A 144,179-nucleotide genomic window follows, 5' to 3' on the forward strand; every position below is an offset into this window, starting at 1 on the left:
GGTGATAACTGTAAGCAGGAGAGTTGTCTGCCACAGATACTCCCGCAAATTCAGCAGATGAGAAATATGATTCTCCTTTCATTTATATCAGTGGGTATTAGGTTTCCCTGATTTTTTAACAGCACCACTTGGGTTCCCTGATGTTCTGGGTATGGTATTTTGGTGTTCCTCAGTTTCAGACAGACAGAGACACAACATCTGGCTGGGTCCGATTTCCCACTGCCAAAGCTCAGGCAGTTGCACCAATTACAGCAGGGTTTGGAGGAACCATGTTGTCCCACTGACTGACAGATATTACATTTTCTGCAGCACAGTATGTGCTGTGTATGAGGTTGGCTCTCTTGCCCCACCCCAAAAGAGCAACCCATAGGAGTTATGGATGCAGTCAGAAAAAACAAGCTGATTCATTTTGCCTTGGCTTTGTGAAGCAGACTCCTGGAATTGTTGGGTTAATAGTAGGACTCTGAGGAGTGGGTAGGGAGAGACCCTACCGTTGAGTCACAAGGTTCAGACAGGACCCCTTTGCTTTCTAAACACCTCCTCCGGGAGGAGCCTAGGTGCGGCTAAATCCACTCTTAGTCTCAGACTTGGTCAATGGTTTATTTTCTAAGGATTGTAGAAGTAACCACTCATCAGAGTATTTTTTGTTAGTAACTAATTTGGCAGATGTCCAGGCCAGTCACTTTCAATGAGAATGACCACAACTAGATTAATGAATAGTGCAATTTATTAAAATAACAGATACACAGGTTCTTTGGATTACCAGTGATAAGATTTCTGGTTACAAGACACACATAAATACCAAAGATATGAGTACACTGCTAGGCGACAAGTATGCTAAACAAATATGAAGCAACTCTAATACATTTAAAGTGACTCTACAGATGTTTCCAATCTTACCCAAAGGCGTCCCAATGGGGGGGAAGAGAGGCTCAGCCCATCGACTGGTCCCAGAAGTCAGAGTGGTACGCGATGGTATCTTCCCTAACACCCTCTTTCTCTTCACACATTTTATACTATTTTTTGTCTTTCAGGTGGAGCTTGACTGACTCTAGTCATACATACCTTTATTATGATTGGTATAAAATGTCTTCGCTTTACTTTTAAAGGTGTAGACTAGAAAAATTCAAAGCGCATGCCCAGTGATGGGTAGTCACAACTTAGACGCAGGTAGCTTTTGGGATGGAGGTGTGTTCTGGTATTATAATGATATTACAATGAGCGAAGTTCACCAAAAGGACAGCATTTAGTCAAAAGCATGACGGACTGTTGGCCCAGAGTAGCAAATAGGCAGCGTACCAGCTCCATGATACCTCCAGTTCCCATTTATCACAGAGCCTGGCCGCGATGCCTCTGCACCGCTCCACCCTCCAGACAACTCCTCTTAGAGTCAGTACGCCAAGTTCTCCTGGCATTGCTGACATCTAAGGTTACTAAGGAACTTCTGTGGAATGGGTTCCTCACATATCAGCTGCAGTTCACCCTGCAAGCTTCTTCAATGCTGTTCCTTTTCTAAAAACATAAGTTTAGTTTCTAAGTCACCTCTAGTGATTATTCCACAGGCATAAATGGTAAGAAGAATATTAGTGCAAAGAATTTATATGACTTGGGCTCAAGACTTACCTCAGGCCAATGACACCAGAAGGAATAAAGCACCACGTATCTTTGAATGTATAAGCCTTTGTCATCACAGGTTTGAATATGGGTGTTCATCCCTTAGGAACAGTGGAGAAACTCAGCATTGCATTGATGGTAGTTAGAAAATGGAAAACATTTTATCAGCTGTCATCTTTTGGTTAAGCCCTAGCACATACTAAGCTAGAACCAGTCCAAAAAGAGCAATAGCAGCATGCTGACATTTTACCCAGCCACTTCCACCTCAGCCCATCTGCAAGGTCAGCAGACATATGGCTCTGCTCGTGTCTTCAGGGGCAGGATTTGTGTCAACACTGATGCAGAGTTACATTGCACCACTTTCCCCAAAAGGGCACCAAGACATTTTTCACCTAGATATGCCCGCTGGCTCTGGGCAGTAGCTGCCAGGAGCACTCTTATCTATCACCTCTGCTCCAGTCGGTGAAGCGTGTTTGGTCATGGCCTCCACAGAGCCAATACTGTTCCCATAAAGCGAATAGGCCCAGCTTACTTCTGGAGAGGACCTGCAATGATTCCTGAAGCCTAAGAGAAGCCTTCTGGCTTGCTTCATACGGCTGCTCAGAAACGACTCACTAACCATCCGAACCCCAGCTTTATCTCATATGTTGTAGCTAGATGGCTTTCATTAGTCATGACCCACATGGTATTAAAAGAGACATTAATAGATAGGCCAAGCTGAAGTTAGTGATTTTTTCCAGGGTTCTTGATGTCTTCATAACTCATGATCACTGGTATGCAGAAGGATGTGATGGAATTACAAGAGGCTGTTGATTACATTTGCCAGTAAATAGCAAATTCACACACAGCTAACTATAAAACCTGCTTATACACTGGAAGTAAATAAGAGGTACACCATATAACGTAATGATTGACTTTTTTTCTCTTGCATGTGTTGCGAGAACTGCATTAATATCTTTCCTCAACATATGAAAAACACTGAAACCACACAAAAAACAGCTCAGCAGTGTGAAGGCAGCCCTGCAGTTCACAGAGCAGGAGAGGTCTGACGTGCCAAAGCCAGGAGATACAATTGCAGCTACAAAACATTTCTGCAGCAGTGAAGTACGTAAAAGGTATCTCAGAAAGGTGGAGCAATATGAAAGGAAAGCCTGAACAAAAAGTTGCATAGCGTACCTGCTAGTAGTAGCTCAGAACCTTTTGCAGCCAGAAAATTGCTAATAAATAATTATATGTCACCACCTACTGGTAAACCCCTGTGAATGGCACTTGTGTGTTGTGTTCTACAGCAGTCATTGAATTGTGCTATTCAGTATTCGTTTCTTGTTTCTATAAAACAAAAATGGTATTTATTCTATGTGCCTATGTATTTTTCTTTGTATTTACATACAAGTAAAGCTGTCATACTACTAGTTTCTGGGGAAGAGTGACTTAGGTTTGTTCAGAGTGTGGGGGTTTTGGAGGCTGTGGATTGCTGTCTGTGCTGATATGCTGGGTAAGACCACTGAGGTTCCTGAGGGCCAAACTGAAAACCTGGCTTTTCTGGGGTCACTGCGAATGTTGCCATTGACTTCAACAGAATTGCGGTTGTACTCTTCTCCAGCCATGAGAAGCAGCTATTTTTAGAGAGAAATGATGGCTGTCATCACACAGGATCCTGTACCGAGGGGACAGTCCAGAAATTGAAGATCCTTGTCCAGCACCAGTGTTGACTTGACACAGCCACCATATGTCTAGAAACTGGAAAGCATCAGCACTACTCCAGGCACAGAGGAGAGAACGCTGTACTTTGCCTTCTGCAAAATTTGTGAGTCACCTGGCTCCAGGAAAATGGCATGCTCAGGTTTCTTTTTTATTATGATTATTTTTTGGTAGATTGTTTGAATATAGTATGGTAGTTGTACCACTCTTTAGTAATCTGATATCTTCATGATATCTTTGACCCTCTCATTTTTTTTATGACGAAGCACTCTGCATATCCAATGCCTTGTATTTGCATTAGGATAATCAACATTGGTGGGTTGTAAAGTTGGACAGGCTTAGGAACTGGGTTTATCTGCATCCTGTTTCAGGACAGTTGCCCCTATTTAAATAATAGTATGGACAGAGATTTTCTCTAATGACCAAGTTAATATTTACATATTTATCTCAGAGTATCCTCTGAATGTGCTCATATATCAACTAATGAACTTTGCTTCCTTACACCATATCAGTTCATTTTCTCTCTGGGATTTTCTTTGTTCTTTTGGAATGTCAATTCAAAATTTAGTCACTTTTCCATCAAAACTTGGAATTTAAAATGCTACTATCTTTCCTTTAATATCAAGCATTATAAACTAAATCTCATTAACAAATACCATCCTTTCGTTTAAATGAGAGTATTTTAATAATATGTTGCATTCTGGCATGACAGGTTTCCTTAAAACTGTAGAAAAGGGAACTACTAAACCTGTGGTTGCTGGTAACAATTGAGAGTATTAAGATTTAAATAAGTTACTTTTTTCTAGGTATCGCAGAGAAGAAACCGTAAAGAAAGAGAGCAATTATGAAAGCAGAGACAAAAGAGAACTGAGATGGGAACCCAAGCAGGGAAAGGAAATGGATGCAAAATAAACCATGAGGAGTTATAACTGCTCACTCAGTGCAGCAAACTGCATCTTCTTAAAGCAGTATTTTTTTTTAAACTCTGGAGTTGAATCATATCACTTGATAGCAAAACAGCAGCTTCTATATTATCCTATTGCACCTAAAAGCCTAATTGCAGGTACTCAAAATACTGAACAGGGAGAAATCAAAGCTCAGATGTGATTACAAAAATTATGCAGCTCACTACTACCAAATAATTATTTGGAGAAAGGTAGTTAGGTAACAAGCCAGTAGAAGATTACTACAGTACAATTGTCTGGATGAACATGACAAGCTATTCTGGGCTGCCCCAGCAGATGGAGCAGGGAACGTAACAGCACCTTCTGCCTCACTTTCCTTTTCTTTGCATTTCTTATGCTGCTGCTTTTTCTTTTTTTTTTTTAAAAAAAAAAAAACAACAAACTGCGCCGTCCTGTCTCCCACATACTACTGTAGCTTACTAATTGCTCTTTTGTAACTTGTTTCATAGTTTCATCTGCCTGAGCTACCCAACCATTAAGTGTAGCTCTAAATTCATGCCTGCTACTTCATCATACTCACAACTCGCTTTATGACTCCCTTTAGAAGCCATGGGGATTGAGATGTTGGAAGGTCCTGATATGTCCAAGTCTATGTGAGCCGTAGCAAGTGGTGTGAGGCAATAGGAGTGGATATGTAGAATGAAATGGTGCTGAAGACCTGATGTCCACTCTGCCTGTATTTTTTTTTTCTTCTGTCTTCACACTAGCTCTCTGGCCCAATGGGCTGAATACTTACCAGCAGAACAGACTAGGTTTCCTCCTGTATTGCAAAGGCTTACATTCTTCTAAAATAAAAAAATGCTCTTTGTGAAGTCCGAGCCTGCCTCACCAAATACAAACCAAAGCATTGTAAGAAGAGATATCTGGAAGGTTTGCTTTGCACTCCTGATCCAAAGTAAAATATTAAAATATGTATGCCTAAGTTTATTTCTACAAACATATGTAAGACCTTCCCCCCTTTTACTTACATATCCAAGTAAGATACTATTGCATGTGTCTTGCTGGACAGCTAAATCCAATGATTGTCAGGGAAAAGATAAAAAGCTGGCCAAGCATGTCAAAGCAAAGGCTCCAAATCAGCAAAGAGGCTCAACCATCAACAAGAAAGCACCAAACCCTTTCACAGATACCCTGGCTGTTGGTTTAGCAGACACCTTAAATGGAGACTGAAGGACAGTAAGGGAGAAGGGTTGTTTTGCTGTTCTCCCCTCCAAGGCAGCCATCTAGATGGAACTAATCTGGTTTTAGGTTTAACAGACTGGAAGACAGGCTTTGGCAACATAGTAGAAGGCAAAGCCTGGCTGGCCAGTTTGTAAAGGACTGGGCAGAGACGTAAGAAAATATTAAAAATAACCAGTGACACCAGTACTTATTCTGTAAGATTCTTCAGAACCACTCTGTTGTTTACGGCTACTTCCATCTTCTCTGTGCAGGTGCTGGTATCTCTATGGTCCTGCAGACTGGGTTTGTGCCAGTTCAACAAACCTCGCATCAGGTTGCTGAGAGGTTGGCTACGCGCTCCTTTTGCTCCTGAAGTGATCGCCCTGGGCAGTGGCATCTTCCATCGCTGCAGTACGGAAGGAAATCAAAAGGTCCACTACCTTACTGGCTGGGTGCCATTTCGGCTGGGAGCCAGCTTGGAGCCTGTAGTCACAGTGGGGACTTTTCCTTCAGGCTGTGGCCACTGCAGACCTAAGGGGAGACAGAGGCCATCAGGGAACCAGTAGTTGGAAACCCATCAAGGAGTTCGCCTTGATGGTGATTTCAGTGACTATTGTGGCCACTCTGGGATGGGAGAAGTCTCTAGAGGCTTAGGGGAAATGGAGAAGCTGGATTAACAATGCCAGCTGGAAAGAATCCACAGCCTGGAGTTCCTGGGGGCTGCCTGGTGGGCAGAGAGAAGTTATCATCACAGCTTTCCTCGGACATTTTTTGTTTCAGGATCCTCTATCACTTTTCTCCTGGATCTAAATATGAACACAGGGATCATTCTCTGAGAGCATCCTTGGTGGACTGCTGCTAGCCTGTTGCCTAGGCATGGGACGTTTTGCCTAGAACAGCTGTACATAAATATATCTTTTAATGTAGTTCCAAGCTTCATCGGACTGTGCAAAATGCGAAGGACTGGATGAAGGGTGCGGCACACAGCTATGCAACTGAGCCACATTTTACTCTTCCAAGGGAAAATGCATGTGTCCTTCTACTACTAGAATTACTTGAATATTATATTTTCCCCATCTGTGTGTGCTACTTTTTATATTACAGTATTTATTGGAGGATATAAGCAAAGAATTGAAGAGTGAGTGCCTTTTTATGTTGCAGCAGAAATCTGTCAGTCATAGCTTCAATCCTTTTCTGTGATATATTCCTCTTCATGATCATATTTGTATGCAGCCAAATCTTTTTTTTTTTTTTCGATCTGTGGTGGTGAACAATGTCTTCTTTGTGTGGAAGAAAGGGAAAATAAGACATGGTGTTGTAATAGGCATAATATGAAAGAGTGAGGCTGCTCAACCATCCAGATTAGATTAAAAAAAGATGAATATGGGACTACATCAGCAAGCTGTCCAAAGCAGCGCAGCCCACTAGCTTTACATGTGAATCAGCCTTCTGGCCTGAGAAAACTGAATTACAACTGAATGCAGATGGCTAATTTGAAAAACTATCTATCTGTGCTGATGTTTAGCAAGTAATTCTGAATTTCCACTACCAGAATTGCTGTAATACTGCATTTTACCCATTTCTTTCTATATGCTTTTATACTATTTTTTAACTTAAATAGGCAAAGACAAGAGATCTAGCTCTTATGGCTTTGCCTTGCAGATGAAAAAACTTAAACCACAAGTAGAAAGACAAAAATGAAAAAACAAATACACAAAAAGAGCATGGTAATGTAGGAAGTAAAAACCCATGGATAAGGGATGACAGGTAGATGTTGCAGAGAACAGGAGCAGAGGAAGATAAAGACAAACACAAGGTAAAAGACAGAAGCACTGAAACAGCTGAAAAGTTTACAAATGAGAACAAATAGTTGCTTTTCTTAACAAATTGACAAATATTGGTTCTCCTGTAGCCATATGACTCAAGACTCTGATCTCATAATTTAAACAGGTTAGATGTAGTCAGAAATGTGGTGGCAGACTTCCAAAAAAACCACTCCTGAGCTATGAAAAGCATTTCACTTGCTGAGTCAGTGCAGAGACATCTCCCCAGAAAAGCAAAGGCGCTGTGCCAACACCAATACGTGCCTTCGGATGAGCCACCTTCTGAGCACTCAGGGCAATTCAAGTTCCCACGACAGTCTCCCCCAGAATTTTCAGGTTGGTCTAAAGACTTCCAGTGGTGACAGACATGAAAGGGAAATTCTAATTATAACTGCTCAGCTGTGGTAATTTGTGACTGAGGAATGATCTGGCATGGAGGGCAAGGAGGGGTTAAACTATCTCGAAGCAGGAGTGCCAGAGTCAGAACAGAGTCCTTGCAAGGGAGTGAAGTTTCCCTTGGTGATGAGATAAGAAACAGCCTCAGCATTGTCTTGTACCACCCTGGAATGGGGAGTGCTCAGGGGCCACCTTTGGGCAGCAGAGCTGGGCTGGGGAATGGACCCACAGTGTGGCTGAGGTGCCCCATGCAACCACTCTGGCTCTCGGGATTGGTGCTGGTGCAAGTGAATATAAGGAATCTGCTTGTGACACATCTTTGCAGACTCCGCATAGAACTGCATATTGCAGTGGGACCCTGCCCAATGCATAGTTCGTTAAATTTTTCATTCATATTTGAGTGCAAAGGTGTGTTTAATTTGCCTCAAGGGGTACCATAAAAATTCTCCAGCAGACGCCACTGGTGAGCCTTGATGAAGTGGTTAACATTGCTGTGAGCCCCAGCTCTCCTTCACCTCTTCTGCCAGAGGTTACAGCCCCAGTAGCCAGAGCAGCACAAGAGAGGCACCCACCTCCATCCCACCACCCGAGCCCACAGGCCGGTGTCTGCTCAAATTTATCCTCAGTGGCATTTTAAGACAAAGTGCCAGGTTCCCATGGAGGCATCAGAGTTCACATTTCCTCGTGCCACTCTTGCCGCAAGCGCTCGTGCCCTGTGTTCGCAAACTGTGAAGGAGAGGTGACCAGGGTGTCCTCCTCAAGCGTACCCTTTGCCTAATGATCTCAGCGGATCTTCTTGGGCAGTGGCACTCAGACCTGTCTAAATTCCTGCTGAATTTTTACTTTCAGCTGACTCAGTAAAGGCGGAACACAGAGGTATGCTCTACCAGGCTATTTTATTTACATATTTTGAGGGCAGTGGGATCTGTCTGTAGTCCTCTAGTCCAGGTTTATGCTTCACCTAGGCCACGGAATGTCACCTAAACCAGAGATCATAACCTTGGCCTGAACCAGACCCTATCCAATGTGAATGTATAAAGTTTTGATTTAGAGACACTGGGAGAAAGGTAAAAACATTGAATCCTGGGGAAGCAGTTAAAAAAAATTACTGTTACTGTGAAATATACGCCTTATTTCTACTATGCCTACCTTCTGTTTCTAGTCTTTAAAACATGAAAACAAAGAATGTAGATTTTTAGACATTGAAATGTGTACATCAGAGACAGGAAAGGGCTGTTCAGGCTATTTAAGTCCTTTCCAGTGAAGTCCCACTTGTGGATTAGGCACAGGAAGAGCACAGTCACCCCTCCCGCCTGCCCGCGAAGAGCTCAAATCCACCCCTTCCTTGTCTCTCTTTCCTGTCTCCTCTCTCCCAGGACAGACTCAGGGTCGTGCATGAAGGAGCCTGTTGTCTGCAGGACATCTGCTTCATCTGTTGTAAAGGTTGGAAGGTGTCTAATGAATGAGGAGGAGAGAGGAACATCTCACTGCTCACACCCTAGACCAGCAGGCTGCAGAGTCGGATGCTGTTCCCACCTCTGCCGCAGAGCTCTCCTGCAGTCACAAACAAGTCCTCTCACCAGGCTCTCCACAAGCGGTTTCTGTGTTTTCCACATTTCCCAGTTGCCCCACAGAGGCTCTAGAGACTATTTCGCAGAAGTGTTGGGCGCATGCAACCATGAGTGAAGTCAGGAAGGTGGTGATTTAACAAAAAATCTTCTGTATTCTCACAAACATGAAACATGAGTTTGTAGAAATGAGAGCTCAGAATAATGCATTATGAGCGTATCCCAGTCAAGTGACTGAATTCCCTGTCTGTATCTTGGGAATTATGATAGAAAATAAACGAGCAATTGTTTGCACAGCACTTGGACACCAGAGTGTTACTTAGAAAAGACGGTGACAACATTAGTATTTCCATCTTTAGAGCAGAGTTTGAATAGCAGACAGGAAATCAGGCAAGAAACTGCCAGCTGAACAGTGGAAAATTATACACTCACTCAGCACCATCCACCCCGTGGGCTGAGGAGGGGACGATGAAAGCAATACGTTATACTGCCCTTAAAAGATGGGATCAAACATATATGAACAAGGAGTCAGAAGCAAAGTGACCCCAGCAATTTTAGTTCCACCAGTTTCTAATGTTAAGTACCTTACTGGAGTGAAGCTCCTGTAATGTAATTTCTTCTGTATAACAGGGTTTTATGCTGAAGTTCTTGTTTCTATATGCAAACTCCAAAAATTCTTGTTTACAAAGTCTAGAGGCGCTGAGTGCAATTCAGCAGTTACTTACGCTGGTTTGGGGAGGGTTTGTTCTAGAAATACAAACAATACGTCAGGACAGTCCTTGCACCTGGCTTAGAGCAGGACCTGTTAACTCCCTCATAGCTACCCCAGACACGGAAAAGCTTTAATAAACCTATCCTACTTCCAGCACTGACAGGGTGCTATCTTGCACAGTTTGTACATGTTTTGCGTGACCATTGATAACGTCTCCTTGTTGCAAGGGTGGAGAGTCTCTTAATGAACAAAAGCTCAATATGCTTCCAGCTTCAAAGGGGATGTGAATTTTTGGGTAAGGACTGTGTATTATTTTATTATGATTTTTGCAACTGCTGAGACTGATACCAATCAGTAGGTGGTTTCTATTATTCTTTGATCGTTGGCACAAGACTAGTAAAAAACCCCAAAATAGTATATCGACAATAGAAAATTGCCATGGGTGTTCTAATTTAAACAAGAAAAATCTGATAACTTTGCCATTTGTTCCACCTTTCTCAAGCAATAGATAATCTTTTTGCAAATACCTTGGGAACTAATCAAAAGCCGTTTGTTTGGGTGATTGACCTCTGACTCCTTAGAGCTCCCCAATGGCGGTAAAGTTCTTAGTAAGGTACAGCTGGGCCCTTCTGCTGCCCCCCCCCTCTGAACTCAGGGGCAAGGAATTACCTCCCTTGTCCCAGGTCCTCAGTTCATGTCACAGAGACTCCGGGACATGTGCCATCCCCTTCCAAGCTTTGGTTTCCCTGGGAAGGAAACACAGACCTGTGGATTAGGCTGGAAGTGTAGCTGGAATTGCCTATGGTCTGTGTCTTTGGAGGATGAGGGCCCTGAGACATGCCAAACTGCACTGACGGCATGGATTAGACACAGCCATTTTCTAGCAATTATCTTTTTGTTTTAATATGTTTTGTTCCTACATTTAATTGAACAGTAAATTTGAGAAAGCTTTTTAGTATAACAAGGTTAATTTTCTGTGTCCAAAAGCTGTTTTTAGCAAGGATGCATCCTCATATTGCTCTTCAGAATCTTTATTGAATCTTTATTGAAATTATGTTTCATGGTATGTTTGGAGGTGAAGATGACAAGACTCAATTTTTTTACCAAGGTGGATGTCCCCCAGCCAGAGCTACCGCCTGTAACCTGGACTTTGCTTGTTCTTAGATTACACATTGTTAATAGTGCACACAGAGTACGCCCAGCAAGTAATAGACTAGATGAACCCGCTTTCTTTTTGATTATGATCCAGCGAAAATGAGCTTCCATTACAGTCTTGTGGGTAAAATCAGGAAGTGTGCATTGACAGTGTAGGTCTGACATCCACCGACAAATGCTGCTACCTTGATAGCAAGCTGTCTTGAACAACCATGACAAGAGATAAAGTAATGCAGAAATAATAAATAACGACCTGGCTTTCTGGAGAAAAGAGCAGCGTCTTCCCAATGAAAAGGGCATTCAACATCAAACCAAAAGAAAACACTCCCCTTCAGCTGTCAGCACTAGCATCCAGCAAAATTACACCACCTGGACAACTGTCAATCGCACACCTACAACTTCAATGCTATATGGACACTACAGTGGTCTTGATTCTGCAGGTTGGGTACAGGGCTTCACTGCACTATGTTTGTTGCAGGAGGAAGAGTTACACCCTTGTTCTGAGCATGCAAAGTTTTAAACCTTTTGTTACACTTATGTTAACAACCACTTTTGGCTATGCAGAAAATTTAACACTACAAATGCAGTAATCATCTGCTGTTATTAAACCAGAGCTAGACTCCCTCCCTCCCTCCTGGACCAGAAGACACCCAACACAGGGTGTTTGTGAACTCATACCCTAAACCCAAAGTTGCACTTCATATATATTTAATGATCTGTAGTTGCATGACTCAGTGGCCAGCGGTTCAGATGCTCGTGCAGGAAGGTGCCAGGCCCAGCTGATCGCTGGATATAGAAAGAGAAGCCTTCTGAGCAGCTGGAGGGAGGCTGTACCTCTGTATTCAGTGCCACTGCGGCTGCTGCCCCAATCCTACACACCCCTGTGCTGCTCACCAAAGATGCTGGCAACTGGAGAGGATCAAGAATCTTACGAAGACTGGACAACACACGTTGCAAGAACACCTCTGTTTAGCTTAACTAAGGTTATAATTGCGCAGGCAGCTCAAACGCTGGAACAGCCTGTTAGTGCCAGAAGGAAGGGAATCACCCTTCCCTCCCGTTCCCAGTTCTCCTTCCTCCTCCTCCTTCCTCTTGTTTCCAGGCTCACCCTCCCTTCCCTTGCTCTGGCTGGCACTGGTGCTTGTGAGATCCTTCCCCTGCTGGTTTGGCTCACTAACCCAGCAGAAAGACATTAATGTTTTTTTGGTGGATTTGATTTCTGCTGGACCAGTAAGTTAAGCTGTCCCATGGAAGAGCCTGACAACTACTGGGACTGGCTGAGGACAGGAGAAAGAGACTGGAGGTAGGCGCAGACCTCCTTCCTCAGTGCTGGTGAACTGTCAAAACTCTTCTAGTGAACGCTCTGGTTTCTTAGCTGAAGAAAAGCTTCAAGGTGCTCAGCACGTTTAATTATCTATATGATGAACAAGATTTGACAGCAGGCAGCCTAGCGCAGAGGGGTTTTACAGACTGAAAACTGATGCTAGAGAAGTTCATGCTATAAATAAGGCAAATGTGGAATAATTATGGTAATTAAGTATGAAAGGCTCTTTCCGAGCTTGTTACGGGACATCCCTGTCACTGTACAGGTTACCTCATGGTTTCTCCAGGGGGTGACGTGCTCACCCCGGCTCTGGCGTGGCGCAACTCACCAACGCCCGGCCGGGGAAGACGCAAAACAAAGCCGATACCAAACAGTTAGCAGAGCGTGCTTTATTACCGGGGGTGTGGGGGGGTGTGGGGGGGTGTAGGTTGTAAAATGAATAGAAAAGCATACTTTTTCCTTCGTGACGACGGCAACTGTGAGCCAATAAAGGCAAATGACTGATGAAAAGGCAGCGCGAAGATGAAGCGTGCCATCGGCCAGCCGCCCATGAGTAAGGCGAGCGACCAGAGGGGAGCGCTGCCGGCCGCTATGGGGAGCGGGGGCCGTTTCTAAGGTAGCTGGGCCACCAGCGCCTGCCTCCCCGCCCCTCCGCCCCACAGCTGCCAGCGGACAGCCCCTGCCCCGGCCCCACAGCTCCCCGGCCCCCGGCCCCGCCCGGCCTCTCCCGCCGCCGGCGGAGCATGCGCGGGGCCGGGCCAGTTCCGCCCCCCGCTCCCCCATAGCGGCGCTGCCGGGACCTGCGGGAGCCACCGCCACTGCTCGTCTCCGCGCTGCGGGCCTCGACGAACGGCAGCCGCCACCGCTTGGGCCGGAGGTAAAGGAGAGGCTGGGGCCGGCTGACGGGGCCCCCTCCGCCGCGGCCCTTTGTCCGCGGGCCTGGGGCAACGGCCCGTCCCCGGCGGCGGGAGGGGCGGGAGGAGCGGGGGCTGCGGGCGCGGCGGCCGGGCATGGCGGAGCGGAGCGAGGGGAAAGACGGAGGAAGCGGCGGCCTTGGTGTGCCCCTTGTGAGGGCAGCGTTCGTCCCCGCCGCCGCCGGGGACCCATGTCCTGCTCCGGCCGTGGGGCGGCCGCTCCCCGGGGCGGGCGGCCGCTGCCGGGCTAGAGGCGCTGCTTCCCCGAGGGGTTCCTCCTCCCTTTCCTCCCTCCCCGAGGGGTCCCTCCGGCCGCGGCCAGAGAAGACAGCGGGTAAATAAGCGCCTGTGTGCCTGCCTGTGTCGCCACCCTCTCGCGGTGTTGGGTCTGGGGGTGCCTCCGGCGTGGCGTTCGGGTCTCGGGGCCGTTGCATAAGGGCCGTGCTTCTCGGCCGGCTCCTGTGAGGAGACTCGGGCGTTCCTAATGCCTTCTTTTTACACTGGCTAAATGCTGCTGCAGGGGCGGAATGGATGCGATGTGCTGGGTTTGGTTTTTTTTTTTTTTTTCGGGTAAGCGAGCTCTGCTTCAGGTCTGAAATGGAGGCAGCAAATTTCAGAGCTAAATGCATAACGAGAGCAGTTGCTCAGAGGTTAGTTAGATATGTATCAGAAGGGCAATACTGAGTTATTAGGGGAGAATGCATATTGCAAAACAGTGGCTCAGTTCCTGATGTTTCGGCCTGACCTCCAGGAAGTTTTGTCCTGGATCTGCTTTAAAGATGAATTTCTGGGTTGATAGGTCTCTAACTCTTCGGGAAGTGGAAACCAGTGTTTCAGTATAGGTGCTGGCTTTGTGGCCTGCTGTAATCTCTCCATGAGCCACAGGCAGAAAATGCTTGTGGGTAGCTATTTTGTTTTGATTCCCCCCCCATCCCCACTGCTGCTGCTTTCAGAGACAGCACTTGCTACAGGCTGGCCAGGCTTGGGGTTGAGCTGGATCCCACACTGCCTTCAGCTCTGTGGTTTCTGACCTGGAGAGCGTGTCGGGAAGCCGATCTCCTCCCAGCCATGCCACCGAGGGCAGTTTGGGATCGCTCCCACCCGCGAGACTTCCTGCTGGCAGCCCCGAGGTGTCACGAGTGCTGCCTTTCCACGGGTCTCTGGCCAGTGGCCCAGCAGTTCCGTTTGGCAAAGAGGATCCGCTTAGTGGGATGTGCTGACCCGTGCTGGTGGTTGGACTTCCCAGCCAAGGGAGAAGCGGGGAGAGGTCTTCACTGCCAGGTTTTGTGGGTCGCTAGCTGAGTTAATGGCTGTCCCTCCTGCCGTGTGCTTTTCCTTTGGTTTTCACTTTTGCTTTCCTAAAGTTGTGTGCCTTGCAAGACATAGGAATATGGAAATGATCAGTGAAAACTGTTCTGGTGTCAGTGTAGATTCTTAAGAGAAAAGGAGGCTATAGTGACTCACACTTCGTGGTAGCTAGTCCCCAGTACCTAAAGCTGTTACAGTGCCTGCTGAAAGTCTTGTTTATACTGTGAATAATATTGTACAGAAGTCATGAACAAGTTCTTCCTGTGGTCACTGGTGGTCCCTGACAGTGACCTTTTAATAACAATTGCCAAATTTTAAACTAAATACAGCAGTTTTGCAGATGTTGCTTTACCGCATGAGGATTAGTTGCTACAACTGCCTGTGTGGAAATTGAAAATGCCATATGCAAAGTTAGGAGCTTGCTGAACGCAGTTACAGTGGTGACAGTTATTCTGGCTATTTAGTTGGAAAACCAAAAATAGTAACTAGTGAGATTAAGATGAGGGAGCTAGCCTGGCAGCTCCTTGGTAGTGGAGGCAAGCACTTGGGTTTGTGAGCCCTCAAATGGGGAAAGGAAGTGGCTGGGTGTTTGTAAAGCAGCAGAATGAGCAGCTGGGATGTCATCTTATGTGATCTGACAACTAATACATGTTTAGCTTTGCTAATACTTTTCCTCAGAAAGCACTGTGCTCTTCTTTGTCAAGTAGAGGAAAGTTAAGGTTGCCTGTCTACAACAGATGTCACTAGTAATCACGTGCAGAGTGAGACTGGTATGTGGAGGGGAACTAAAGCTGACTGAGGTGTAAATGCGATGGGGTTTGTGGCATGGAAGTTGGTCACTAGGACCTGTGAACTCCGCTGGGCTTTGGTGCTGGGTGGCTGTTAGAGCTCGCTGTCAGCAAGATGCTTCTCCTGTGCCCCTCATCGCCCTGAAACAGGGTGACTTCTTTGGGAATGCACCGTCCTTGGCCTGCTCTCTTTTCCTGCCTGCGCACTGCCGGAGGTGTGCTGGCTTTGAATGTGTGCCAGTGCTTGGACAGGCACCTGAATGGGCTAGGGCAGCTCTGGCGTAGAAGTAGATGTTGAGACTGATGCTGCGTGTGACTTGGCTGGTGTCAGCAGCAGAATGCAGCATCCGGGCACCGCTTACCTGAGAGAGGGGTTTGCCAGCCTTGGGCTTTCATTTGCTATTACCCGTTTTGGATGAGAAAAAGCACTTGATTGTTTCACGTCAATGTTGGATTAAAACAGAACTTTAACAAAGCTTCTGTGCTTCAGCTACGTTTGGTTTAGTTGCAACAATTAGTCAAAAATGTCAGTGGCAATTAATTATTTCAACATAACAGGCCACACGTTTGCAGTTTAGATCTGTCACATTTAGGGCATGCTTTTTTAAGGTTTTAATTATAGTCTGACATGATATTGGAGCTGTCAGGCACTCTGCTGAACAAGTAGAAAAGCGGTTGATGACCTTAGTGTAATATGAAGAGACGTCTATTGTGTTACTGCAGTATCACATCAGGCATCAATGTGTGTGGTTTTTCTTTCCTGAAACCAACCAATAGATATTGGTTGCATGTAGAGAAGCAGTAGCTCAAGGATTTGTGTAGTGTCACTTTTAGTCTGGTGTGGAATTATTGCTAAGTTGTTACACTAATAAGGACCTCTAAACTACTCTTTGGATGAGAAAATGAATCCCCAAACTGAAAGCTTTTAACAGGACTGCCTTATTAACTGTGTTCTCAGTGCCTTGTATAACTTCCAAAACTGTATCGCGTTTTGTTTTGTTTATATCCTCCTTCCCCCCTCATTAAAATGTTGCCCTGAGTTGGTGTGAAATATTCTATTATGGTTTTGAGAAGTTCAGCTGACCTCAGTGAGAATGTGAGTGAAGGAGCTCTGGAAAATGCGATTTCCCAAAGCCTCAGGTGCCCAGTTGTATCAGAGCTGGGTGTCAGCATGGTACCTTAGAGAATCATGTGAATTGAGTTTTTTTTGGTTTTTGCTTGTTTTCTTTTCCTTGGCTTTTTTCATTTTATTACTTCCTGAAAAGTTGTCACAGGGTTCTCCCAACATCACATGAGAGCCAGTCTGAAGGGAGGTGTGTGTTATGAAACTCACCACTGACTGAATCTGGCTGCTTTATGGTCTCTTGCTGCAATTAATATGTTGCAAATGGACACAGGAAGCCAGTTCTCTTCAGTGGCTTTTTACTGGAACATCAGAACTGATGAAAAGTCTTTAAATACTTTGGATAACGGAGTGAAAGCATCTGCAGTTGTGTATAAAATACTGCCCCAGTTGGGAGGAGGAGGAGGAAGGTGATTAGATTTTTTTTTTTTCCTTTTAACCCTCATCATCATTGCATCCTGGCTTCCTAAAGTCTGTCTTTGCAGTACTTCTTGTGAAATGGTTTTCTCTATAGGCTTTCTCATTGCTGAGGCCTGAACTTTGACAAAGTTAAGTATATTAAATAAAGCCGATTTGCGCAAAGGCTATTATCGATAAGACATTAAATGGGTAGTCTTAATGGAAGGTATCTGTAGTGCTAAGACTTGGAGGTCGCAGGTCACTTATTTAATGCTTTGTCTCTTCTTTTTTCCTTTCCCCTTTGTGTTTGTTTTTTTTTTTACGTGGTAGTCCTAAGTAAATATCTCTGACAGCTAACCCTGCTGTTTGTTTGGCCCCCCCCCCCCCCCTTTTTTGTCTTCCTTCTACCCAGCGAGACTGCCTCAAAATGTCTCTCTATCCTTCCTTGGAAGATCTGAAGGTGGACAAAGTTATTCAGGTATGGTGGGCTTTAATAAGATGGGTTTTAATGATGATAATATATCCGATGGTATTTAATCCAGGGAAGGGGAGACTCTTACAGTAGGCGAGAGTTTGTTTCACCATTGCACTCTAAATGGGGAAGAACAAACTGTTTACTTTGTAGCTTGATTGTAATATGATTAATGCTTATTTTACTGCTGTTGGGTAGATTTATTTTGTTTTATATATTCATTTTTAGTCATTTGTCTTTAATGTTTTGATATGTTTGCTTTTTTGAAGTATAGATACTTTGTCTACTTGACAAACATAGTCTTGTTTCATACTTCAGCTCTAATGTGATGAATAGATATTGACTGTAGAACTAATAAATATGCTGTGCTTCATTTCTGGTGTCCAGACCTGTGGCAGAAAGGTTTCACGGTCAGCTGGGCACTATAAAAGAGCACTGGCTCTCTTAATGTCATCTGGAATCACAGACTTGTCCTCTAGCTATTTCATGGTAGTGATCAGTTCTCTCAATACTTCCAAGATTGTCACACTTGTGTAAAGCCCTTTCTGTGTAAGAATACTGGTAGCTTTATTATTAGACAAGATGAGGGTGAAAAAATATCTGCGAAACCAAATAATGAAAAACATTTTAATGAACAAACTCCATGAGAAATTTGATGCAAATGTACTTTACAAGGAGTTTCTTTGCTTTCTTCAGCCTTTTAGCTAGCTTCCATTTTTCTTTCCTAAACTTAAATAGATTCCTTCCCAGTTTAAACAACAGCAGTGAGTTATACTGCTGCTTCTGTCGTCCTTCTCATTGGGAAGTAATCAGGCAAACTGCACAAAACAGCTAATTAGCTCTCCTGTGCTGTCCCAAAGTGGAGTTCCTCAGTCTCACCTGTGTTTGTATGTGTGGGGTGAGGCTCTTGAAGTTGTGGGCAGCTGTGTTGGGATTTCTTCATGTGTCTGCCCACCCCACCCCATTCTTCTTATCTTACCAGAGTCCTTTATCTATGGTCCGATAATGCTGAACTAAAAAAAAAACAGCCTGGACCCAAGAATGTGCTCCTCTGGCCTTATAAAGACCAACTGCTAGAGTTCATATGTAAAAACTAAAAATATTAAATGTAGTATTTCTACTGCTTTTGTGACCACTGAATGAAACAGTAAGGAAATGTAAGCAGGGTATCTCTATACGAAATCCTGTAAACCTTGAACCATAGATATATGTTCTGTTGTTTCATAGAGCAGGGACTCTTTTTGTATGTTGTCTTCTTGCCCACATGCTCAGCAGGGTTTATGAACTTGGGCAGAGTACCTTGTTTGAGTTAGTACACCTGTAGTCTATTGTGGGGTTTCACAGGCAAATAAGAGTAAACCCTATAGAGGTTTCTGTAGGGAGCATAACAAATTGTTCTGTTAAGCTAGTTTAATCGTTGGTGACACTGTAATATCAAAAGTCAGTTTTCTAGAAATCAGTTCATGTGGGACAGATGCTTTCTGTCATACTTAAAGATGCCTGTCCACTCCAAGTTTAAATTAGGATTTCACAAAGTTCTACCACTTGTTAAGTGGCATGTTAAGCAAGATGGCCTGTGAGAAAATTCGTGTGGGGGTGGGAGAGAAAGGAGGTAGAGGCAAGAGCATTTGGTTACAAATCCCCAGTGCAGAGGCTGGGGTGTTCTTATTGCCATCATCAGTGGGAAGACTGCCCTTCAGCAGTTGCGTGATGGCATCTTGCTCCTCCTGACTGTAGTAGGAACTAAGGGGGTGATGGGCTGTCTATTGAGTATAGCTGTGAGAGAGGGGAAGTAAATAGTGTTGTTGCTAAATACCATTCTTTCAAGAGTAAGCAATTCCATTTTCCCTGGTATTTTTAGTAGCAAAGGCTAAGTTATTTGCTTTTCCCAAAAAGTGCATTACAAAAACTCTGTCCTTGTAAATATGTCTGAGCGCACTCTTAGGAGAAAGGAGGCAGAGTACGGAAAGGCAAAGTCCACATCCACAACAAGTGATTGAGATTAAAATGATTGCTGGTTAAAACAGACTTATTACATTAAATATTCTAACCTGTTCTTTTAGTCCAGGTTTTGAGTTGGAGGCTATTCTTCTAAATACATCTGATACTGATAAATAATGAGTCATTCTTGCTCTGAAACTTTTTTTTCTAAAAACAGCTTCCTGGAGAGTACAGGACTACGAAGTCTTCTATTTTTAAGCACGATTTCCTTAAAAACATTAAGTAATTTGGCCATCATGTTGTGTTAGATGATTTATGTGTCCTCTTCAGCATTATGTTTCACTATGCACTTAGTAATTTCCCTCCCACCTTTGATGTTCAACCTCAGGAAGGCTATTGGGATAGCTATTTCCACCACACTTAACAGGCTTCTGTAAAGTAGTGTGTTTCACTGGTCGTGGTTACACAAGGCCAAAAAAGTAGTAGCTGAGGTATTGAAAAGGAAGGAAACTGGATTACTTTAATACAGTCTTATATTTGTGAGTCAGTAAGCAATATAGAAGCTAAGTGTGTTCACTGCTGTGGCACCTTCTGTAGAAAAATAATTTTAGAAGGTCCCATTTCTTTGAGAAGGTATTAAACTAGTAGTATTGGGCTGTGTGTAATTTAACTTGTAACCATTAAGGGCCTGTAGCAGAACCCATGAATAACACTTGTAAATGGTGAAGAGAGAAAAATAGCTGCTATCCAGCTGAAAAAAAACCTAATCATAAAGCACTCAGCCAAAGGTCATACCTTAAAACTTAATTATAAAGCTTTGACAGCCAAGTTTAATATGTCTTTTAAGGAGATCTTGTGCTCTTTAACCTGCTTAATGACAAAACCAGAAGAGACTGACAATAAGGCCTTTCTGCATTATTACTGAGGAAGATAAAGTTGACCTACTGAAGTAGTTTGATACTACTACAGCATATTGTGTTGAAGAAAAATATTGATTTCAGAGCTTCAAGATGAATAATAACTAGCATGTACAAGAAGAAACAAAATACTTAGTCTCCTGGCTGCATAATAAAGATTTCATAGATTTTTCTTGCACAAGATAATGCCTCTGAGTAGGTTTTTTTTTTTGCTTTTAGGCTCAGACTGCCTTTTCTTCAAATCCAGCTAATCCCGCAATCTTGTCTGAAGCTTCTGCTCCTATTCCTCATGATGGAGGTAAGCTCATGTACTGTATAGTATCCTAATGTTGTGAAAAGCAGTTGTGAATGCCTAAAGTTACAGTATGGTCAAAACCACCTATAAATATGTAATACCATTCACTAAGGGTGAGACCATGCCTTTTTGGAAAGGCCACTTCCCTTCCCCCCCTCCCCCCCACGCTGTCAACTTGCCCCGAACCTCCTTGGTAGACGTGCTATAGGTGTCAAAACACAGTGTTTGCCTATAAAAGGAAGTTGTGTCAAACACTAACCCTCCTCCTAACTTTAAAAACCTTTTCCCGGTGGCCTATCATAACAAGATCTGTTGTTGGTACCATGTGAGCTCTCTTTAATTCTTACCTCAAACTTAGTTGTCCTTATTTATCAAGTGTATTTTTTGTAAGCTTTAGAGCAGCATGAGTCTGGGTGCCTTTCCTCTCCATATGAGCTTGCTTGGGAACAAACACACACACATCTCTGCCAATACAGAAGTGCCCAGCAAGGTAGAACTTAATCTTGTCAGGCTATCAACATAAAGCTTCCAGCAGATTTTTGGGGTTAAATGTCTGGTGGTTGTGCTACAGTACAATACTGTTTTTTGGAACTTACCACTGTGTGTCTAATGTTTGTGCCATAAAGGATGAATGAAGAAACTGAAACTGAAAGTTCTGTGTATGCTTTTTACATCAGAAGTGCTGCTTGTCTAGTTACTTTTCGAAGCTGAGCTAGAATAACAGACCTGATTCAAGTGGGTCCTCCATCATTACTTTCAAATTAAATACATTACAATAGCACACGATTTGTTGAAGTAATTGTACATACGAACTGCTTGTTCTGTTAAACCAACAATTGTATTGGTGGGTGTTTTGTTTTCTCTCCTATAGGCTTATACCCCAGACTGTATCCAGAACTTTCTCAGTATATGGGCCTGAGCCTCAGTGAGGAAGAGGTGCAGAGAAACTTACCAGTGGCAGCAGCTGCTCAGCCGCAGGGTGTAGGTACCAGTCAAGCATGTTTTAGAAAGCAAAAGCGTAAAGACTGTATATCTAGCGTTCTTGAGAGTAGACTGCTATCTGTCTTAAGTACCACACTTGACTGATAAATTATTTGTTTTAAGTAACAGTGCCTATTTTAATCTGGTCTTAAACTGAGCAGTGTATTTTCAGTGTTGGGGTGGGGGGAAGAGCTGGTGTTGTGATTTCATTTGTGTTGGTTTTTTTTTTTTAAACATCACTTAACGTAAGATAATGTATAACTATATAAAAAAAAGTTGAAACTAAGTTGTCTGGCTGTTTTGTTTTAATCAGCAACTGGTAACACGACCTTCTACTAATTACATGGTAGCTCCAGTGACTGGAAATGATACTGGAATTCGCAGAGCAGAAATTAAGCAAGGCATCCGGGAAGCAATTTTATGTAAAGATCAAGATGGCAAAATTGGACTTCGCCTCAAGTCTGTTGACAATGTAAGTACAGAAGCTTGCTATTGCCTATAGAGATCTTACTGCTCGATTAATTTAGTAGTGAAGTTAGTGTATGGTCACAAACCTGTCTTTTGTATAATGCTTGTTTATCCATTATCAGAATTTTGAAATCCTTCATTAGATCAGTAACTAGATATCCAGCTGTCTGGGCTAGGATCTAAATTTACAGGGGCAATCTACTTCCATGTGTTTTATAGCACCTGCTAAACACTTGTAGTTTGTGTTTTTTGGGTTTTTTTTTTTCCATTTTGGAGCATGAACTTGTCCTTTTAGAGCTGCTGTGATACTTGCTAGCAGTTCAACACTTCTTGTCTCTGTCTTTGTGGAAACACTGGGCAGTACTTAAAGCTCAGCAGTAGGCAGAGAACTGCCCATGGCTTAGAAGTAGCTCTTTTATAGATTCTTGCAGTGTATTGCTGGTAGAAAAAAGTAAGGATAGTGAGGGTGTCATCTAACCTCTATGGAAAGTGTAATTTCAGAGTAGGCTTTTTTGAGTTTCCCTTAACATGATCATAGATGCAAGAAGATCCTTAAACCTGCTCTGGAGTTCCTCTATTTCTGTATCTTTTGATTCTCAACATGGAAAATGTTACTCTGATTGTTCTCTGTCTCTGTGGGCCACTTAATCTGAATGTTTTGAAAGAAAAAAAATGTACTCAAGGTTTCATATAGGGTGAAAGTGCTGTCTGTATTTCTCTTAACCCAGGAAATGCTGGGGTTTTGTGAGAGTAGCATGTTTTTTTGCTGTGGTGTGGTTTTTCTGTGTGTGTTTACCTTGATACACTTTACTTATTCTTTAGGGGTACTTTGACTTTAACAGCGTGGTTTTTTTACCTGAGGTGCTAGCAAGTCATAATCGATACAGTTGAAAACTAATGGGGTTGTGAAAGAATTAGAAATCTGCCATAGAGTTCGTAGCATTGCTGATCTATTTCTCCAGCTAACTATAGACTCTGTCTGGCAAAGGAATTATTCCTTAAATGCATAAGGAGATATGCAAATTTACCACTAATCCCTCTAGATTCACTAGACATGAACTATGATGAACTAGTTGCTCAGATTTCTTGTTAAAACAAGCAAGGTTTTAATGTTATGCTTGCGTCTTTTTTTTAATGTCCAGAGATCCAGACAGAACAGATTTGCCCATTTCTGAACTTTATTCTAGCATCACTACCTGTCAGTGTCTCAGACACCTAGAAACAGAGTGAAACTTCAAAAATGCCCCTTAAAGGAGAGACAATTAGCAAGTCCTTCTGTCCCTTTGGCTGGTATTGCGTAGAGAATGGAAAACTTCAAAGGGCTGTGTCTTCTGTCACTGGTTTTCATCTTTAAGGAAGAACTTTATCTCCCCCTTTTTTTTCCCCCCTTTTGTAGGGTATATTTGTCCAGTTAGTTCAGGCAAACTCTCCAGCATCCCTCGCTGGTCTGCGGTTTGGGGACCAAGTTCTGCAGATCAATGGTGAAAACTGTGCAGGATGGAGCTCTGACAAAGCACACAAAGTTCTGAAACAGGCTTCTGGAGAAAGGATTTCAATGATCATTCGGGACAGGTAAAGCCAACTGCAGATATGGATTGTCATTATCCATCTTGGAGTAATTCTGAGGGGTTTGGGTCTCCCCTTGCTTGAGCAGGACTGCAGGCATAACAAAATCTCTATGTCCATATACTTCAGTAGCAAAGATAGTCAGAAATGTTCCCTTTTGTAGGGAACAGTAAAATAGTAGTTAACTTGTATACTTCCAGTGCACACTTGCCTGGGCGGGGTGGGGCATAACATTTTTCAAGGTATACTAATGAGTGATAGCACAAGTCAGATTTAAACTCTGAATTCAAGAGTTATGCGCTTTGTTTTTTTGGACACGACTTTATTTTTGATTATACTAATTGAAAAAGCAGTAAAAGATGGTACCAAATTATTTGCTGTATTAATGAATAAGTTTGCATTTCTATTTAGCATGATAGTTTTCTTGTGAACTCTGTTGCTTATGTATGAATTAATGCCAGTTTTGCTAAAAGTATGCTTGATGAACCAATACAGTCTTTTAATTGTATTAAGCAGTGAGCTTGTGACTAGCTGTATGTAGTAATAATACGTCAGATTCAACATAAGGTCTGTAGGCTATGAGAAGGCAGATGATACGGGATATGACTAGGTATACATCTCAAAGCTTTTTCAGTGTTTATTCTTGTTTAAGAGCAAAATTTGACCCAGTGGAGGGTATGCTCCTTCTGTCAGGGCAGCTACTTTTATCATGTATTGGATCAAAATACCATGGTAGTAGAATCCCTGCTCTGTCTACCACTTCTGTGCCCAACTCCCCACTCCCTTCCAGGATTTACTAGCTTTTTAAGACATAATTTAAAGTTTTATTGTCTGTAAAGCAGTAGAAATCTTGTTGGGGAAGACTTACACTCTAGAATCCTGTGGTCTACCTACAGCTTTTAAAACTGCTTGCGCTATTTTTATTTACCTTGTAATATTTGTAGAAAACTTTTTTATTTTTAGTGGACATTTGTGTTTAGTTGTGGTGGCTGGATGTTGCATAGGATTTCTGTATTATTATTAATCCAGATGGTGAAATGTCTTTAGAACAGGGAAAACAAGTAAAGTTAATAAACAAGTATATATTAATATAACAATATTAACAAAATGAAGTTTAAACCCAACTACTGTTCACTGCAGTTGATGTATGAGTCTTTTAGAGTACAACTACTTTTTGAAAGCCAAAGATGCTAAAATAGTGAGTGGTTCTTTCTGTGGTTTAGTAGCCTGAAAACATGGTTTTGCGTTTCAAATGTCTTATAGGCCTTTTGAACGAATTATTACTATGCATAAGGACAGCACAGGGCACGTTGGTTTCATATTCAAGAATGGAAAAATAACCTCAATAGTGAAAGACAGTTCTGCTGCGAGAAATGGACTTCTTACAGAGCACAACATCTGTGAAATTAATGGCCAGAATGTAATCGGATTGAAGGTAAAATAAGTAGTATGTGGTGGGCGTGGATAGCTGTGAGCTTTTTGTGTGTGTACAGGAACTGTGTTTTGGAGAGGGAAAGGATTGTAATATGTTGTTTAATGCTCAAAGTCAGTCATGAGAGGTAACTTAAGTGGGTTGGAGAGACATGTATGTTTTGAGTCATCTTCGCAGTTTTCTATCTGCATGCAAAGGCAACTCATTCTCTTCCTCTCTGCCTCTGCCGGGCTAGGCTGACCCTCAGTTTTTATCTTTAGTCTAACTTTGCTGGCAAAGAATAAGCTTCCTCCTGCCAGCCCGTGTCAATTCTAGTAGGAATTCTGTGTATAACATCTGTATCTGTATCCCTTCTCTAGTCAGTTCGTGCAAGGTACTGATAACCAAACATCTATGAAGTGGTATTGCAGGTTCAGTGACTTGCCCTGAAGGTTAAGTACTCCAGGCAAGGAGTTGTGGGTCTCTTAAGCTGCATGAAATGTGTCTAGAAAAAGCCTGTGAACTGCTGCTTTATTATTCAGTTTGAATAATGTGCTCATATGACTTCTTGTTTAATAACAGGACCCCCAGATTGCAGACATCTTGGCAACAGCTGGAAATGTAGTGACCATTACTGTCATGCCTTCCAGTATTTATGAGTATATAATAAAGAGGTAAGTAATAAACAAAGCAGCTGTGGTGTTAATTATAATCAAGTTGACAGTGACTATTTTTTGTAGGTTAATTAAAATGTAATTAGGTCTTATCATGAGTACAAGCTTAACGTGAAGGCTGGAGAGGGGGCAGAGGGAGTCTGAAAATTTGCTTAATCTGATGTTTTAGCCAAACCGGTGTGTGTTGGTTCTGTCTTTAAACTAATCTTACATGTTAGTGATGCTCCTTTGCCTTTTCTTCATGTGGAAAAACCCTTTTCTAAATGTAATTTAACTAAACTTGAGTTTCCAAGAACTTCCAAGTACATGGATAACACAAGTACTTGCTACCTCGCAAATAAAATGTTGTTTCTATTGCAACTAATTCTGGTGACATAAACATGATTCTTGGCAGGATATAGTTGTGTTTTCTAATCCCTTGATAGCAGTGGCTTTCCACTGCTAAATCTCTTCTGCAAAAGTGTTTTTGAAGTTGCTGAAATTAATGCTTTGGGTATAACTGAGTGTGAGTTTCCCCCTTCTACTTGATATGCTCTTTCTACAAAACAGTTTTCAGTCTTAAGACCCACCTTTCCCCCTGCTCTCCTTCCCTTATACTTGTGATACTACCCTGCACGTGTGCCCACATCCTCAAAGATGTCAATAACACAGCTCAGTTACAGGTAGAAATGTTGAATATCACGGGCTTCTCCAGGTGTGCAGTTTGCAGCTTTCTGTAGCAGCATATTTGTTGTCAGAAACTGTATTGAAGGGCTAGCACTGACAAACATAGAGCGATCAGAAGCTTTAGTCGTCTGCTGCAGTTGTCTTGCAAAATTAAATGCCTTTTCCTTTCCTTTAGGATGGCAACTAGCATTATGAAGAGCCTGATGGATCACTCTGTTCCTGAAGTCTAAACTTGCATCACGTGTGTGTGTGTGTACATATATATAATGATTCCACTAAACTTGGGCTGTTGTACTCAGTGATTTCTTTCTTCTGCACATGAGCCTTCCTGGAGGCTAAGAAGATATGCTGCATCAAGCATTTGCATCTATAATGGCTGGGAATGTTACAGTTCAACATATCTTGTTTATTCACAAACTGTAAAACTTGTAGCCTTATACGCTTGACAAATGGAAAATTCCAATTGTGTTATGACTTCTTCTTGTAGGTCTTTTTAGCTTACTACTACTATAAGCCATTGCAACTAAAGGAACCAGATATCACTTGCAAAGTTAGGTGGTGTTACCTAGAACAATGCTGTGCTTTGTACGTTTAAGACAAATGAGTATTTTTACTGCCTTCTGTCTGCAAGAGTAGATTTGAAGTAGTATATTAGAAGTATAGCTAGTCCTAGTTATTTTTTTGTTCTAGTAAGTACTGTTTACACAAGAATGCCAGCTAAGCTGAATGTAGCTAAAGGCATCAGTAAGTAAGCATATTAAATCAAAAGTAGTGTACAGATACTTAAATCTTTTTATTACTTGTTATACAAATTGTAACTAATGCTCATCTCTTGCCTTAACCATGTTCTTAAGGATTCAGAAGTAACCAAATAAATGACTGAAACTTTACCTACTCTGTGTGCGTGCATGCATACTTCTTAAGATGAGCTAAGACAGGCTTGTTTAGTTGAGGTCAGTTCTAACCAACAACAAAGACAAGATAGGAAACCATTTAAAATAGCTTTCTAAATAAGCTCACTGCCTACAGTGTTGAAATGGTTCAAAAGGGTACAGCTGGGATACCTTAAGCATATCCTGTCTAGGCTCTTTCCATGCCTTCAGTGTAACATGCGCGATAGCAGCCTAGCTGTTCTACAAGACATGCTAATTGTATAGTAGCAATTTCACTTTAAAACTGCTTGCTGGGTCTGGCTGGGATGGAGTTAACTTTCTTCATAGCAGCTGGTGTGGTGCAGTGTTTGAGACTTGACTCAAACAGTGTTGGTAACGCAGCAATGGTTTTGCTGTTACTCAGCAGTGATTGATTGCAGAGAGTCAAGGGCTTCTGCTTCTCACTTGGGCCCCTGCCCCAGTGAGTGGACTGGGGGTGGCCAAGGGTGTGAGAGGGGACACAGCTGGGACTCCTGACCCAAACTAACCAAAGAAAAATTCCACACAACCCTGACATGCTCAGCACCAAAGTGGGGGGGGGAGTCCTTCCAAAGTAGCTGTTGCTCAGAGACTGGCTGGGCATCATCCTGCTGGTAGGAGGTGGTAATTACCTTTGCATCACACTACTTTTTTAACCCCTTTCTTTTCCCCTTCTTCACTTAGTAAACTGTCTTTTATCTCGGTCCACAAACTTTCCTAGCTTTTGCCCTTCTGATTCTCTTACCTGTCCTGCTGTGGGGCAGCTGAGTGAGAAATTTGTGGGGGCCCACAAGGCTAGGTCATAGGCATGTTCAACTGCAACTTTAAGAAGGTCAGTGATCTGAAGTGAAACACTAGTTTTGGTCAATTATTCCCCCCCCCCCTTTTTTTAATGCTCTGCTCCAGGTTTCATCTGTGTTCTCTAAGATTATTGAACTTCAGAGTACTGTTAAGTTTAGCAGTGTAAGCTCAGCTGTGCCTGTCAAGAAGAGTCTGTTTTGTAGGGAAAACCATTAACACTCCTTCAGGCTGTAGTGGTGATGGAGTTCGTGCTGGGAGCCATCGTAAATTGGATTGTTTGGTTACTAAATGATATGTCTCTGGAACCACTGGGCAAGCACTTACTGGCTGTAATTGGTGACTTTGTGTAGCATTGGTATGATTCAGCCTTATGGGCACAGGATGTGTGACCTGTGGCAGTCATCTCTAAGTGTCTTGGCAAGCTAGTTTGCTTAGCTATGAAATCCCTCAAACCCAAACCAGTGTGTTAGTGCAGTACCTAACCAGTTTCTACTGGTGAGCAGATGATTCAGCAGGGGCCAGTAGAGATCCATTGGAAATAAGAGGGGTAGACCTTCAGCACAAGTATGTAAGTAGTTTCATTCCAGCTGTAGCATATAGCAACGAGAAGTGAACGAGCTCATCAAAGTTCCTGTTTTCATGTGGAAACTAGCTTGCATTGAAGAATATATAAGCTATGATTAAGTGTATGTACAAAGATAACCTCTGAGTTAAATATAGACCAATACTTTCTTGTATGCAAGGAATTAAGCTACATCTGATTTAAAAAAAACAAAACCCAAACCTGACCTACTGATGATATAACTGAGTAACGGGGTTAACTTGCTTTACTGCCCCCTGCTTCTTAAAATGCTAGGGCTGCTTTAGGCAATGGAAGAGCTGGCTGGTGCCTCTGTTCTGTGAGCGTGTTTTACACCAGAAATCAAACCTCAGATGCATGTAAGAGCCATGCAGCCATATTTAACCAGAAGGAAGTTAAGCTACCTCAGAGAGACAATACCCTTAAGTCAAGATTCAGGGGTCACAAACTTCAGGGTCATTTTCCTCTGGTTTAGATCAGTAGGGCCCCCCTCGTGACAAAGGAGCACAGCTGTGCCCTGAATTTGTGTAAGACAGCATCAAGAAAACAGGTGTGACACTTTGTAGTTTACTATTGCTCAGGTAGCCCTGTGTGATTTTTCAGGGACATGGGGATAGCACTTGAGCTGCAAAATGAGCAGGAACAGAGTACAAAAATAGGATGGGCTAAGAGTTACACGGCAACTTTTAAACTCAGGCTGGTACTATAATGCTGAAAACCTAAGCCTTGTGAGCCAGGGACAAAATACAATAGGGTGGAGGTAAACAAGCACTGATAGGCACACTTAAAGCAACACACAAAAAGCTTTGAACACAATCCAGAAATCACTTAAGACGTTGGCTTCTATGTCTTTTTTTTGCCTACAGCCAGGTAGATTTAGGAAATAAATAAAATGAAAGATGAGGAAACAGGGCAGGCACCAAACTTTGTGCTGCAAAATTAAGACTGGTAACAGACATGCATGATATGGCTTAATCTTTTGCCACATGCTTAATGGTAACACAAAAATTCAGTTATTTGCTAAGCAAAGTGAGTAATGCAGCTGAGATACCAGTTTGCTCTTACATCACACCATTACCTTACCGAAAAATCAGTTCACGCTCCAGCATAATAAAAAGGGGAAAACAAACAACACCAAAAAACACCCAACCAGCCACTAACCATAAAACGATTGTTTTACAATGCTGAAGAAACAGCTGTGCCCTGAAATAGGTGTTAGGTGTCAAACCCAAGGCAGGATCTCTACAGTCAAAGGACTGACTGGACATAATTTAGCAGAATGCTTGTCCTGGACCCATTGACAGGGCATCTTAATGCCAGCAGTAGAGAACACCATCAGAGCAAGAAAATGTTGATTTAGGGTCACAGTGGGGCAACATCACAGCTGCAGATGCTTGTTACTGAAATAAGCTATTTAAAGACTATTGAAGTCTTTAACTTCAGAACAGCTTCTTGCAGGCAATGAAGTCCTACAGCAAAAGCAAGCCTAGTGCAACACTGCTTTCGCACTAGGTTAAGACAAGGGATTGGATAAACCCAGGCGCTACGGCTCTGTTTCAATGCTGTATTGCAGCAAGTTCCATCTCAAAGAGGATTTGAGTTGAAAGAGGTTGAGAACACCAAACAAACCATGAAGATTAAGAGAAGGGTAGTGATAGAAGTGAGGAAAGGCAGTAGTAAGAGTATACGACTAACTTCAGGCACATTACTGGGGAAGACGTATATCAATGTGTTACATGTGTGTGTAACTGTTCTCTTCTGGGGGACCAATTTTGTCCTTCGCTTCCTTTCAGGCTAATGCGTTAGTGCTGTTTTCACTAGGAAAAAGCAATACAGAATGTTCTTATTCTTCTATGCCTTTGCAAATAGCCACATTTGGAGCCTAGATGGTGGACTAGATTGACCATTGCTCAGCTGCCTCAGTGCTCAGAGTAGTATTTACCATCATATGCATCTTCACTAGGAAGAAAGGTTGACTACAAGAAGTACATACATTAATTATGTCATGAGACACGGCACTAAGTTACAAGCCTCCTTAAAGACTTCTTAAGAATGCAAATGCTTCTTTGAAACTAGTTCAAATAGCAAGCTATGATACAGTCTACAGAACTGAATGATTGCAAGTTAAGAGCTCTTTAATTACAGAAAAATAGGTCTTTAATTTCACCTCAGATATCATTTTAGACAACCATTTTCAGTATGATAGTCCATGAAAAACAAGTGCATGCTCTATGGAAGTTAAGAGCTCTCAGTGAAGTCACCATAATGTAGAAAGTTGTAGCTGAACAAAGCTTCCTATCTGGTCGAACTTCAGCAGCCATCATTGCACACAGTTAAGTTCCTTTAAAAAAGTTTGGTTTAAAATAAAAGTTCATTTAAATGTCTGGAGGGAAAGGCACTTAGTATTGCAGTTTCCAGAACATGATTTGTTTGTCTTCCCCTCCTGTAATAACACTGCTGCACTGTTCATTCATCCACATGGACGTTACAGCACCTGGGGAAAAAGAAACCCAAACAAACAAGTAAATGCAAATGCCAAGTAGAGGTGGTGCTCGAGGTGACAGAACAGGTCTTTTGGAGAGAGTTCAGGATCATCTGATCATGAGTTTGAATTACACTGACACAACATAAGAATTTTAGTAGGCTTCTAGGCAGCCACTCTTAATCACAGTAATGATCTCACGCTACATTGCCTCAGCTGACTTTGGGAACTAGAGGGACAATGTCAGTTGCAGTGCAGAATGCAGATGGCACGCTGGCTAAAGGGGAGGAGGTTTCTATAGGAAGAGATTTTTCACTCTGCCACTTGGACTTACATTAAAAGTGTATTCACATCTAGCATATGCCTGGAAGCCCACTTCTAAAGTAAGATTCCTCTAGCCACAGAATGATCTCTCTGCAGGTCAAGTTCCAGAGTACAAGCTCATAGTAGGTAGGTTTGAAATAACTGTGCCTGAAGGCAGCCTTAAAAACCAAACTGAATAGCAACCGAAATGTGGGAAGGAAAAAACCTCAGTTTTAACGTACTGAAGACTATACAGATATATTTAAGAAGCCTATAAAACCCCACCCAAAACAATTTCTCTAGTGAACTTCACTTAATTTGTTGTTAAGAGTCCCAGTCTGGACAGACTTTGACAGAGTATACAATGAAGTCTATACTACACTTTATTTGGGCTATGAGGTAGGAAGATGTTGACTTTTGTGATGTTATGTGAATTCAAAAAATCCCAAGTCATTTACCTTTGGTCAGTGTTGTAAACAGCAATATTCCTCTGTTGTTATTAAATTTCCTAGGAGGCTCATGTGGATCTACTTTTAGCTCTGGTGTTCCAGGTAATACTTAGCATGAGGAACAGGCCACTGACTGAGCAGATGACTTTCAAACTTTTCGATACTAACAGAGCTGGAAAATAGGAATCTTCCATTCCATTTGAGAAACAGAATAGTTCGGGCATACCTGTATGTCCTTTGATTCTTTCAATAACTTTTCCTCCAAGAAGGTCCCAAATCAGTAATTCACCAGACTGACTTCCCGATAAGATGGTATTTCCATCCCACTTGAAGCACCTGCAAATGTGTCTGAAATCAGTTCACTTCCATCTTGTGTGTAATGAGAGCCAACGTGTCCGAACCAATTAAGCCAAAAAATTGAAAATGGAGGTACAAAACTGAAGGAAAAACTTTACCCTTTAACACGGTCTTTCTGGAAAGGTTATTCCCAAATTGTTTTAAAGAGTCATGACCCAAACTTGCTTCTCTGCCCAAAACCCAGCCAGACCTTCCCCTGGCAGAAGGATGAAGCATATTCCCGTAACACATGAGGACCCAGACAGCTGCCCATGTGTATGCTGCCCAAGTGCTCTCATGAACTATCACTTTCACTTCTGTCACTTCATGTTCCTGAAAATCACTTGAAGTGCAAAGAGGGCTTTGATGGAAATAACTGAAGAAAAAAAACACATACACACATGCATATATATTTATGTACACACACACACAAGTGTACTCCATGTATGGCTGCGACATTTTTACTCCAGTAACTGAGTAAGCATTCCAACTGTTTACCTGATAACCCATAAAGAACTGTATGCATTTTGGTTTGTGAAAAAGTGATCCGTCTTTATTATAATAGCCAATCTTTTAGATTATCAAAACAAAAGGGAAGCACTGTCAAAAAAAATTAAAAAAAAAAATCAAGATTATTGACAGATGATTCACGTAACAGAACCTTGTTAGAAATTTCAGTAGCTCGGCTCTGCTGGAAGAGCTGGTTAGCTAGAGCTCCCATCACCGTTTATGGACGTTAAAGGTTTTGTTGAAAAAAACATGAGTTATTTACTTAGAGAGTTGTTTGGGTTTGTCCCAGTTTGGAAAGCTTGATCATAATTCACACAACACACTAGAATGTCAGCCTTTGCACTTGAAAAAGTAATAAATAGAACAAAGTTGCCAGGATTACTGCCCTTTCCATTCTGCTATCACCAACCATCAAACATCTCCACAGATAACTAGGTTGGCCACGCAGCTTCGTAATCTATGTTCTCAGAATTACCTCTGTGGCTCATCAGCCGTCACGGAAGATATGAGCATTCCAGTCTGTACATCTATTACTTTAAAACAACAGTCCTGTCCTGCGCTGAGCAGATGTCTGCTGTCTGTACAAAAGAAAAAAGCAAACACAAGAAACAACAACAGAAAAGCATGTTTAGACATTTCAGTTCTAGTTACCAAAGCAGTCTGCGATACAGTGTGTTGGATGTGACGTCGCCTGACCTACTTATTTATAGATACTTTACTGTAAACTAAGTCTCTAAGCCAGCAATGATAAACAAAATTGGTTTAGAGTCTAGACTACTGGTCTACAGTCTAGTATGGCCTTCTGTACATTTAATAAATTCTTTATAATGGAGATGCCTGACAATCCAAAACATCTCACCATCCCACTTAAAGTAGTAATTCCCCTAAGAAAGGTATATTACATTATATCAGGAATAAGATTCCCTTTGAAGCTCCCAGTGGTGCATATTAAAACCTGAAGTCCAACGTACCAGGACTAAAAGCAGCATCAAACACAGTCCCAGAATGACATGGCAACTGATGCAACACTGTTGCTGTAGTAACATCCCAAACGCTCATGGTACCCTCTTTGGTTCCTGATGCCAGTATAGTATTTGCAGCATTAAGGTCGATTGTATTTACCTAGGAAGTTAAACATCCCATGATTTTCCTATTCTTTCATGTGAGCCATCTTGAGACGGGTTTTAAACATACACAAAGCAAGCCTGTTAGCCGTAAGAAGGTATTTTATTTACAAAAAGCTTTTACATTTAATTCTACGACATCCTTAATTAGGTATAATTATTAAAAAATCCTGCCTATAGAAAGTAAAAGAAAGGTCCCTCTGATGATATTTTAAAACGCTTTTTCTTTGCAGAATCAAAAATGTAAACTGACATTTCAGACTACGTTTAATACCCTTACTCTTGAGCTAAATGCAAAACTTTACCGTTAAGGGTAAAATTCTTCTTTACTTTTCAAGACTTCCTAGCTGTCAGTTGTTTCCTTCTCTTGGGTACAGCTCTTACATGTTATCAGAACTGTTTCAGTATTTGCTTATGTTGCAACCTGTTAAAAAACTAACTATTAAGAAGGTTTAACACACAGTAATTCCAAATATCCAACTAGAGTGACATTAAAGGCTATAAATAAAAGTGTGCAGTTACACATTTATGATTCACTGCACACGATGTGTTTATTTATTTACAGTGAAGTTTACTATATATATTTTATAGCATGGTAAATAACTCAGAGGGATTATTTTTCATTTGCTTGCCTTTGGGAAAGATAAGTTAAGAAGCTGTAACAATGGAAATACTTGAAAAATATTAGTCTGTTTTCAAAAACAAAGCAACAAACAAAAAACCACAGTCCTTCCTGTCCCCCCTGGAATTTTGTGCATAGAAGCTGCGCAAGACAAATCAGGAAACCTCCGTTTATACTGTTGCTTCAGTCCCCAGGAGAGGGCCTTTCAGCCAGGGAAGCAGGGGACACTGGTGTAGGACACATCAGACAAAAAAACCTAAACCAAACCAAAAAGCCCTTACACACACACACACTTCCCAAACCAACACACCCACTCAGCCCCCTAACCCAATCCTTGTGCTTTACCACGAGATCTTGACTTTATTCTAATGAGCAATTAATTTTCATATTCTGAGGCACTATATGTCTATCCACATACTTACACTAACGTCATGTTCTAACTCTGCAAGCAGTTCAAAGTGGTGTTTTTTACTGCTCAAGGTCTCTCCAGGAACACAGTGCCACACCTGCAACACAGATATTTAAGTTTGCTCAAGGAAGCATTAGCGTAACTCCGGATGAGTTTCTTCAGTCCTGAATTCTCACGTTACAAGATGGGCTGCTCATGTTTACTATGGGCCTTGCCTACGTGGCAGAATACAGCAACAACAAATGACACCAGAACTCCTTTACCCTAAAGCAGGGCCACATATTAAACATGACTGTGTTGATTCCAGATAACTTACAGAAGCCTACCTAAGTACAGGTATGTCACTGCACTGAACATATACTTACCAAAAAGCCATACACAGAAAGCTTTGGGAAATTATTTCCTGTCTCTAAGTTCCAAATTATCCTTCCACCTAACTGTACGCATGCGTGGTCCACTTAGCTGAAGAACATAAACGTTTAAGTTGATAGTTTTGTAGCTTAAGAAGCCTATTCCTCTCAGCAAACAGAATCACCAGCCGATGTCACAAAACATTCCAGTTCCTCCAACAAATGCAGTTTGCCTCCAAAACCCCCAATTTAGAATCAGTTAGAATGAATGACATTTCATTAAGGTAACACTTTAGCTTTGAAACAGAGTTGAGATAAAGCTCAATGAAGAAGATATCCTAGAAATAAACTCACTGTGATACTAGCTAAATTATTATTCTAGCACAACAGGTACATCCACTCCAAAGCACTTGGCTGGCTGAACATTACAAAGTGCTAGCTATAAATAGTTATTGAAATACAAAAAACCCATATACAAACCTTCACATTGGAATCCCAAGATGCAGAATATAAACGCCCATCACGCCAACAGATCTTACTGACTGCATCATCATGTCCTATTAAGATGTATTGCTGTCTTCCAAATGCAATTGAATAAAAATATCTAACAGGAAAGTTATAAAAGCATTACATCATTGGAAAACTTGAAGGTTTTTTCCTAAATAAAGTAATTTGCTTCTAGAGTTTCTAACAGAAATCTACTGAACAAAAAAAGCAGAAATACAGACACTGCATTTCAACAATGATTTTCTGTATCATTATCTAAAACCATAAACATAACGACCAAGACACTCAAGGTAATCCAATAAAGTCAATAGGAACTAAATACACACATATTATTGTCCCATGAAGAACTAATGACAGTGGTATCCCCTGGTAAGATTAGACAAGATGACAAAGCCTGTAAGAAAAAAAAAAAATAAAAATAGTAGTGTTCAATTTCTTACCCCACATCAAACAGAAGTACGTTAACACACTTTTGGAGAACAAGAAGCATTTTAGTCTTCTATACACACAGCATACAGGTGTTATATGAAGACTAATCATGAAAAACCTTATAGGTTGGACAGAGAACAGCAAGAATACTTAATCCCTGGTAAATATAAAGGTAGCACTGAAGTTCAGAAATACATGCAGAACGGATGGATGTCCTTTTCCAAAATGCTGCTATTTCAAGGACATGGTATGTAATTCCTCACTCAGAAGAAACTGGGTCAGCTCTTCATCTTGTGAGCTACTGTCAGTTCTAAATGCCAACAGCTAACAGAAACTGAAAATGAAGGTTTCCATAGACATTTGTTCTCCATGACAGCTCCTTATCGGCTCAGCTCTTTCCTAACAACAAACATAACTAATTCCTACTATTCTCAACAAGAAACATGCTTTACAGACAGCTGCTCAGTTACATTACTGTCACTGGAAGCAGCAAGGAAAAGAAAAAGTCATCCCAGTGCTTCTACTAGTATGATTACTGGTCACGTTTTAGATCTGTTCTAAAAAACAGGAAGCTGCTGGACCATAAAAATACTACTGCTTCCAGCATTGCTGCAACGGATCAGTGCTAAAACTATAGAGAGGGGAAGAATTAAAAAGAAAGTATACAAGGCCTCCTCACAAAAAGCTGACTGACTTTTGGTTTAGGATCCAGCAAAGAGCTCCTGTTTTACAGTGCCAAGAAGTCACATTCCCATTTGCCTTGGCTAAAGCATTAGGAATTGCTATATCTAGGTTCACAAGCTAGCATGTGCCATGACAGGCCGTAGGGTCTTGATCATACAACTCACCTGGGGACCTGTTAGAGCATGCTATGGCTTCTGTCTGGGCAACTCATTTGCCTTTTCTGATCCCTCTAGAGACAAGGGTACAGAGAAGGCTGATATATCCTAGTGTCTTGCCTCAATAAAGGGCTCCAAACATGACAGTTGGGAGTGAATCTCTATGACCCAGGTCTAGCCACAGTGCTCAGGCTCAGAAAATCAAATATAGAATCCCTTTTTAAGTTCTGGTTTAGAAGCAGGGGGAAAATGTTGTTCAGAGGTTGCCGAGATCACTGGCTATTGAGGAAAGATAGCTCAAATTCACTCAGCATAGATTCCACTCCCTGTGCTTGGTTTTCCTCTGCCAGATGACTCACCACCTTCAAACACTCGGGAGCAGCAAGGCAATGTGAGCACATAGGAGGAATTTAAGCTTTGTGATTCTGGTCCCAGTGGCAGTTCAGTCTTGTTCAGGAAGACTCCACTGCTCATGCCAGGCTATCTTTGTCTACCACAAGACCTTCCCCTGGACAGCAGGGCAACTCAGAACAGACCTAGCACAGAAGTGAAGTGCCACCCTTCCCTGCACTTGCAGAATGCACTCAGTCTCCCCTAGGGCCTGACAGCCTCAATTCACTCCGCTAAATTATTCACACACAATACAATTGAGTAGGCTGGGGAAGAAAAGAGGCATTGATGTATGCTAACAGCCATTTCTATGAGTAGCTTTCAGCAGATTCCCAATGATCTCGTTTTTATTTTGACAGCAACTTACCATGTTTGAAAAGGACACACTCCTCTGGATTGTTTTTGATTCTTTGGAAAACATCTTCAAAGTTGAATCTGGGGATAATGGACAAAACAGACAGCAGATAAAAGGACTGTTTACTCTGTATTATAGAAACTAGTAATTTTGCTCCTGTTTGAATATTCAAATATCTTACTATGAAAACGCCGGTATATGTTTCTCACAGTCTTTGAGAAACTCTTTACAGGGCTTGTGACTTGAGCCTGGAACTAGCCTGTTTTGCACAAGTTACAGATGGACTCCTGAACTCTAAGAGAACTCTGATACCTAAAGGGAGAAATTACCACCTTACCAAGCCTAGATATAGACAACATTGAAATCCTTGAGTCAAAGCGATCTAAAATTTCAGGAATTAATATACTTAAACTACGTAATTAGAGGAAATATATATTTAACTTCATTTTTATAGCAGGTGATTTGCAAAGGTGACATTTCAAAAGCCAAACAGAAGTAGCTTTTACATACGAATTTGGAAGGAATTGAGCATGAATTGAAAACAAGAATCTTGCATTTAGCAGAACATTAGGGCCACTCCTTTCATGACTGTAAAAAAGCCAGAACTCTGATTCCACAAATATCCCACTTAATGTTGTCTTAGTTTTCCTCTCAGTGAAGATATCCATGGAGTTCAACTGTGACTACATTTCAGAGTTTCATGCTATTTTGTTCATTAAACATTAACCTGCATTTACACTGCAGGTTCTAGTAAATACCTCTGCAATAATACTTACCCTGGGATGTAGTGAAAACAGAAGACCCATTGCAAGTGACTGCTATTCCAGTAATTGCCCTGTTTAATACAAGTAAGCTTATAGGTGATTTCATAGGTTTTGAAGCTTAACCACCATACTGTAAATTGACTATAGTTGAAATTTGTTATTTGATCTCTGCAAGAGCTAAGACATTAAAGGAGATTAAAAGCACTACAGTGGTGTGTTATATACCTAGAGACAAAAATATACCTTGATATAATATCTGAAACACTAGTAGAGGCTCCCCACATTGTTCTGCAAGAACTTTATCCTCATCAGAAAGGACACACCCATGTGAGAGGATAGTTTCACATTCAGTTCTTCTAATTTGGGATTAGCTACAAAGAGTCAGGAACCTGCCTACAAGCAGATACTGAATACCTCAGCTGACAGGAATCAGAACTTGCATGTCTTTTCTCCTCAAATTTGATGTTGGCAAAGTCACTATAGTCTAGAAATTTAGACATACAGTTTATGTCAGGGAGTTAATTGTTAGGAAGCACAGAACATTCTGCACAACCAGATTTCTGTTATACAGATCTGCTTCTGGTTTTTTTTTCTCAGCAATCTTCAGGAAAAAAATACCAAACAGAAGCTAAAATTCAAGTCTGTTTTCAGAATCAGGACTTCCCTAACCCTAACAACCAGGTAACAGAGGCCATTTCTCACTATAAATATTATTCTCTTGTACAGAAAACAAGGTGTTTCTTTTCTAGATTGGGTTTCAGTCACCAAGAAAGTAGTTGCACTCAAGGCAGTAAGAAATCCTCCTTCTAGTCCAGCTACTAGGACAAGGGGTGGGGCCAAAGGAAAATCTGTTCTTTAAAATACAGCTGCTGTTGTTCGTTGTTAGGTGTTTTCAAAGTTCACCTGAAGTGCCCCTGCTGACTCATGGCTCCCTAGGAATCCATCAGAACAGTAGTTTGGTACCTGGATTAACTGGAAACCTATAGCTGGAGACTTGGCAAACTGCTCATACAGCAGTAGCTTGAGGTGTACAGTTATTGAACTTAATCAGTTAACCTTTCAAAGCAAATGGGATGAAGAAGTTAGGTCCTTCTGGGGTTATATATAAATAAATTAATAAATGGAAGCCTTTATCTGGCTGCTGCTATCACAATTTTAGAGAAAGGTAATCAATATCTGCTTCAGGTACTAACAGGATAACGAACTTAGCTCTCGATCTGTATAAGGAAAAAAATTCAAGCTGACAAATACCTTTTCTGGATTGATAACCCATCATATACTCAAACTTGTGTAATCAAATCAATGAGCAGTCTCACAAAGAAAAGTATTTACCTTAAACCCTAACCCATTGTTCTGATTGACACACAGATACGCCCCCTGCCCCAGTTAAATGGAACAATTTTGACTGTGAAAAGAAAAGAATAGTACCTACTGTTTGTGAATTTTATACTGCTCATCTAATTTTAGTTTGGCAATGTTGTTCCAAGCAAGTGTTATACTTTCTTCTGTCAAATCTTCAAATGATTCTTCATTCGGAGAAACTGCAATAAAAATGCCACAATAAAGTTTCATCACAAATGGAAAATAAAAAGAAAGATTTCAAATAACTAGGTAGCAGAAGCTGCAAACATAAATCTAAGAGTACAAAAATCATCAGAGCTCCAGGAATAAGAATTTTTGGCTAATGCAGAGTGTGAGAAGATCACTAACTTTTTTTCCAGAACGCAGAGTCTTACACAGTCAAAAATACAGTTTTAGTCCCAAAACAGAATTTTAAAACTGGAGACTACAGAGTATGTTTCTAAAATGGAAAAAACTAAAACCAAAACCATTTCTGTAGAGATGTTTTGGTATTCCATTGAGGTGTCAAGAGCCTTCCAAATGGAAAAGTACCAGGAAAGCCACCCACTGCTAAAACACATTATGTGCTTTTACTATTCTGTTGCACTCTGTCTGCAAAAGTTAATGCAACAAAATTGAGACAATTAGATGTCAATTACTATATAAAGGCCAAACCCAACCGGACCTTTGATCTGAGTTAATGACTACGGCAGCATACCACCGTATCTATTTAACACATATGAACATTATTATCACCATATACAACTTTCAAAGCCACTCTTGCCATTTGGATGCTACAGATTGCCATGCTAAGTACCACTCCACTGCTTAAAACTAGAAACCATCAAAAGGTAAGTGAATTGAAGACAGCCAACTGAGAAAAATTCAGTCCAATTTATAGTAGACCACTATACACACAATGAACACCCATAGCATCTTAGTCTCAGAGAAATGGTCTAAGTTCCTCATGGAACAGAAGCCTTACATATCCTTTTCTTGAAGACAGTTATTCAGTCAACATTGTCCCTACAGTATGTAGAAAAACCAAAGTAATTTCTTTATAGATTTTCATTCAAGTCATGGAAAAGGAAAAAAATTTGGATGCTTAAATTAAGTTCTTCGGGTTTATTTAGATCAAGCCAATCACCCACCCCAAAGAGATCCCTGTTCAAAAACTGAACAGATCTTTACAGCATTTCAAATGCTTGCAGATATGGTCATTGAAGCTGCTGTCATATCAGCTTGATTTTGAAGCGTCATGAAAGGCCAGGGATGACAGGCCTCCCACAGCTTCAAAAGCAGAGGTTGAACAGTCCCAGAGAAGACCACTGGAGCAGAAGGCAAAAATGCAGGACAACACCTGTATTTTCAAATTTGAAACTGGTCTTGTCAGTTTTTCTGTAACAGTTAGTTCATAGATTTAGAGTTGGCTTACTGGGAAAGTGGCCAAGGGAGCTGTATAATGAGATCCTGTGGGAGAAAAACACAGAACTTCTCAAAATTACAATCCCTTATATCATCAGCTTATCTGTTACACATTTACCTGGAGACTCAGTTATGGAAACATTGTGACTAGATGTTCGAGACAAGCTTTTCAACTTCGGTATTATCCTTCTGGGATGAGGAATTGTAAACAACTGTTTTGGCGTCTGTCCAAACTCCAAGATTTGTGTCAGCAGAGCTACTTTTTCATTGGGGTCCATAATACTTCACAAAAACAAGATATTTAATTCAGCCAAGTAGTCAAGCACATTTTTTCCCTCCCCTCCCCTGAAAGCATGGGCCTGCATGTGCAGTTACTACAGCACTACAAGACATCACAAATTCTTGCAGAACTGATTTACCACAGATGTGACAGACTGTCATATGACGGCTTCATAATTTTGTTTATGTACGACGACAGCATGCTCGTCAATTAAAGAAATAAAGCAATTTCACAAAGACTGAAGAAATGTTCAAGTAACAATCTTTCAATGCATGCTAAAACTGAGAACCTGATGCTGGTTCTCTGCATATTTGGGAGTCTAAAATGAAAGAGATGTACCATTCACATACAAAGCACTTCTCAAGCAAGCAGAGAACCTGGAGGGATACTGAGAAATTTAGGTAACCTTTAACAAAAACATTCTGATTCTTGTTAATTACCTGTTTAAATCCACCCCTCCTTCATAAGTTAATGGGTGAAACACTGGGGGGGAAAAAAAAAAAAAAAATTACTTGTACAATGTAGATATACAAGGCTCATTTTCTTTGTCTTGCATACTTACTATAAAAAAAGTTGTATTTTTTAGTCAACTTGGTTATATGTAAGTAACTAAGCTATTTCAGAAAGCTATAGAGTTTGAGATCTTGTGTTTCAATCCTGTCGTCATGGTTTTAGCTGGGATGGAGTTCATTTTCTTCACTGCAGCTGGCATAGTGCTGTGCTTTGGACTTAGTAGGAAAACAATGTTGATAACACACTGATGTTTTGGTTGTCGCTGGATAGTTTTGCACAAATAAAGTTCAGTATTTCTAAGAGACTCAGAGAAAGTTTAAGAAGAAATCAGTCCTTTCATAAAGGACTTATTTAAGCTTCACTAAATACCCCCCCCCCAATAAATAAAGAAAAAAGGCACAGTTGCATAACTGGATCTCTGGTTATTTTCTACGCAGGTAACAAAATATAGTAAAGAATGATCATAAAGATCTACCTATTCCCCCGTTCATTTGCTATGAGGATAGCAGTTACACAGTGAATTACTCTGGGGCCTCTGCCCAAGAATACTACTTTATCTTTTGACATAACTTCATTCATACACAGATCCCTTCTGTTTCTCTTATCTACTCAGTGTCTGCAATTCATTATGCTAGTAAAAATCCACATTGCAGCAGAAGCAGCACATTATGCATAAAAAGTCCTCTCATTTGAGAGGTAAAAATATAGATGCCCTAATTTAAATGCTGTTTTACCATATTCAAAGCCTTTGGCACATTGTAATTGACACTTATGGTCACAGTATGATTGGATGCCAAACCCTGCACATCTAAAATATAGCCAATCATGATTTAAGGACATGTGGGGAAGCATATTTTAAAAACCCAACAACAGGAAAAAAAAACAAACCCAAAAAACCCCACCACAAATCAAATCACATTATCTTACCCTGGAAGTAGAAAACATAAGTTGCTTACTCCGTCCTTCCCCACTGTTGTAGGAAGGCTTTCTTTTTAAAATTGTGTCTTGTTAAGTGCAAAATATGTCAACATTGCCTGTTAACAATCGTGCAAAAGGATAAGGGCTTCTGGAATCAGCACCCTGTAAGTCTGATCTGCTGATCTTCCTTTACCAAGAGGACATTTCCTTATGAGGTAGTAACATACAGAGCTAAGTATCAGACTGCTGAACAAGTTAATCATTGATATTCCTATTAGGTCTAGATAAATTCAACACATCGCCATAGCAATCGCATAACAACATCCTCTTTTGTAAGCATTTAATGGCTACATACACATTCAGAATAACATACAAACAATGAAACTTTCCATATGTACAGTAAAAGGTGTATATATATACTACTGCAGTAATATATAAGTACACAAGGAGAAGCCTAGTCACCTGCATATCTTCTCCTTCATTCTTGCTCCTGAAGAGCTATAGCCCTTTAGCACTTTCCTTACCCTGCCAATTCTCTCAGAAGGAAGGGGAAAAAGTGCATTGAAATTCTAACATTACCATTACAGTGTAGGAAAGTTAAATACATGTTTGTGTGGAGACCCTACAGACTCCCATTTTTCAATTGGGAAACACGATTTCCATACTACGTTGCCACACCATGCTGTGTGAGGAAGTAACAGCAATCAGTAGAATCTCCTCGTCTACCACCTTAAGTACACCTTCAAAGACGCAAATCACCATGAAGGCAATAGATTTTACTAGATAAAACACTATTTCCAGTAAAAAAGAACTGCATTTGCTTTAAGAATCAAGCATTCAAAACATAGTTGTGAATGTTCAAAAAATCAGGCTTTACAAGTATGATGTTATTTACCATTCCTGCCTAATTAAAGCATCTCTCTTCTTTTCAGTCCTGTTTCTACAGAGTATATATTTACCATTGTGAGCTGCAACTGCTTCATTTCCTTTCTGCTTGTAGCCAAATATTATGTCAATCCATTCATGAAGATGTTCTGATACATACTGGCTTTCTAAAGCCTCTCGGCTCTTCTGAAGGAAGTCATCAGGACCTGGCAAGACAAAGGTTAATGACAGCAGAAGACATCGCATTCAGTATGAGTATTCTTCTTCCTTCTTGAAAGAGCGACCAAACAAAAAACCCTCAACACCCCACACAAAACCCCAGATTTCCTATAAAAATTAACCGCAACTATTAATTATGTTGATGTTTTTAAGCAAAAATTCCTTCAGAAGAAAACAGAATGGGCATTTGAGAGAAGCACCACCATCCCAAGAATCTAGATAATCTTGAATTAATTCATAATACAAGAAGTTAGACTATTATTACCTGATGCCCAAGGGGGAAGCTCTACATCTTCAACCATCTTTCCACCCTGCCTTTTTCCCAAGTCCAACTTCAAACCGTTTACTAGAAAACTAGAATCGTTTTCATAAAATTCTGGAATCAACTAGAATAAGGGGGGTGGGGGTGGGGGGTAACAAAACAGAAGTTTTGAGATTAGCTTTGCTTTGATCACTTAAGTAAAATACAGCCACTAAAACCTGAAAGTTAAAGTTCTTATGTCAAGCCCTAAAATTAGGTAGTAATTTTTCCAGGCTTTTTGATCTGTCAGTAAAGAAGTGCTGAAAACTTTCTCCCACTATCCTTCAAACTACTTTTAGGCTTCTTGACTACCTACAAGGCAATCCTCTGAACTAAATTCAGAGCGGCATAAATATTTTTAAAATGTAGTGTGTGACAGGAATCCGTAATATTTAAGAGTATCTTTAGAACCCTCATTCCATAGCTACCTTCTCATTCAGATGTCAGGTAAAGTCAAGACAAATCTAGAATACAACTAGAATGATAACAAAAGTTTCAGAGGTGAAGTCAATTATTTAAAGACCACCATAGCTAACCATCCTTAATTCCATTAACTACAGACTTTAAAAAAAAAACAACTATATTAAACTCCTTTATCAAAGAAACATTATTTAACAGCATCCACTATCTAACAATTAATAAATTCTCAACATATAGAAACCATAACTTGTGGAATAAGTCTCGAAAAACTAAAGATAAAACTCCCATAGTTTAACCTCTCCAGATATAATATAGCCAAATCCATACAAGATTCCAGCAGACAATACATGAAATTGCATCTGTTCAGCCTTAATCCACTCTGGTAATCCCCACTTATTCCAATAACGTTCACAATGACACTCCTATTAAACTAAAAGCTAGAAAGCAGACACAGGCAAGCAATCATGGAATTACAGAGAAGGAAGGAGTTAAAATTGTTAAAGGATTCATAAAATGCAGTCAACAGCCTTAAACCCCCATGCAACTAAAAACCACAAAAAAACCCCAAACCAAAACAAAAAAATCCAACACACCCCGCCCCAAAACTCTCACATCAACAGGAGACATCTGAGAACAGAAATCTTAGCACAGGTACCAAGAAGGACTTGAATAATTTTCCAGCTATTTACCTCTTTGAAATCTGTCGCACCATCCAAACAGTTTTTCCAGGTTTCTGCAAGACTAGATAACAAATATCAATCACACATTTATTAAAAAAATATTTTAAGGCTTTGCCCTCCCTGAATGCATATTTGAAAACAAAACTACCCTAGTTATAGACAAAATGTAAACAAACCTGTTGAACATTCTGTCCGCATGATCAAACTTTCCATTCTGCAGACAGAGCATGTATTCTGGAGCTAAGGAGAATGGAAAAAAACAAAACAAAAACCCAAAACCATCAGCTTGCTCCAAACCTTGTCCACTTCAGAGGTAACTGCTCAGAGAGTGCATAAAAGCTGTCTTACCAACTCTAACGAGATAAAACAAAACATAACCCGGAGATGAATAATGGCTCCCATACATGAACTTCGGCTCTGGCATTTCCTGATAACGTGTCTGCAACATATGAAGAAAGAGAGGTCTGTTTAAAATCAGCACTCGTGCTTTCCTTCAATATTGAATACATACACCCTATTTTTTTTTTTTTTAAAGACACAAATTAGAAAAAAAATTGAGGGTAGTTCTAACACTAAAGCAAACTCTAAGTTCTAATAACCACACAGCTTTAATCAGATCAGTAAATCAATATGGCAAAAAAAGTTATTATAACTTATCAACCACAATTATCAGCTTTTCAGCCTTTTTTCTTTTCTCACATATAACCGCAGCGACTCAACTTCAAAGGAGTGCAAACAAAGGCTTCCTTCTTGTCTTTGTCATGAAGTTTGATGAGAGTATGGAAGAACATGTTGACTTAATTCAACCTGAAGGATTCTCTCCTGTCTTAAACTCCTACATGTTATCCTCACAATCTATCATAATCTAAGTAAAATTAGGTTTTTATCTAAAAACCTATCAATCTAAAAAAGATTATTTTACTCCAGTAAGTATGAGGCAGCTAACAGTTTGAGGAAACAGTCAGATCTTAGAAAGAAAACTTTAATGTTATCAAAGGCATAATATTGATCATGTTATTACCTTTCATAACCTTAGGAAGCTTTACAATTTTGAAATATTTAATCTTTTTTGTCAATATAATGCAGTTAGTCTGGCAATATTTTTTAATTTTTAATGCTTCATTAAGAACTAATAAAGGCTCCAAAACATTACATATAATTATGTTTTGAAAATTATTTTGGAATAATTAACTTACCATAGGAGCCAATGATTTTCCACAAAAAATTACAAGCCAAGAAACTTAGGACCTTCTAAGCCTTTAACTATATGTTTGACTGCTTATGAAAAGAAAGACTGCCTACTCTGAGAAACGGAAAAAGTTTGTGCACTATCATCTGCATGTAGAAATTTCAAGTTGGTGCTCTGATCTCCATATATCCTGATTTCCTCCTGTTGACATACCCTCCCTCAAATTCAGCATTTTTCTTAAATGGAAGTACTCAAGATTTCTACTACTTTATCTTATTTAATTCATACACGTAGTTTACATTACACATTTAAATCCACTGGTCTTGAAGTTTTATATTTCCATTTGTGTTTAGAGTATCTCAGTGCCTGCCATACAAATGCAGCTATGACAGTTAAATGCATTTGGGATTTTTTTTTAAAAGTGAGGTAAAACATTTAAAAGCATTTAGGTACGAAACGGTAGTAAGAGACAGGAAACAGATTCAAGTAATTTTAAATTAGTACTGACAAAATCAGTACTGATGAAATCAAGTGGAAAACAAGTTTGGTACATTTATAGGTGTTATTTCTATTGTTTATCAATATATTGTTATATTTTTATATATATCATAATATCAATATGTTGCTTCTGATAAGGTTTATATTTAGTTTTAGATATCTACATAATTCCCAAAGCTTGCTTGACAATACGTACAAGGCTAGAAATGTGTAGTACACAAGAGCCAAGATATACATACCAATAATCTATCCAGCCTTTCCTTATTCAGGGCACCAATTGGTTTACTAAGGTCACGGAATGTTTCAGGCTTTGTCAGATCTAAAAAAAGCATAGTTAGACTCTATGCATTGATTCTACTGGACAGGAACATGTTCTAATCAAAATTTAAAAGCAAAACAAAAAATCCAAACAGCAACAAAAAAAACCAAGCAAAAAACCAACAGAACCCCTCCAGTAATTTTCTCTGCTCCCTAACTGCAAAAGAATATAGCCTTACAGTAAATGGCTACTCACCTTCTTTCTTGTAAGTACACATAATCTCATACCTCTTGCTTAAGAGCTGGTAGTTACATATATGTGACAGCTATTTTAACTTAACATCACCTACTCAGTACAGGTCCCGATACCTGAGGCACAAAAGCAGCTGGTATCATCTTCCTCCTACCCATTAACTACTCTGCCAGGCTACAGTCAGGTTCCACCAAACAATCAGATTGCAGTGTTCGAGCAGGTGCTGATGAATAGCAGGAGATTCCCCTACTCTACTCCTTGTAGAGGGACACAGTCCTCTGAAGGACAAGCTTCCAAGACAAATTCCACAAAGACTCTTAATCAAGGAGCCTATTTAGGCACAAGCCTTCTTAGCGTCTTCCTTTCAGCTTGCAATGCTAAGAACTGTAGAAGAACACCTGGATTCTACACATTTCAATGCATCCAATAGGTTCCATAAAAAGCCATTTACTGGCTCTTTTGCCTTTATTAAAATCACAGAAAAATGTTTGAATGCTCAATACTGCAGATTTTCAAAGTGACCAAGCAGAGGCTTGGTACATAATCTGATGTCAAGAGTGAAATATTTAACCAGAAAAAGGCGAGGTTTTTGTCCACTAAACTCCAGAGTAAAGGCAAGGGCACAAGAAAACGTTTAAGATCACTAATGCCAGGTTCATTCTGATGTACCATGAACTTTATGCAGTATGAAACCCTGACACATTTCAGGTTGGACATGGTGCACTAACATGTCCTGTTGTATACACACATACCTAATACTGAACTACAATAGTCTGCTATGATCCAGGGAAATACAGGATATTGAGAGAGATCGTTGCAGCTTCTATCAGCCAGATTGTTGAGATGAAGAAGATACTGGTAATTTGATATATGTCCTCGCTGCCATTGCAACATATAGCTTTCAGCTGTATGCTCTGTTATATGGTTTTCTAAAATAAAAGAAAACATCAATAGTTTTGAGGTTTGGAGTTCCACCCCCAAATTATACTGTGATTAACATTATGCAAGGTACTATAAAATAAAGGCATAGTTGTTTAAAAGAACAAGTCAGAATTAAGTGATAACTTCATGTTTCAATAGCTGCCATACTTTATACATTTTAAGATCTGTTTAAACAGGCCTAAACTGCATTCAACAACAACAACAAAATCACATAGGAGTGCTGAAACCAAACATAGAAACAATGGATGGGAAGCACTTGAACATTTATGAAGGTATAGGAAAATATTTGCAGACCATGAACAGCTCTCTTAGCAATCAGGCAACCCTTAAGCTTTCAAATTTCTAGAAGTAGTTCTGCTAGAGTCAAGAAAAAAATTAAATAGATTTTTCTACTGCACAACTAAAGATGCCCACCAACAACGACTTCTGGAAAGAATCCATGTGTGTACATAAATAGGATTCAGTTTCAGAACCACTGAAACAGAGACCAGAGGAGCGTAAAACTTATCCGTCACTTGAGAAAGTAGGAATTATGCACGTGGAGCTTCTGTTTGAAGCATTAGGCAGGGGCTCTAGAAACTCAAAACTGCATTACTTTCTACTCAGTAGCTAGAATACGAAGATAGGCTGTCGGACAAAAAAGTGACCTGGGAATATTAATTTTGTTCTGTCCCTCTACCTTAAAATGAAATTAGAGAGTTTTCTTTGTTATCTTAGTCTGTCCCGTGTGTGCACAGCGCAGGGTAGAGGGGTGGTTGATGTTTGGGGTTCTGTGGGGTTTTTTTTGGTGTGGTGTTTTGGTGGAGGTTTTTTGTTTCTTTTTTCTAACTGTACCTTCCATTGATTCAGTTTACTGCACCTTGGCAAGTGCCTGAAATAGCAGAATTGAAGGACTGCAACCCTGGCACAATGGCAAGAAACTGCCCAATCATCAAGTAATCATAGTGAAACCACATCCTTGCCATGCCAAGCATTATACAGCATACTTCTGCATGCTTATTTTACTGCATCTGTGCTACAGGCTGCTCTTCCTCCTACTTAAGAATCTTCAAATACCTTTTACCACCATTTGCTACTAAAGGCTACAACAAAAAGCTAAAGATTTAGGATTTCTATGGAACATCAAATTATTCAAATATTATCACTACAATTATTAACTAAAAGGAAAGGTTAGGATATGGCAGGCCTGTATTTTAACTCAGCATAGGCTGGAAAAACATATTCCAGCCCTCCCTTCACCTTAGTACCTTAAAGTCTACAAGTAAAAAGTGTTAGCACTCTCAGAAAGAGGATCTACTCTCTGTCAGAGACAGCTACTGAGGTGCTACAAACATCTTTAGAGGAAGGGCTCACCCTTTTTTATTCCTAAGCTCCAGCAACAACATCATCATCATCTTGTTCTGCCCTCTGAAATTTCACCTTTGAAAGTTATAGAGAAAACAAAGTTTGAAGTGGGGTTAACAGCATATAGTTATTTTCATCACAGAGAGAAATCATGTCAGAATCTATTTCCTTTTCAAAAGGAAAATCTAAAAGACTAAAACAATTCTCAGGGGAAGTGATTTTTCCTTTGTGGCCTTTCCACTTTGCTTTGTGAAGCAGGAAAAATGTCAACTGATATTTTGGAAAATTCATTAGAACAGAACTAAGGCTCTGGTACAATAACAGAACAGTACAAGATTTACATAAACACTTTCAATATTGGCAGTAAAAATGAGTTTCAATGTTTCAGTTGCAGTAGCATTACAGAAAAACTATTAGGTTTTTCTCCTTATTTTTCCAGGACACACGCTAGCCTTTTAGAAAGTTTCTGTTCGTGATCTGCAAAAGATACATATTGCTTTCTAGGAATTAATGCATACAAGTTTTAACAGAAATGAGAACTTTACTGTTCTGAAACAGTTATTTTCATCAACCACTTCTAAGACTGAGGAAAGTTCAGGTATTTATGTGTGCACTGGCAATCCATCCAATATGGGAACTTCCTCAAAAGGATTTTTACTTGGACTTAACTGGGAGGCCAGGGGATCCACCCACAAGTCATTCCGTATTCTTTCAAAAAAATACAATTAGTTAAGTGGATTTTATTTAGCCCATGCTTTGAAGGTAAAGCATTCTGGGAGGTTTTGTTGTTGTTTCTTTTGTTTTTGTTGGGTTTTTTTTGTTTGTTTGGGGTTTTTTTGGGGGGTGGGTGTGGGGGTTGGGGGTGTTAAACAACAGCGCATATAAGTTGCAAATCAAAAGAATTAGTTTCACCTTAATTCTTTCTCAGGTTTCATACTCAGCTCTTCAAACACACACAAAAAATATATGCAACTTCACAACATTCATTTTAAGCTTCTATCAAAAATTTTTAGGGCTGGTACATCTGTTTTTCTCATTCTTCCCACCAATCAACAGAACAAAACCCAGACAAGTTTCCCCTCATAAGGTACTATGGACTACATTAATAAATAAATACTGCAAACCTATATATGTTGCAATAAGGAAATAGAGTTCATCTCGATCTTGATAGTTGTAGAATTTCAAGTAGATGTCAGAACATAGATCATTTTCTGTGCAAAATACTTCAAGTCCCTTAGAAGTTAGAGGGGGGAAAAGTAAATGAGAGCAATTACTGACATGCTGCATATTCATGTTTTTTAACAGAATGTTCCAGTTACTAACATCTAAAACTTAAAACTCTAAACTCGGTAGCAGTTTTGCCCCCAAAGTCTAACCTTTTGATCTTTCCTATTTACAGTCATAAAAGCATTAGTTTATACCCAACTGAGCTAACAGCTTTATAGCTGTCCACAGATTGGCTCTGTCTGGATTGATTAAGCACAGGCAACGTACTCCTTTGCCCTAAGTGAATGGAGTGAAGCAAAGAGTTAAATGTTGATTTAGTTTAAATGTGTTTTGAGAAAAAAATTCGTTCAACACTGGAATTTCAGTGCAAACACTGAAAGCATACAACTGAGGTTCTACTGCAGCACTCTCATCATCCCTAAGTCATGTACAGTAGGACTCATCACTCCACATTAGTCTCAACCTGAACCAGCGATCAAGCTCCCTCCATGAATCAATCCAGAGAGAAAATACACCATGAGAGAGCAATCCATTCTATACCAAGATAGGTGTTTGAGATAAATGGAATGAATTGCTCCCTGGAGGTACTCCCTTCTGCCTTCCCATACACTGACTGCTTATGAAAGAAATTCTTCATCCTTGACAGAATTCACTCTTCCTGTTTTCCTCTTTTTGACAACACAGGGATCCAAAACACTTCAAAACCAGAAAGGATCTTTGAGTGCTATTCACTACTTAATCAAAAGCTTTTTAAAATATGTAGCTTTTACCTAATGACGCACACAGTTTCAGCTGGTCATTTTAAGAAACAATATATGCAGCAGGAGATTAAAAAAAAAAATTTGAGCTTACCAGTGGCATTAGGCCATGTCTTCTTTTGTAGATGCGACGCACATTTTGCAGTGTTATTCGTACTACTGGTTTCTGGGGGGGGCAAGGGAGGGGAAGAAAAGATGGAGGTATTCCAGCAGGTATATGTTCTTCTACATTAACCTGTCAGTCAATCTGAAGTTTCTGTTAACTAGAGGCCCTGGCAATATGAAAACAGTATCCATCCGTTTCATTTTAGCAGTGGAACGGTGGTGCTAAGCAGTTACTTAAAAAGAGGGGGCTTGTCTTTGCTGTAGGTTCTTGTCTGAATAGCAGAGCAGTTTAAGAGTAACAGTGTGTTAACACCCGAGTCTGTCGCCGGTTACAGCAGTCGTGCCTGGAGGCGCACAGCGCAATGAACTGCATGAAGAAGGAGGAAGCCGCTGGGCAAACTGTGCGCCAACAGTGCCACCTGGTGGATCCAAGTTGAATGGCAGTTTGTCATCGTCAGCTGGGAAACACATTTTCCTTGACTGGGCACGCACATAACATACTAGTGGCCTGCAAGACTATTGCTGCTATTTCTGTGACAAACTTCCAAAGAAGTAATCTGTCTGAGACATGCACTCAGTTCTCCTCTAGAGAAAAAAAATTTATCAGTTTAACAGAGAACCTTGCTAAGATCTTCCAATATAAACTAAATGTATATAAAGTTCTCACTAAGTAGAAACAGCATCACAGTCTAAGTTTAAGAAATTTATCTTAAGTGAAATGTCACAAAAAGTGATCTTTAAATATTAAAAGAGAATGAGCAAAGGACATTTTGTGCTTTGTCAGCAGGAGGTCAACTTTAAGCAAGTTAGCACAGAATAAAGCCTCAGAAGTAGAGATACACTGAATACAACAGAGCAGCACAGATCAAAAGAAAAACTAAGGAGCTCCTGATGATAACTGAAAATAGAGTCTTCTTGGAGATGTGCTCCATGTGCATATAAGAGGAATAATACAGAATATGAAAACTGTCCACTAGAGGGGCAGCGTGCTCACATCATATGCAAGACCATCTATGAGGCACTTACAGGATATCCATTAAGAGGCTGGAAGTACAAGTTAGCATCAGTAACACACACATGCCCTGGATTAGTCACCAGTGGTGTCACCATTTCTGCTTTACATTCCATATGCAGCGTTTCAGAAATGCTTTGAAATCTACAAGTGAAGAAAGGGTGTAAGTTTACCTCCAGTTCTTACTTAGGTAGAGCTACCCTTAAATTCTTTAGAAAGGTTTTAGGTTAGCTTCTAACCTTGGGACATCAGAATGGGCACTTCACTAAGCCTATTTTAGACATGAAAAAAAGTTCTTGTTGACACCCCTACTTTAACAGGCACTCCAGAAAAGTAAGTTGCCACATTCTGCACCAGTCTCGGAGCAGTAAGCCAGCTGACTTTTCTATACAGAGCTTTATTTGGCATATACTGATGCCCAATTTGCAACAAATTCACAGATAAATGGAACAGTTTGGAAAAGAACTTTCATCTTCACAACACAGAATTTCCCATTCTCCATTCCAGATGGTTCAGAATACAAAGAAGATAACTCTCTGAATTACAGAGCTTATGCTGCCGCAAACAAGCGCCTATTAAGTACTGATGCAGTAAACTAATCAACCAACAAGCTTAAAATAATTTCCCAGTAGAAAGTGATTAGAAAGATACCTGTTTTTATCGAATGAAGTTCTAGCCAAGCGTGACTGCAATATAGCAGTTATCTAATGTGGAGGGAAAGAAGAGTTAATATGGTCTATGATTCAAATGCAATTAGAATTTCATTATTAAACAGTGATATCAGAAATAATCAGATACTTACCATAGCAGCTTGATCTCCCATCTTATCTAGACAAGAAGCCCTGTAAAGCTAACGAACAATGAGCTTTAAGTGAAACAGCACAGAGGCTTCCCACAAAGGTCAGAAGTCAACTGAAACGGGGGCGGGGGGGGCTTTAGCATTCTTGGTGACACAGTACTATTATTATTTCTTTTTAAAGTAGGACATGTGTGTTCATTGCTACTGTCATGTTATTACTTTGTCTATACTATGCAGGGTGGTAGTATAAAAACTAACATGGGTAGCTTACGACAGCTGTCAGAACTAGATCTGTGTTCAACTGCTACATTTTAAAAGCAGATACTCTGAAAATTTCACCTTGAGAATAAATATTTAAAGAAAGCTCTCCATTAAATATCAAAAAAGATGCTGTGATGAAGTGTGTAGTGATATCAAATAACCACATACCTGATGCAGAGTTTGCACAACATCTCCTAGTTTCCCAGCAACATCCAGTTGGAAAAAGTGTTCTGTTCTACCCTGAAACCAAAAGTACTTTTACTACAAATGACTTTAAAGCTCAGTGAAAAAAAAAGTTAAAACTAAAATTAAAATACTCTAAAATGTGGTCAAAGTATGCTATCAAAGTTCAGCATACCTGAAGCATTCCACAGGTAGATGTTAAACCTGATTTTTTTTTCCTCTACAAATAGATCTTCCCTGAGGTAAGCTCTTTGTGCAGTATTTAGTCTGTTATTTAACACAACACAACATAACGGCTCTGAAGTGACAAACTAATATAATGTAAACATCAGTAAATGTAGAACTATCACCTGCTCTAATTTAATATCAGGTAAACACATGTAAATACAGAACTAGTAAATGACATATTAAACAGCTACTGTATTTCTTTTAGACAAAAGGTTTAAGCCCGTCAAATCTTTAAAGACTAGGCTGTAAGAGTTATCGTTCTCCTCTACATAAATAGTTTTGAGCTGAAAAGATCCCAAATCCAATCACAACCTGCTTTGACTAGTAATCTATAAAAACTTCACTAACACATCAAGCAGCATACGTGGCATTCTAATTTTTTCCTCTACAAAGTCTTCCCAGCCTTCTTAACTATTATTTCGTAGTACATATTTCTGGTTTTGACTTAAGTATATTAAAAGTATATGCATGGATCAACTGATATTAGCTCTCAGACATAACTCGTATCCAGCAAAAGTGGTGGAACCCCTGATGGTCCGTGAATGTAGTATAAAACTGTATCAACACATTTCTGTAGGGTTTTGTAATTTCTCAGGCTAGACTTTTAAAAACAAAAAAGTGATCAGTAAGACTACATCAAGACATTGATCAGTGGGTACAACTGGATTAATTTAAAACTGAAGGAAAGAAGACATGGAAATCTGGGTGATCTTCAGTGTAATGTACATGACCTGAGCTGAACTGACAGCAATCCAAGAGGAAAGCATGCTCCATGAAGCAAACAGAGCTGGAGTAAAGGGAGACAAGAAATTCAGTAGCAATTTAGATAAAAGCCTTGTAACATTTCACCCAGAGCACTGTTTTCCTCCAACAGGGAAAGCACGGCTCTCAGAAATCCTAATGGATAGTCTACAAGGATTGCTTACAGCCAACAGTGTAAAAGCTTTTGCGAGCAGTTCTTTCTGTAGCTCTCCAGCCATATGCAAAGACAATAGCTCAGTATTTTGTAATTGATCTGAAACAGTCAATGCAAGACATGGAAGATAAAATGTACTACCAAATTCCAGCACTCAGTGACGCATCTGGAACTGGCAAAGATTCAAGTAGAAGACACTTGGCAGCAATAGAAAAAATTCTGAAATGATTGAAAGGAAACTAGGTTTCTTTTTTCAATACGCAGAAACATAGCTGCACTTTTGTGAAGTAAATTGTAATGGTTAACTGTCAGGAATGTTTTAGGTATGAATGGATCTTGACTTAGGAGAAAATTGAGTGAAAACCCTTCCAAATAGCCCTTTTAATTCTTTTCTTTCTCACTGTGTTGGCAATGTGATATGGTATTTGTATGATACTTAATAAATCTTGCACATGGAGGCAAAATAGAAAATAGAAGGACTAGAAGAGAAAACAGGTTCAACACATGAAGAATTAATGGCATAAAGCAAACAAACAAAGAAAAAAAAAAATCGTAGTTTAGAGATAGATCTAATCACAATACCAACCCAAAGCAGTTTTGAGAGAAGACAGATCATCCCTTGCCTCTCTGCTGCTCATCACAGCAATGCAAATTTATGGACTCCATCATTCTTGAAATATGTCCTAGGCAAATATGGTGTTTAAGGACTCTGCATTTTCATTTTGTGTTTGTGTCTTAACCCATCTCACATTCCAGGTGAAAAACCCTTACTTCTATGCCTTGAAGCCTCCAGGCTCAGAATCAGAGTAGACCCACCCCATCAGCAGAAAGCAACCAGAAGCAAGCTTTGATTTCTGCTGTGAGCAGCCTTATTTGCCATTTCTTTGAACTGTGAAGCACTCAGCTGGGAAATATCAATTAGCAATCTCTCATCTCAGGTGTGATCAGAACTCAGGAGAAGCCATTTAGCCAGGATGCAGCGTCCACTGAATACTAGCAGTTGGCTGACAGCTCTGACTGTTGAGCCCACAGAGCTGCACATCAAGGTAAATAGCAAGTGTCAAGTCTGCATTACGTCCTCCAACCCACTATGGAATAATTCAGACACCTATTTTATCAATATGCACACTTTTTTTTTTAGGCTTTATTGTCATATTCCTCAAATTGTAATTATCTTACTCTTTCAGAAATTACAACATAAATCCTTGCAAAACATTATTTTGGTAAGAAAAGCAAAAAAAAAAAATCTACTTACTCTTACTGTTTTATAGGGTGCAATAATGTTTCTTTCTTTAATGAGAAAAGCCTGAAAGAGTAAGAGATGTTACAGTTTCAGTCCTTAAAAAACAATAAAATAAATCAGAAGTACTGATAAAGACAAAACTAAGAATGCTGTTAAAGCAAGCAAAACACTAGGTTGCAATATCCTGCTTTAGCTACCTCAGATAAAATGCAGAAAAACAATGACCTTTTATAGCAGCTAACCACAAGAGGGTCAAGTGTCCAATTTAGTTCAGAGGCTTACTTATGTGGTTTATTAGTGGGTTTTTATTCTGATCATATGACATTCAAGGAGTTGCAACATTAAAGCCAATGCGCACAGCCACCCATCTAATTCCATTCAATGGAAGGATCCTGCCCCTCTTCTCCTCTGGTGCCTCATGCCCTCAGGGGTCTGTCCTGATGCGAATTACCCCACAAGGGCAACACACAACTACTGTGTAAGCCTTCTCAGATGAACCCCTTTCTTCCACTGCCAGACATTTTGCTTCCAGTTCCAACCGCCACAAACACCAGATTTCCTCTCTCATCCAACAGCATGTTTTTGAACAGTTTTGTTTCTCTGATGCTATTCTCACATCTGAGATGATCTTCCCTCCCCAAACCCACATGAAACTACTCTCCTTCTTCAGAGCATTCTCACAACTCCTATAAGACAGACTTTACTGCTAGCACATTGGTTTGTAGGTATCACCTTACTATCTGCTGTCTGAAAGAAGATAAGCCAGAAATAAGTCGTGGTTTTGCTCTGTTTGTATGGAAGGCTCAAGCTTGCAAAATCTCAGGCCTGAGTGTAAGACATGGGGTTGGTTTTGAACTGCACAAAACACACTACCATCAGCCTTCTCCTCCATGGCCCAAGAGACTTGGCCGATCAAAGGGCCTTGGTTTGCTTCCTACAGCTAGCACACCTGTGGTTCTACACTCCAAGGTATTGTGGCAGCAGCCACAGAGAAGCAAAAAAAAAAAAAGAAAGGATCTCCAATTATTATTTACATTTGCTGTATTTTATAGCCATTAGTTTCTAAGTTGCAAAGTTTCTTATCTAGCTATGCATTAACAATTTTTCTGAGCCAGAAAAGATGTTCCAATTATTTGCTATGTGCAGAAATTCTACTTAGAAAAAATATTTGTCATTAGATTGTGATTTGTCGTAAGTACAACCAGCGCGTACTTCACACTCGAAAGTCCCTATGCCTTTTATACAAAATACCAGCATTTATCATGCCACCCAACGATTTAAGAACATTTCCCCAGAGACAGGAGGATGACTGGCAGGCTGCACATGGGAGGTGCAGGGAGTGTGGGGTGTTAACGACACTTGCCATTTTAGAAGTTAATTCTCCTATCCTATGAAATGTTTTAATAATCATTTGTTATTCAGAACACATACTATTGATGTATGGTGGAACAATTGCATGGAACAATTAGAAATACCTTTTTTTAAAAACTCAATACACCAAAAAAAATGCCAACACAAGAAACCTTGACTACACAATACTCTTCACAGAAGCAGTTTCAAAATTAAATTAAATATACTGATTACTTTAACACAGTCCACAAACTTCTCCAGCACAGGTAATATTAAATGCTTGAGTTCATTTTTGACTGCAGCAGTACTTAACTGAGCAAGGCTGCCAATTTTAGGTATTGTTATAGACCGATTTTACAAAGATGCTAGAATATTTAAAAGGAATTTCCCACCTCATCTCTGTTCTTCCCTGAAATGAAAACATGAACATTTTATGGAAACTTCCACAGCTTTGGAACACCCATCAGCTGCAGTTTATCAAAGCTGGAAGTATATTCCCTTGGTTAACATTAAGCACAAACATATCCAAGTTAATGACAACCCATGATTGAAACTTGAGCCCAATATTTCAGGACAGCTACTGAAAATTATTTGGTGGACGTACAGCGCAATCTAATGCTTTCACAAAGCTGGACTGCAAGGATCAAGATGGCTTTGCCATTACCCCTACATGCTGCAGACAGTAGGAGAAAGTAATATAGCAAGAGCAAAACAAAGATTAATAGCCATTTTAATTTCAGTCTATTCTCCTTTTTCACTCAATTCTAAAGGCGCCCTAAGCTCCATTATAAAATGCACAGTGCACAAAGTTCACTTTATCAAATTAATGACTTAATGAAGTCATTAACAGTTTGAAATTTCCAGCATCAACAGCTTCACATTAATGCTAAGTTTTTGACACTAATTAGTTTTTTTTCCAGTTAACCCCCCACCATAAATCTCCAGCTTTGAGACAGACACCGTTAAAGAACATAACCTTGCTCATTTATACATCAAGGATCTGTTATATTCAGGTCTTACCTGGCTGCATACAACAGAAATCCCTCCAGCTGTATCCCTAAAATGTAAATAAGATATTTAAAGAGATGGGCATTTCAGCTTTAAAAGGAGTTAAATACATCTATACAGTAACTCAAATTCACGTACCGTGTGAAACGGTTATTTGCTTCATTATCTTCTGGGGCTTTTATACTAATGCAGTCTCTCAGCGGTATCTGCAGCAAGTTATAAAGATACATACTCTTCCTTAAAAGCTTTTTAAAGAGACTCTTGTTACCAAGAAATTTTAAGTTTGCACTGCTTACCTTGATAATGGGTTGGATATTGTCATCAGACTCAAAAATTATTGACTTTGAACAGATTTTTAGAGAGCCTCTGAATTTTCTAAAAGAAACAATAAGAAAGAAAGCAGCTGTGTCTGTGTTAGAGATACATGAGACTAAATGAATGTATTTAAGAGTTTCATACCTTTCATCTCTGCAACCTTTATTTATAATATGATTAGCTGTGTGCTGCTCAAAGTAATATTCTTCCAAGTCAAGAAGAAGCAGTGAAAACCTACAAATAAATAAAAAATTATTTATTCAAAAAGAAAACAGCATAACAGTTAGTACTCTTAATAAAATATATTAAGTGTCCTTGAATTCTTCACTGCTTTCAGTACCGTGCCCCACACCCCAAGAATGAATTAATTTAACTATTTAGAATAACAAAGCCATATGGAAAATTTGTGTACACATGTAGAAGATCATTGATGCTCTTCCAACATATAAAAGGTTAAACGTTTGATTCTGTTCATATGTCTCCAGAGGGGATTATCCTAACATAGCCAGGCTTTCCCCACAGTAAACATTAGTTTAGCCCTAATCAGTGTATGCCAGTCAAAATATGCAACACCACAAAAGGAGGGGCAGGAACTAATCACTTGGAATGGAGGAGATTAGATCCTTCTGAAGCAAAGCCAAATTACCTTGGTCTAAAGTGTTAAGTGAAAACACTGCCACAGTTTTTGCAACACCGCTGAGCCACTCAACAGATATCCTCTGAGGAAGCATTACCTTCCTCTCCAACCACACTTCTGCACTTCCTCTGTACCAGTGCCTCTATTCAACCACACAGGAAACCTGTTTATGGACTAATCCAATAGACAAACCTCAACAACAACAAAAAATAATAAAAAATCTGAGGTCTTCTAAAATATTTAATTGCAGGATCATTGCAATGCCAGTGCTGATAAAAGGTAAATGAAAATAGGCTAGATTAGATATAACATGAAACTGCATTCTCTAAGAACTTAAAAAACTGCTGCAAGTGATTAAAAATCAACAACTTTACTAACAGGGTCAACATATGGTCACCTATGCATTTCAGCTGTGGGGAATGCCAGTGGGTATTGGCACGGCAGGAGGAGCAGAAACATCTTCTATCACCTCAGCAGGAAGCACAACAGCTTGTTTGTGTGCAGCACTGGTCTGATCTGCCCAAGTACTTAGTACCTATTCATATCCATGCTTTGAGCTTTTTGTACTGTGTTTGTGATGTGCTTCACGAGAAATGCCTGTGACAATGCTAATAAACGCCAAGTGTCCCCACAGCAGTACTCAAATAGCAGTAAACATGTGGGGCGTTCACAAAGTGAACTGAGTGTACTGAATAGCCTGCTCGTTAAGAAAGCATATCTCACAATAGAAAAGACAGCATTATTGGAAAATATATCTTGTTCCCATAAGATTTGTGTTGCATCTGTTACATTAAACAGAACATAACAATAAAGGGTTTACTGTAACTACAAGTAACAGTGGGTCTGTATACTCAAAACTGCTTGTGCGTCCAAGACACTTTGTTCTAATGCTTTGCTGCCTTCTCAAAACAGCAGTATCTTTACCTCTCCTCTCTTGAAAACAGATACTTCATGCCATTAAGAAACAACTGATGTTAAAATGTTAGAAAACATGAGCTAGAACAGTATGCGCCATACAAAACCCCTTAAGAAAATTCAACACAAATCTGAAAAAGTCTCGTCAACCTCTACCCCAGTTGCTGTTATTGTATGTTTCTTGAGTATCTCTAGTTTCCAATGGAGTTTTAGGGACTTTGCCTCCACATAACCTTTCCCAGAAGGCATAACTTCAGTTGCCTTCTGTTTCTCATAGAATTTTGTTCTTCAAACTTACAGCCACCTATGAAAGCATGTCCCATCAACAGGTGTAAACTGAATTTCCAAGTTTGAGGCCTTGGTGCCTTTTCATATTTATTTTGATCACTCACCATCAGGAAGCTCAAATGGAAGGGCTAGCTCTGCATTTTGAGGAAAAAAAGCTTCGCTAGGAACAGTCTACAAGCTAAGGGGGAGGAGGAATATGAAACCATAGCAGCTTCCACAGAGTCACCATTAAATCCCTTTGCTCAATATATCATCTGGGACAGACTTAAAATTTCTGAGATTTTGCAAACTCAGATGTTGCAAGTCCTATCACATTTTGATTGAAAGCTTTTGAATAAAGCTATGTTAGGATATATAAAAAGCAATTCACCATAAGAATGTTTTTCTTTCCAGTGTGTATAAGCATATACATTCAGCTTATTATGAACAAGCCAAAATATTTAAAGAGTGAAGAACAAAATACCCAGATGTGTTGGAAAAAATTTATTCTCTTTCATCAGGAAACAGACACTATTGACATAGGGAACAATCAGCCTCACAGCAATGACATTCATGGTCCCACAATTTTTCTTCCAGGAAAACTTGTAATGCCTGGTCAATAGAACTCATTTCTTAAATTCTTAATTCTTGGGCTCCTTCCTTTGTCTCCACCTATTATTTTGACAAACTCCCCACATTTTAATACTCTTTCCAAATTCACCTGTTGGCAGCACTGGTAATTACTAGACTTTTCTAGTTTTTGGTAAATGCAGGAATCTTTCATATATTCAAGATAAGCCATGCTTTTACATCAAAACATTGGCTCTGTTGTTCAGTTAACTACAATATGCTTACATAAGCCAACATACATAAACCAAGAGAGTTCTCTTTCAGATTTTTCAGGATAACCATCTCATAGAATCTGCTGTATCCTTATACTCAACACCTTATGAATCAATTCACCTTCCCAAAATCAGAAGCTGTGGTCTATGAGAAAGGATTTGAGGTATGCTTACCCTGGCATAATCCTCACTCCTACTGAATCAGATGATTTCATAAAAAAATAACACACAAGGTATGCACAAAAACCTCAAGATAAAGTCTTCATAAAGGCTAACTAGGTACTGTGGGAATTTTAAGTTTCTTCCTTTCTAAATACAATATCTACTAGCAGCATGCAGTTCACCCTTTCGCTATCAGTCTCCCTGTGTCTCTTCTGCACGATTACTCGCTATCCAGTTTTACAGAGACAGCATCACTGTAGAGCTCCTTGCTGCAGACCAGCGACCTCCTGTACCATAATCTCATACTCACTTTCTGATCTCAGCTTTGGTGTCTTGAAAAAGAGTTGTAATGCTGGCAGCTGTTAAAGCATTTGTCTCCAAATATCGTGTGTGATATAGGCCAAGTGCATTTTCCACATTTTATCTTTCCCCCTCCCTACCACACTCTCAACAGAGCCTTCCAGGTGGTTCTGCAGTCTCTTCCAAGCATTTCTATGCTTGTTGCTATTCTCCTACTTGCAAGCCCATTTACTCTAACTGCATTTTCCACTGTTTTCAGGCTGCTATGAGTCACTTCTGCAGGCAGGCAGAGGCCAGACATCAAATCTCCACAAATGCAATCACCAATCTCTGCTCTTCTCAAGCACTCACTGCAACTGGGACAAACTTACAGACTGTCCAAAGATTGTCACAAAAACTCCACCTTTCTTGGCCATAAAGTATCCCTCAAACCACATAACTTCAGTGTCTGATTCTTTACCAGGAAAAAAGAACATATAATTTTAAACATCATCAGCTCAGAAGAAATATTGATATTCTTTTTCCTGAAGTCCAACTGTTTGCATATACATATGAAGTCTATCTTTAACTCTTTTTCATGATACTGCCAGTATGTTCCAGCTCCCTTAAGCTCTTCACATCTACTGTCCTCTTGCTGAACTCTTTCAATTGTTTCTGACAATAGCCCCTCTTACCTTAATTTTCACAAATGCATTTTCAAGTTCTCCTTATGATACTATAAGCAGAACCAAAAATTTTCAGACTTGCATCTCAACTACTGGCTAACAAATCTAGACCAGTTCAAGTTACTACTAATTATTACATTTGGAGATTATGAAGCATGATCTCCAGAAAAACATCCTGGAATTTCTCAACTCATCTCAGTCCTTATTGCTTAAGTATTTAAATTTCATTTGTCTGTGTTAATGATCCATAGGGTTGTCAAAAAAAGAGTAAAGTTTCATCAGACGTAACCAGAGTATAGTCAGAGCTTTTTATCTTCACAGAACAGATTCTTCCACATAAATAAGTGGAGCCACTGATAGTTACTGTATCAACAGGGTCTCTCTTGAGAGCCATCACTGCACATGATAATACTTGAGGCTTGCCAGGACGTTTAACAAGTATTTACAGATAGCAAAGGAACAGATCAGTCTCTGGTAAATTGCACAAGTAGGCAAATACAGTGTTGTGAATGCCTGAAAAAATAGGAGATCAATCCCAATAGCTATACAATTAAAGCAATGGGGATCTTCAGCATGCAACTAAGCTTGGCCTTTAGGCTGACTGTCTTCCAAAGAGCTAAAGAAAGTACTCCAAAGACACCTGTGATATCAAGATGACTGACATACAAATGTGTATACTATCAACTGCTATGTAGTCCTATGACAGGAATTTGTACACTCTCTTAGTGTAATTTAATTCTTCTGCACATGACAAGAGGGGAATAAAAAACCCAAAACCAACAAATAACAGTAGGAAGAGAATGCATGATACCCCATATAAAAAAAACTGATAAACCTATAACAGTTGAATACTGTATTTTGGTCTTCAGCCACTGAGCAACTGTACTGTTCCCTGTGCTGAGTCATTAACTGCGTACACTGTAAGCCCATGACTTACCGCACTGCCTTGGAAGAACAGCCTAGATCACAAAGCCAGTGTCAAGGCAAGTAAGAGTAAGCAAGTCTGTTCCCAGTCTACCCTCCCCTGCCTTCAAGTCTGACCCCAAGACATAAAAACACCCCCTCAACTTCAGCAATTAGTCAGGCAAACTGGTCTTCCAGTGAGAAGACAACTGGACAACTTCAATAATGCAGTTGGCTCCCCCCCCCAAAAATAAAGGAACCTATAAAAAAAAAATAAATCTTTTTTTCCCCTCAAAAGCAAACCATAAGTATTAACTGGGAAATGTACAAAAATACTACTATACTAAAATGAAACAGATTTTTTTTCCAGATACTAGTTCTTGCTGATCATTTAGAAGGACTAAAAATAACTTCTGGTTCTAACACAAACAGTTATGGTTTTTAATAAGAATCAAAGGTATCCTCTACATTTGCCTGCTGCTCTCAAACTTTGTATTCCTATAATACAGTAATAATTGAATATCAGAAACTATTCTGTTTCAGGCAAACAGAAAAGGATCAAGTTTGAGATATTTTTCTTCTCAAAAGGAAGTGGTTAATTTTAATACATTTTCAAGATGCATAACCCAATTGTTATTTGGAACTTCCCAAGTATAAATGATTTAATCAGCATTTATTAAAAATCTACTTAGAGAAAGGTAATGTTGTATCTTCTCTTGGAAAGCAACTCAAATATCTGTTGATGCAAAATCCTTTTAAATCAAGCAATAAAACTCACACCTTAAAATGTATTACAGGATACTTTTATGCTGTCTTCCTAATAAAGACACATTTCAACAGGTTTATGTTCACAGATTTTGTGGTCACCATGCTACTTAATGGCTCCCAACAGACTACTGAAGTTAGTAAGTCACATTCATATCTTCAGTGATCATTTACCATTTTCTCTTGTACATTGAACTTGACATACTAGACTATTTTTAAGAACCCAATATATTATTTTGAAAATGACAAAGAGACACAAATTAGACAAGATTTTCCAACAAAGCTCAAACCCCATGAAAGTACCTATAAGGGGTGAGAGTTTGAAAGATGCCTTATAGGTTCTTAACAGTCTGGTCTTGACCCCAAAGTCTCACCAATAGCAAACAAGTTTTCAGAAAACTTCTGAGAAGATTATATTCTTTTAATACATCACATTAGTAGATGAGAATAAAAGCTTCTGTTCAGAGCTGTGGAGCTTCCCCAGGGCAATTTTGCACAGATTTAGTAACCTGAATCAGTGCATGGAAAGGAACATGAAGTACCTGAGAGAGTACAATGTGAATGGGTCCAGGGCAAGAACAAGGGAGCCAGGAACACGACCTTACCCTGCTGTCAGAGACGCTAAGAAGCAGTTTCACTTTCCAGGATGAAACGAATTGGTAACCAGCATCGCCACCAGGGCAAAGCCTTGAGCTTCAGAGTGGGTAGAAGGGTGCTTAAGCTGTTAGATCTCAGCATGTAAATATTAATGCAAACTCTGTATTCGAAATCAACAGCAGAAGCAGCTTGGGTGGGAGCATGGTGGGAAGAACATGCTAGGTAAGGGAACACCTTCTATTATAAGAACTCACATAGCTGGGAAAAAAACCCAACTTTAAAGAACATAAGGAGTATCCCAGGTCTGAGACGGAAGGAAGATTGTTTAGTCACAGTTGTGTCTGTCTGTCTGGGGTGGGGGGAGAGGTTGGTATGCTGGGGGCAGGGGCAGTGGATAATCAGTATAACATAGTCACACACACCTCCACACTCCCCGAGGTAACTTTGATGAAGGCTCTAACAGCTTTTGTGCTGGAACATCGTCAATTTCCACCCAGTATTAGAAGTATACAGAACCTGGTAGAGTTAATCATTTAATAGCATATGATGGAGCTGTTTGAGCTTCAAAGGTAAGCACCTACACTTAAGGGGAGAGGTAATTAAAGCATACTAATATAATTTTGCTTGAAGACTTATTTCAAATTCCTGTATTTGTATTGCCCCAGAAAAAAGTATATTAAGAAAACCTGAAAAATTCATATGAAAGTGATGTGGAAAGTATCTTCTTGTGAAGGGAATCAGTACTGGTTCAAGAATCATCTTTGGTGGGGGTGGCGGAGGGAGGGGAAGGCAAGCACCTTGCCAAGAAAACAGAACTTGATCTACAGTAGCAGAAAGATAGGGGTGACACAGGTAAGGCTGGTAAATGAACAATGCAAGGAAGAACTGTGGTAGCTCTCTTCTACATATAAAGCTGGAAGTGTCTTGTTTTTGCCTTTTTCAAAAAGCTCCCATGTAATTGCCACTCAACAAACAGCTGAGGAATGAGTCAAGAACACACCCAAGACACATAGGAAAACTAGGCATGACACTAAGTAGCAGGAAAACACTTGCAAAACTTCACCTTGTATGATGTCATCCCCTATGCACAAGGTTTGGGAACCCAAATGGCACCCAAACATTCCTAGCATTGCTCACAAAGCAACAAAGAAGAAAATCACACTTTACAAACTACAACCTGGGGTTTATAAGTCCTGCCAAGATACTATAAAATATCCTCCAAATAAAGAGTGTGTTGAATCAGGCTTACCCGAGAATTTTATTGTTGCTTTGCTTGATGCACGTGTCCCTCTACATTTCAGTTTGAAAAGATCTCATCTAAGATCCAAAAACACGGGGGGGGGGACGGGGGGACACACACACACGGACCCAACAAACCCACAATTTATTTTATATACCAATATCACCTACCAACTGAAGTGCTGGACTTGTTCAAATTGGAGACAGGAGTGAATGTGCAGGGACCAGTGTCTTGACAAAATCCCATTTATACCACCCAGAAAAGGTACTCTGTTGATGCTGCTTTAAATTCTTTATCTGTGATTGAATTCTTACCAACTCCGTCACTTCATCAGGAAAGCACAGCCTGGAAATCTACTTGGACACAAGGGTTTCAGGTGGCTGATCCAACACACCTTGCAGTCACTTGACCCGATACTGAAAGTATATTACGGATCACGGAAGAACATTGCTGGGGATGGAAAAGCAGGCCTACCCAATCCAGCAGCAGCCCACAGCTATGTAAAACCAATTCTAAAATTAAATCACCTCCTAACACGGGCAAAGTATCTATAGGCCAGCTGTAGGACTCAGTTGCTGATGTGTGCATAAAAGCCTTCATTATGTATATTTTGTCCCAAGAGAGTAAGGTAAGGCTACAGATTTCAAAACCAATACCCAAATGCCCAAGCAACCATCGTGCAAAAGATCCACCCACAGGACCTATGTGGTGCTAGTAGGTTGCTTCCTGTCAGTGATGTTCCCAGCAGAAGAGATGAACCCCTCGAACAAGAAGCCAAGCAGCATGTGAGACAAACCAGCAGAACTGTATTACAAAGAGCCCCTGAATCAAGGGTTAGACTGGGCCGTCTTTGGGCACACCGCCAACAGAGCCAAGAACTCGATTTTTAGAGAGCAACAACCTGAGGCAAACACTGCACCGTTTAATTTGAAGTTTTGCAGCTAGAATTGTTTGTAAAAAATGATTCCTACTCGTGAATGCTGAATATTTTAAAGGTTAAATTATGTAAGCATGCACACAACACGAATAGAAAAGGGGCATAATATCTCATCTTTCTTTACTCTGAACACTTGGGCAAAGTGAAAATAGACATCTACCAATACAGATGAATTTGAAGGGAGAATTCCTGCCAGAATGAACTCTGCTCAGCAGGGACATGGATTTGTTTAATGAGATGTAAAGTAGAACCTGCTGCTTGTTCTCAGTGTGTGCACACAGGACATTTCAGTATTTTGCTGTTTTCTTCTAGAAAACTGCACACAGTCAGAAAAGTCTGGTTACATAAACCTACATTAAAGCAGTCCAACTAATTAGTTTAGAGGGAATTATTTTTTTCAGATTACTTAAAACCGATCTGATCTTCCTTACCCCAAAGCAACTGCATAAGATTAACTTTTCATCTACTAAGTTTCACAGTTGTCTTAACCAGAACTTTCACAGCTTACATTTTTGTAGAAAGCAATGTGCAAATAACAACAACAAAACACCCAAACAAACAAAAAAACTGAAACCATCCATGAAATGCAGTTGCCACACAGTTTCAGAGAGTCCTGGTCATCTCACTAGGAAGCATCTACACCAAAACCAGGTTAATCAAAAGAAACTTTGAAGCAGGGGTTGGTGCCTTTGTAACGATTACCCAGCAAGAATGTAAAAAGAAGAGCTCCCTTCAATTAAGCGGTACAAAGAGCTACTTTTTTTTTTTTTTTTAAGTTATTTATTTTGGTACTGTTTTAAGGCAGGACTATAAGGAAAACAGAAGGCAGAATTTGATATTTCAGAGCCCAAAACCTTTTAAATCACTTAGATATTTTTAAGCTTTCCTAATTCAGAAAAGTACAGGAAGAGAGGGAAGGGAAAAGACCTGATACAGGGTACCAAACATATACAAATTTACTTTTATTTTACACACAGATCAATTGTTAGGCAAGGTGAAGAAAGAAATGAGTTTGCAGGCATTTAGATAGGAAAACCTCCAGTGCAAATGGGAACAAGACTCATCTTTCATGAGACGCTCAAATTACAAAGTCAGTAAGACCCTAAAATGCTTCCAAATATGAGCAAAGAAAAATATTTCTCATTAGAGACTTTCAATAACTGCATATCAGTAATGCTGACAGACATTGATGTGTTAGTTTTGTTTTCAGGGCTTTTTAGAAGAGATTTAGGCCCCACCTGGGTTCTTTGGGACAAGTCTGACAAGTTTTGCCTTTTTCTCAGCTTCTCAAAAAAAAAAAAGAGACTATTTATAATAAATCCTTAACAGAGCTAATAGGTAATACAGTAGTTCTTCTAGCTTTTCTTACACTTAGGAAGTTTTACTTCAAAATTAAAAATCCTTCTCTTTTCCTTCTACATAGGAAGCTTATCCATATTTTTCCCTGCAGCCCCTCAGACACGACTGAACCCACAGCAGTCCCCAAAAGCAGCATGGAAAAGATATTCAATAAGACAAAAAATGATCCAGAATGGGTCACTACTTTGAAAACACTTCCCAGGTTGCAGTAGCTTCACGAGCTGAATAGCTATGAATCAGAACTTAAATGGACAAAGTGAGCCGAGCTCTCTGTCATGTGGTTTTTCTCACCAACAATAAACAGTGGTGCGTGACAGGCAGCATCAGGCGCATCAGGAATTTGCCCAGGACCAGTTTGCTGTCCGGCCCCTGTACCTGCTGGCTCCCCGGTTTCCGCAGCCAGAGGGAACGGGGGAGCCCTGCTCCCCCTGAGAAGGCTCCCGCGTCCCTCCACTCACCACCCTCGCTGACTGACCGCTCTCACCTTACGGAGGTTACATGGCAATATTAAGATTGCAAAGGCGTTTGGGACGCAGATAAGCAAGACACTAGCTGAAAACAAGGGAATAAATACAGGATATACTCAAGCACGTGCAAAAAGCCTTTTCTGTGTGTTCAGTTAGCCACAGGAACACAAAATAGCGATTACAGTCAGAAAGCAGGAACGGGGTAATTGAATTTAAAGAGCCGTCACAGAGTCTGTAATTTAAGGGCTGACGATACGCTGATTATAGTGTTCAGGGAGGAAAAAAAAAAAAAACACAAAAAACCCCAAAAAAACACCTCCATCTACAGTGCTGCAGCGCTGGAACGCCACGCCACTAACACAACTGAGAACAACTAAATAAAAATCTACAGACGCTGTTTTCATGCAGTTTACGCAAAGCGGGCGGCAGTCGTATCCCCCCAGGTCTGTTCCACAGCCCCAACCCCCGGGAACCATTACCCATCCCATGACAAGGGCAGGTAGCAGGAGCGCAGCAGCCGGCCCCTGACGCCGGCGCTCCGCCGGGCCCTCCGCCTCCCCGTCCGGGGGTCCCGCCGACCCGACCCGGCGGAGGGGGTGGTGCGGGCCGGGGCACAGCGGCACCGGGCCCCTCTCGCCAGCGAGGCCGGCGCCGCACCGCGGGAAGCGCCGCCGCCGTACCCCGTCCCTGCTGCGGGGGCCGAGGCCGAGCGGGGGCCGAGGCCGAGCGGGGGTAGCCGGGGCCGGGCCGCTCACCTCTCCTTGGAGTACAGCTCCCGCTCCAGCCGCCGCTTGCGGATAAAAGCCATGGAGCCGCCCGGCCTAGGTGCCGCCGCCACAGCCACAGTAGGCCAGGGCAGGCCGCGCCTCAGGGAGGCGGGGAGAGCGGGCCGGCCCGCGGCCGCAGGCAGGCAGCCGGTCTGCGGGCCCGGCCGGGGCGCCCGCCCCGTTTATACCGCCGGAGAGGCGGGGGAAGGCGGCACAAGCAGCCGGGGAAGGAGGGCCGGCGGCATGGCGGACTCTGCGCCCGCGTCCGAGCTGCGGCCCTCCCGACGGGGCGAGGGGGCCTGGGCTGGGCAGGGGCCGCCGGGCTGCCTCGGGTGGGGGACCCTCACCGCGGGAACGCACCGCCCGCCCTCCGTCCACCCACCTCTCCTTAAAGCTCCTGCCGCCTTATTTTTATTACTGCTGGCGGGGAGGTGCCATCCGTGTCCACGGCTCACGGCTGGGTGCGGAAACGCGGACCCGGGCGCTTAAAGTCTCGGCTGAAAATCGCCTTCGTCTGCCCACGGAGGGAAGCGCACGCTTTATTACATAGCGTAAATAGACAAAGAGTCTATTTACTTGCATTTAACTAAAAATTGTAAATATAATGCCATTGCAGCGAGATTCATTCTGCCCCTAATGTATGTGACGGATGCTGCCCAGGCAGGAGGTGAAGTTCTGCCAGGTGTTCAAAACCAAAAAACAACCTCTATGGAAGGGGGAAGTAAATAAAATCCCTTAGTTCATATAAAACACTTTAGTTCATATAACTGCCATTGTATCTGAACAATTTATAATGTGTTTACGGACACAATCTCTTGTGAGGTAGAAAAATAGTGCTATTTGCATTTTTATAAGTAAAAAAGATTGATTCACAGACGGGATGTAATTTTTCACATAGGAATAAAGAGAATTATTGGCTTGTAGGCCTCAAGATTGTCTAATCTAATCACTGTGCTGAGGCTGAATCAGGTATACATTGATCACTGTTACTCAAACATTTTCAATTTGTGGACCCATAAACATGAATATGAGAAGTGTTCTATATACTGAGAAGAGGTTTAGAGGTTTACTTTTGCTTATTGTCTTTCAGCGACCTCTTAGGAGTTGCTCACAGAATCTGAGGTGACAGATTACAGTTTGAAAACCAGTGATATCATCCACAAGGGCTATTAATCTAAGTGATTTGTAAAAGCACCTATTTGAAGGAAGTCTGCAACACTTGCACGTAGCTGGTACAAATGTCTAGCAGCATTTATGAATACATATTTGTCCAATATCCAGCCTGATTTTTCTTTGCTGCATTCCTTATTGTCATACTCCCAGTGGAAATGGACAATATTTGTTATGTTGTTCACATTGGTTTTAACAGATGTGTGTGTGCAAATGTATTTATTTATACAATTGTTTATACGTGCAGGTATGTATGTCATCTCATAGACTAAACAATTTTGTTCACTTTCCTCATAGTCTGCTCTCATAAATGATTTATTCTTACAGTTTTACTCTGTCTGATTTCTAGTATGATTATCATCTTTATCTTAAGGTATAAGGCCCCTTATAGCCATCCAGCTGAGGCATCAACACTAACTAGAGTGCAGTATGTCCCTTGTATTACACGAGAGGAACATCTATAAATACATCCCAGAAATAATTTGCTTTCCTTCTTGTGACAGAAACTTACTTCTGCTCAGAACCTTTTCTAAACATATTGCTACCTAGTTCTCCCCATTTTATTTTGTACATTTGAGTTCTTCTCGGGTGTAATATTTTGCCCTGGCCTTGTTGATTTCATCCTGCTACCTTTAGACATTCATCTAAGTTATTGAACTAGTTTTGAAGTCTGATCCTCTCTTCTAGATCCCAGGTTGGTGAAAACCAAAATTTTTTACAAGTATCTATATTCTGTTGTGTCTTGCAGATCACTAACAGAAATATTGAATAGAACTGAAATGAAAACAGATCCTTATGGGATCTCACTGCAAATGCTGTCCAAGTTTGATTTTTGCAAGGAGCATGCCATTTGCTTGGTGGTTGCATGAAAACTATATTTCATTTGCTTCTTGTTTTAAGAAAACTGTCATGGGACAGTGTCTAAATTATACTGAACTCTAGATCTAAGATATTTATTGTTTCTCTTTTTCTACTGAATCAGTGAAATTGACTTTAAAAAAGGGCATTAGATTAGTCTGAGAGCATCTGTTCCTGACAAACTTACGGTAACCTCTTCATCATGGAAGTTCTAGAATATCCCTCGGGATCAAAGTTAATCTGGATAGCTTTGGACCTGCTTTCCTTACGTAGACATATTTTATGCTTTTCTAGTCACCTTGGACCTAGTCTTTTAGCAATTCAGAGATTAATTTTGCTATATTATGAAGTAAAAATCTTCAGACCCTATTATCTTGAATACAGATAATTGTTTTTAACCCATTCCTTCTCTAAATTCTGTAGTAAGATAAATTTAACTGAGTATCTGGGCCCTTCTGATATATTTCCAGAACATTTTCTTGTTGCCTTTTATACCCCTTTTTACCTGTCACTCATTTTGTACTGTAGGCTTTGTGATTTTATTCTTTTATTCATATTCTTTTATGTTACTCTTCAGCTATATCCTCTTCTATGACTTTTTTTCAAATCCTTGAAGAGCTCTTAATGTGATGTTAACACAGTCTACTTAAGCTTCCCCAGCTTCCTTTTGTTCACATCAAGATAGCTTGCTATTGTATGTTTAATTAAAAATGAGTCTATTGTTCTCTGTAGAAAATCTAGGTTAGCTTTAAATGACTGAGCTCAGGCCTAGACCATACAGAAAGGAGGTTAATTAACTCATATAGAATGGCATGCTGTTATGATGAGCCTGCTTTTAGTATCCAGACTAGCTTGATTAAAGCTAGCTTAACTATTTCTACATAACAATGCAATCCCTACTTGACAGTGCCGTAGTGCTTTTTCTTCCTCTTTCTTAGAGTAGGGAAGCCTATTTTGGTAAAATGTGTCATGATCACTTTCACCCAGTTTACCTTCTGCCTTTAAAATCAAAATGAGCTCCTCCCTACTTGTCATGCAATTTGAGTTCATAATGCCCCTTATAACTTCCTCTGTCCTGTCAAGCAACAGGTCATCCCTAAAATATTGCAAGAATTTGATGGACTTTTTATGTCCTGCCATACTGTTTTTATAACTGGTATTAAATAAATTTAAATCCACTGTTATCTCATAGGCAAGCTTTTTTAATACCTTTATTAATTGTTCAGAATAAGTCAGAAAAAACATCAGCTTCCTCCTTTTGAACACAGCTGTAGTCTATTATGAAAAATAGACCCCAGTCATGACATACTTTTACTTCTCCTTCTCATTTTCACGAGGAACAGCATCTTTTGTCTCTTCCTTGATTCGATCAAAATGAATCACCCTTCCCTGATTCCCTGTGCCCATTTTCCTTAGCATTCTTATATACAACAGTCACTGAAGTGTGCCACCATATCTCTGGGATGCTCCTAAACCCATGTTTTTTCCATAGGTTCACTAGATCCCTGGCGTTTGACTTCAAATATCTCAAGATGTTTTTCATTACTTTCTTTTCTCTCTTAGTGCCTACTTCTTTCTTCTCTCTTCCTCTCTAACATTTCTTATTTTTAGCTCTTTATGACTGGCGTCTTTCAAAGTCCTTTTCTAATGCTGTTAAAAGGTTACCTCCTCATGTCTGTGAGTCACTGTGCTCAAATGCTCTTTCCTGTCCTTGTTGAATGGACATAATTTCTTCCCCAATAATACTTGTGGAATAATATGCCGTGGTTAAGACCCTCTTTCAGACCATCCACAAAACTGTGCCGTTAACCCTAGTACTTGTCATGGAGTGGCCAAAATTCAATCCTCCCCAGACAGACATTAGCCTTCCTTCTGTCAAACTGCTGTTATAATCCTGTCAGTCTGGCTAGTTTCCTCCATTCTAAATTTGTGCCAGCATCTTGCTAATGATGTCCTTGTCTTTGCTTGTATATTCCGAGTAAGCACCCCTGCTCATTTTCCTTTTCCTGAAGAAACTGGTGGAGAGCAAATAATTGAAAGAATCAGACTGACAAATCCTAGAACCATCGTTTAATGGTTGGACTCGATGATCTGAAAGGTCTTTTCCAACCTAAACGATTCTATGATTTGCTTATATTTTCACACCGGTAATGCCACCTTATATAAATGAAGGGTCCAATTCAGGCATTGCCCACCTATTGGCACAAGTTTAAAGACTTACATAGATTTTTCTTTCAGGAATGGGGGAGTACATATGAATGTATACCGCCCAATGTATACATTCATGTCATTGTGAATACAGGATTCATGTCTCTGGTGTAGTACTTTACTTACGGTGCCAACAGTACTGTTAGGGAAGGTTTTTACAATAGTGGGTTTCTGGCAGATATTCTTCAGTGTATTTATCCAGTAAAGCTTTGTCTTTCAGGTACCTAAAAAGCTTCGCAAAATATAATGCTCAAGTGTTCCATGTCAATCTGTTCTGTTACATTGAGAACTTACAGACATTCTCAGAATAGGCTTAACCTCAGCTGTTGAAGTCAGTGGTGAATTTCCCACTGAATTGTTGGGAGCATAAAAGACTCCTGAGTGTATTTCAAGTATTCATCTGATAATATATTTATTCTTCAAGGTGTGTCAATGGCCAACCCATGACACATTAACCAAAAGCAAAGCTAGTAAAGAATACTTCAGCTTATTATGAGAGCTAGTCAGAGAACAGAAGCACATTTTTTTCATGGAAAATAACATAGTCACCTCTCACTGTTTTTCAATGACATTTAAACTACTTAAAATAAGTTTGCAGTTCTGTAAAGTTTGCATTTTTTAAAAGATGCAAATGAATAGTTTTGCTTTCAGCAAAAGTTTAGGGCAGGCTAAATTCTGCAAAGCAGATGCTACCTCTATGTTCTTTGTGGCTTCATCTACATCTTGCTTCTACCACGACATCAGCAACAACAATAATTAGATGTGCCATGGCTTGCCTGTTGTCCCGATCTGATTGATGACTTGGAAGTACATGCAGAAATTCCACTAATTTTAAATTTACCCTCATCATACCATTGCAAGCTCTGGTGTGAACACATTTAAACGAGTTTGTAATCAGCTTACTCATATAAATCCTGCTAAGGTTTTTGAGCTAGCTGCAAGTCAATTTACACGTGTACACAAAGAAGTTTGTAAGTGTCTAACTGATCTAAAATCAGTTTTAATTAAACCTATTTTTGTCAATAAACAAATGGATAGTTTACCATTTTACCTGGAGCAAAACAATCCTAGAGGCAGATTTGCGGTGTCAGCATTTAAAGCTGTTCTGTAAGTGAAACGGTGCAGACAAGGAAGAGACAATTTTGTACAAGTATCTACTCAGCAATTTAAATTGACAATTTTATGTAAGTAATGCTTCTAGTGAAATCCCTCTGAACTACACCCATGATTAGATGGAGTACTTGACTATAAATTGTTTTGATTTTAGTACTCATTGAAGGATTAGGTGGTTAATACATCTCCTTTAGGTCTCTATATTCCTTCGATAACATTACTAACAGCTCTTTTTCATAGGTTAAGCCATGTGGAATTTGAGGGCTGGATTCTCAGCCTCTGGTTTGGTATACACTGCTCAGACAGATCCCTGCACTTCATTATGGAGTGTCCTGAAGAGGACTTGTAAAATAGTGCAGGATGTTTGGTAATCCAGAAATAATCTGGTATACTTTTAAATATCCACACTGCTGGGGAATACTTACTTAGTCTTTTTAAAGGCATGTAAGATTTAAAGATCAGAGAGAAAACTTTAACAGATACTTACTTTATTATTTACTTTATTAAAACAGGTTTAGACTCATGCTAACTATACTGGAAGAAAAGGCTGATTACGCTCTTCAAGTAAGATCCCTCCTTACACCTTCGGTGTCCCAGCTACTTTATGAAGCTGATGACTTGGCTCTCCTCAAACACTCATATATGCTTCATGTCATTAGATGCATAAGAGTCACTCTGCTCTGCTGTATAGCTACTAAATATGGTACCACAAATGTTAATTTGAAAAGTGGATGAGCGGTTGAATCATTTCTCTGTATAGCCAGTGTTTTAAGGAAAGGCCTTGTAGTAAACTTGTTACATACAGTCCAGAGGGCAATGGAGCTGTGTTTCACGTAACAGTAATGAGAATAAATATGGTTAGTGATGGTGAGAGAAAACCCAAAAAGCCTTGGGGAGGGAGGGAGCATCTATTGAGGACGGATACATTATGCAAAAGCAGTATACAAATAGAGCCTTACAGTCCGTTTTATCCACAGCCATAATATATCACTTAAATGGAAATTTAAAAATTAACTTGTAATGTCGTTGGGTTTTGCCTGTATGGTTTTGCCTGGTATGGGCAAAGTTGATTTGTTGGTAGAACATTAGTTTGCAGATTCATACATTGTTTTATTTCTTTCCTTCTGAGCAAGTGCATGTTAAACTATATGTTTAAGAATATATATATATATATAAAACTCTGTGGCAAAGGGAAGTTTAAATCCCACTCTATAAATGCTAAAATCGCAAGTCTCCCTTTTGTGGTCAACAGATTCAGCGTTCTGCTAGGAAGTACCCTCCCTGGCTGAGGGTGGTTTGCTTAGATGTGGGGGAAGGAAAAGAAAGCAAAAGAAGAACTGAGATGCAGGACGAAACTGTTTAATTTGCCTAGGTAAGTTGCCTTTAAACTTTTTAAAAGTTTCAGCTAAGAATATCTTAAATGCCTGTATTTTTTCCATAGGCAATAGTCCCAGGTATGTTAGGCCATTTGTTTATTAACTGACTCTACTCTGTATCCAACAGCACTCTTGCTGCAAAGAGCTGTGATAGAGTAATACACACACTTGCATTTTAGTTCAGTAAAACAAATCCATAATTTAGATTAATTTTCAGACATACATGCAAGCACGTAATATTTCTTAGATTTACATTCTAAATTATTGGTGGGCTATATCCTGCCTTCCATAAATCAGAACCCACTTCATCAAAGATAAAGAGCAAACTTACGGTAACATAAGTTCTGTATAAAAGCTAATACCGTGTGATGAACTGGGGAGAGACAAGATCAGCTCAGCCAAAGCCTGAATGAACAAATTAGGCTGCTTACCCTATATTGAAGAACACGCAGCACATGTATAAAGGCCCGCCCTTCTTCATTCCCAACTAGAAAACTTGACACATTTTGTATGATGTGTAATACGGTTGTTCTATGAATATATTTCTGAATGCAAGACCAGATTTTTTCTTAGGTGGAAAAAGATGTCTCCTCTGTTACCAGTCAATAGAGCTATATTTTATTTCAGAGCAGCTGGAGAAGTGACAAATGAACACAACTCTTCTATTCAGAGCAATTGTTTAGAACAGAATTTCTTCAGGAAATAATTGTACTTGAGGCACTAAGGATGGATTCTTCTCACCTAAATTTAGCCAAATATGTAAGTTAAGCCTCTAGTCTGAGATAGTCTTCCATGTTTCTACTGTTCATCATGGAGAAAGGTTGGTGATTCACCAGTCTTATCTCAGACATCACACCTAAGGAGAATGAATTGCGTTTCTATAGGACCTCCATTCACTATGAAGAGAGTCCAGATGACTCTCTTAAATTAGACATTCAGTTTTAAGGTAACTAGAGCTGGGTAAAATGAGACATGTGCCAGGAGGTGCTGTTCAAAAAAAAGTAATGGATTATGTTACGTTATTTGTTAACAGCAACCCCAAAATTACCCCAAAGATTAAACTTGCCTATTGCCATATCACACACACACAGGAGTAACTTCTAGCACGTCAAAATCGCTGTGGCCATGCTGATCTCATAATGATCAGGCATGCCTGGACAGGCTGCCCACCAGGCAGCATTGTGGGGGGAAGTTCACCAGACACAAAGCACACTGCTCTTATAGCTGCTTTGTAAGTTGTGCTTTTAATTGTGGTGGAAACATAGCTACTATCAGATGACTGGTTAGAAGGAGAGAGGAAAAGCAGCCTTTTGCATTTTAAGAGGACTGCTTTTAATTCAGGAGCAGAGGTGAAATTCTAGGTTCTTTTGTGCTCTGAAAAATTTCCAAAACCAAGCTAGCGATTCTGCTCAGTACTCATAAGCATATGGTAATTTTTACAGTATCACATACAGAGTTCCCACTTGGTATGATATGAAAGAGAAGAATTCAGTATTTGATATTGCTGCCTCATTATAATAGCCTGACTTCAATAGCCTTCTGTTCAAAGAACTGGAACAGAATACGGTGTGAGAAGCTACTTAGGACTACATCACTCAGCAATATGCAGAAAATAAAATGAACAGCTCCTCATGCTGTATGCCTTCCAATATTGAAACTTTTTTTTTTTTTTTAATTCCTGAAGGGAAAGACCATTAATAGAAGAAGATGTTCAACTTCAGGGGACCTGATTGCTTCTTTCAAAAGGATATTGGAAAGATCGTTTAGACACTGAAGCGGTATTTGGCTTGTGATTCTTGGGTGGTAAAGATTAAAGAGTTCATATGCTGCAATGGGATACTTTAAGTAACTAAGAATTTTTAGAAGTCTAAAGCAAAAGGCACCTACATGGTCAGCGTCTCTATTGGTCAGGCATTAAAAGATGCAGCACTTTGGTTGACAACTTAAGCAATGATCTGTGGTGGTTTGGGAAGAAGGGAACAGGAGGAAAAAAAGCCAGGAGCATGGTTTATCATCACTACATGGATCACCAAACCTGTGTCCAACAAGTGGGATGCATTCTTCTAGCCAGCTGTACCTGGGAGTTGGGTGTTTTTGACTTTGGTTATTTTCCTTCCTCTGACTGGAAGGATTTATTACCTCTTTATGTAAGTAAATAGTAAATTCTATGGGAAAGGGAGCATCTTTTGGTTGCGCTTGTATAATAAGTACCAGGATATTGTGGTCCATGACACTAAATCAATTACAACAATAGAGCTACATTAGTTGTTGGTGATGGCAACTGGAGTATCAGAAAGTCAAGGAAATCAGCAAGTCCCCGAAGGTCTAAATTAAGTTACGAGATCATAAGCAGATGACATTAGCAAAAAGAAGTGTTATGATGGACAAGGTAAGATTCTACCTGTAAATTACTGAGAACATTTGGTTGACATTCAGGTTTTCCTCTACTCTGACCACTGCTTCTCAATCCATCACTAGAGCATTGTCCACACCCTTCCAGAATTTGAAACCTTGTAATTTAGCAGTGATGTTTAATGGAATTTGTCTCTTTAAAAATGTTTTTCAATTTTTGCCGGCAAATGCATATCTCTCTACAACGGGTGCAGATGTTTCTCTGGCTGATCTCTGCTGCTAGCTGTGCTCATGTCACTGTCACATGTCTCCAGATATGTGACAGCTCTTTTCTCCACAAACTTTTTCTAGGCACATTCAGGAATTTTATTCAGAAGCAAATAGGTTTTAAATTATAAATTTTTATAACTTCATAGGAAAGCGATAAACAAAGCAGGAGGAATATAACAAAAAGACAGGAAGTTGTCACACATTTAAATATGCATTTAAAATGTAGATAGTATCTAAATATATGAATACTTATTACACAGCTCCCAGTGGACTTAAGACACTCCCAGCCCACACGTGAAAACACTTTAAAAACCAGGGCGTATGTGCAGAGCTTTCAATTCTTGCAGGCTTTTCACAGAAGAGATGGAACTGCAAACCACAGGCTATTGTGAAATAGCAACACCACAAAGGTTTGTTCTTTCTTACATTTCATCGGAAGCTACAAGTGCTAACTGTCTGCACATGATAGGAATTAATTTGTAAAGGGGGAGATGTGGTGAACTATCAAGAAAAGACTTTTACAAAATCACCTGTGGTAATATTTCTGCTTTTGGGAATACCAGGTAACGAGCATGATTCGTTGTGATACGCCACTCTGCTCTTGACCACAGCAAGCCCTGGCAGACCACTGTTCTTGAAGCTTGCCTATTGCTCATCAAGGCATGACCGCGGATTTTTAAAATGCTTGTATTTAGTATCCTGTCCGCAGAACCTCAGCCCTGCCGCCTTCCCCCTTCGCTCTCAAGTGTGTTTTATGAAGTGTTAGCATTGCCTTTCTCCCAGTCGGAAGGGGCTGCGTTGTCCTGGCGGCTGATGCGCAGCTCCGTCTGCTGGTGGAAAGTCAGTACCACAGGCTCAGGCGAAAACGCGCTCGCCTCACCTGGGAGGGTGACACTTCTGAGGCTGGTTCCACCCTAACGAATCAGAAACTTCATCTGTATTTAGCTGCTACATTCGTGGGTGTTGTGAAATTAATTTACATATATTTTAGATAGATAAAATCTGGAAAAATAATTTGTAGAGATGTTTTCTTAGAAGTTTACACTACCTATGCTTGTTTATCCACTGTCCGATCATATAAGTGGACATACTAAAACCTAAACGTTTTCTTTAATGTATCCATTTCGATCCATTTAGGATGCTTGTTTCTGACAGAGCTGGCTTCTACATTTCAGAAAACAAGGGTTTATATACCTGATTTATGATGCCCTATATTAAAAAAACCTCTATGAGAGCCTTAGGATACTGCCACGTGATAAAAGTTTTTATGGGGTTTCACCTAGGTGAGCCCTCCTGTTGAATTCTTCACAGCAAAGATTTCAGCCAGAGAGCGGAGTGAAGTTCTTCAAACCTTGTAAAGTGAGAAAACAGCGGAGGCCTTGGTTTATCAATGTATGCAAGAAATGTTGGAGCTAACTTTGGGATTCTTATTAGAAATGCCCTAGAAGTAGACTGTTAAAAGTCTGTGAAGCTATTTCCCTATATTTATATCAAAAGGATAACAGGTCAGCTTTCCTTATATTAAAAAAAAAAAAAGAAAAAAAAATAGAAGTGCTATTTCACAGTTTTGGTCACTTGATGGCACTAAACTAACACTGTGTACATATTAATCACCAATAGCATAAGAATATTTCTGTGCCAGTGTATTGTTTTTTAAGGCTTGGCCTGATGAAAGTGCTTTGTTTTGTTGAGGGCAGATTTCAGACATAAAAGAGATTAAAAAACCCCAAACATAAACCCAAGAAACAGTTGTGAAATCTGGCTGACTCTGTTCTGTCTGTCTTGTTAAAGTTCATGACATACTCCAAATGCCACAAAGCAATGGAATACATAGCACTGCTGAGCAAAAGAAAAGTCACTTTTCCAACATAACATGCCAAAGACCAAACCAAACCTTCCAGCACAAAATCTGAGAGAAATATCTGCAGATGTCAGACAGTGGCATTTCCACCAAAATGTGTGGCCATCAGGTGGCCACCTACACGAGGCAGAGCCCGTGGCCATCCTGGCCTTTTACATGTCTCAGTATCTACAGGGAAACTGCCAATATTTCAGAGCTAAATGTTGGGTTCATTCTGTGAATGCAGAGGCGAAGCAAGGGAGAGCTTTGCTTGGATGGTCTCAGTCAGGTAATAGGAAGCTCCTGGTGTGATAGATGGCTGAAGAAGGGATTGCAGCCCACCGTGTGTCCCAGTAAAGGCACTTCCTCACAGTCTGTCCAGCAGAATGTCTGTGTTACCTTTATTTGTACTTAGAAATCTGAGAACTGAGAAATCTTCAGCTACAAAGGGAGGAAAAAGAAAATTTTTGAAAATTCTCACAGATAAGCAATCAAAAATGCTTTCGTTGGGTCAAAGAACATACTTTATTTTGATAATGCCTTTTCTTTGGATGTTTTCAATTCCTTTTTCAAGAGGAAGTTACTTAGATTTCAAAAGCTCCAAAAGTTTTGAAAGATATTTTTAACACCTCCAAAGGCAACCTTTTATTTTGGAAACCTAAAGCAGGATATTTCAGCAAGTTGAAAAGACGGGGAGGGGATTTTGTTTTTTTTCTTTTGCAAATGGGGATTACATTCAAGCCTTTCCCATAAATAGGTTTTAATGCATCAGTAAACACAACAAATTGTGGCACAAAATTCCCAGGCAGCTCTAAAATGATGCTGCAAATTGCAGCCTCTCCCCATGTCTTGCAGCACTCCTGAAAGAGCAGTTGTGACCGACAGAGCAGTGCTGGCACAGGGGGACTTTCATAGAGCTGAGTATGGGAAATCCCATGATGTCACATGCGCCTGTCTTAGCTTAAGTGGAAGGAAGTGTGGTCATTGTATCTTGAGGCAATGGTTTTTCTTTTGTAATTTTTAGAGTTAGAACCCTTTTTAAATGTGTTTCCATTCTTCTTTCATTACTTATTACTTTTTCATCTGCTCGTAGTATAGGAGACTTGGATGGTATTCATCCTGAGAGGGAAAAACCTCCCTGACTTCACCACTTTTGGAGCACTGGGGCATTTATCTGCAGGTTTTTTCATGTTGTCATCGTCTAACTGCTGCAGAGAGTGTCATGACGGACTTCACTCTCTCATATCCTCATACTTTCCTATCTTCAATGATTCTACAATTACTGAGAAGTATGGTGCTTTCTGGGATTTGTGTGGACTTTACAGTGGCTTTTGGTTAAGTGAAGGATTTGCAACTTGCCAGCTAGTGAATCCATCGTCAAAATTTTGGTTGGATTTGTCATCCCGTGTGTCCTTAACCACGTTAAGCTTGAGGAAGGGGGTTGGCCAAAGCATTGCAGTGGTTTCCACAGTATGCAAAGCCAATTTCTGCCCTCCCTTCTACTCATGCAGGTTAATGGCTTTCCGCAGGAGGTAACTGAGGACAAATTTGGCTTTCTTGGCTTAGAAATACCTTGTTTTCATGGCTATCTGATTATGTACTCACTAAGTTTAATCCAACTACAGCAAACTGAATCTTTTCATGAAGTTGAATAAATGTGAGCTAAGCTAATATAAACCATGTGAAGAATGAAACTGTTATATGAAGTACCAGTTAAACCATATTTGAAAAATATATGGAAATATAGAAATATGTATGAAAATCTTCTCAAAAATAATAGATGCAGGTCTAATTTTTAGATGCAGATCTAGTTTTTACATGATAAGTAAAAGCATAGGATCTCAAGCCTGAATTTAAACTCACAAACTCACCACCAGAGAAACAAAGATAAGAAATGAGGAAAAGCTCAGGAAATCCTCCTTTCAATATCACACACTGTGGTATAAGTTTTCCACTATTACATGTCTTAGCCTCCTATGATTCCCATACATGTGCTGGAATCCCATAACACAAAGCTTATTTTTTTCTAGGCCTAGCAAAAAATGTTCATCGTTTTAATTACATGTGAAGGTCTGATTACGGTTGTATGTATGTAGCTCAGAAACTGCCCTCTCCTTATATTGCTGAACTGCAATCATTTTCCAAATTGTCTTTTGGTCATACAGCATAAACTGAGTTATTTCTTCTTTTGTAGATTTCGACAGGGTTTTAAAAACATTGCAAAAGTAATCAGTCCATAAAGATTTGAATCAAAAATCTAGCATCCGCTGAAACAGCTATTAGAGGGACTTTCAGAAGACGGGCACAGGGAGACTGAGTGGGTTTGCCTGGCTGAGGGGTAACTGCTGGCCGAATGGCATGGGCACTCTGCCTTGCCCCTGTGTGCCTTCATAGAACCTTATGATCTTTATTCAAACAGATTTGCATTACATTTTTACCTGAATAAAATGGGATAAAATGCAGAGCTGACTGTGACTTAACCAGAAACACTCCTGGAGACTCCTAGGGAGACCTCGCATGTCCACTCACTCCACTACTTATCCGTTTTAGCCCTGATCAGCCATTAGGTGCCTAACCGGGCAGATCCACAGCCCTGCTGTGTTCAGTTCTATCTCATCTCTTATTATTGTGCACACTCAGATATACTAAGATCTGTGCATCCGACAGGTGTTTAGCCTAACTAACTCTTCATTGCAAACAATTTCAGTTGTAGCTCTTACTAGTTGGAGAATGTGGTCGTCAGAGCTTCATGATAAAACTGAAGATAAAATCTTGGTCTCAGTGGATAGGTTCATATTGAATCTTGAGGGACAGCCCTAGCAAGGCCCAAGTTTGCAGCTCATCCATCCAGCAAACCTGGCCCCAGCTGTGGCTCCCTCAGAATACACAGGAGACTGCATAATACTTGGTTGCTTGTTAGATGCAAACATTTAACACAATTAAGTACAAGGATTTAATTAATCATTACATTAAAGGAAGTAGGTGGCAAAGGGAGCAGCAGGGGAAGCAATCCATGAGAGTCAACAGTTAGGGAATGGGCAGATCTGGGAGTTCGGTGTGGCCTCAGGCTGCTCATGAAAGACACAGATGTGGAGATTGATGGAAAAAACCACATAGCTGTCACCTTTTAATTGTGAACATCCTTGTGTCTGAGTGTAAAAGAGGGAATGAAAGCACTGCAGCCTCTTCTGCCTCGCAGAGACCGAAGAGACTCTGTCCGTATGATTGTACTCATTCTCTGTCAACATTTCCACCGACTTCAGTAGAAGTCTATATTGGGGAAGTCCAGCTTTAATATTTTTTTATGCCCACAACCTTCTGCTCCACAGAGCCTACTCATTTTCACAAATTCACAGACTATATTTTCACTTATAATAAAAGAAAAAGCCATTTAGTTACAGACTTCAAACAAATGATTAGTGCATGAGTACTGAAGGCTGAATTCAATACAAAGACAAAGAAGGTTGTGAAGCTAGATACTAAGCTAATACAGCTTGGCATGATTCCTCTAACATCAGTGGAGCTCCGCTGATTTACTCAAACTGAGAATCTGGCCCATTAAAATTTAAAAATAAAGCTACAAGTACCTACAAAATTTGAACTTTGTACTTTGAAATAGAAGGCAGACACTTTATCCATGGGTCTGTGCAGTCTTTAGTTAAAATCCACTGGAATTTAGACATATTATTTTTGGCCACTCGAAAGTGCTCGTATTGTTCCATGAAAGAAACAGAAACATGTGGTGAATTAAAAAGAAAAATTAATAGAAAAGTTTTAAAAAATAATTAAAATAAGGAAGGCTATGGAGTTCACATAAAGTGCATTCCTTCATCCCAAATTAACAGCTGTGTGCATGAAGATCTGATCAAGAAGTCAGACTTAATTTAGCTGTCTTCCCTCAGAAATTAAGTGTGGTAACAGAGGCAGCGAAGACTTTTTTACCCTCTGCTAACTGTTCACTTTCCTTTTAATCTCTTAATTCCAGTCCTGAATAGTGTATGAAATTTTGGAAAGGCTTTGTCTTTACCAAAGAGTTGGGTGTGTTGACTGTGCAGCATCCTCTATGCCTTTGCAGCTCCTCTGCCTGCTGAGGGACCCCCGTCCTCTGCAGCCCCACGTACCAGCTGTGTGGGAGCCTGCAGGGTCCCGGCAGAGACCACAGCAGCGGGCAGACAGGCACACAGGCTCTATAAAGAATATATCCCTGGAAATGTTGTACATGTAAGGGGAACTGACCTGCCAGGCCATGGATCACAGATTGGGCATCTCTGTGAGGCCACACACAGCCCTATAACCCAGAGCTGAAAAAAGGGGTGGTTTTCCCATTATCATGGGTTAAGCATGACAAAATGGGAGTCTTGACTTTTCAGTCAGCAGTGGAAATCAGGAATAATTAAATCAAAGTTAGTGGTCTCAGGTGGAAAACTGAACAGAGGATGTACCTACCCAGATAAACATACAAGCCTGAATCCTGCACTCTTCAGCCACTGGAAGCCACGGAAGTGTTTAACGCACATCTACCTGGCTACGTAACAGGAGTCACGGAGGAAACCCATGCTCTGATCATCTGCACTGCTTGATTACTCAGTAGCCCGCTGTCATGGTTTTGTCCTGTGCCAGCTAGCATGCCCTGCCATAAGGGTCAGATTCAGATTTGGGGTTTGGATGCATTAAGGACCATTCCCAAAAGGACAGTATGAACAAGAATGACAAGATTTGGCTCCATCCACCCTTCTTAGTTCTCCAGAACTGTACTAGCAGTTTTAGTACCTTCAGATATGTCAGCATATCAAACCCAAGGCATACAACCTTAATTTTATTTTCATGCTGTGAAAGCGCTGTTTTGGTAAGCTGCAATGTGCTCTCGTATTACTGTGAGCTTTTTGAGCACACACACGTACAGTGATAATTATATGCTAGAGCCTCGGGGGTACCACACTGGAGTCTGAAGGAGACCTGAAGGACAGGTTGTAACCTAGTGTAGACAGGATCGGGCCAGGCCACTTTGCTTCAGGGCCAGATAATGGTTGCTGAACAGGTGTTATTTAGGAGTACAGCCATAGTCACAGTGACTGTAGATTCGTGCTCAAAAAATGAATGTTAGCGCTGCAGAGTAACTTATTTCTGAAAACTGAAATGCCACCTCACAGAACATAGCAGGTACAAGCATAAGAAAGGCCTTTATCCTATCATGCTTTAGGTAAGCACATTAATGTAAGGATAAAAAAATAAACTAAAATGTCAAAGTATAAATCAGTTTGGCATGTGTTTTTCATTACAGTAATTCTTTTAAATATTGTCTCTTTAAAAAAGTCCTCAATTTTTAGACAAGTGCAACTCATTGATATGCTCTATTACATCTAACAAACCAGAACACAGCAATAATAAAGTCCCATGTTTTATTGGACAGGATGCATAATACAGCCTTCTCCATCTAGAGAGGTTCCTCCTTTCTCCCTGGGATGGAGTAAGAACATGAATAATAAACTAAGTGTCATCTCTAAGAGACCGGTGCTCTTTGTCTCTTGTGGAAGTTAGAAAGACAGAAGACAGGAAAAGCATCTTGCAAGTGAGAGACGGCTATTTTACATTAGGTACAAGGACGTTTAAGCCCAGGTAGCCATTAGTCAGCTACGCTCACACAATTCATATTGCCTTAAATGTGTAGTTAGTGCTGATTCATGCGCTACAACACTGATATATTTATGTTCAGTTATTGAGAGTAAATATTCTTGAGACAGACTGCTCAAGACTCACTATGGAAAACCCACTTCAAGCATAGCTGAACAAACATTACAAATCCTGGGCCAGGAGAGACACAAAACATCCCCGCAATGAGATATACATATATTCAGAATGGTTTTAAGATAAAATGCAAACTTCAAGTTAGTTTCTGTTGTGATGGACATTCTAGTCTAAAAGGGTCAGATTTTCTTAGGAATGGGGAAACAACCTGAGACTATGGGACTGCTCCCCGCGGTGCAAGTCTGATGAAATGATGTAGACATTAACACAGAGTCAAAGTCACATTCTGCCAATGTAAGGACAGAGGCAAAGGCTCTCTAGCTGTGTTAGACCACTGGTTTGGGCAATAATTTATCTAATTGCCGCATGCGTATGTGGAAATGTGCTTAGAAAATGACAAAATTCAGTTTGACATTTTATCAAAGATCTTCTGCCACGTTGCAAGAAAACTGTTCTAAGGACTGCTGTCTGCTCTCTCCATCTGCAACCCACATACAGTGTGGGATGTATGCAGGAAAGTCGTGGGGAAATTAAGCTTGCTAGACCACTTTATCCTCTTAGGGACAGACAAATAGTTCAATATTTTCAAATATTGGCTCCTAAAGTTAAGCACCTGAGTCCCCAGTTCTGCATCTAATCTTAAGATTCTTAGTCCTGGTTTCCTCCATGAATTTGAGAAGAATTGGTGATATCGTCTAAGGATTGGGTAACTGGTCCTTTATCCACCCCATTTTTAAAAATGCAGACATGCTTCTCCAGTGGAAGACAGCTCACTGGTCTGCAGATTATGCATTTGTAGCAGGTTGCATTTGGCCTTCAGTTATTGATTACAAAAAGTTGAAAGCCTGTGAGTTTACATACTTAGATTTAGCTAAAATAACAAAAAAAAAAAACCCCAGCCTTTCTTGATATTGTACAAGGCAGCATATGTTAACTTAAAAAATTTCCATTTGCCATATGGTCTTCAGGTGATTTGATGTAATTCAAAACAGGCATTCAGTAGCCTAATAGTTTTACCGTACCACAGATGTGTGCATTCCCTTGAAATATATTTTTAGTTTGCTTCTCAGGCTTTGATTCTTCTGCTGGCATTAGAAGCCAAATTACAGAAGCAAAGCAAATTCCAAATTCAGTTCACAAACCTACATTATCAAAACGCTCTCCACTGGAAAAATATTCATGTCAGGCTTGAAATACCTTAATCATATTTCTCGTCTTCATCCCTCAACACAGTATGTGAGGATATGATGTAGAAAAGCTAGAAGCTACTCAGGAAAAGCTCTTCCCTGTGTTGCCTGAGTCGTTTCAGAGAACTGTGATTTGAGTCTGAGCTTAGGCTCATGGGTTCGCAGTTTTAACATGATTATGCACATGCATGACTAGCACCCATACTTGAGTGCACATACTGCAGATTTTAATGCAGTGGTTCCAATCACATCTTAGTTTGGTTTGTTGCTGTGTGTGAAGCAGCAATGATAGCTCTGCGAGAGGTTTTAGGGAAAGGGGGTTTTTTTCTTTGCTGCTTTGATTTCTTACAATAACAGAAGTATTAGTGTGAAACCTTTGAGCTCACATGGGAAAATTTTCAAACTGAATGACTATGTTTTCATAGGCTGATGAAGTTTAGATACCAATAAAAAGTGTGTCTGAAACCTTAGATGAGCAAGTCCACATCACTTTGCACAGCCATTTGTTTGGGCTGCTGTCTAGCAGGTGATGCACGATCTTTTCCTCTCCAATCTACCTCATGTAGATCTGACAGATTAAATAGGGGAGGTAGTAATTCTACAGCATGGACTTCTTCCCCAGGTGTGGCCAATGTGAGCTAAGCAGTCTGTAGCTGACAGATACAAATGTTTTATTCTGTTTTAACTGTATGGACCAAAGATTAGCGTAAAAAACATCATAGCTGGCAATCCCCTATTAAATCATGTCTTTTTTATCAGTTGCTCACTACTTTTCCCAGCATTATGCCCATTTACATAGAGTATATAAATGTCTGATGGGTTTGTTTTAAATGAGTGGGTTTTAAATGAAACTGTTTCAAAAGACTGGAAAGATGATGGAGCCACTGGTTAAAAGATTTTCAGTCCTTCCCAAAGGGCTTCCAGGGTCACCATTACTGCAGTGCGGCTTCACACACACCAACTCACCAGGGGCAGCAGTATATACCAAAACTGTTTATGTTGCTGTTAGCATGGTGAAAGACTAAGCACGCTTTATGAGAACTAGATATTGCCAACAGCTGAGCAGACAGAGCTGTAGTGGAGTAGCAGCACGGGAAATGTTAGTAGCCCAAGGGGAACCACACTTCATGAGATATAACATAGTCTCTTGTCTGAAATGAGCCGAGTTACCCATGTTGCAAACCCTTATAAGGTATCGCTGCTCTTTTTACCTTAACTTTTATTACATTAAAGGTAACGTGGGTAAGGCTAGTCCTTCTATCATCATACTGCCATGTTACCATTCTCTCACACCACAAAAGCCAGTGCATTTTAGACGTGCGTGGTGGGCGCAACAATTTTTTTGGCATAGCAGCCATTCTCTTGGAGAGGCTGGCCAGGAAGGGGGTTGTGCTACCACCTTCTGCGGCTCTCCTGCTCTCTTTGCAGGTTAGCAAACACAACCAGGAGCATCTTAACTACTCAGAGGTGCCGGGATAACAGTTGTGTAACCTGTTAGGACCTGAGCACAGAAAAGGGAGAGCCCCTTCACGGTCTCTCACTCTGTGTGTGTACGCGCAGTTATGAGGCTCTTGATGTGGGACAGGCACAAGTTGTAAATTATCACGAATGCTGCTGCTAGGTGTCGCACAGTCCTTTTTTCAGCGCTAACACAGGGATACTTACGGGAACTACAATGAAACTAAACACTTTTACTAATGAGATCACAGTTCTCAGTTCAAAGCAGGTGAAACAAAAAATACTTAGTTTGAGCAGAGAAAGATAAATGGTATATGGAACTTCTTATTAAATAAAAAGTACAAAATTATATTGCAGATACGTTGCTTCTTGCCAAGCTCTTGTTGGTGTTCCAAGAAAAATTAATAACTGACCTACTATAAAACCCTATTCTCTTATTACTTTCTTGAAGCTTTCATCAAAAATAGATATCTTGAGTGCGTTGAATATTTCTGGTTCTTTTGATGATTTGCTGTAACGTTAATCTCCGCAATGTGGTTATGTTAACACCTTCCTGCTGCTAAACCAAATTTCACCTTCAGACACAGGGGGACTGAATTTTTAGACGGGGATAATCCAGGACTCAACAGCAGTGGATTTTGGAAAAGTGAGTGAAATATAACCCAAGCTGGGCTGACTCAGTTGGCAGGCTGAAGCTGAGACAGCTTAATGAGAAATGAGTCTTTAAAGATCCTGTGTGTTGATACTTCAGTAGTATGTTACTTTTCTGAAACTTCCAAGGTACATTATGAGGACTAGAAAGCATTATTTCATGGTTGCAGAATAACAGATTTTTTTCCTTAGGAAGAAAGGAAGTCCATCTCAATCAATTCTGGCCCGTTAGCTGCTCTGACACCATCGAACATTAAACCCATTAAAATGGCTGCAGATGCCATTTTCTTCAAGAGTATATAGAAATTAGAGTTGAATGTTTGCTCGTGTATTACAAAGTTACAGGTACTACAGTGATATGTATTATATAAGTCTGATAGATGGATACACAAGCAGATAAACATAGGAATGTTCTCAGAACCTAAACAAGACCCTCAAAAGCAGATGCCATCAGTAAGCGTATGACATCAGTTTGATGTAGGCGAACCTCTCCTCAGGTTGCAGTCTGGGTAAGGGACTCCTTGGGTGAGGCTCAACTAACAGAGCTGCAGGATGTTCACTGGATAAAAGAAATTCCTGAAAAGCACAATGGAGGTGAAATCTGAGCTATGGTTTTCTATAGCCGTTGCAAATGAAGTGGGAAATCCGTCCAGTTACTGGTACCTTAGCTCTAGTTACAGGAATAAACTACTATGGTGGTCCATTGTCATGGGAATGTAAGTTTTCCTTTCAGCTCTGAGAACAGGTCATTATGCCCGTACATATATATGCATATATGCATGTATATGCAATATAGAGCAATGTGTTCTGTGTCAGCCTCTGCTTGGAAAAAAATCTAAGCAGAAACTTCAACTGCTGAACATTATAATGATGTGTTTATTTTGTGCACCTTGTTTGTGCAAAAACGTTCTTTCAATTACTTATTTTTTGAAATAACAGACTGTCCTTTGACCTGAAAAGCTCTTTGGCTATGCCTACATTAGCAAATGTGCAGATGAATAGGAGTGGATCTGCAGACATTCATACTACCTTGCATTTCAGGTGTTACTTTGGGCTGATTCTGTTCTGGTCATATGGGCTGAATGCCTGTTAGTCACTGGCGAGCACTAGGTGTGCTGCTGAAATTTTTGGTTGGGTTTTTTGTTTTTTTTGTTTGTTTTTTTTTTTTTAATAATTTCCACAAGTGTCTACAGTTCTGAATATCTAAGGATTATCCTTTAAACATTTGACAGATGGATTTCAAGGAGCTTTATAAATCTTTGCAGTTCCAGAGTGGTTGAAATAAATGCTGCTGTCATTGTTTTACAGCTAGGGAAAACAGTGTACTGAAGTATTGCATAACTTGCCAACAAAGAAAGTCTTTGTTTGAACCAGGAATATGTGCCGTTTCTATTGACTTCCAGCTAATTTTTAAACTTCTCTTCAGTAGTTTAAACACAGTCTCTTTCAGAACAACAGATGGCTATAGATTTGTACCTCAACCTATGCAAAATAGTATTGCTTATCACCTAATTGACAAAATGGGCAAGAAATACCTAGGCTACATCAGGTTTGTTCTTTGTGACCACATGATGTGAAAGCAAATGCCAAACACAGCGAAAACAGAATGGTGTTTCTGTCAAGCCACATTCACTTTGTGGTACTCTAAATATCTATGCAACATGCAGGGTAATATAAATCAGACTTGCAACTTGTAAGCAAAGATATTCATCAGCAAAGCATTGTAACTGTCTTATTTAAAACGAATGAATAAATAAGAACCAGACTGTGCAATACATTAAGACAGATTTTTGGCTTTGTAAACAACAGAGACATATCTCTGATTCGCACTTATTTTTATTTAAAAAAAACCAACAAACACTTTTAAATCTTGTCTAGTTTAAAAATATTCATACAGGAACTTTTTGTCTTCTGCCAAAAGTCTGCCCTCTATTAGATCAATGACATTTCCTTTGAAAAACACATCTGGCTTCTGATACTGCAGTGTCCGTCAATGAAATTCCTGGTTTTGAAAGAGTAACAAGAAGGTGATATAGCAGATAAGTTTACTGACAGATCTCCAAGTAGGATTTCCTCTGTGGCAATTTTGCATAGCCAGTTTTGACCACTTATAAAGAGTTTCACAAATTGACAGTGAAACTTTATTATCTTCAACTGGTAAGGAGATAGGGTATTCTAAAGTAAAGTAGATGGCTACCCCATTCTATCTATCATTCTGCCTGCAGATGTGTTTGTTTCCTGATTAGAAAAGTTAAAAAAAAAAAGAGTCTGCACAACAAAACCAAAATACACCTGGCCAGTTGTGATATGTTGATTTCCTAAAACATATTCCTTCCTGACTTCTGTAAGTAATCCATTTATACCAAGAAGCATGAGGTTTCATTATACATAATTATCTTAGCATAATTATAAATGCTAATGGTCACATAATTATCTAGATCTTTTTAAAATCCAATCACTCAACTCACTATTTCACTCAAAAGGTCTCTTGGGGCTCTAAATCCCATATTTTGCATGAAATAATATTTCCTTGAATTTGTTCTTCATTTAACTGCCATTAATTACACCATATAACCTCTTCTCATATTTTGGAATAGAGGAATACTGGGTGCTTGTAATAGTTTCATATTAATATCACTGTATTTCAGTGCTCATTTTATAAGTTAAAAGCATTAAAGAATACCTAAAAACCTAATGAATGAGTTGATGACAGTCATAGAAAATAACAAGCTTTATAAGCACTTTTACAACCGCTACCTTAAATCATCAACCAAGCAGTGCTTTTCAAAAATTTGTCAGCTCTGCAGTCAATCCAAAGTCAAAGCGTGTAGGTGAATACTGAAGAGATTAATTCAGACTTTAGGACTGTATGATAATCCCATTGTGCAAAAGGACCATACAGAAATCCTGCACAGTCTGAAACTGTCAGGCAGGTCTCACAGACCCGAAGACCCCAGACCACTCAAAAGGCTTCAGAATCACAGATGGCTAATTACCACTTTTTTACTCACCTCTTCATTTTAGTGTCTCAGTTCTGGGCAGCCCTCTTCTTGCATCATTGCAGATAACGGGGTGTTGCCACTGATACTGATGAGTGCTGGACTTACACCAGCCCTTCCTCCCTCTGCACGGCTCACCGCTGCTGTCACCACTTAATTCCAGTCCATCCCTGCAGGTCATTAAAATCATTACATTTTTCGTTTCAGAATCTATCTGTTACCATAAAGGCCACTATGGGGTCTTTTTTCTTTAATTAGCAATATGGGGAGTAATGCACCTGCATCAAGCAGAGCAGGGAATGTTACTTGCTGTCCTGTGATCTTTGTTTTGCCAGCCTGTGAGTGCTGTCCCTGATCTCCACTCTTAATAACTACCTTAGCTGTCCTGTCCTCTTTCCTGTGTTCATATGTCGCAGCAAACAGGCTCCTTGACTTGTCATCCTTCAGCATGTTCTGTTCTTATCTCTGTCACAGTGTGAACCTGATCTCCCTGCCAAAATGTGACCTTCAGCATCTTTTGGAAGATTTGTACTGTTATTCCATCATTCACTGAATGAAGACAGCAGCACTCATGCGTGCTACAAGGCTTTGCTGGTTAGGCAGAGGCCTAAACCCATATTTAAAGTTTCACAGGCCCCCTAGTGCTCTTCATTTTCTTGTCTTGTGCTGGCATCTAACCCTACACCACTGAAGTTAATGAGAGCATCCATTAATACAAATTCACACTGTACACCATATGACTGGGCCTAAATGTCAGTAAAAATTGCATGTGACAATTAATAAAGCTGTAGCCTGTAGGCCCTAGAGCTGGATTAATGGCAATGAAAGAATTAATGGTATATGAAAGAAAGTAACAGTAGTTTAGCTGTCCCATCTGAAAGCAAGGATGCACTTGCCCAGCAGAGAATGGGGATACAGAGTGCTGTAAGTGTCTGGCTTAGATACATAAGCGATCTGTGGCATGCTGCAAACTATCAGCAGTATTTTGCATATAATGGAGAGTGTGGTTAATACTCTGCAGATTTTAGGCACTTAGAAAATGGGCTCTACTATGTTTTCCATTTCAATTTTAGGCTAGCGTAGCAGTGTTGTGCAATTTAGCTGCTCACTATATTGCCTGAACACAGTAATTCCAAGCAATGATTTTATTATGAAGACTAGTTCCTAGCAAAAAGAGGTCAAGGATCTTTAGCTGTTTAGAAAAGCATATCTCAGAGGATAAACCAAGATATATAAGGCTAAATATTTCTGCAACTAGCTAGGAGTTTTAGTTGTTATTTTGTTTGTTGTCATGTAAAGTTGTAACACATGAATAAGGATTATGTGTGTGTGCATATGTGTATATATAAACACATGCATATACATAAAAATGTATGCATATTTATGCGCATGCACATCTATATACATGTATACACATATAAAAGGTGTTTCCTTTGTGTACACGTGAAAATTATTAGCAAAGCCAATTTTACTGCTTTCTCCCTTCATCACAAAAAAATAAGTTGTTCCCCTGTACACAAAAGCACAGGAAAAAAACAGAAACATCTGCCCAGCTGCAAATGTTGAACCAAATAAACATTGAAAACAGTAACAAACAATAGAAATAATTTCATTTCTGTGTTTTGAGCAACACAAAGAAAAAAATAACCTTTCTTCTTCTTCTGAGTCTTCATTTAACCCCAGCTGGCACTAAGCACCACACAGCTGCTTGCTCATTCCCCCCGCTGGGATGGGGGAGAGAATCGGAAGGGTAAAACTCGTGGGTTGAGATAAAGAGAGTTTAATAGGTAAAGCAAAAGCCATGTACACAAGCAAAGCAAAAGGAATTAATTCACTGCTTCCCATGGGCAGGCAGGTGTTCAGCCATCTCCAGGAAAGCAGGGTTCCATCATGCATAGTGGTTACTTGGGAAGAGAAACTCCATCACTGTGAATGTCTCCCACTTCCTCCTTCTTCCCCCATTTTTATATACTGAGCATGATGCCGTATGGTATGGAATATCCCTTGGGTCAGCTGGGGTCAGCTGTCCCAGCCGTGTCACCTCCCAGCTTCTTGTGCACCCCGAGCCTGCCCGCTGGTGGGGTGGGGTGAGGAGCAGAAAAGGCCTTGGCTCTGTGTAAGCACTGCTCAGCAATAGATAAAACATCCCTGTTTATCAACACTTTCCAGCACAAATCTGAAATGTCGCCCCAGACTAGCTACTATGAAGAAAATTAACTCTGTCCCAGTCAAAACCAGCACATGATGCCAAGCAGATTGCAGAACAGTTATGTAACCTAAAAAGAAATTATTTGCCTATAGACATCATTCCAGTGTGAAAACCACAAATTAAATAATTAAAATTGGACTAAGCAAAGTCAAATAAACAGAACCGGAAGAGGCTTAAAACATACCATTGATGAACAATGTATTATGATCATGCTCATGAGTACTTCCATTCACAAGGATGATTGGCCAGATCCCCAGGTAAGTGGAAGAGTATTCATTCAATTGAAATCAATGGACCTATTTTGGTTGCATGTAAACTGCTGGCTGTTCATTCCCCTTCTGCATCTACCCTTCTTGTTGTGGTTACTAATAAAGCTTGGCAACTCTCATGGCTAATGAAGCTGATACAGTGAAGCAGGGAACAATGGTAAAGTGTAACTGAAAATTATAGTATAACTGTAAATCTTAACAATCTTTGTGGTCAGATATCGCCATATTGAGTACTCAGAAAAATACAGCATGTCTGTGAATTCTTTCAGATAGTCTTTCCTTGGCCAGCATATGGCATCTAGGAACATCCAGGAGCAGGTGTCAGCAACCCAGCAAAGTTTACAGCACAAAGATATTGTAATCCCTTTAGAATTTGTGTATCCCATGGGTTGATCACCACAAATGGTGATAAGATAACCATAATGCCTTCTTTACAGTGAGCAAATCTTCTGCACTAATAGTGTAATGGTGTAATGACTAGATGACTTCTTCCCAGAGGCAGTCTTAGTACTCAGTTGGGAGTTATTTAGGAGAGTTTTTCCTGAAGATAATTTTCAGTTCTGAAAAGGCATTCAGCTTCATTCAGAAATTCTGTCACTGAAGCTACTTCTGATCGACTAATATCTAGCCGGAGTGCAAAAATTGCTTTCCTGACATGGCATTGCAAATACACACACCTCTTGCATAGCTGCACTGGCTGCACTTTTTTTTTATTATGTTGAACGTAAGATACTTTTATTTGTCTTCATGACTCCCTCCACATTCTTTTCATTTTAAGGTCATCAATAAACTGATCCCAATCCCAGTAATCTCTTATATTGCACATTGCCTATTTGTTATATTGCGTGACTATGTAAATGTAGAGTTTGAGGAAGCCAGAAATATGGAACTATTTTCCAAAATTTTGTAAAAAAATCTGTAGTAAATAATTTATGTGAATGATTAATTGCAAATATTTATGAAGAATATATGAAATAGCCCAGAAACCACATTTCCCAAGTGAAAAAGAAAAGCCTAACTCACTCTACAAAACTTGCTTAAAGAAAGGATTAAAGTTGTCCCTCTATTTATTGGGAGAACCAGAAAGAAGAAATTGCTAGTAATTAATAGTAATCATAACTGAGGATTCTTGAAAAAACCACAAATTAAATAATAATATGATTCCTTCTGAAGTTTATTATTGCAAAAATGGTAAGTTATGTCATTCCAACAGCATTGTAAAGAAAGGGAAAAATTTCTATGTATATGCATGAACAGCATATAGCGTAGAATGTGTCAGCGTCAAATATGTACCCTTTAGATGTAACTAAAGAATATGTTAGAGAACAGCTGTGGAAGAAGACACTTTCAATTCAGCAACCTGGTCATCCCATACCCATGAGTTTTAAAAGAGCTGGCAAAGGAACTCAGTGAACATTAATGCTGAAGTTTAGTCAGTCTTGGAGCACTAAAGGAATTCCATTAGACATTTTTAAAAGTTACCATTGTATTTTAATAGGTAAGAAGAATAGTCTAGGCAATTATGGGCCCATCAGCCTCTTCCTGTTCAAATAATAAACAGCTGACATAGAATAAGCAAACCTAAGTGCTAATATAGTTCTGTGTTACAGTTCCTTTTAAGTGCTAATATAGTGCTAATCTAGTTAATGGCAATTCACATGCACAGATGGAAAACAGATCCTGTCTGACCAACCTGACAGGTTTTTTCAGTGAAGTTGGGTGATAAACATAATGATGCTTGACTTTTACAAGTTTTTGACAGGGTTCTGTAGGACAGTCAGAGTGAAAGCTGGAATGCTGAAAAGAAACATGGCACATGTAACTGATAGAAAACTTACTAACCACTTCTTGCAAATGTGGGGAACGTGTTGGACAGAGTTATTTCTTCCCACTGGGAGAGGATCTGGAACCATTTCATACCTCTATCATTGCTGACTGGGTTTGCAGATGAAAGGGAGACTGTAGGAAAGGTGAGTGATGAAGAGGAAGGGGTGAGCTGCTCAATGTAAGCAAGTCTCTTTCAAAGTCATTCAGTCCTCTTTGTGCAAAGGGACTCACCAAGTTGTGAAGAAACAGCTCAGCTCAGAAAAAGTGCTTTTTGTGTGGCAGTGGGCTGCGGTGCTGATGTGGTCCTTGGACTGTAAACCGAGTGATCTTAAGAGCTGAAAAATTATATTCCCTCTTCATTTGGCACGAATCTGTTACTGCAGTCCTGTGTTACTGTTTTCTCCGCCTGAGAAAACTGTTTACAATTTGGAGAGGATTCAGGGAACAGTCATGACAGATACAAAAGGACAAGTAAACATACCTTGGAGAGAGAGGGAATGCAAGAGCTCTGTCTGTTTAGCTCAACAAGGAACAGATAGGAGGATGCCTCTGGTCACAGTCTACAGCTGACTGCAGGGGGAAAAATAGGTCAGAATAGAGGGTTCTTTGGTCTGGATGTAAATGTGTAACAAAATCCAGCGTCAATCCATCCACAAGTTGAGGACACACACTCCGTGGTAGTTAAGCACTTTAATTGTTTACCGAAATCTGTGGTGAAGTCATCTGGAAACATTTCAGTTAAGCTCACATGTTCTTTAAAGCATTTTTCATTACACGCAGGAACCAACACAGTGAAGTCCTATGGCCAATATCTGAATGCTGATCTCTGAGTCAAATCCTGCCCACATCATGCTTCCTTCCAGTCCAGCATATTTGCTTCATTGTCTGGCAGGGGATGAAAACCCACCATTTCAGTACCTTTTCCTGCACACAGAGAGCCAGGAGCTGTTATATTTGCATGGGATAAGCAATTAGTACTGGAGTCATCTCTCCTATGCCATCTGCTCATGGCTCGGCACTTAGGACTGCGCCTGCACCTGCACTGGAGTATAAATCAGATAGGCTTGTACAATACAGGAAGAAAAGCAGGTTAAGTGATCACAATGTTATCTTCTCTCTACGTAATCTTTGAGTCTAGTTAAACAACACTGCATGACTTTATTTAGTATCATTCTTTAGCAGGACTGTGGATGGCACGCTAAGGTCTATTTAGTTAGTAGCACCTGAAGCAGCCTTATTTAGACAGCCTAAGAGCAGAACAACCTTACACATAACAAAACACTTCTTTTTTTTTTTATTGGAATGCCCTCTGTGTGCACCAGTGGACTTTACATGCCCTTACCAGGCTTAGTGTCCCAACAACATTTTTCCTGATAACTTTTCCTTAACCACAGCTTGGGAGATGATTTAGATTCAGTGAAGAGACCCTTTCTAGGAAAAAACTACCTTTAAATCACCTTCACTTTTATCTTTATACTTCTGTTGTATTTTTCTTTATTTACTTGTTCCAGAAAGTGTTTTATGAGGTTTTGTTATCCTCTGTCAGTGTCTGTATCTGGTTATCACCACATATGATCTTTGTATAGCAGAAGCCTAATAGTGTTTTGGGCACTTGCATGAAGGGCTTGCTGCTAGTTATGTAGTCCCATCAAATATGAATTTCAGCTAAACACTTAGCTGTTGGAATAAAAGGAGATTCTTTCCTAGTTTCTGCTTTCTGAATATTGTGTTCATAATATTATAAAAGCCTGTCTTCTCCTCAACTATTTGTCTGTACTGTTGTAAAACCCAGCTTTTCAAAAGACAGCTGGACAATAACAGAGTGTTGCTTTTCTAAATCACTCAGATACAGGCACAAAGGATGGCATACACACCACATTGCTTTAGTAAATGCTTTCATCTTGGAAGGGTGGGAAAGGATCTCTTGAAAAGTTCTGCTCTTTGGCCAAAACTGCAAAAAGCATTCAGATTGAAAATTGAAAAGGAAGATTACACTGAATACTGCACAATGTGGGAAGGGAAGATTAGATGTAGGTAGAAAATTGGATTAGATTCCCAGTCCAGCCTAATTTCACAGAATCACAGAATGGTAGGGGTTGGAAGGGACCTCTGGAGATCATCTCGTCCAACCCCCCTGCTTGAGCAGGCACACCCAGAGCAGGGGGCACAGGAATGCGTCCAGGCAGGGTTTGAATGTCTCCAGGGAAGGAGACTCCACAACCTCCCTGGGCAGCCTGTGCCACTGCTCTGTCACTCTCACAGGAAAGAAGTTTTTTCTCATATTGAGGTGGAACTTCCTGTGTTCCAACTTGTGCCCATGGCCCCTTGTCCTGTCATTGGGCACCACTGAAAAGAGCCTAGTCCCACCATCCTGACATCCTCCCTTTAGATATTTATAGGTATTGATGAGATCCCCCATCATTCTTCTCTCCTCCAGGCTGAACAAACCCAGGTCTCTCAGCCTTTCCTCATAAGGGAGATGCTCCAGTCCCCTGATCATCTTGGTAGCTCTCTGCTGGACTTGCTCAAGCAGTTCCATGCCCTTTGTATACTGAGGGGCCCAAAACCAGCCTCAGTACTCCAAATGTGGTCTCACTAGGGCAGAGTAGAGGGGATAACCTCTCTCGACCTGCTGGCCACACTCCTTTTAATGCATCCCAGGACACCGTTGGCCTTCTTGGCCACAAGGGCACATTGCTGGCTCATGGTCAGCTTGCTGTCCACCAGCACTCCCAGGTCCTTCTCAACAGAGCCACTTTCCAGTAGTTCAGCCCCCAACCTGTACTGGTGCTTAGGGTTGTTCCTCCCCAGGTGCAGGACCTTCTATTTACTCTTGTTGAATTTCATGCGGTTCCCCTCGGCCCAGCTCTCCAGCCTGTCCAGGTCTCATTGGGTGGCAGCACAGCCTTCCAGCGTATCATTTCCAAGTTAAACACTACAGTCAAATATTGTGATAGTGGCATTTAACCCCAAAGTCACCCACACATTTTACAGTTCTTCAGAGCTAGAGCTTCACTTCAGGGGCATTGCCTCCACCTCTTCTACTGAGGGAAATCTTTTACTCCTGTGGTTGGGACATTGTGCCATGGAATGGGACAATGGGTTGGTGTCTTCTTTGGAAATGGCAGAAAATGAACTCAGGTTGCCCATTTTCTGTCCAGAAGACTGCTGCTGCTCCTGTCACCTGAGAAGAGGGACTGATGCCTCCTGAAGAATTTTAGAAAGCAGTTTGGTGAAAACCCAGGGAAGCTGAGAATTATCTCCTGGCAGCACAGAACCATGTGCCACAGGGCAGGAGATGAGCAGGACTTCAGACCTAACTGTCCTCAGCTTCTCCTAATAACTACCTGAACTGTCTCAGGTTGCTGACTGCTGTGAAAGCAGTTCTGAGACACCTAACTTGCCCTGCAATCACACTGAGTGCTTACCTGCCTAACTCCACATGAAGGCTTTCATTTCAGGAGTCTAGACACATAAAAAGTAGGAACCTACTTCAAGAAGCTGCTGAGCTTTGTAGCCTCAGTCTCCCTCTATACCTCATTAAAAGCACTGTAGCAGAAATCGTGCTTGCTTGCTATATCAGAGTGTAATTTTTGTACTGTTCAGGTGAATAAAGTAAAACCTATAAAAGGTCAACATTTGTTAATATTCTGTGAGGGAATGCCATGCTGGCCATGGCCCTGAAGTGAATGGCCATGCCATTTCCTCAAATATACCAAAGGGTGTGAAATCCTTAGAACTCTAATAGAACACAAACCAGAAAAGCTAATTCATTACTTGGAAAAAAAATCAGGCCTGCCCTTTCCCCACTGTTGTTTTGCTGGGTGGATCCTTTGCTCCAATTTTGCTTTTTGTTCCAGCAGTTTTCAGACGCTTCCTGTATTCCCCGAGCTCCGTACACTCTCTCCCTTTTAATGGAAAAAACATGAGTGTCCATATAATGTCTCACCTACTCATCATGTTGTTCCTTTCTCATCTTGCTGTCAGATTGCCACACTGTAATATAAATATGTAACAAATCTATTTTGTGATTTTTTTTCTAAACTGTGTGATACTCAGTGTGAGCAACCTCCTCACTTTAACCTTCCTGAGATATATATGGGTGTCCTCCAAGAAAGCCAGGGATTAGAGAATGTCCAGCTTCATAAACCCACCCTTTGTAGACTACTGTCTACATCCTGGAATTAGGTTTATGTCCTATGACGACTAATGCCTCGCAAATACACAAATTTCTACATGAATTCTTTGCCCTTGCTGCAACACCGAACCATGTGCTGCTTGACAGACCCGTGAGCACAGACACGGTGCAGCGCTGTCTCTCGGTAACAATGCCATTAGTGCATGCGGCGATGTCCCCACTGCACAGCCAGAGTTAGTTTTTCATTGAAAACTACAAATCTCTTTATTTGGATCAGCCTTGGATTAATTTGTCAAACCAGATTCGCAGGGCCGGCTATTATCCTTTCCAGGGGTTGGTGATTAGATCTGTACATAGGTTGGGGGTCTAATCACTGTCTCATACAGTAATAATAAATATTATAACCTTCTTTGCTTTATGTTTCTCTAGCTGTGCAATCTGTCAACCAGTTTATCTTCTTCACTAATTAGGCTGGGGGCTTTGGGGGAATTATACTGTAACTCCTAAATCTCCCTCCTGATTAGCTCCGTGTTTACCTTCATCATTTGATTTGATAGTTTTTAATATTATTTTAATACAGAAGAATACAATTATTGATACCCTTGGTAGGGGCATTGGTACCTTGACTGTATAACAATAGTGTCGACTGCTACCCTCCTGCTGTGATTTCCCAATACTGAAAGTGGCTTTAAATGTCAGTGGAACCGCTTCTCTGTTTCCAGTTAGTGCTTCTAAGGAGCTGTCGGGGGGACTGCTTTCTCACTAGCATTACATTTCCAAGAACCATAAAGAAGCAGATTTGTGTGGTAGATGTGGGTGTTTATCCCCTGTTGAAACACTAGCAATGGGGACTGGAAGGCTTCTTCATTCTGCCAGAAGAGGGGTTTTCACATGGAGTGGAGGCACTGCCTGCCAGACTGCATGGTCCCTGAAGCAAATGAGATCCATCATTTGGATGACTGTCACTTGGTGACCACTGGATTTTGCCCTTTGATGGAAAGTAGACAAAAAGTTTCCTGAGCAAAACTTTTGCCCTTTTTCTTTGGGAACCGAGAACTGTAAACAAGGGATGACATAAGTACTCAGTGTTTGAGGAATTTTAGAAAGTGGATAAAGCACTCTGAGAAATGTTTTTGAAGTTTAAATTCTGAGGTTATGAAAGAAAGTGACAGGCTACACATAATAAAATTTTGAAGAAAATATTTTCTGTTTTGCTGATAATAGCTGAGGGCAGTGTTTAGGTGAGGTAAGTGAAGGGTCCTCTAGAAAACAGGCATCATAAAAATGCCCCCTAACTTAGGAGTTCATGTACAAAGAATCAACAACTTTCTCAAATCAAATAACTCTACATATTTTCTTTTTTATTAAAACAAAAACAAACAAACAAACAAAAACCCACAAACAACCCAAACCAGGAAATTAAATGCAAAACCACAAAATCTGCATAGGAAAAAAATTAAAAATTTTAAGGACACAGAAATTAAATTTCCTACAGAAACAGGACTTTGGCTGCAGGGAACATTTACAAACTCTTCTGTGTTCTCTTTTTCTGGTTAAATGAGTATCTTAATATGCTGTATTGTTTTTGCGTGGTCAACAGCTATGGGAAAACATACTTCAACTATATTGCAGCCAACTAAAAGCTGCTATTGAAAGCTTTATTTTTATGTTTCCTGATTTTTTTTTAAATTGAACTGTGGAAACATAGCATAATATTACTACAGCTGCTTGGATTTAATAAAGCTCTGAAATGACACAGAGTCAAATGAGTTGTGGCAAAGCCCTGTAAGTGATGCTGGTCTAGTTTACAGACAAAGGAAATGTGAAGATGTGGGGGAGCACAGGATCATAACATCCTGGTTTGGAGAGCTGAGTTTAATTGTGAGCTTAGAAGTACCACTGGAGCCAGGGTCACCAGGCAAATGAAGGGTTTGCTCTACCCTAAAGGACACTCATCTCTGATAGTTCCAGCAGCAAGAAATTATGGTTGGTGAAAGCAGGCTGTGGGAGATGCGGGAGCACAGTTGGGGTCATGGGGGTCTGTGTTAGAGCCAGTACCAGTATATGCAGGAGAATGTCCTGTTGTACTCAGAGGACAGACGAAAGAGGAAAATGAAGATAATATCTCAACGAGAACGTGTTGCGTACAGTGGATACTCTGGTAGATTTTAGAGAATTTATTCCTTGGGTCCAAAATCTAATGGATTAGTAGAAGTTTCAGTCAGGTCAGCTTAAAAGTTGATCAACAAGGTGAGCCTGGGGGTGGACTAATCCTGGAAAGGCAAGAGGAGAAAAAAGTTCACCAGACCACCTTGTGTGTAGTCTGCCCACCTCGCTGCCTGCAGCAGGGGCTGAAAGGGAGCCAGGGAGCCAGAGACGGTGCCTTCCTACAGGGGAGCAAAAAAAAAAGCATCTCTGGGACCAGTCAGGAGTAGCAGGACTCTGAGCACAGGAAAGGTGCCGGGGGGGCGCAAACTATAAGGAGCTGAATGTTCAAAACTCGCTGTCTTACTGCCTTGACCATAGCCAATCAAATCTAGGAGTCTGCAATTAAAAAAAAAAAAAAAGAAAGAAAAGAAGAGGGAGATTGAACCACCTAATTCTCAGTGTCCATGATAATGAGGTTTTGGATAAACAAACAGTTTTTGGAACTTAAGCTTCTTAGAGCATTAGGGAGAAGAAATCCTCAGATGTCACTGTAATGTGTCCGCTTATTTTTTTTAACACAGTATGGCATGGAAGTGCAGCGGCTGGCTACTCTTGAGTGTAGTTCAATAGACTAGCACACTGAGATGGCCATATGTGGGGAAATAAACATCTTAGTAAACTCCTTGGCATGTGACCAGTATTGAGTATAAATCTACAGAACAAGAAAAAGCAGCCCTTTGTGCCACAAGATTATTTTTAACTTGAGCTTTCAAGTAGCTATCAGAGATTACCTCTCATCTCTCACAGCATGAATTTCATGTCCGTATTGTTAGGAAATACAGAACAATATGGAAAGCACGAAGGAAGAAAGGAGGAATTAAAGTACCTAAATCAGTTGAGTCATGGCTGAAATAGAAAAAGGATTTCTGAAGGGTTGAGACTGAAACAGTAATGAAAAAAATCCCTCATCTATAGCTATGGGGTTACTTACTACAGTGTTTTTGATGGGAATTATGACAGGGTTCCTGGGGACTTTCTTGCTTCAATTAATTAAACTCACACCGAGAGGACTACTTCAGCCCTGCAATGATTATTTCTTTTTTTCATGGGAACATAGGAAAAGTGATTTGAAAAGAATTTGGTGAGCCTTTTTTTCCTGTTTTCTGATGTTGAAGGCTTTGAGTGCAAAACAGCTCAAACCACAGACCCGAGTCTGGGAGCTGAGCATGAGGTGAGAGGTGACAGGCACGGAGGGGAGGTCAGTACTGCAAGCAAGAATGGACAAAATCTCTCCAATATCATCACCCCTCATATAACTTTGTTCTCTTTTCTGATTTCTTTTCAGTATTCCTACTGCTTTTTGCCTCTCCCCCTTAATGTACTCCTGTTTCTGAGCTGCAATATGCTTTGTCAAGAGAAATAGCTAATTGTTTTGTTTTGCTTATTTATTTTATTTTTTAAGTGAGGCAAAAGGGTAAATCTCCCTCTCCAGGGAAAAATGAATCACACTAGCTCCTGTGAACACAAGGCAGAGTGATAACTAACTCATTGGAGCCGTATGGTCTCTCAAAACAGTCTGCTATTCTCCAAGGTATCCATTTAACTCCTGTAGGAGACACCACTCCCCAGATTTTTCCCCCTTCCATTTTCTCAGAGAAAACCAGGTTATTTGAAACTATCTTCCTTTTTGAAACAAGTCACTCAGCACTGCAATATTCTTTTCTCTCTTTGAAGTTGGACATACGGTAGTGCATGTGGTAAGTATGAAAACACCACTGGGTGATAAGAAACATACAATTAAGCCCATGAGTGATAATGAACAGATGCTTCCCTCCCACAAATGCTTTCTCATATCAAATGAAGTCTGGCTGCAAGATTTTATCAATTCTAGGAGTTTGCTCAACTTTAGAGAAAAATGTGACCTACCTTGATAATATCCCATATGGTTATCTCTTGCCCCAGGGCTTTTACCTCTGTGGGTAAGTTCTTGTTGTTTCTGTTAAACTGATTTTTCCGATCTCAGCAAAATTAAAAACAAAATGGCATGTGACTGCTTGTGGGTTTACAATAAACAAAGCAGAGCACACATGCTATCTGATGGTGGATCTTTCTCTACACTCTTACTAACTACCGAGATATTTTTCCTGTAGCGGGAGTGGGCAAAGATAAAACCAACATGTTTGTATTAGTAACTGAGCAAGGACATGCTGCCAAAATTAGTTTGTCATCATATTTGATCCAGGGATGGCCAGGGTAGCATGGTTTCCAGCAACAGTCTGTCTTTAATGTGTTCAAACTTCACTTTGCCCTCTGGTATAACCACTAGTATTTATTATTGCTCCGCAGGAGTGCCTGGGCAGAGATTGGGACCTTCTACACTAGAACATGTGCAGGCCTCTTGCAGGTGGGATAGCTGTGAGCCCTTGCAGTTGTGGGGTGGTTGGTGTGGCTGGGAAGGCAGCATGGCACTAGGGCTAGTGTGGTGCCTGCACCCACCTGCTCCTGGCTCTGCCACTGCGCTGCTGTAGAGCCACTAGTCAACCATTAGCTTCTCTGCGTACCTGTTTCTTCCTTCCTGTTTACCTGTCCTGATGTTTTGGATGGGAATCCCTGTAGGGCAAAGGATGTGTTTTACCTTGTGTCTGTCAAGTGCCACTCTTGGCTGGGGAATCTCAGCACTGCTGTGATATGAATAATAATTCCAATAATAAAGGCAAAGCCTGACCATCTGGCTGCTATTATGGTAATGTCTTGCTCCATGATGGTAGGTCACTCTGTGCAGCTGCTACTCTGGTTCATTCTATATTGGAAGAGACTAGTCTTCAGCTTTGGGCTAAGTCTTCATGGCCTGAGGATAGAAAAGGCCTGTGGTAGTGCCACCTATCCTAGGTAAGAGGATGAAAAGAAACCCATCATCAGGAGAGTATCACTCCGGGTTGTATGCTGTAATACTCCATTGTGAGCAACAATTAAGCCACTGGTTTCACCCCCAAAGTGAGCAATGGTCACTGCTCCCAAGTGATCATCTCAGATCATGCCATCCACACTTCTCCGGTGTCCGGATAACATGTTCCATCCCCAAAGAGTATGAACTCTCCTGCTTTTATTGAAACATCTATGGGTAATGACAGGATTATGACTTAGCAGCAAACCTTTTCACCTCCCAGTCAGCTCCAGCTCTGGCTCCTGTGATATGAGCCAGCACAGCAGGGTGCTGAAGTGCCATCCCTGCCCACCTCCCTCCATTTGCTCTTGCAGAATTGCTGTGTTCCTGGTTGGCACACAGCAGACTCTTCAGTGCTTTGGGACTGAGATATCACTATAGCTGTGAGTCACAAAATGAATCAAAACATGAATTAGAAATTACTTATGAGCCGCATAATTTATGTTGATCAGAGTTTTCAAATGTGCCCTTTTTCATATTATAAGATGAAGCATAGCTCGTGTGATAATTCACATGGCTGAATATAGTGCTACTGATAATAATACTCAGCAGTGGGAAACTGTCAAATGCTTAGCCTCACTGTTTATCTATTATATTCTCCCATTAGCTGTTCTATTTTATTCCATCTAGGGTTTGCTTTAGCTTGCACAATATGTTTGGCACAAGCTACATTAAAATAGTACTATTGCATTTGCAAAATGATTTTTACTGTCTCAGAGAGATAGCTCGCAAACTTAAAATTGAAATTAAAACTCCTTTCCCCTCATATCCACATACAACTCCAGAATCAACAGGGACCTGAGCATAACAACGAGCGAGAAAAATTTCAGTAGTCTTCCCTGCATGGCTTATGCACTGCTTATGGCTGATGCCTTGCTCGTGGTGCTGGCCAGTGCGTCTGCAGGGCCATTTGGTCCTGATGATTCCCCAGGTGAGGAACAGAAAAGCTGCAAGGGATGGATATGTCTCTTTAGTTACGCTGTAGCTGAAGGCACACACCCCAGGGAGCCACGTTGGGCCTCCAGACCAAGCGGTTTAGTGTGATCCAGCTTCCCCCAGACCAGGGCCAGCCTCCCCTCGGGCACGCTGGCTGCATCCGTGCTGCACAGCCCTCAGCCCAGGGTCCCGGGCGCTCCCACAGTAATCTGGAGCCACAATGCGCAGATAAGTGTATGTGAAGGTTTTTCCCTCAAAACCCATGATGGAGGTTTTGTAGCCCCCTGGAGTGTACAGCAGGGAAGGGAGGCTGTGTGTGGGTGGGGAAGCAGGCTCCTTGGGTGCGATGGGCATGCAGGGGTAGTGCTGGAGTAACGTGTAGGGCTGGTGCCATCTCATCTGTCCTCAGGGACAAAACTAAGCGGTTTCCACAGGGAAGTGGGCTTAAAACCACACACAGGCCTGGAGTGAAGAGGAACCCCACTCCAAGAGAGAGCCCAGGAGTGAGTTAACCACTTAAGCAACACAGATATCAGGGCCCGAGAGTGAACTGGCGAATTAAGTTATTTGGCAGTGTGGCTATACCCTTTAAATCCCAAAGATGTGCTGTAAGGGAATACAGTTTATTTACCTGTGGGGTTTTTTACCACCAAACAGGCCATACTTACCCATATCCAGAAGTCATCTCAGGCTGTAATTTTTTAAATCCCCACGGGGACCTTGCTGCAGCAGTGTCCTCAGGAAGAAGGCAGTTTCTCTGCATGGCCCAAAGCAGGTGGAGCATTCACATGTCATATTGCAAATTGGATGCTTATTCCTTTGGGAGCACTTCCTTTGTGTGAGGCAAATTAAATCTGTGGCTTGTCTGAGGACAAGGGAAGAAGACTCTGTTTTGAGGACAAAGGGGAATTTCAACCCTCTCTTGAAACACAGCTTAATTGCTTTTAAGTGTTTGCTTCTGTGCCTTTACCTTTTTTATCTGTTTTCTCATTTGAAAAAAAGCATAGCATGGAGTTAAGGCATTCATTCAACACCATTCCGTGCTTAGCTCCACTCATATATTTCTACAGGCTAAGTTAGTTCTCTACATTTTAATTCAGTTGTATTCAAAACAATGGCAAAAGTTTTACTGGAGGAACACCTTCTTAGGCTTCTTGACTTGCATGTGTCTCTCAGGAGGAAATTTTCTGATTCATATTGGTAAAGGCATGAAAATCTTGAGATAAACTTCTTCTCCCAAACAAAACAAAAGGGACCATTTGGAAAGTAACCAATACAGGCAAACCAATTACAACAAATTATTCATACGATTAATTCTGTTTTGGTTTTTTTTTTTCTTTTCTTTTTGCAGATATGCACCATGAGTGTGATGTTTAAAGAGATGAACTAGCTGTTTCTTGATATGCAGGTTATTCATGAATGGTTCATTATCATTCAAGTCATAGCTCTTTTGAGGGCACACAGGTCATGGTTTGGGTCCATTTTCCCTGACTGGATGCGCATTATTCTTTTAGAATCTGTTTCCCTGGTACAAATATTCATTATGACAAAATCATAGTCATGATTATTTGCTGCTATGATGAGAGTTCCTCTCCTTAGAGCATGGGGGGGAAGGGAAGGTCTGCTCACCCAAAGCAACGTGCTGAAAAACTTCCTTGCAATTGGAAAGCAATTCTATAAAATCCCAGCCATGGAGATGTTTCTTACTCCATCTCAGATGTTATGCACATCATACACCGGTCAGGGGTTTTAGGTGTGACTGAAATAGTTGGCAATGGCTGATGACCCAGCTTCAGCTGACTTCAAACCACAGAGGGGAATTGAGATAAGAGCAGAAAAATGCTGGGGAGATTGATAAATGAAGAGGTAGCTCAGTACCTTTGCCTGCCCACCTGCTGCTATGTTGGTGTGTCGATGCAGTGTTGCTGGGTGTGGAAATCCCACAAAAGGCAATTATTGGAGTTTTACCAGCCTGTGTGAGGCATGTCCCATAGTGCAGGTGTTTGCTGGACTCCTGGGTCTGGTCTCTGGGAGGGCAGCGAGCAGGGCCAAAGTATCTTGGTAGAACAGAGATGCTGAGGAAGGGATGGGCTCTGACCTAAATGGAAATAAAGTGCAACCTTTAGCTGCTGTTAAATGGAAAGCTCAGGATGTCATCAGTTACAAAAGGAGTTTACTAACGTCTCACCTGGGCAAATGGATCCACATCTCACGGTCCAGCAAGGAGCATCAGAAGGGACACTTCCCCACTTCTGGTATAAGAATCACTCCATGGTGGAGATCTCTCATCCAGCCCTTGGTGCCCATGGATGCAAACGCCTGTGCTCCAGCTGCAGCCCGTGGCTGTAACTGATGTGCCAATATCTGTTTGGATTATTTTGGGAGGAAAAAAATAGACCAACCCTGCAACACAACACTTCCATTTGCCATTTTCCTATCCAAAGTTTTCTCTTGATGCAGGAGGTGCACCACAAAAATAACCCTTGGATCAGCAGTTATTTCTGACCCATGGATTATGTTTGCTTTTGTTTGATATCACAGGGCCTTGTGGCTATCTTGGCCTGGCTTAGATTTTCCTGGTGCTGTTCACTGAAATGTTTTATTTTCCACCATTGCCTGTAGGCACTGATGTGGATTAGCCTTGGCAGCACCATGCAAGGGGCTTACACACCCTGATGCTCACTAATTACAACCTCCTGAACATTCTAACAGCTATAAAAATACATTGATGTATATATGAAGTCACGGTCTGTCAGTGTATTGCCCCTGTGGTGTAAATTTTGCAAGCAATATACTCATGACTGGAAATCCCCTTATTCCATGAAGAGTTTTGTTCTTTGGAGTGGTTTCTATTTACATATGCACAGGTTCTCTGAATGTCCAATAGAATACAATACTGAACAAACCTGTGTCCAGTTTCTTTCCTTGCTTTTGACTCCTTTACCTTCTTTCTTCCCATAGCTACTTGCCAACATTTTTTTTGTCAGGGTAGCTGAAGTACTCAATCCAGGAAAACCCATATAAGGTTTATTTGTTTATTAGCTGTTAACAGCTAATGCATTTAACTTGCTAAATACCTGTCAGGGACTGAATATGAGTTCAACCACCTAACTTCTGGTGTGTGAATTGCAGAGTTACTGGTGATGGGGTGCAGTGCAGGGGAAGAGAGCAAATTTTGTCCTAAGTGAAATCCCTGAATTTTGCGCAGTGCAGCTGTAGGAGCGTCAGTCCATGCACTTCTTCAATCAGCTTCATCCTTCATCAACCCTTCATGGGAGGAATTACTTCCTTGGTTTTTAGGCTCTTCAAGTGCTGTAGAGAAGTAGGGGAAGGACAGAGGAGTTTTGTCCTACATAATATGCACCTTGGAGGTGCTGACTGCAGAGGGAAGCCAGCGTGATCAGGTTCCTAAAAATGTGCCTCCATCAGGTGCTAGAGTTAGGTCCTAGTGCTCTGCACGACTGATGGACTGGGTGCTGGACATCCCTGAGCACCTGGAGAGCTCTGCTGAAATGGGAGAAAATAGCAGATAGTGTCTGTTCTCGATCAACTGTGTTAACCATGTTAATGAAGAGATTCTGGCGTTTCCCATGTCCTGCTCCACTTGGTTCCAAATGAGCTCTTTGAATGATAAAGACAGACCTCACAGAATTAAAATTAGTCATGTATGCCATCCTAACATCCCCTTAGTATGTTCATAGCAGAGTCACATTAATTTCATTGCTAGGGGGAATTCCCTACCTCCAGAAATGGGAGTGGATTTGCCTGTAATAGCAATTAGGGTTTCCAGTAGTGGACTGTCTCCAGTTTTCACACACTGAATGTATTCTCCAAAGTAATGATATCAAGACAAAAAAGGAAGATAAAGGGTCTGCATCATTATGTTTGACAGGACATATACACTCCTACAGAGATTGAAATAATCATAACTAAGCTCATGGAGAATTGCAAACATGTAAAGGTTGTATGAAAAGATGAAGAAATCAAATTTATGAAGTAATTTTAATGTACTTCTTGGGATGTAAATTCTTTTAGAGGACTCATCAACCACATTCTGGTATGAATCTTATTTGATTGTAAAAATTATGATGATTAAAATATTAGGCACTAGTGAAAACTCCTCTGATTCTGAAAAAAAAAAATCCAAGCCTTGAGGCAAAAATGTTAAAAATAGACATTTTTTGTATGAAACCATTTGCACGAATGAAACTAATAGGTTTTTATCTAAACCATCTGGTGGAGGAAAAGCATTAAAATGTAAAGTCACGTATTGAAGCCCCCCGAGACTTCTTTTGAGTGCTATATGTTAAAAAAAAAAAAAAATAAAAGAAAACTCCATATCTTTTCCTTCATTTATCTGAGGCCTTGCTCCCCAGAGCCCAGCTTTAACCAGTCAGCTTTGCTTTGGCAACCAATATACTCCTGCTTGGCTTTGCATGAAGTTGCACTCCCAATAATGAAAACTAAATTCATTTCAGGAAAGCGATCAGTGGTTTAGGGTTTATGATTTGCTTGGGAGGTTTATTTTCCCTTAAATAAACCTCTACAGGAAACTCAGATACAAATGACGTTCACTTTTGCTTTTTCTGTACATGTGAAACCAGACCGTGAAACCACAGTTTAAAATAGCACAATTTACTGTAGTACATGAGGTGTGTAACAGGAAGTAACCAACAAAGACTTTAGCACTCCCTTTCCCAATTTGAGGCCAAATAACCATGATCTGCTGGGCTTTCTTTCTATACCATGTGTAAGGGATTTGGTGTGAAACAGAATCACAGGCTAGCCTAGACTGAAAGGGATCTCTGGAGGTTTTTTGGTCTACCTTATCGCCAAAGCTGGTGCAATTTAGATGTGCCTGTTCAGGGCTGTCCAGTCAGGTTTTGACTACTTCTAGGGACAGAGATTCCACAGCAACTTGTGTCTGCTGCCTCTTGTCCTTCCTGTGCGCTTCCAGAAAGATTTGGGCTCTGTCTTCTCTACAAAGGCCCACTAGACAGTTACAGACTGCGGTAAGAGCTCCCCTTGGATTCCTCTCCTTGAGACTAACCAGATCCAGCAGTCTCAGTGTCTCCACCTGTGCCCTGTCCTCCAGGCCCTGGCCAGCGGCCTCCACTGGATTCACTCCTGTATGTGAACGCCTTCCTTGTACTGGGGTCACTTTTGGAAAGGCTTCCACCTCTGGGCTCAGGTTCCTTCCCAGTCCAAAGGTGACAACAGTACAAGAAGACAGGACAGCCTGCCTCTGGCTTTTAATAAAATTGTTCTCAGAAAGTATTTCCTGAGAGTTTAGAAATACTCAGCCTTGAAAAATCTTTCACCCATGTACTGCAGAAGCACGGCCTTCCTGCAAGGACCACACTATGCAACTGCCTCCAGCCTGTTTGCAGAGGGCAACTTCTGCAGGGGACTCAGTGGCAGCACAGTCCCGTTCAGCAGTCATGATTCTGTCCTTGCGGGCCTGTGAGTCTCCTCGCTGTGCAGTTATATGTGCATGTATGGTGCTTTGTTAAATCTGATGCAGAAAGTCAGACACTGAAAGGGCTTTGCTGGGTTCTGTGGAGAAATTCTGCAGAGAGAGAGAAATAAAGATATTTGAGGGGTATGAACAGTACAGTCAAAATTCCAGTCTCATGAGCTTTGAAATTTTAATCCAAAATTTAAGAAACACAAGACCAGAGATTACTTAGACATCTCACTCTTTTTATTTTAATCTTTTAAAAGTTAGTTTACAGTTAAGTTTGAAAGTAGCACTCAGATGTAGACATATGTCTTAAAAGTGGAAAACCACTAAAGACAAATAAAACTTGGAAACCTCCCCCTATTTATTATTTGTAAAATCTCACCTGAGTTAAACTTGTCCTCTTGGATCTGAGCACTGCTTCACAGTTGTTGAGCTTTAGTTATGGCTAAAGCAGAAGGCTGTTTCTGAAAACTCTCAGGTCTCAGCTACTCTTCCTCTAAATTACTCTGTATCCCTGGGCACATCACTTACCTTCTTTCATATTCATCTCTAACAAAACCATGTAACACACGCTTGTATGCCAGAGGAGTGGAGAGGCTTAGCTCATTATTTCAGAACTCTGAGAAGTAGATATCAAAACATGAAGGCTTACTCTACTAATTAGGGCATCAGATAGCCTTATTTATTCAAGTGATGACATGCTTTTGAATGAACTTTGGAACTTCATGTTGCTATCTAAGCCGTGCTATATAGACAGCAGGAAAAATCTCTCTTGCATTTTCAGTATTTAACAATATGCCTGCACTGATGGCATAAACATGGATCCAAGTGTTTCACTGTGAAGAAATCCAGTAATACAAAATCAGCTTGCAGGCTTTGTGTCTGTAGAGGGCTTACATTGCACAGTTGCTGTGCTAGCGTGGTAAGGTGAATAACCCCTCTGCCCCCCAGACCCCCACCCATATTGGAAAGGCTTTGGGCTTTTTTACTTCCACTGAAACAACTTGGCACTCTGGAAGCACCAAGGTCAGCATACATACTGTGCACAGATCTGGGAAGTTTTTAACTCTAGGTATCAAAGTGTGAGAAGCCAGAATATTCACTAGAGGTTTTCTTTTTTCTTTTTCTTTTTTTTTTTAATACTGGAGCCATGTAGATTGTAAGGCAAAACTTCTTAGAAAGCCGCAGCATCTGAAATGTGTGATTCCTGGAGCCTTCAGAGGCTTGTGTATTACAAAACATGTGCCTTGCCTGCTGTGAAACAGTGGCGCATGGAATATCACCCACTTATGTGTTTGACTTAGCTAAAGAAAATATGTTTTACAAAGGTTTCCATCCTTGATTAATATCATTTTTTCAAGTGGTTATGCATCCATTGTGCTGCTTGGTAAAGTCAGAGTTAAAAGGAAAAGTACTTTGTTTCCAGTTTGAAATTTTCTGACCTAAACTTCTAGCCTCTGGACATTGCTATGAGTCCTCTGGTTTCTGCCTGCTGTGTGTGCTGTCCCCATCCCCACTATTCAGCTGGCTGGTGGTCTGGAAAACGCTGATGTTCTAAGGGTTACTGGATTACAATTGTTCTCTGCAAACAAAATTCACATCTGTTCTGACAACTTATTTCAGCCTGATGCAACTTGAAAAGGTCGAGATTAATCCCAGAAAATCAGACTTCTATTGGAAAGGCCAAATCAACTTTAATTGTAACACATGGCTATTTGTATTGGCGTTTAGCTGCAGCCATTTATCCTTCTTTCCATTGGTATTATTTGTTTCTGAGCTAGCTACTAAAGCCCACAATGCAAGCTGAAATGTTTTAAGTAACGTAACAAAAAATAACAGCCGACATCTTTCCTTTTACAGGTTTCCATTGACCCAGGGTATTTTGTGTGCGTGGCTTTTATGACTTCTGTTTATCAGCAGTCTTGGGAAAAAAATCATTGAAGAAAATGGCTCATTTTGTAAAGATTAATGGTGTCTACTGAACTTTCACACACTCCCCTAGCCTGTTGGCTTTATCCATCAGAGCCTGGGGGAAGGAACCACTCGCTCTGGAGTTCTGCCTACTACCAAACTTTGATCAGGGGCGCTAAGGGGTTTAAAACCCCTTCGTGCTACGCAGTTGCAAGCTGTGGTTTTCTGTGTGGGTGAGGTGACTAACAGCAGCACCCTCCCCTCGGCACGGGGGACAGGTTGGTGTAGCACCTCTCTAACCACCCTGCCGGCTGCCGGTAGCTGCTATCAGCTCAGCCATCGAGCCGTCAACTGACATCTGAGCTCTCAGATCCCCTGAAAAGTGACAGGATGAGAGAGACTCATTTGGCAATACTTTGCTCTTGCTGTTTGGCCTGGAGAAAGATACTCAAAGTGGTAAGATTGTTTAGCAACAGCTGGCAAGCACCCGGGTGTGAGCCTGATTTTCAGACATGACAGGCACTTACAGGAATGTTGCCAGATACAGCTGTTTAAAAGCCTTAATAAACAGCAAGTCAATACTAATCTTTGCCAAATTAATCTTTTCCTTGACAGCCCATCAGAGCAATTATGCTCAGACTCGTTGTAAACACACAATTGTCAGAGGGTAAGGATCTTCTCTGCAGTATACTGTGGGTTTTTGTACACAGCTTGTTTTCCAAATAGGACAGTTTTCTTTTTCTTTTCCTTTTCCTCTCTTTCTTTTTTATTTTCTCTCCTATTTTATTTTCTAGCCAATTACATGTTTGCCAGCTTGGTATTAGCCTGAACGAAATTTCTTTGTAAAGTGTCTATCGCAGCAAGCCCTTAATAGAATGTGAAATGATGACAGTTGCAGGATCCATGCAGATGCACATTTGCTAGTGGGTTTCTCTAATTAGGCAGTAACTGTGACAGAGTCTGAAATGTTACAAGTCATTGTTCTCACTTGTCCTCTTGTCGGCGGAATAAGAACTACATTTGAGTTGTGATTTAATGTGCTGCTGGGTAATAATAAAATACATGACTCTGCAAAGGAAAGCAAATCCTGTCTGTGAGACCTGACACAAAGCACCTCGTGTTCTCTGAGGTGCTCAGCACCTCCTGCAGCACTGCCAGCACACTGCTATACTCACTAAATATTTTATTTAAATGCAAAAGGACTTGAAGACACCACATAAATAATTAATAGGGCAATGGTTGTATATCTATCTATGTATCTATGTATGTGTCAATCTTTCTTTCAGTCTATCTAGATATCATCTATCTACCTACCCCTGTACCTGTATCTACATCTGTATCTATACCTACATAGCAACGGGAGTGCTGGGCAGTAACTCCTGTATGGGTTACATACCACTCTTTAGCTACTTCTCACAGTCTGTGCAAAAAAAGGATATTTACCTACTCTGTTTCCCCAGAGCACTGAAAGACGTCTCTGTGGATCTGCCATGTTTACAGGATCAGGTAAGAAACAGTCAGATACAGTCTTGGAGATGGTAGTTCGGGTTGAGATGAAGTCTCAGAAGGTTGATGAAGGTGGTAAGAGCGTGTTTTACCTGCCAGTAATGAGCTCTTTTATTGTTGGGTTTCCTGTTTACAGAGGAGTCTCACAGGGAATATTTGGCAGAGACATCACTGGAATCAGGAACTGGTATTTGGTGAGAGAAGTGGGCACAAATACTTTAGGTTTCATTGGGAATGGCTGGGGCCCTCCAAGAATACATTACTTACTGCCTGTGGATGAACGTGGAGTGAAAAAATCCTATAGTGGGTCCCTTCAAAGAGCTTCTTTGGGTCAGAGGCAGCAGCTGGACAGGATTTTTGCTCAAAACTCTATGAGTTTGGTGACACAGAGACTGGGAGTCACGTCGCCAGAGCAGGGCAGTCAGCATCAGTAAATTGGAGGAGCCTTTCCTTTCTAAAACCTCTGCTTACCTTGGTGCAAGCAAAGGGGATTTACATCTTCCCGAGTGCCTGCGTTGCTAATCTTGCATTTTGCCTACCGCTTTTTAAAAAATAATTTTAGAAAACATTAATTTCAATTAATGGAAGACATTATTTCCCTTGGTTTCTATCACTTTGACAGATGTCTTTATCATATTTGCTTGCTGTTACTGAGTTGCTTCAGTGTGTAGGTTGTTTCATTCCTGTGTGCTTTCTCATCATCATCATTATGACAGATGGTGACTTACAACCAGTGACTTGGGTATATGTGTTACTGCATTGCCTGAGCCACAGCGCTTCAGCGAAGGATGGGGCATATCTTCATGAACTCCAGTGGAGTTCCACCTGCTTACAAAACATCTCAACCTTTTAGGCTCTGTCTATTGTCAATTTTTATCTGTCGGTACGCAGCTGAAAACAAATTGCAGATTGCCCTTGACCAGCAACCGTTGTTTTTTCCCAAAGTCAGCCATGAAGAACTGACATTTATGCATTGAAGTTGGAGCTTCCCTTTGGAACAAAGTGGCTTCACTATAACCCTGGCCACAGCTGCTGCTCCTCCAGCATAGCTGTCCCGTCCAAAGAGAGCCCAACACAAAACCACACTCAAACTACCAGACGGGTAAGGTGCTGCATGATAAACACACTGCCTTCCCTTCTTACAGACGAAGAGACACCAACTAGCCAGAGGTTCATACAGAATAAGTATTTTATTCATGATGTATTTTCTTTTTATTTACATTAAAGTTCTCTTGTATTTTGAACTCTGCTTGGATACCGAAATTAACAACTTCATGTGACTGCGCACCTGCTTTAAAAGAAATGGAGATAACACAGTTCTTTTCCGTAAAAGAAAAAGGAAAACTGCCTGTCAAAATCAAAGCTGATTTTTCTCATCCCCGGTAATGAACTTCTCGCTTTAGAATTAATATGAGTGGAAAATGTAGTTTACTATAATATAATAAATAGAAGACATTGGGTAATTAGTAGTGCTGGTATATTTCTAAAGTACTAAACAGACAAACAATAAACTGTGAATTTAATCACGAGTTCTCATACAGTTTCAAGACAGGAAAATTAGAGCTCTCAGCTACAGTCGTTTGAGTAATCACATCTGATCTGCATTATTTATTAGTTATTACATGCCAAGTGATTCCGATTGTACATTGCCTGAAATCATTCCAAAGCAAGCATACCGTTGTTTCTCTTTTGTTTTTAAAGAAAAATCAATGGCATTGCATAATGTGTGTTTTATCCAAGTTGCTTTCTTTATTTCACATAGAAAATACTAATCAGTGGTACTCTCCGTTAATTGGACAGGCATCTGGGATGAAATCCTCCAGAAATATATTTTCAGAGCTACCCCTGATCCAAAACACCGACAAAATACCTTCTTCTGGATTTTTTTCATCCCTTTCCCTGTGGCTGTTGAACCTACTTACCTTTCACTTCGGGGCGTATTTGTGATACGCTCTCTAAAACTCTGTAGGACCTTTTGAATGTATAATAAAATGGCTGAAGCATATTTGGTAATATTTCTGTTGGTAATATTTTTATTCCACTTGACTAAAGAACCAGAACTGATGAAGTTTCAAGAAGCAGCATTATGCAGTTTTATTCAGTTAGTTTTGTTGGTTCAAGTCTTACTTTTGGGCAACTTCCTGCTACAATGCTTTAAAAAGGGAATTACTTAAAATACCTTTTTTTTTTTTTCCTTAACAACCAAAGAAATACAGAAATAAGTATTGGTTACCTTCATTTTCTGCCAGTAAAGCAAGTTTGGTGTTACATATGTCACTGTAAAAACTAAATAAAGTATTCACATCAATTGTGAACAATTTGTGCCAGCAAAAGTTAAAGCGTCAAAGAAACCTCTTTAAAATGCTAACAGATTTACTTACAAACACCTATATTTATTATTTCATAAATAGGCGCAACAGGTTCCATAAAAAAGATTAAATACAGACACAGTATGAAGAAACAATAATACATAGCCGTATGTAAAGGTTATAATTTAGCTGTCTCCAATCTGTTTCTGCATCTAATAAAATATCAGGTAAGCATTTGGCAGTTTTATACATAAAAGGACTTAAATGACGTTTACTAACCAGTACACATAAAGTGATTTTCTTTAAAAAAAAGAAGCATTTTTTAGGCAGTACAAAATAAATGTGTTTGCTCTTTATCAACATTAGGTTTTTTTCCTAGTTTTTTGTATTTATTTCATGAGACAAAGCCAATATTTTTAATTTATATCATTTGGGAATATTTAGCTTTTTTTCTCCAAATACTTTGAAAATATAGAACTATTAATCAGTTGTTTAAAAATGAAGTAAAAATATGAATGTTTGCCAATTTAACCCTTATTGTGAAATCAATAAACTGGAATGAGCCAGTTTCAATTACAATTAGCTACAAAAACATTCACATTTTATACTCTAGGAGAGTGTAACATAGATGCTATTTACAAACTTGCTATGACTGCTACATCAAGCCATTTAAAAAGTCTTTAGTAGTTTCATATAAACACCCATTATGAAAAACCAATGGAAAATCCAGGACTTTTATCCGAGACATCTACAGTTGCTAAGGCAGTTACTATCGCAGCACTTCACAGCAAAAATCAACATAAAATCTGAATGGTCCAAGTTTCCTTCAGGGAAGAAGAAAAGCAATGTCCGTTAAAGGATCTCAGGGTAGGGGTGGAAAGGAGAAAGAAAGAGAAAAAATGGGGGCAAAAAAAAAAAAAAAAAAAAAGAAAAAGAAAGAAGCAAGACTATTTTTCCCAGAGTGGGTGACCCACTAGCTCAAATAGTCCTAAGTGCTTAGCAACTTGTATTTCCTAATAAAATGCAGAACTGCCTTGACTGCATAAAGCAATCCATGATGAAAAGACTTCCCTGCGTTCCTCAGTGGAAAGGAGAGATGTTTCAGATTTTCAGGTAAGGTAGAGTGCTTTGTCCCTCTGCATGCCCCTGTTCAAAGAGAAAAAGAACAAATGTGATTTTTTTTAAAAAAATTTGTCAAATTTTTAGTCCTTCAAAAAGAAAAAACCCCACAACTGTACTGCATGTCATTAATTCCAAGCCTATCACTGAAGTATGGCTGCATTACCATGGTAATAATAAGAAAAATCCTAGTGGCATAGTGGCATGTAGCGACCTGGAGACCACGTCTGGGTCTAAACTACACAGGTCTGGGACATGGGTTTAAGCCCTGGCGTGGGATCACCTGCAGTAGTGAGGTGGTAGCACTGACTATCCCTCTCTCGCAAATCGCATAGGTACAGCTGAGGGTTTAGCACAGGTCTCAGAACAATGCTCCATAATCACCCTATATGATGCAGCCATTTTCCTTATCAGGCAGGAGAGCTTAGTTACATGAGCATAGGTGCCAGCCACTGATATCTCTGGCCTGTTTTATTTACTAGCACAGACATAGCCAAAACAAGTTGGGTTGGCAGGTTCAGATAAGCACGTGCAAGGGAACACCAGAAGCTTCTGGCAGAGCCAGCTAGACTAACTCTCTGCTGGAGACCAGGCTCTACTGGAGACCTTCTACCAATGCACTGTGTCTAGCACACTTTTACATTCAGTTCTTGCTGGGGTTCAGCTTCAACTGAAGCATATCAGTTCAGAGCAAAAAGGAGTCATTTACCTGTTTCTAATTTGGAACAGTCTGTAGACGTCAGAAAAAAAATATATAATTTAAAGCAGTGATGGGGCTTGGTTCACACTGCAGAGATTTTCTGGGAGAGAGGCTTAACTCTCAATCTTCTGCTTCCTTGCCAAAACCCAGGCACCGGTTCTGTTCTTCCACAGCTTTACAGCTTACTTGGTTTGGAGTCTGGGAGCAGCACAGAGTGAGCTATGATGCACTAGCAATTTATGCCAATGCTATAGCAGAGAGAGGTTAAATCCATGCACACCGATTCACAAAGGCGTAGCTACACAGGGCGTATACAGGGTCTGCTCAGAGAAAGCTTCTGCTGATGGAAAGTTATGCCCAGTGGGCACCTAGAGGGCACTGCTGGCAATGATCGCACATTGCTCTTTCCAGAAGAGACCAGGAGTCAAAGCCACAGGTGGCTATGGCCTGTTTGACAGAGGAGAGTCTATTCAGAGCTCAGTTTAAGTGGGTATAAAAGTCTGTGGGCTGGGTAGGCTCCTACAAGGGCCTGCAGCACAGAACAAGACATTATGGTGGCACAGCACAGGAGCGAGGCTGTTCTGCGGAACACATGGGCAAGTCATGGGGCAACAGTGATAGGTATTGGGGAAAGTGATGCTGCTGTGTCTGCCCCAGTGTCAGCAGGTTCTAGTCAAGGTGTTATTCTGAACTAGTAACCAAAAAAAAGATTTTTCCTCAGTTCTAGTTCAAGTTCCAGAAATACTTTAAAACAATAATGCAAGTGAAATTCTCAGTTTGAGTAAATGTAATGGGTGAAACTGGTCCTTAGTTCTGTTCGTTCATCTGGGCTGGATTTGACACTTTGATAGCAACCAAGAGCTTTATCTGCCTTTGCCTTGGGGATTCGTGCCAAGGTCAAGGGGAGGTCAGGCTGGTGGGCATGTTCACAAGGCATAACAGCTATCATTTAAAATTCAAAAGATGCCTTCTGTTCAGAGTCTTAAACGTTTCCAGGTGGTTCCTCAGACAGTAACATGGTGCCACAAAAACCATGTTGCAGAGGAGTCAAGGGTTTGAAGTGGCTACTAACCTTATGGTAGGGGCACAGAGCTCCTACAGGTATGGTGTTTTGTTCCTGGTTACAGTCATGTAATCTTCATGCCATTCCTGGCCACTTATTTGGTATCCCATGCATCACCCCTGCATCTCACTGATGGGGGTTTTCCTGAGCCAAACTAGGTGTTTTCACTGGCAGCAAGCTCTCCTCAGCAATGGAGCACTTGGAGAAAATAGTTCTTGCCATTTGCCTCTCAAGTAAGAGGGAGTGATCTTAACACTTCTTTCCTACACCTTCTCCCTAAGATCTCAGTTCTGATTTTCTAAAGAACGGAAGTTCTCTAAGACCAAAGTGTACGTGCTGTGATGAGGTGACAACAATGTCTAATAAATGTATGTATTGAAAACTTGTTTTCCCACAACAGTTTAACTGCTGAATAAATACAGTGCCATCACAGATGCACTTCTGAAATACCGTAGGGAAACGGGCAATAGAGCCGTTTCCAGATTCTCTGTCAGATACTTGTGTCATGAATGTTGCTCAACACAAGGTGGCATTCACTGGCTGCTTACCCATTACTGCAGTAGTCATTATTCCAGTCCACAGTCTGTGCTGGAGGATTTCTGCACCCTGAACGAACATACTCCATTGCTTGGGTAACAACTTGTGCAGCTGTTGATGTTGGATTGATGATATTCTGATAATCAGGCTGAAGAGTAAATCCCTAGAGGAGAAAGCAAGTACATTACAATGTATGGAAACGAAGCAACAGGTTGGATGTATTAAAAAACCCAAATAGTGTGTATTGTGAAATGGTAGAATACTTCTTTTCCAAGTGTACTTTAGGTTATCAAACTTAAAATAGAAAAAAAATGTGTAGGTGCTTTCTAAGTTTTAAAATCTTTCTTTTCTTTGAGAAATAAAACACTGCCGAATTGTTAGCTATTACACAGTCACAGGATGGAACTAAAAGGGACAGAGGAGAAACAATTCAAAACCAAGAGAACAACTCAATCAGCACTGGGGCAAAAAGGTCTGTTTGCTCCTTAGAGCTTCCATTTAGATTAAACGTAAGGACACACACAAGTCGTTAATTCCCAGAATATGCAACAGAATCTTTTTGAAGGATGCAGGCAGCAGGTGGCTGACTGTTTTATTAGACTACACCTATTCACACATTGTTCTCAAAACCCTTTTTCTTCATTCAGTCACAAAGGGACCATCTGCTGCTTCTTTTATTTGTACTTCTCTCTCAACTAAACAGAAATTCAACCAAAGCTTTTTAACAGTTGTTGGACTAATGTAGTGAAAGTAGCACAGAATAGCTTGCTTTTTGAAACCACCAAGACGAGAAAAAAAAGTGGAAGTTACAAAGAGACATCTAACCTGCTCCCTGAAATATCTGCCATATGAAAAGTCATAATAATTTTTAGCTCCTTTGATATATGAGGATGTTTAAATGCTGTGTTTCAAAACCAGAAGAACAATTGAAATCTCAAGGCTAGCGTTACCTGGTTCACCCTGTATAAATGTACATCGTGTTCCTGTAAAGTTAGAAGAACTACATTGGCTAAAAGTATGGGAATGCTGTACAAAAGCAAGTGAAGTCTGCTGAAAAAAAACCAGACCAAACTCCTTCCTGGGGCAAGGACATACAATTTCTACTCAAGTTAACTGGATGTGTATCTGCTAAACCAGGCACCGAACTTGAACTAAGATACCCAGTTTGAAAATCCACTCCTTCTGGCCAAAGTCCACATAGAGATTAGATAGGATTAAAGCTCATAGCTTTTAGTTTTAAATTCTAGTGGATTATGTGTGATTGCTTCATACACACAGCCTTCATTAAGACAGGAATTTTGAGACGAGCTGTTTTTTTTTGCTGCAGGTTTAACAACGCAGCCCCACTACCTTTCATCAAGACAAATGAGCACTTTCAGTTTCCGCCTGAGCCCCTCCATCCCTGGAAAAGAGGTTCCTTCAAATATAACATGCCACTTCCTCCTTCACATCCCTCTTTCTTGCTGCATTATACTCTAGCTCCTCCGCAGAGGTCCCACAGGTGTTCTGCCCTGCCGTGCCTCTCGCGTACACTGTCACCTCACTCTGCTCATCCTGACCACAGATTCTCGCCTAGGCTGTAAATGAGCTCAAATTTCTTCCATAATCTCTTCCATATGGGGAATATCCCAAGTCACACCTCAGTACCTTAAGTGCTCTCTGAAGCCTCACTTTGCCCTTGATGACTCCAAGAAACAGACCATTAGTAGCGGGCAAGTTCATGAGCTGAATTCAGTGTCTAGTTGTCATGTAACATACTGCCCTGCTAATAAGGTAAAATAAAATGCACCCGTGGTGACCATAACCCCCACGCTCCGTATACAGCCTTTTCACCAGGCTCTAAACCTGCACATCATGCTGCATAAATGACCCCCATGCCTGCAACGAATCCAAAGGAAACTGTAATTGAGCAGACTTCCCAATGACTTTGATTGGAGTTTTGTGTAATTAGAAGGCAGAAAAATTGGTTTTGTATATCATCATCATTTTTATATGAAACATCACCCTGAAGGCGTTTCTAATTTATCTGTAAGAGGAAACTAGCCACAGAAACACATCCTACCCTCAGGCACTCAGGTTTACCTTCGGTAGCAGAGCCCCTGAGCTATCTCGTTCGTATTGGTCTTCATGAAACAATCGTATATACAAGAAAAACACTATATGGGGCCAGTAGCTCCAGCAGTGCTGTAGTGAAGCGTGCAAGTGAGCAGGCACAGAGACTCAAGTACTTAAGCAGCTAGAAAAGACAGTTCCCCAAGTCAGAGGAAGAGACCATCAGTACAATATCTGATCCATTTCTTCTGGTCTTAGGACAATTAGCTTAGATTTGGGAGGATGGTCCTGTGGTTTAAATGCCAGCATGGAATTGGGTGGGACTTCTCATATTTTCTCACGTTTTCTGTGTGTCCACAGCCAAATTGCTTTGGCTCTCTTCGAGTGAAGCATGCATGCATTTGCATTTGGACTGAATTGATACCTCTCATGCTAAGGTTGGGACCACGGATCCAAACTTAATTCTCCAATCTGCAAAATAAAAGGTAACAACACTTTCACGTTGCACCTGCCAAGTTTGTTTAGTTTATAACTGCCCAGGACTGGGGCCTGTTTCTGTGCTCACGTGATAAATTTTAAGTCGGTGCAGAGGTATCTGAGCCAGGCTCCAGCTCCAGAAGCAGACTGACCCCACGGGCCGTGCAGGCACACCAGTGGGCAGGGGGGCAGCTCCGGTCTCTGCAGACACCGTCTGTGCGCTGCCAAGAGGCAGCACCCAGAACCGTCCAGCACCGAGCCTGGTTGGGGGTTACTGGAATACCAGCAGCAAAAGTAATAATGAGGGTGTTGGAAGGCATGTTTGTTAAGACAAAGTAATTTGAGAAACCTGAACTCAATATGAAAGATGGATAAAGTATGGTGATGTTCAAAATGTAAATAATAACTTCAGCTTTTTCATCAACAAAACACACCTCTGGAAATATAGATCTGTACAACAGAGGGACACAGCCTTGTACCAGGCTTGCAGTAAATATTTGTGAATTTTTTATGTAAGCCCTTAACAAACAATGATGAAATAAAAAGTGCTCAGAAAATGAGTGCTTTGAGGTCTAATTAAACAATGCGGAATGTTTTTGCATTGTGATGCTCACAAGAAAATCACCAACTGTTTTGCAACATGCCTAGAATTTTAAATTTCATTTTCTTGTTCCAGATTGAAATAAAAATAAGGAACTTGATAAAGATTAATTCGATGTCAGGAGGGACATTTGCTCTTTAATTAGATTTCTGTAGCCCTAGCAGTTTCGTTGTGCCACTGTAGCAAGTCCTAAAAAGCCTGCAGCAGAACTAAACAGTGATCCTCATCTCCACACTTTACTGGGAACTAATTTCATTTCCTGCCTGTCTGGAGAGGTATTTTCAACAGGCATCAATGTTTTTGTCTTCACAACTGATTTATTCATCAATCTCAATGTGATATTTTAAACCTTTAAATTACATCCAAATCCTAAAGCATCTGTTTATTACACAAGGAAATTGAAAATCTGTCTGTGTGATATCATACAAAGATTTTTCCTTAAGGTTATAAAGGAAGTTGACAGATATTAATGATTTTTTTTTCTCTCTTGACCTCATTCGAAGACAAAGCATAACAAAAAAGGGGAAGAAATCTGGACAAATACAGCAGGTCCCTGAGTTTACTGTATATAATATATACCAGAAAAAATGAGGCTATTATTTTTGGCGGACTATGCAATCATCTTACTGTATACATTTATTTTCTAAAGGAAAAGAAATACCTAAAATTAGACTGAAATGAGTTATTCTTTAAAAAAAAAAAAGTGACATACATTAATCTTCTGCTTCTTTGTTATGCATACAATTGCAGCCATGGTTACTAGACATTAAGGATAGAGTTTTGCTTGCTCTACCTGTGAACCAAAGTGGGACAGAGATTTTGATGGGACTTGCCATCCCACCCAATGCTTGGGTGAAGGATTTTAAGCAGGGAAGGAGATACTTCCAGCAGGGCTACTTAAAAGGGTTCCTTAACAAGGGCTAGGCATATCTGGGAATATTTGGAATCCTTGGTCTCATCACTCACCACACAAAACAGCAGTCAACAGGCTGGAGAGGGGGGTATGCTCAGAAAGAAGCACAAATGTCTAAGTAGAGAAAGGAAAGAATGACTTTGCAAGAGAAAACAGGTTGCAGCTTCAGATCCGATTTTAGCCTGAACTGCAGTGAAATCATGCTGATTTGAATGATAAGGGTTAAGATTGAGATCACCCGCTCCCAACTAAGCAAGAATTAAATGTTATGTCAAACCTAAGAAACAGACTGGATAGAAGCAACTCTGTATCAGTTATAAGATAATAAAATGGTAAGATGCTCACATGAGCATTTAACGAAAGAAAAACTGCACCCTTCTAATCTGCTGGGATTCTTCAAGTGTGTCAAAAGTGGATGAAAGAAAAACTGGTACACACTGGATTTAGGCTTTAACAAAGTAAAACCTTACCATGGCTCCTGTTAATCATATTTAAGAAAAACTTAGTATATTTCAGAATTAGAAGTTAAATATCATCAAAATCAGGATCTAATTTAAGTATGAGAATAGAAGTAAATGCTAATTCTTTAGAGTGTAAAGGATTAACGCTGTAAACGAGCACCCCGAAGGTCTACAGTAGTACCCATTATTTAATTTACTCATTAACTGTTCTGAAACAGGAACAGAGACAAAATAGTTTACTTTGCAGAAGTTACAAAAATATTTAAATAACTCAAACTAGAGAAGATTGTTTAAAAGAAATTTAAAAATATTTACTAATGCTAGGCATATGAGCAAAATGCTACTACCTAAATTTTACTTTGCCTTGTGCATTTCAGAACAATTTTGATGCGTTGCATCAGCCGCATACTCCACAGAATTAATTGTTTTTAAAAGTAACAGAAATTGTGCAGTCAGTGAGGATTTTTGGCTACCAACGCTTCTGATCTTCTTGATGTTCTGTAGTTTTTGTGGACTCCTGGAGGAGACTGCCCTTCTCCAGCTGGCAGTCTCTCTTGGTTTGGCAGCTGCACATGTGCAGACAAGGGCTGCTGGAAGTGGAAGAGGACGTGCTGTTCCCTGTGGAGCTGATGAAGATCAGCTCATTGTCCTGGCAGCAGTGGGGGCAGAACTCTCTCCCCACGCCAGCACTTCTTATCCACCCCTCCTCAAAGTTACGCACAGAAGAGTGTGTGGAATTCACGCACAGTGATTTTGAAGAACTGTATTCCTGCCTGACAGGACTGAAATCTGGTTCTTTATGTGATTTTTTTTTTTGGAGCTGGCAGTCGTTCAGACATACCACAAGACAGCCTTTGATAAGAAACTATCCTCCCTCTTCTGGAGAAAATGAGTGACCAAATCTCCCAGAGCCGCAGTGTTAAAGCAGGGATTGTGTGGACAGTGGGGATTCCCAGAGCCTGCTACCATTGCGCGTCACACTAGTAAGCCACGAACTATTTCAAAGCTGAGTGTTGGGGAAAAAAGGAAAAAAGAACCCACCATTAGTGGGATCTGTGACTGCTGCTTCTAACATGTCTACAGCACAGCCTGTCTGCAATGGTGGTGCACATCCAGGTGAGCCTGCAAATGCTTGTGGTAGAAGACTGCTAAGAAGCTGTTGACAGCCTTACCCCTCTCTTGCCTATTAAGCTTCACACTGCAATGTGACATGAGAAAATTTACCTCATTTCTTCCTAAAGTGTATTAGTCTGTCTGGTATGAGTGGTGGTGATGTTTCTGAAGAGGAAAATGTCTTCTGTTGCAAGGCATGATGTAGGGAGTGGGATGTTAATTAGTTTCTGTTCTTGCTCCTTACATAAATTGGATGCCTGCTGGAGCCTTTGGAAAAGTCTCCAGTCCAGTGTGCCCAGGTGGCCAAGAAGGCCAACCGCATCCTTGCTTGTATCAGAAAAAGCATGGCCAGGAGCAGGGAAGTGATCGTCCCCCTGTACTCAGTACTGGTGAGGCCGCACCTTGAATACTGTGCTCAGTTTTGGGCCCCTCACTACAAGAAAGACACTGAGGTGCTGCAGCGTGTCCAGAGAAGGGCAACAAAGCTGGTGAAGGGTCTGGAGAAGAAGTCTTAGGAGGAGTGTCTGAGGAAACTGGGGTTGTTCAGCCTGGAGAAGAGGAGGCTGAGGGGAGACCTTATCGCTCTCTACAACTAACGGAAAGGAGGTTGTAGTGAGGTGGATGTTTGTTTCTTCTCCCAAGTTACTAGTGATAGGACGAGAGGAAATGGCCTCATGTTCTGTCAAGGGAGGTTTAGGTTGGATATTAGGAAAAATTTCTTTACTGAGATGGTGGTCAGGCATTGGAACAGGCTGCCCAGAGAGGTGGTGGAGTCACCAACCCTGGAGGTGTTCAAACAACGTGTACATGTGGCACTTCAGGGCGTGGTTTAGGAGGCATGGTGGTGTTGGTTTGATGGTTGGACCTGATGATCTTAGAGGTCTTTTCCAGCCTTAATGATTCTATGATTCTATGAAAGGTTTAGAGTGGCCACACCTTTAACATGGAGGAAATCAAACAACTGAGAGAAGAGGAACTGAAAAAAAAGTTGAATGAAATGCAGCTATCACTTCTGCTTTATCAGACTACATATTCTCCCATTCTTCTTGGCTGTCTTTTTATGAGGGAAGGTGGTCTGCGCCATGCTGCTGGGCACTGAACCTCACACCCAGAGTCCTCCTTCCCTCCTCACCATGGGCTGGACATACAGGGTGGTGCTACTCCTCTTCTTTGTCCTCACTGCTGTTGACTCTGTGCTGCTGTCATTGTTTGGAGGGCTTGCTTTTTTCCCCACTGTCTTTTCCTCCTTAGCATGCTCTGTGATCAGCAGAGGGTTTGCTCAATTTTGAGCACAGAGGAGAGCAGAGTCTTTTGACTACTGAATCAGAAGGAGGCCTTTATTTTCAAGTTATAGTTTCCTGAATTCTTGCTACAGGCCTCCTGGTGGCCAGCCTGTCCTCTGTGCTCTAATGCAGTATAAATCCTGGGGATAGTGTTTTCTAACGTTTCCTGAGTATGTCTAGAAAGAGTCATTCCTAAGAGACTAGACAGGATACCACTGTTCTGCTCTGGTATGGCAAATCATGATCATGATGTTGTTAGTACACCTGTTGCCCTAAAATTTAACATACTTTTTGCTTTGTCTTTGCCAAAATCACTCTTTAAAGGAAATGGATTATATATTTAAACCCAATCTGCAAACTGTGTAAACTGTTGTATGCTAAAAATAAAAAAATTGCAAGTATTCCAAAGTGAAATTAGATTTTCCGGAGCTCAAAAGTTGTATTACTTTGAAACAAAAGCAGGAGCATAAGAAATATAAACTGGCTTGTAGATGTTCCACAGTGCTTAAAGAGAAATGCAGTTAAGATTCACAGTGTAGCATTTCAACAGGTAATAAGCACCTGTCACCATGAGTGAAGCTCAGAAATATCTCACCATGGTATCTTCCTTATAAGCAGCAGCATTTCTGATGAAGGAATATGAGTTGGCAAAAAGTATTTAAGCTGACCTTTCATGACTTTAACAATGGAGAGCAGTAACATGGAGGTACAGCATTTTTTGCTTTACTGTACTCATACTGAGTAAAGAAAAAGACTCGTCATGGTACAGGTCTACATATTGACTTCTAGACACCTGTTTTCTACAGCCTAGTGCCCTGTGTTTTCTCTCAGGCTAGAAATAATTCAGCTGCATGCCACACATCTCACAGATGAGTGAAAGTACTCTCAAGCCACTGACACGCACACCATATGCTACAAGTGTGCAAGTTATTAAAATAAAACATTGGACGATTCATGTTATCTTACCTTTTTTGTAGCATGTCATCTTTTGGAATAATGCCTAAGTGTTTGGATTCATACCATAATGATGATGATGTATGTATACATATATACATACCAGGACAGTATCTAACATCTGCACTACATCTTTTGCTAGCCCCTACTGTATTATTAATTCAATAAATAAATGCAGATTTTCAAATCTGTTCAGTGAATTATGCCTATCAATGATTCTGGAAAAGACATAAAGGGTTTGATCTTCTATAACTCTGCACTGGACAAGTAATGTACAAGTGACACTGAACTTGGCAAACAATCTGAACTTGGAAGACTGAACTGCTTTGCAATAAAAACTCAAATATAACTATACAATCTCAACAGGCTGCTGTCACAGTTGTCATTTTTCATGTTTGATAAATGAATTAGGCTATTGCGTTGAGTCTCTGTCCATTGTTTTGCCTCGCATTGCTCTGAGCCTTCACGTTCAACCAAGACTGCATCAAGCTTAGGATCTCCAGACAGACCCTCCTGACACTAGGACACTGGGTTTCTTGCTTTCCTGAAGGAAAGCCTTCAGGAATACATGACAGTAAAACGCTCCACATTTGTGTGGCTGTAAGTCTGTTGAGTCCATTTACTCTGATCGTGAAAAATAAACTGGACTAGGAAAAAGTTGTAAATAGTTTACAAATTTTCCTTCCTGATTACTCAAAATCACTCTCGAGACTAAGATCTAAGTCTCTGAAAAAATCCAGATCATCCTGAGCACACCTTGCTTTACCTTCTGAACAACTAAATTTATCAGTCCAGATTGCTTTCAACTCTTCCTCTTTTTTTTTGTCCTGCTTTGGAAAATTTCTTTCCCTGTTAAATTGTTCTCCCAGCTAGAAGCTATGTTTTGTGTTCAGCTATTCCCATCTTTAAAGACCAATCTTGAGTTCAAATGTTTCCAGCTTGGAAAGCAAATGCAAATGCTTTATTACAAAAGGTGAATTTATATAAATATTCAAAACATGCAGCAAATTCATGACTGTGTATTATCAAGCAGAACTGACAAGTTTTGCATATACAAATTTTGTAATTCTTGCAACTCCATCCAAAAAATGTTCATTCTAATGCTTCTGTGCAGAGCAAGATCTTACTATTGATCTCAGATATCATCCAATATGAAAGGAAATTTTCTCTCATGAAATCAGCAGTGTTAATTTGCTCTAACCCTCCACAGGCCTGGGCCCAAAAGTCACAATACTAGGGTTGGTCTGCATTCATTCAGAGCTCCTAGGAAATGTATTGAGAATCAACTATTTAAAACATTGAGAATGAAAAAAAAAAGCCACCATATCGGGATACTGGAGACATCTCACTTCTTTCCGGTAAAAAAAAAAAGCTATGTCACTCTAGCAAAATGAAGTTATGAATGCAGCATAAACCAACATACTTGTGTTCACTCAATCTAGCATGTTTAACACAACCTGTGCTGCTTCATGTTGCCTCTGACTGTTCCACATCACAGTCAGCACAATGGTATCAGCGCATGCTACAAACATATCTTTTTCTAGACATGCCTGCCTTTTGTTTGTAAAATATATCTCAGTCACTCACTTATATTTCAGGGTACTCCAAGATTTGTAGATGGATCTATGGACACACTTCTATTTAAAGGATGCCTCCTGAATCTGGGAGGGAGACAGGGCTAGTGTCCAGAAGAATGTGATGAGCATCGTTGCTAGAACAAACAGTTCCAGTGAAGTGCCCCATCATCTAGGTAAACTCCTTCATTTGTTCTTGCCTTTGAAAGACTAAGTCCTCAGACTACTGAGGTTTTGGAACTCTGCAAAATTAAAGCTAATCCATGGCTCTAAATCTCCCTCACTATATCAACTTCTGGATGACTTTTTTCCCTCAAAAAAAAATATTTCCCCACACAACTGAAAAGCTCAAACTTACTTGCTGCATTGTAGGTGAATGTAAAGCAGACTGGACCTGCATCGGTAGCTGGTTTCCAATGGACTGCTGCATTGAAATCGGCTGGTGTTGCTGGATGTTGAGATGCTGGTGCAGAGGGGGGCTGATCTGAAGAGGTGGCGGTGGGGACACAGCCATGTTTGCTATGGAAACAGTCACTGGCATTTGGTTATTGGGCTTGGGCGCTATGTTCCTGGGGATATTGGCATGCATGGCAGTGATGTGAGGATTCATTCCTGGTTGTTGGTGGTAGTGGGAACTGAGGTACAGTGCCGAGTGAGCCTGGGTGGGCCCATGAAACACCGACTGCTTTGAATTCATCATCTGAGGTTGTGGGGAGGCTTTAACATCAACAGGTTCACTGTAGCTCTGTTGAGAAAAAACAAAAACCAGACAATACTTAGAAGCTACAAAATGCTGCTGTTCTCCCCCCTGAAGTCTCTTTAAGAGTCTCACCATGGGAAAACACATATCTGGACCATCAAATTGTCCTTGACCTGGAGTCTGGTTATTACACTAGAATAATTAATCCCTGTTACTTTACACATTTCTCTTCTGTACTGAAAATAAAGAATTTAGCCCCTCTGCTTCCTGGCCTAGCCTGACATTTTGCTCTTTCCAAACTTCGAATTGGCATCACTGACCTAATAACCTACACAACAAAGACAACCAAGCCTGTCACATTTGCTCACATAAGCAGCCATTACTATTGTAATAAAATTTGATGGCCTAGTTGAAAACAGATTCAGGAGGGTGGATTCTAGCAAAAGTCCGTAGTGATCTTTGACATCTCTCTTTTTCCCATCTGCAAACCAGGGATAAGAATTTCAGTGTCCTTTACCTACATGTTGATAAGTGCTAATTGTGCTTTATCAATTAGCTAACATGATGAAGAGGTTAAACCCCATCCACAGTTGTTCTACTGCGTTGAAAAAATATGCTAGTTGCTGTGCTGATACCTTTATTTTGAAGTATTCTGTGCTGGGATGTTATCCACATCTGCATCAAGCATGTTTCACAAGCCATGCATTCAGAAAAAAAAAAGAATATTCTGAGTAATTTTGCTTTTAGCAACATTTCCTTTGTTAATCTAGTTGATAAAGTTGTGAAAATTCTGTTTAAAGCTGACGTCTATATAAAGTTAGACTGCATCAGACACGGGGAAGCTATATTTTTAAAGCTGGAAGAGTAACAAACAGAATATTAGAAAATGCACAGGTTTTTCAAAAATGCTATGGTCTACCCATATATCTTAAAGCTGCTCGTAATAAAAAATTTCCATTAATGAATGTGCATTTTAATAATACTCTTTCTAATATTTCTAATATTTATAACTTGTTACATTTGATTTAAACTTGGAAGTTGTTTTCCATACCCTTATTTTCTTAGATCTTCTGAGTGCTAACTATGTGTGCTCAAATAAATGATGAAAAACATTTAAGAATTAACTCCTGTGAGCTTATAGGTGGGAATCATAATTTGCAGTTAAGTCATACTGGGATTAATAGCCAGTGAAAGGTGAAACATGCTGGAAAAAAATGGCAGAAATGTCCCTCTGGAGAAAGAAGTCACTTTGTCAAAACAAGGGCTGAGAGATGCATATATGCCCTTATTCGGTGACCTCCATGTCATGTTTGCTCAGTTTACAAGTCAGAGTAAGTTTCATGTTACTCTCAGCACTCCAGGGTCAGTGAAGTCTATTTGTATTCTTTCTGAAGGATGTACCATCACCAACAATCCGCTGACACGTGTGTTACTGAGATCGCTTCATTATATGCAACGATAAAGATAACTTCATTTTCCCTAAGTATAATTGCAGTTCCATTAGCAAAAAACCTTGTTTTCTCCAGTCAAATAAGGGAAATTAAATGAATATGATAAAATAAATGCAAATCTCTGCCTCTGTGGATCTGCCTAGCTCTGCTTGCAGGTGGATGTACACATGTGCAATATGTATTATATGCATGATTGCAAGACTCAGATACAGACATAAAAACCCACAGATAATAAACGATAGAACCTGAAAGTAGGTACAAAATCTGCCCATTTTTTTGGTATTCTTATTTAAAAGACTGGACTAATGCTCACGATGACATGGGAAATATTCTTCCCCTCTCTTCTCAGCTGTACTTGCAGGACACTCCATGAATGTGGAAGCAAAGACCGGTGGGTTTGCCAAAACTTCAGAGATTCAGAAGAAGGTTTTCTAATTAGCAGCGTGGTCAGGACCCTCCTCCTGAGTGTCCCAGGCTCTTTACACATTATGAGAGGTGTATGCTGTTTCTTTCTTGAGAAACTTTTGAAGTTTTACTGAGTGCATCACTCCCTCATGAAAACACCTTGCCTTTCCACAATGTAGCTGGAAGACTCTATCTGGTCCGAGCAGGGATAATTGCTCCTGAAGTATCTAAGGGCAGATTGGTTAAACAAGTCCTCCTGGTGAGGAAGTATCAAAAAGCCTTTGCGGCACTATTTTCTACATACTGATACATACCTATATTTCATTTGTGACTACGAAGATGCTGTTATACACCTCTTTAACATAGATAAAGCGAACCAATTTAATTATTGGGTAATTCTGAGTTCATACATAAGTGGTGAATGCATGGCCCATACTGATAAAATTACAGTATCAGATACTTAGTATCATTTAATACTTGAAATACCAAATTATATTAAGAGGAATTGTACAGTCTCTGGCCAGAGATGAATAATACTTGCTTTAACCTCTGAGAAGAGCGCCTGCAAAGTGATCAAAAGGGACCGTTCCAGCTGTCTCAAGCTATCAGTCTGCTTTCTATATGTTTCACTACCTCCTGATCCAGTAAAAGGCACAACACTTCAGTTTCAAACCAAGTGTTTAGCTGTTACTTAGAATGCTTTAAATCATATGTGATCTGAAGCCAAATTGTCCAATATCAGTGTGAAACACATCAATATTATCAGCTACTGGGAATCTTGATAAATGAACCCATTAAATGCTATTCTTTAGCATAGTGCACTTTCAGCTTTGTATAAGGTTGGGTCAGAAACCCAGATTTCCTAAGTTTTGCTGAAGCTAATGGAATAGGTGATGTCAAATATTTTGGCTTTGTTATGTCGCTTTACTTTCAAATATAGCAAGAGGTGCCAACAGGCCGTGCTATTATTTCAGGCACAATTACTGCTTTCACAGAGTAGAATGGGCATTGAACTTGTCCAGTACAGCATCAGACAGTCTTAGACAAGGACTTTTACTACGGGTAAACTTAAGAATTAAGAAAGAAGGGAATTGATTAGCCAATATGAGCTTCAAGTGCACAGTCATGTTTCCTAACTTTGCAGGTTGGAATCCAGTCAATTTTCTCTTGCCTTATCCAAAGAAAAAAGTACAGAAATAATTTAACATACACACACACACACTCTGCTCTGGTTAATTAATCCACCCAAAACCAACACAGACAATTTACATCTCTAATTTTTAGCATGAAGTTATAGGATACAATTCATTTACAGATATATGCAGTGGAGACCAAAATTACAAATCTGTACACACAGGCCATCAAACATTGAAGCCTAGTTTCTCCTACATGCGACAAGGTCTTCTACTAGACATGCAGTGAGAAAATCTTTTACCACTACTGTAAGTATGGTGTTGTAGACCCACCACTAGAGGGTGACAGAATATTATATTTAGTTAATGGTAGGAAGCAGTATTGTACACATGCATTAGTGAATACACACTAGGACCACAAACTAGTTTTTGCTGTCAGTCCTTTATGCTCTTTGAATGGCTTCTACTTGTTCTGGAGTTCAGGTCAAAGCCTTACTCTAAATCTTTTAAGTTCTTCATGGGCTAGGAGTAAGGTTTCTCATGGACCTGCCTCTCCATTTCACATCATCATCTAATACTGTTGCCTAAATTAAAAAAAAAAAGGAGTGAAGACAAAGTAGGTTAGGCCAAGGCAATGGAATGCTACAGAAGGAGTATGCCATTTAGGCACAATGCAAACGCGCCTTTTTTTTTTTCCATGAGTATCGATTGTTTTACTGAAAAACAAAGAAAAAGAGGGAAATCCCAACAGAAAGAAAATGCAAATAGAAGAGAAATAGGGAAAGGAAGGAAACAAAATAAACACTACTGTAACTCTTATGATAAAGAATATAATTATATTAGTTAGAAGTACTGGTTCATGACCCTCAGTCCACAAAATTATTCTACTTGATCATACTTCCAAGGAAATGTGTGATGATACATATGAATGATGTTCTTCAGAGAAAGTGTTGAGAATTGACCACTTTGCACAAAGTTTGGGAAGTGCTGAATCAAGTTCTTCCCCAACCCAGTTTTCACTAAACTTGTGCTTTTCCTTCCAATTCTAGTGCAAAGGGAACTTTCCCATCCACTTTCTACTCCCCTATTGTCTGACAAAACTCCTTATTAATAATTGCCAAATTAGAGAAATAAATTTGGTTACGAGGTTAAACATTGCTTATCCAGTTGTGCTATTCTTTCCTAAGGAGAACTGCCCTGGGTCTAATAGTCCTTCTTATCACAGACTGAATTCAGGCACAGGGGGGTTGTCAGTTCCTTTGAGGAGAGAGGCACTGGGATGTCCCTCACCCCAAAACATCCAACCCACTCCTGCAGCTGAGAAATGATTTTTGGTACAGACATCCTGCTCTACCTAAGTTGTATTCAGAGAAAACAGCAACAGCCTAGTGATGCCAGCCTGGCATCTCCATGGCTTCCTTCGGGACAGCATTTTACTTTAACTTTGAAAAGTCTATATTTGCACTTAAACCTTCACCTGCGGAACTGGGTAACCAAACAGCTGTTGAAATCCACACATGGGTTTTGATTCCCTTTCTAACTTGTGGCTGCCTTCTGGCTATCATTGGATCTTCTAACCCCACTTCTGTTGGAACAGAAACAACAGCTGTGTGATTGAAAGTAAAGCGAGGACATGTTTTAACAAGGCAGTACTCTAAGGGCCTGATCCTTAGACTACTGAATTTAATGGAAAGTCTTCTATTAACTTAAATGGATTTTGGACCAGAGCCCAACACTGTTACTTCAGTATTAATGTCTCGATGTCCATTTCATTTTTCATGAAAACCAGGTAGGACCTGGCTAACAGAGGCTGAGGAGCACTGCTTTTGACCTATGCTTCTTCAGAAGAATACCTATAAACTACAAGTGCCTATACTTCATTTTGCTTCTTTAACATGTTAATGCACTTACTGTTAGAAATGTTGCCAGCAAGTAGGATCATATAGATATATATACACATATAGGTATATGAACATCTTCAATTTACATACTGTATACATGCTTTATATTCAGTATTCTTATTTACAATAGCATATGATGCCATAATATATGGGGATTAAATAAATACTTTTGCAATAACTTCATTCTAGTAAGCAGCGCTCAGCTAATATTGCTGTTCACAATACAAAATAAAAAAAGTGTTGTCTCAAAGAAACCATAGCTATTCAACTTACAGAGAAAAGTGGGATTTTTTCTCATTCTGTTGGTTTCTCAAAAATAGTTAACGGTAAAAGCCCTTCAGCTGGAGATATATAATTTCAGCCATTTACAGATCAGCCATTATCTAAATACTTCTTTATTAACATCAGCAATTAAGCTCCCCTTTATAGTAAAATACACATAAGATTGCAGAACTAGTGCACATTCAGTAAATGTTCTTGGTACTATTGGATGCCTTTGTGTCGTTTAAATACATGCTGAGAGACCTCCTCAAGGGCAAAGACATGAGCCTTATGGCCAATATGGGCAGCATAAACTTTCTATCTATGCAAACAGCTTTACTTGTGGGTAAACATAACCTATTTCAACCTCAGAAGTTTTTTTTTTTTTACATAGCCAAAATGGTGTAACATAGTTTTATTTTAAATGAGAAACAGATGCTGCTCTTTAAATGAGAAACAGAGGTTTGGCATCCTCTCTGCATAGACAAGGAACAGGTACTATGTGAGTTTCAAAGCCTAGAAAAGAGTTTAATTCAGTTCAGGTTTTACATGAATGTGTCAGAAAACTATGTAGCTGCCACGCTGTCCCTTTTCATGGCAGTGCCACGCGCACATCTAGTGGCTGGTGTCTTGAGCCATGCGGAGGAATTCAACATTTTTTGGACTCTATGACCAGAATGAAGGTTACATTTAAGTAACAGCAGTGATTATGTCAGCTGGTACCAGGAAGGTCTAGGCTGTGCAGGCTGTGATCAAACTCTGGCAGGCCTGACTCAGCTTTGAATTAGTTCTCTCCAGTACCATGGCATTAAAGAGTTAGATAGAAGGAAATTGGCTGAATATTTATGCAGGTCCTACAAAGCTTACCTAAGCTTAAGTCTGCATCTGCTGTCTTTGTCTTTGCTGTCTCTTTGGTGGTAGGAACATCTTGGATTGTTTATTCCTTCCCTCAGCTTTTCTGTGTTCACATAATCTTGTCCATTTTTAATGTTTTTGACATTTTAGGTCACTTCCCACCCCAAGCCTGTCCTTGAGAAGAATCCCTTCTTCTAGCCTACATGGGCTCAGCCATTTTATTAATACCACTGTGAAGCTGTTTATGAGAGAGTGACTTCTCTCCAGCAGTGTTTTCTCTCTCCTGCTTAGCTCTTTAACTCCTTTAGAGATTCCTTTGACTTAACTCTCTTCACTCTGGTGGAGAAGTCATATGCATATTTGCAGTACAGCTGCCTTCCTATCTAAGTCACAAGAGGCTCTTAGCAAATGATGTTTCGTATTTTGTTAATTCCAGTCACCTATTGCAATAACAACATCTGGGACTCTAGAGAGTTCAGAAGCTTTTTGACACATTCTTGATGTTTCAGAACAAAGGAGTAAGCCATGGGTTGTCATCTATAATTAGCTGAGGTGGCTCAGAAGAACATCCTCAATCTCTAAATATACATTTTGTCGTCATCTACAGGGGATTGTCATGGATTCATTCAGGGTGTGTAAGTAAAAATGGATGTTTTATGAATGTAACCTGGGTACATGTGATAAAGGATATGCAACTTTAATTTGCTACAAGTGTTTTAACTCCCAAAATGGAAGCACTAGGCTAATAGTGAAATCTAGTTTTATTAACTCACTTCAAAAACAAACACAGTTCCTCTCCAAATCAAAATCTGTCTTCTCTCAAGCTCAAGACATTTCTGCCATTTTTGGCAGAAATTATGTGAGAGCATGTCTCGGTTTTTGCACTGCTGAATGTAAAGCTTCACATGATTTAGCCTCAAATTAAATTCATGGCATTAACTTAAATATAGTTTGCTCTAAATTTTCAGACAGTAGATAGTTGGTTTCCTTGTTAGACAAGAAGATGGCTGGATTTGTGTTATTATCAGATTAGATAATTGTTTAATAAATATATATTTCACTTAACAGATACTCTGATACATCACGTACTTGTGCATACATAATTTTATTTATGATTCCTAGAAAATTTCTGACTATAACCTAACTCTAGAAAGAATGAAAAACTGAGGTATCACAGAAGCATGAATTACGTGCTCTACAAGCCCTACATTATCATTTTCCCAGCTAGGGATTCTAATGTTTAATAGAAAAAAGTAAAAGCTGTATGTGCGTGTCATCATTCTGTTTTTATTTTGTTATTGTTTTAAGGGGAATATTGCCAAATGCCTTGTAGCACTTTAATAGATTAAAAAAAAATCACGCGTCAAACATAACCATATTTTTTATTTATTCTATCTATCTATGATGCTTTCACTGAGAACAGCCTAAACTGTTTTATGAAATTCCAAAACATCTGCATGGACTGGGGCTAGATATAATATAGGAATCTGTTGTCTCAAAAAGTGGAAACCAGGTGCCTTTCTGCCAGCAGCAGAAGGGATGCTGCTCTCCTTGTACACAATAGCCAACTGATTAAAGCACTGACCAGGAGACACGGCAGTTCAGTCACCTACTCTGTCAAGAGATATTCAGAATTTTATTTCCAAAAGAAATATCCTAAACCCCAGCAACTGCTTATTTCAGGGAGGAGTGAGCCGGGATGTGAGTAAGCTCCCCTAAATCTGAAGTTTGGCCACTATGCAGAAAAGAATGTGGGATTCACTGGGCCACAGAAGACAAATCGTGGAGAGAGCACACCTGCACATCTGCATTTACTTAGGAGTGGGGAGATGCACGATCTGGGAGAGCTGACATATTATTTGCCTTTTTATATGTTAGGCAAGTGTTCTCACCACATACACATATGAAATGGAAAACTAACACCAAGGTTACCGTTTGATTTTTTTTTAACATGGTCTCCATTTTGCTTTTTACAAGTAGCTCAAACTTTTTCACGTGCATTCACTTAAGAGACTCGAATTCCTTAAGCTGTTCAACTGTATTACAAAGTAGGCAGTGTAACAGATATTTTGGGTGCCTGGAAACTCTCTGGTTACAAAATGCTGCGCTGATGGCATTAAGGCAATGCTAGTCTTATTAGATATGAGCTTTAGTTTTTCTATGAAACATAAAAGCTCGCCAAGCCACTCTCCGTCATTTATCAGCAGTCCTGGTCAACTGGGGAGGTCCCAGATGACTAGAACCTAGTGAATGTGACACCCCTCTACAAGAAGGGTCGGAAGGAGGATCCGGGGAACTACAGGCCTGTCGGCCTGACCTCGGTGCCGGGAAAGGTCATGGAGCAGAGCATCTTGAATGCCATTAAGCAGCACGTGTGGGACACCCAGGGGATCGGGCTCAGCCAGCATTGGTTTATGAAAGGGAGGTCCTGCCTCACTAACCCGGTCTCCTTCTATGATAAGGTGACTCGCTTTGTGGATGAGGGGAAGGCTGTGGATGTTGTCTGCTTGGACTTTAGTAAGGCCTTTGACACTGTCTCCCACAGCATTCTCCTGGAGAAGCTGGCTGCTCACGGCTTGGACAAATGCACTGTGCGCTGGGTTAAAAACTGGCTGTCTGGCCGAGGCCAGAGAGTGATGGTGAATGGAGTCAAATCCAGCTGGCGGCTGGTCATGAGTGGCGTTCCCCAGGGCTCAGTGTTGGGGCCCGTCCTGTTCAATATCTTCACTGATGATCTGGATGAGGGGACTGAGTGCACCCTCAGTAAGTTTGCAGGTGACACCAAGCTGGGTGGAAGTGACGATCTGCTGGAGGGCAGGAAGGCCCTACAGAGGGACCTGGACAGGCTGGATTGTTGAGCCAGAGCCAATGGTATGAGATTCAACATGGCAAAGTGCCAGGTGCTGCACTTGGGTCACAACAACCCCATGCAACTCTACAGGCTTGGGGAGGAGTGGCTGGAGAGCTGCCTGGAGGAAAAGCACCTGGGGGTGTTGGTTGACAGCTGCCTGAACTTGAGCCAGCAGTGTGCTCAGGCGGCCGAGAAGTCCAACGGCATCCTGGCTTGTATCAGGAATAGTGTGGTGAGTAGGATCAGGGAGGTGATAGTGCCCCTGTACTTGGCACTGGTGAGGATGTACCCCAAATACCGTGTTCAGTTTTGGGCCCCTCACTACAAGAAAGGCACTGAGGTGCTGGAGCATGTCCAGAGAAGGGCAACGAAGTTGGTGAAGGGTCTAGAGAACAAGTCTTATGAGGAGCGGCTGAGGAAGCTGGGGTTATTCAGCCTGGAGAAGAGGAGGCTGAGGGGAGACCTTATCGCTCTCTACAACTACCTGAAAGGAGGTTGTAGCAAGGTGGGGGTCAGACTCTCCTCCCTAGCAACAAGCGATAAGACGAGAGGAAATGGCCTCAAGCTGCACCAGGGGAAGTTTAGGTTGGACATTAGAAAAAACTTCTTCACCAAAAGGGTTGTCAAACATTGGAACAGGCTGCCCAGGGAGGTGGTTGAGTCTCCATCCCTGGAGGCATTTAAAAGAAGGGTAGATGTGGTGCTTGAGGATATGGTTGAGTGGTGGACTTGGCAGTGATAGGTTAGCGGTTGGACTCTATGATCTTGAGGGCCTTTTCCAACCTTAATGATTCTGTGATTCTATGATAATTACAAGGTGGTGGGCTAGGAAATCTAGCTCTGCCAAATACTTCACAAAGCAATTTTACGTGTCCAAAGGATTTGCACTGTCCACAAAACTGAAAAACATCCAACACGCTTGTTGCAATGTCAAGTGAGGACATAATTTGACTTAGATACAATATCAGAGTTTTGAAATATGCTTGAGTATTTTGAATTTGAATAATATTCTCCTTGCTGAGAGATTTTAGCTTCAGCCATAGCTGCTAAAATATGTCTACATGAAACTTGAAGCTGTGTTAGATAGAATTAAAGATTCATTTAGCCAGAGAGGACAAAACAGGGAAATCTTCTTTGTACTGTTAAAACAGTTAAAGTTGTACTGCTATAGTTAACATACATATATATATATCATTTATACGCATATACATATTATGCATGTTAAATACATCGTATGCATGTATTGTTATATAAATATACATAGATGCACATATTAATATATGAAAGTTTTTAACATTACCCATATATATCTGGATTAAATATATATTTGAAAGATGCAGAAAAAAACCCTCTAATGTCAGCCAGAAAAAAGGCTGGTTAAGCTAAAAAAAGTGCTTGTTTTATGAAAAAGTAAAATTGCAATTCACAGCATTTTATGTAATGCTGTACAAATTACCAGCTACCAGAGACTGCATTTCTGGACCTGAACAGTACTAAAAGTTGCAACTAAGGGCAAATATAAAGACACTTGTTTACAATGCAAAGGCTTCGTCAGTATTATAAGCAATATGGCAATCTGTGCAGCAGAAGATATAATGCTTTGTAATGTGATTTTTACTTTACATATCAATTCCTACACACATGAGCAAACTCAACAACAGCCCCATTAATTTCAATCATTCTAAAATAGGAGAAAATACAGAAAATAAACTGATAAATTAAATGGAGATTAGTGCATAATGGACACATTTACACAATCTAATGTTTACCTTATTTATTGGGTGGTAGCCCTATTTTATAGAGACATTACTAAAGCGTTTAAAAGTGTACTAGAGATGGGCTGGCAACCTTATCACTGAAGTTGCTGGTGATACTGCCACTGTTTTCAGTTATGATTTTGTTAAATAACACAGTCTAAAATGATACATACTAGGTGTGTGAGTGACTTCTACGTGTGTGTGTGCGCGACAAACTCCAGCCAGAACTTCTCAGCTTTGTCAACAATGCACCCAGAGGAAAGGACCATATGCCTCCCAAAAAATTTGGGTGCCCTTCCTTAAGATTCAATGGAAGAGGGACTTGAACTCTGGAAGGGACAATGACAGATTGTGTCAAAGATTAATATCTCATCTTCCTATGACATGACACTCAAATTTAAAAATGCGTATCATCTGAGAAAGCAGCTGAGACTATTCTTCCACATGGGCTTTCCCAGTACTGGTTGCTGTCTATGATGAAGCTCAGGTAGTCTGTCCCTCATGTTCATCTCCCCTATCCTTCACGATGCACCCATGGCTATGAGCGTCTGAAGGAGAAGTGAGGATGCAGAGGACAAGAGAAAGACTAGGAAAAAGACTGAAGGTTTGCTGCTGGGAGAAGAGAAGAGAAGAGAAGAGAAGAGAAGAGAAGAGAAGAGAAGAGAAGAGAAGAGAAGAGAAAAGAGAAGAGAAGAGAAGAGAAGAGAAGAGAAGAGAAGAGAAGAGAAGAGAAGAGAAGAGAAGAGAAGAGAAGAGAAGAGAAGAGAAGAGAAAAAAGCAAAGTGGGCAAAGGGCTGAGTATCATGGAGAAGCCCACCATCCCCACCTGATACACCACTCCCACTCCAGAGCTTGGGATGGAAACTAATATTCCTGAATTTCATTATTCTGCTGTCAGGCAGAGGCTAAGAAATCTCCTGGCAAAATGAGATT

At 40.4% G+C, this 144,179-nt stretch overlaps 3 protein-coding genes and 1 long non-coding RNA gene across 9 annotated transcripts in view; 2 read left to right on the top strand and 2 right to left on the bottom strand.

Moving 5' to 3' along the window:
• The first annotated feature begins 12,935 nt into the window (after positions 1–12,935).
• SDCBP (syndecan binding protein) lies at positions 12,936–27,232 on the top strand. The gene is made up of 9 exons (XM_075085084.1): positions 12,936–13,296; positions 17,364–17,429; positions 20,501–20,579; positions 21,448–21,557; positions 21,871–22,029; positions 23,422–23,597; positions 24,855–25,026; positions 25,585–25,676; positions 26,518–27,232. The coding sequence occupies exons 2-9, from the start codon at positions 17,379–17,381 to the stop codon at positions 26,570–26,572; spliced, it is 894 nt and encodes a 297-aa protein (XP_074941185.1). The 5' UTR covers positions 12,936–13,296; positions 17,364–17,378; the 3' UTR covers positions 26,573–27,232.
• A 3,536-nt stretch (positions 27,233–30,768) lies between these two features.
• On the bottom strand, positions 30,769–70,372 carry NSMAF (neutral sphingomyelinase activation associated factor). 5 transcript variants are annotated; one of them, XM_075085078.1, is made up of 31 exons: positions 70,186–70,372; positions 59,519–59,608; positions 59,356–59,434; positions 59,198–59,265; positions 59,072–59,108; positions 56,714–56,764; positions 54,300–54,371; positions 53,874–53,921; positions 53,723–53,775; positions 53,086–53,215; positions 52,049–52,120; positions 51,094–51,202; positions 48,436–48,612; positions 47,412–47,491; positions 45,834–45,924; positions 45,662–45,725; positions 45,495–45,546; positions 44,350–44,470; positions 43,940–44,071; positions 41,990–42,032; positions 41,388–41,551; positions 39,936–40,044; positions 38,516–38,574; positions 37,752–37,819; positions 36,053–36,120; positions 35,700–35,823; positions 34,883–34,966; positions 33,686–33,836; positions 33,190–33,292; positions 32,095–32,204; positions 30,769–31,128 (listed from the first exon to the last, which is right to left on the bottom strand). In XM_075085078.1, the coding sequence occupies exons 1-31, from the start codon at positions 70,236–70,238 to the stop codon at positions 31,034–31,036; spliced, it is 2,757 nt and encodes a 918-aa protein (XP_074941179.1). In that variant the 5' UTR covers positions 70,239–70,372; the 3' UTR covers positions 30,769–31,033. The 5 variants fall into 5 exon arrangements, with proteins under 5 accessions (XP_074941179.1, XP_074941180.1, XP_074941181.1 ...); XM_075085079.1 differs by having other exon boundaries at positions 59,356–59,462; positions 70,186–70,287; XM_075085080.1 differs by lacking the exon at positions 53,086–53,215 and having other exon boundaries at positions 70,186–70,274.
• A 5,390-nt stretch (positions 70,373–75,762) lies between these two features.
• Positions 75,763–79,642, top strand: LOC142053953 (uncharacterized). The gene is made up of 3 exons (XR_012659390.1): positions 75,763–76,110; positions 76,799–76,918; positions 78,607–79,642. It is a non-coding gene; the product is annotated as an uncharacterized LOC142053953 (long non-coding RNA).
• A 38,031-nt stretch (positions 79,643–117,673) lies between these two features.
• TOX (thymocyte selection associated high mobility group box) overlaps positions 117,674–144,179 on the bottom strand; it is a 230,700-nt gene continuing 204,194 nt past the window's right edge. For both annotated transcript variants that reach the window (XM_075085086.1, XM_075085085.1), the window contains exons 7-9: positions 132,291–132,677; positions 122,516–122,667; positions 117,674–120,231 (exon numbers count right to left, since the gene is read on the bottom strand). In XM_075085086.1, coding sequence (XP_074941187.1) covers positions 120,195–120,231; positions 122,516–122,667; positions 132,291–132,677 — 576 coding nt within the window. In that variant the 3' untranslated portion in view covers positions 117,674–120,194. The remainder of the gene's footprint in view (positions 120,232–122,515; positions 122,668–132,290; positions 132,678–144,179) is intronic.

The sequence above is a fragment of the Phalacrocorax aristotelis genome, chromosome 2, assembly GCF_949628215.1.
Source record: "Phalacrocorax aristotelis chromosome 2, bGulAri2.1, whole genome shotgun sequence".
In the NCBI taxonomy this organism is placed as follows: domain Eukaryota; kingdom Metazoa; phylum Chordata; class Aves; order Suliformes; family Phalacrocoracidae; genus Phalacrocorax; species Phalacrocorax aristotelis.

Excerpts from the sequence above, each read along its gene's own strand:
- SDCBP (XM_075085084.1), top strand. The coding sequence starts at position 17,379 with ATGTCTCTCTATCCTTCCTTGGAAGATCTGAAGGTGGACAAAGTTATT. Across the intron at positions 23,598-24,854 it reads TCAATGATCATTCGGGACAG|GCCTTTTGAACGAATTATTA; the intron begins GTAAAGCCAACT and ends AATGTCTTATAG. Across the intron at positions 25,027-25,584 it reads AGAATGTAATCGGATTGAAG|GACCCCCAGATTGCAGACAT; the intron begins GTAAAATAAGTA and ends GTTTAATAACAG.
- NSMAF (XM_075085078.1), bottom strand. The coding sequence starts at position 70,238 with ATGGCTTTTATCCGCAAGCGGCGGCTGGAGCGGGAGCTGTACTCCAAG. Across the intron at positions 33,837-34,882 it reads AGTTAGAACATGACGTTAGT|GTAAATACAATCGACCTTAA; the intron begins GTAAGTATGTGG and ends TTAACTTCCTAG. Across the intron at positions 31,129-32,094 it reads AAGAATCAAAGGACATACAG|GTGCTGTAACGTCCATGTGG; the intron begins GTATGCCCGAAC and ends CTTTTTCCCCAG.